The sequence below is a fragment of the Hyla sarda genome, chromosome 5 (genome assembly GCF_029499605.1).
Source record: "Hyla sarda isolate aHylSar1 chromosome 5, aHylSar1.hap1, whole genome shotgun sequence".
Taxonomy (NCBI): Eukaryota; Metazoa; Chordata; class Amphibia; order Anura; family Hylidae; genus Hyla; species Hyla sarda.
In genome coordinates this window covers 84,233,438-84,377,616 of record NC_079193.1, presented here as the reverse complement: position 1 = coordinate 84,377,616, position 144,179 = coordinate 84,233,438, and the positions used below count along the sequence as shown (strand labels likewise).

The following is a 144,179-nucleotide window of genomic DNA, read 5'->3' as shown; positions in this document are numbered from 1 at the left end:
GAGACTGACCTTTGTGAAGATGAATCAGGCATGGATCAGCCAGGATTTCCACCCACCAATGCCTGATGCATCAGAGTAGATTGACCATGGTGCCACACCACCACTTCACAAATTTGGTTAGTGCCAAACAGATTTAAGGCCCTGCTCCCCAGTTACAAACATTCCTCCCCATCAGACCTTTTTTCACCTACCTTCATCACCAGGTACTGGTATTGCCACCACCGCACCACTCTGTCCCCGGGTCACTTTCAGAACTCCTGATGCTGGTTCTGCCACCTCCAGGGTGTGCCCTTTAGCCACTATATGGTCTCCTCATGCTTCAGCCAACTCCATCTTTTGCCATTTAGCCACTGTATGGTCTCATCATGCTTCAGCCACCTCCAGGCTGTGCCATTCAGACACTATGGTCTCCTCATGCTGCCAAAAACTCCAGGCTGAGCCATTCAGACACTATGGTCTCCTCATGCTGCCACAAACTCCAGGCTGTGCCATTCAGCCACTATATGTTCTACTCATGCTGCCACAAACTCCAGGCTGTGCCATTCAGCCACTATATGTTCCACTCATGCTGCTGCCAACTCCAGGCTGTGCCATTCAGCCACTATATGGTCTCCTCATGCTTCAGCCAACTCCAGACTGTGCCATTCAGCCACTATATGGTCTCCTCACGCTTCAGCCAACTCCAGGCTGTGTCATTCAGCCACTATATGGTCTCCTCATGCTTCAGCCACCTCCAGGCTGTGCCATTCAGCCACTATATGGTCTCCTCATGCTGCCACAAACTCCAGGTGGTCACTCAGCCACTATATGGTCTCCAAATACTGATGCCACCTCCAGGCTCTATCATTGTGCCACCATGTGACATGTGACTCCCCGTTAGATTTGGTCCTTTGTAACCACACGCCGAGGCCCGCACATTAAAACTTGGGAGTATAATCTTAAATTTCAATTTCAAAATCTTAAATTTCAATTTCAAAATTTTTAATTTCAATTTCAAAAAATCGATGTAATCTTTTCAAGACTGAGGCCCTATGGTCGTCGACGTCATATAGTAGCTATAGAATTACCACAAGAATCCAATGAAACAGGTTGGAGCGATCACAATGAACCATTACTGATTAATGAAACATTTGGAGTTCCACAAAAGAGTAAGACAGTGGGAGGGGGGGCGGTGAGAGGCTCGGGCTGGAACAGGTGGTAGCTCGCCTCGCGGCGAACCGCCAGCTCAATGCTCACCAGAATGGGTATTCAAAAAATGAAAATAAATTCAAATTAAGTTAAATAAAAATTCCATTAAAAAAACGATTTACTCTCTTAAATTTTGACGCCATATGGTCTCCCTGCTGCCACATTACATAGAAACATAGAAACATAGAATGTGTCGGCAGATAAGAACCATTTGGCCCATCAAGTCTGCCCAATAATCTGAATACTATGAATAGTCCCAGGCCCTATCTTATATGAAGGATAGCCTTATGCTTATCCCATGCATGTTTAAACTCCTTCACTGTATTTGCAGCGACCACTTCTGCAGGAAGGCTATTCCATGCATCCACTACTCTCTCAGTAAAGTAATACTTCCTGGCCTCTTCTCGTATGAAGAGACATGCGGATAAAAAGAGAGCTCCTCCTGTCTTTGTCCCTGGTGACAAAGTGTGGCTCTCTGCCAAATACATACGGTTTCGTGTCCCTAGCTACAAGTTGGGTCCTTGTTACCTCGGGCCATTCAAAATCAAAAACCAAATAAATTCTGTCTCCTACAAGCTCCACCTTCCTTCTTCTCTTCGTATTCCTAACTCTTTCCATGTATCTCTTCTCAAACCTCTTATACTTAACCGTTATTCTCCCAAGGTCACTGTTCCTGCTCCTGTTTTTGTCTCCTCTGATGTCTTCTCTGTCAAAGAGATCTTCACCTCCAAGATCGTCCGAGGTTAAAGATTTTTTTTAATTGATTGGGAGAATTGTGGTCCAGAAGAGAGGTCCTGGGAACCTGAGGCCAACATTCTGGACGAAGAGCTTGTCCGCAGATTCCTGGGCTCCAAAAAGAGGGGGAGACAAAAGGGGGGGGGGGTACTGTTACGCCGAGCGCTCCGGGTCCCTGCTCCTCCCCGGAGCGCTCGCGGAGTTCTTCAGCATACAGCGACCCGGTCAGACCCGCTAACCGGGAGCCCTGCTCTGTTATCACCGACGCGCCCGCTTGCGGGTGGCATCCCAATCTTCTCACCTGCCCCGTCCTCCTGCTGTCCTGTCCCGGCACGCGCGGCCCCGCTCTCTAGGGCGTGCGCGCGCGCCAGCTCTATGAAATTTAAAGGGCCAGTGCACCATTAATTGGTGCCTGGCGCAATCAGTACCAATCACTTCCCACATTATAAAAACCCACTTCCCCTTCCTGTCCTTGCCGGACCTTGTTGCCTTGTGCCAGTGAAAGCGTTCCCGTGTGTCCATTGCCTGTGTATCCAGACCCTTGCCATTGCCCTTGACTACGAACCGTTGCCGCCTGCCCTGACCTTCTGCTACGTCTGACCTTGCCTTTTGCCTAGTCCTTGTGTACCGCGCCTGACTCAGCAGTCAGTGAGGTTGAGTCGCTATCGGGTGGAACGACCTGGGGGTTACCTGCCGCAGTAAGTCCATCCCGCCTTGCGGCGGGCTCTGGTGAAAACTAGTAACCCCTTAGATTCCGTTCCCCTGGTACGGCCCACGCCATCATCTCACTGACATAGATGATCCACTACCTGCGTCATCCCTGCATACCACTCCGGACCCTGACACCCACAAAACCCCACCCAACTCCAACAGCAGGGAAAAGGACACCGGGCGCCAGGAGTCCCGGACCACCACCCCCTTCCTAAAACCCTTAGCCGCCTACCAAACTAAAAAAGATTTGGTCGCATCCCCCAAGCCCCAGTCCTTAAACCAAAAGGCAAGTGGCGCCCAAGCCCAGATGAAGACACTCCGTCACTAAACAGCCTCCTCACATAAAATAAAACTAGCACCTCCCAATCATCTGCTCCGCGCACCCCACCAACCTCTAACAACAATGCTTCCCATTCCCCCCCCAACAACGTCCATAGTCAGTCCATGTGGCCGCACTCACAGACCTCTCCACCAGTGCTAGTGCAGCCCTCACACCACGTTCCACAGCCGATCCGGGCAGGGAATGCCCCAAACCTCCGCCTCCAGTGGCAGCTCCCGAAACCCCTCCCACTGGAAACGAGAAAGAGAGTCAGCGATGTCATTGAGAACCCCAGGCACATGCAAAGCAATGAACTGCGCATTCAAACTCAAACCCCGTAACACCAGCTGCCGCAAAAGCCGCACCACCGGCAGGGAGTTCGCCGTCTGCGCATTAACTGCCTGCACCATGCCCAAGTTGTCACACTGAAAACACACCTTCCGATTACGGAGGCGGTTGCCCCAAATCTCAATCGCCACCAAAATAGGGAACAATTCCAAGAGCGCAAGATTGCGCACCAAACCAGACACCTTCCACACCTCCGGCCTCACACCCGCACACCACTGACCCTGACAATAGGCCCCAAACCTGCCATTGTACAGCCTCGAAAACTCCTGCCACATCAACAAATCCGCCTGCAGCTCGGCTGTCAGGCGCACAAAATGCTGCGGCCTCCGAACCCCCTCCGTGGCTGCAGCCAACCGGCAGCAGAAAACCCACCCCATCGGCATGATTCAATATGCGGAATTCAAGCGGCCAACAAAGACTGCAGACCACGCAGTTGAATCTTGCACGCCCGAGCCGCAGACCCAACCGACGATCGCAGCTCCTCCAACTTCCGCACCGGAAGCTGACATTCCAAGGCAACCGCATCAATAAAGATACCAAGGAACGTCAGCTCTGTAGCAGGCCTCTCCGTTTTGTCACTGAAGCTCCCGCCGGGTGCGAGAGGTGGTGAATCAGGCAAAATTTATTCGCCTCCTTCTTCAGCACCAAACCAAGTGGAGAAAGACGCAAATCCGGCCCAAACTCACTTCCTTCAACAGCTTATCCCACACAACCTTGGGATGGTAAAACGCAGAAAACAAATTCCTAACTCCCCCTACTGGATGGTCAGATTCGCATGGAATCCGAAACCCATCCGTAAACCCAGCCAACAACAAACAAGCAACGCTCCTATCGGGATACCTGTCAAGGTAAAGAAGCATCCTTCCCACCCTTGCATCGCCCCTCTTCTGGTCAGCATCCCCACCCCCACGCCCCTTCCCCTTCTTAAAACATCGGGACAAACTGTGCCCCCCCACTGCTTCCGGAACACTCGTGCCGGAAGCGCCAGGACTCGCCAAACATACACTGGCCCTCATTAAATTGCCAGCAGCAACCCTTACTGGCCCCAGGTCCAAAGCCGCCGGCCCCGTCTCGAAAGGACTGCTGACTCTGCGAACTCCCAACCCCACCTGGCGCAGCCATTAACCGCATCCAAAGACTAATGTCCTTGTGATCCCACCTCAAGGACGCCCAAACCGCCTTCCGCTAATGGAACTGCTCGTCATAGCAGAGTCAGGCCGTACCGCCATAAACACGGTATGCCTACCCTATGGAATCAAGATAACAAAAATGCCCGGAGCAGTGTTCTGGCGCCTTCTCCCCAATTACACTAGCAAGAATAGCAAAAGCCTGCAACTAATTCGCAAACGTGCGAGGAATGAGGCGATACCGCCGCCTCTCCTCCTTTTTCTTGCACTTGTCCGGCTTAACCCGATCCAAGTTAAAATTCTCCAAGGGGAGCAGGGAAAAAATTTCCACATACTCCCCCTTCCAAATGTGCTCCCTAAGCTCCTGCTTCAAATGAGCCCCCAGCGGTCCCTCAAAGCACACGTACACTTCCCCCCGCCTGCACACCACGCCATTCCAACAACACTCGCACATCACGCGTTAATGCTTGCAAGCCCTCCAACAGCCCCCCTCAACCCCAGAACTGTAGAAGGAGGTCGACTAACCAAATCGCGCCAGCGCAGCAGACCTGGCAGCCGTATCTCCAGCAGGCACTAAACGCACTCCAGCAGCAGCAGGCATAGCACCAGGGCCCACATCCGCAGCCGGCGCCACCACCACACTGCAAACCGCAGGCTTCTTGCCAGACATAGCAGGTCTCTTGAAAGCAGCACCAGCATCCTCCAAGGTTCGAGGGGGCGTCCCCCCAACTTCGTCAGCTCCCGACATCTTCAAACCGGAATCCAGATCACCAGCAGCCAGGGGGGCGGGGCACGTTCCATGCCCCTCCCGAAGTCCAGAAGCGTCCTCACTGTCAGAAATAGAAGATTGCCGCCCCCCGCATAGGGGACTCAGCGTGGCAAACTGCAGAAGCTCCTCTTCTCAGTCCCAGAAGGACCCCGCTCTGCCGGGTGGTCCGCAGGTGATGCACTCCCTTTCCTTCCAGCACGCTGGGCTCCGCCAGCACGGAGGTTCCATGCTGGCCGCAGCCGCTCCGTCAGATCTCCCCCGGCTCCGTCCACTGCTCCTTGCCGCCTCGTGTCCGCCCAAAGCCTCCGCCGCCCGCTGCTGCCCTGAGGGATTCCTCCCAGCCTCCCCCACCGCTCGCCCGAGCCACAGAGTGGGAGGATGAAGCCTGAGGGTCCCTCACACGGACCCGGCGCAGCAGATGCTCCAGGGACCCAGAAGCAGCCGCCATGGCAGGTATGTGCTGCAACTCTTCTTCTCCAGCGTTGACTGACCTCCGCTTCCTGTCCTGCAGAGTTCACTCCCCTAAGCCCTTTAACCCCCGGTTAACCCTACCTATGCCATATCCTCCCCCTGTCATGGGCCCCTCCTCTCCCATCCTGTCCGCTCCAGGGCTTCTCTCCCTTGACATCAGTTTTTCACTCCAGTTACAGAGTTATTGGAACTGATTGGGATTTAATGCCAAGCCAGAAATCTTCCCAGAAGGGAAGAGGACGCATCTGCAGACAGCGCTGTTTTGGGTTGTTGCTCTACGTCAGTACAGATCAGCATGATCTGGCTTAGCTAGTGAGGTAAAAGGCCTTTTGCTCTCCCCGGAACGCCTTGCTAATGGTCTTTGAAGCTCCACACACCAGCAATGAGGCCTCTGTAAAAGAGAAAGATTATCCCCTGTTTAGATATAGAAATAGATAAAGTTAATATGGTCTGTAGATGGCCTGTTGAGAAATTGTGAAGCTTGGTGCCTCTGATTGATCGACTAATAGTGGTAAAGAAAGTTGTGCTTCAACAACTGCTACCTCTGCTTGATTCCCTGGTATTTGCATGTAGGGTAATACCCATGGGTTGAGTATTCTTGTGGTATGTGTCTTTGGCGATGAAAGGTACATGCCACACATAGACCTGTTTGGTTTCCTTTAATGGCAGGACAGTTTGCGAGCAAGAGGAGCGGAGTAACTTTGACTTTACAGTTATTTACTGATGCAGCCAGAAGTGATGGTTTTGGGGCTATTTTGAGTCTGTCCTGGTTGTGGGGGCACATGGCCAGTATCTAAGGTGGTGTATGCTTTGATGAAAACGAAGGGGGAGATTTATCAAAACCTGTTGCTGAGTTGCCCATAGCAACCAATCAGATCACTTCTTTTATTTTTTATATACATTTTGACCTCTAAAATAAATAAAGTGATCTGGTGGGTTGCTATGGGCAACTCAGCAACTTTTCCTCTGGACAGGTTTTGATGACTCTCCCTCATGGGGTTGTTTGACCTTCAAAGCCATTGGTAGAAGTGTGTGCCCAGATGAATTGGTTACTTACTATGTGGTGATGATATTGAGGCAATTCTTTCCTATTGCATGTGAAATATTGCACTACGTGCTAACAGCTTCTAAAGTTAATTAAAAAAAATTGGCCTTACAATCTTTGGGGCTGAATCCAAATGAGTTTGTTATGGATTCTTTTGGTATAGGTGCAGTCACTGAGGCGGATGTCTTGGGGAAGTGTGTACGAAGTATAAACAGTTGAGAAGGGGAAAATTGGGGTAGTTTTGTTCTTATGTGCATCCTGACATGTTGCTTTTGTAATTTCCTTTTAGATTTCCGGTGCCCTTTAGTGTGGATTGTGAGACAGTACATAATTCATAGGGAGACATGGAGGGCAATTCATCGACCAGCAGGTGCTAAATTGGGTTTCCATTAAGCTAAAGTCCACTGGTGGGGGATTGTAGGTTTGCATTTGATTCAGCTTCTACCAAAAAGTCTGCATATTAGCAGACAAGGATGTTGCCCAACAGTTTTAGTGGTGCATGTAGGTGGGAACAAGTTGGATCATGTAAGGGTAGCGGAACTTTTTATATGTTATCAAGTAGGATCTGCCAAGTTTTCAGGATTTGTAAGATCTGTGTGCTTTAGTTTGTTCTGAGATTGTCCTCAGGCAGATGTGGTGTGGGAAAATGAACTTAGCAGTGATTGAGCGAGCAAGACAGCTTCTTAAAGGGGTACTCCTGTGGAAAATAATTTTTTTAATCAACTTGTGCCGGAGAGTTAAACAGATTAGTAAATTATTTCTATTAAAAAAATCTTAATCCTCCTTTACTTATCAGCTACTGTAAACTCTAGAGGAAGTTGAATAGTTCTTTTCAGTCTGACCACAGTGCTCTCTGCTGACACCTCTGTCCATGTCAGGAACTGTCCAGAGCAGGATAGGTTTGCTCTGGGGATTTGCTTTTACTCCGGACCGTTATTATACAGACAGAAGTGTCAGCAGAGAGCACTATGGTCAGACTGAAAAGAACAACTCAACTTCCTATGGAGCATACAGCATCTGATAAGTACTGGAAGGATTTTTATAGAAGTAATTTCAAATCATTGTTTATCTTTCTGGAACCAGTTGATATGAAAAAAATAAATAAATGGTTTATCACCAGAGTACCCCTTTAACATGTGAACTTCTAGACATGTAAGGGCCTTGGGGGATGTAATGGTGAGATACCAGTCGGATGCTTGAAGGGGACAATTGGGATGTTTTTCTTCCAGAGGGTGTCAACTTGAATACCATAGGCAAAGATTTTTCTTGTCTGGCATCCAGGATGGTATAGAGCAGGGGTCTCAAACTGGCGGCCCTCCAGATGTTGCAAAACTTCAACTCCCAGCATTCCTGGACATGCCCAGACAGCCATTTGCTGCAGCTAATGGCTGTCGGGAATGCTGGGAGTTGAAGTTTTGCAACATCTGGGGGGCCACCAGTTTGAGACCCCTGGTATAAAGTGAGCTCTAGTTCATCTTCATTTGTGGAATAAAAGTCAGGGTTATCCAGAGATTAAAAAGCATAGCTGCTTTCTTCCTAAAACAGTGCCACATCTGTCATTAAGTTGTGTGTGGTATTACAATTCAGTACTATTCACTTCAATGGAACTAAGTTCAAATAGGACACACAAACTCTTTTTTTCAAGAGACAGAGAAAGACAATGAAAGGACAACTCTGTTGTTAAGAGATCTTACCCCAGGGCTTTATATGCAGTTTAGCCTACTCACTGCTAATTTATTATGTCTTTCATCCTGTAGCTGCTTTTTGTGTATAGATGTATAAGAATGCAGGCCCCCTCCTCTGTGTGTGCAGTGTGTAGCAGACACTTTAACCATAGGTCCCACCCACCAGCTTTGGGAGAACTGAAAATTATAGATGAAGCCTACTCATAAATGCCATATGTAAGTTATGGAAAGACACTGCAAAAGGACGTTGGTTGTGCATGCTGTGAGTTGTAGCTTTGCAACAGCTGAAGATCCACAGTTTAGATACCACTGATTTAGAGCATTCATAGGCCCATTTAAAGAGCTACTCAACCCCTAGACATGTTATCCCCTATCCAAAGATTAGGGGATAAGATGTCTGATTGCAAGGGGTCACTGCTGGGAGGCACCGTAGTCATCTGGTGTATGGAGCAAACTCCGCTCTGTGCTGGCGTCGCTCCCCCTCCATTCATGTCTATGGGAGGAGGCATAATGGCTATGTGCTAGCCGTCACACCCCCTCCCAGAGGCATGACGTCATGAACACAGAAGCTCCAAGCTTCCACCGGCCTGGAGATCGTGGGGGCTTCCAGTGACTTTACCCCCGCGATAGGGGATAAGATGTATTGGGAGGGAGTACCCCTTCACAAGGAATCTAAATTTCTCAATTACTGACTCTTTGTTTATAAATAAATATATAAAAAAATGCCAAAAGACCTTGTCATTATTTGAGGCTGCATGTTATTGTGAATGTTCTCCCATTGCGCCTCGATGTGTATTTATTTTTATTCACAGACCTCCTATGTAGAGCGAAACAAAATATTACATTTTTTACTTCTTAGCGTAACCTTCAGTTGAATAAATCTTCCCTTCTGTGTTCTCTGTGGGTTTTATTTTTTATCAGCATAGAGGCTGAAAATATTACATTTCTGCCAACAAAGTGCAGTATGAGACAAAACCGATCACCTTTTGTTATCCCAGCAGGTAGCTTACACTGCCTTGCATGGAATGTTTTGCTTCAGATCCGAGAAACCTTTCACAGGCCGTCCTTCAGCTATTTCATTTCCCAAACTTATCCCTGTGGCTGTTAGGCCATAAGAGTTTAATATCGCAGCGGGATGTCGGAGCAGACTCCCGCATTTTTATTTCAGGCCTCTAAATGCTACTGAAACTTTTTTTTTAACGCACAGTACATCAATTCTTCACACACACACTGTGTACTCTGTGTCATTTGTAGCCGCTCACTGTACTAGAGCCAGACTTGAATGGCTACATCTTTTGACTGAGATCTTGCCACAGACTTCCTTTCTTTAGTTTCTTTTTTTTTTTTCTCTCAACATTTGAGAAGAAACAATTCAGCATGCTGTGATCACCCACCGAAACAAAAATAATGAGAAAACCGCAATGCAGTGATTGCTTTCACCGAAAAATACACATTTACAGAACTTTCTTCCAAATTAGATTCCAACACAATACGCCTATTATTTACTGACAGGCTTTTACTTTCCATACAATAGTAAAGTTTATCCCTGTGCACAAAACCCGTTTAGCTGCGCATTTAGAGGGGAAATTAACATTTTGCATGTTAATTATCAATTTGTGCTGTAGTGTGCCTTGCACTGCTTTACACTTCATAATGGTAGATTGGAAAAATGATAAAAAAAAAAAAAAACTCCTATACACATGTTAATAGCTGTGGTTCAATTTTAATTTCAATTCCCCACAAAGACTACTCTAACTAAACCACAAACTTTATGCACATTTGGGGAGATTTATCAAAACCTGTGCAGAGGAAGAGTGGTGTAGTTGCCCATAGCAACCAATCAGATTGCTTCTTTCATTTTCCACAGGCCTCTTCAGAGGCCTGTGGAAAATGAAAGAAGCAATCTGATTGGTTGCTATGGGCAACTGCACCACTCTTCCTCTGGAAAGGTTTTCATAAATCTCCCCCATTGAAACTTTTATTTTGAATTTTATTATAGTATCTGTATTTTACCCCATTGTTTAAAAGGGTACTCTAGTACTTAAAAACGAACCCCCTATCCACAGGATAGAGGATAAGTGTCTGATCGTGGAGGGTCTGACTGATATGACCCCCCTGGGATCTCCTACTGGACACCCTGGCTCTCCTCATGCACTGAGCAGTGCATGAAGAGATTGCCAACATGTCCCTTCCATACGTCTCTATGGGAGAGCCGGAGATATACCCAGGGACAGCCAGGGTGCCGGGCAGGAAATCCGGCACTTATCCCCTATCTTGTATCGGAGTACCCCTTTATGCACACATCCTCTCAACTTTGCCATCTTTCATGACTGCTCCATGGATGCTCCCGCCCTGTCCTGTTCTCTCTTAGGCTCCTATATGAATTATTGTCTTAGACCAGGACAGGTATGTTAGGAAAGGAGATGTCATTTGATCATTTGAGAACATCATTTGGGGAAGAAGGGGGCATCATGTTGGGAGAGGACTGGAGTCATGTTGCATGGCATGTTGAATGTGAATTTAGTATATGGATATTTGTGTCTTGGGGTTGTAAAGGATTTTGTATTCCTTCAAGATGCGCAATTGAGCCTCTTTTATTGTTAACATGTTTGAGATCTGTAAGTTCTCTAAATTTTCATAGGCCTTTCGTAGGTATTCTATTAGCAAAAATAAACAATCTGCTGCACAGTGGATAGCTCTGGGGTTGAATGGCCTACCAGATGAAACGTATAAGTAAGACAGATTAGACTATCCCCGTAATAAATTCTGGATGCTGTAAGCAATTATGAAGAACCTTTGGCAACTAAAACTTCAAGTGCTTCTTCACAATTTCATGCAGAAACACCTTGGATGTAGGGTGGTGTAGGTGGACAATTTTTGTACACCTTTAATTTGTGTGCTGGTAATGTACATGCACCAAATGTATTAAATGGAGGCATGGCATGGGATCAATATGGTGCTAGTGCACATTTTCTTTTGTAAATTACACTTCAGTACATCACTTTTTATGATTCCTCCTCTGTGACTTTTATGAGACTTTTTAACCTGTTGCGCAAAAAATAAAAGTAAAATAAAAAAATGTGCTACTTTTTAAAAAAATGCTATTCACAGCCAGTTTTGTAACCCAGGTCTGGGCTGGTGTAAGTTGTGGCTTTGCGACAAATGTGCAACTTTTTATTAAGAAAAGTTGTATCTCATGAATCAATAATCACTGTAAAGTGAAAAACCAAAAGTGTGTACCAAAGTCAGTTTAGTAAAAGCTCACTTTGCAAAAAGTTGCACAACATTTGCACAAAAACACCACTTGCAACAATTTATGTAACAAACATAAGGGAAAAAGACAACTAAAAAGCTGTATAATTGATTTTTATATGTTCAGAAGTTTTCCCTTTAGGGGAATACTTTACATGCTATAAACACATTCTTTTCCTTTTTTCCTTTTTTTGTGTATGAGTGAGGGGAGTAATAAATTTAAAACTTATTGTAAACCCCTCAATGTGTCACAAATCTACACCCGTCCAGCCCTGGCTTACAAAACTGGATGAGGACAGCATTTGTAAAAAATATTTGCGCAACGGTTAAAAAAGTCACAGAAAAAGTTGCAGAGGATGAGCCATACCAAATGGTGTACTGAAGTGCAATTTCACAAAATTGTGTACTATATATTTATCATATGCCATACCAGGGCCTACCTCAACACAATTTTTTTATTTTTTTATTTTTAAGTTTGTGGCTCTGGCTGCTCTTCCCCTTTGCTGGAAGTCCAAACAGGTGGGCAGGGACACTGGCAGGCGCAGTGGCTGCTGGGTGCAGACGTGTCCTGCGCAGACATGCATGTCTTCTTCCAACCCCTTCTTCCAACCCTCTGTTGTGTCCCTGCCTGCAAATGCTGGCATGGAATGGATGGGAATTGGTGGGCGCCCATAATGTTAGCGCTGCCTTCATCTGATGACCTTGACCTTGCTACATCGCCTGCACCAAAGTGTAAGCATGAATAGAAGAGGCTGGAATCCACGATCTCTCCTCCGGACCATAACCTTTCCAATGAACCAAATACTGGACAGAATTATGTACCTTTCGACTGTCCAGTATTTTGGAGACCTCATACTCCAGTTCTCCGTCGACCTCAACTGGAGGAGGGGGAACCGGGACTGGAGACTGAGTAGGAACATAATGTTTTGACAAAGAGCAGTTGAGCACATTATGAACCTTAAGAGAAGAAGGTAATTTTAATCTGTAACAAACTGGATTAATAACTTAAATTACCTCATAAGGTCCAATAAACCTAGATGCCAATTTTTTTGATGGAACCTTGAGACGAAGATTTTTAGTAGACAACCACACTTTATCACCAACTTTAAATTTTATGCCACAAGAATGTCTCTTGTTAGCAGATCTTTTTTGTAGTTCTTGGGCATTTCTCAGGTTCTTCTGAACCTGGGCCCAAAGTGTGCAGTTTTACCACACTTGGGATGGAGCACCTCCTATCACTTTTGATCACGTTAATGTAATTGTTTAAATTTTAAAGTTAGTCATGACTAGGCATCCATATACACATTTATCTGGTGATAGGATGCCACTGTGGTACTTGTGATCTGTCTGCAGGTATCCTCCATTGTATGCAATTTTTGCTGGGGATCTCCCATAGCAACGGATCACATGTGCAGGACCTCCACCCCAGTGATGGTGCACAACTGCACTTGGAGTTGAGAGTTTCCTGCTATAACCATGTTCATGCATTTACAAGCCGATATGTCTTTGCTTAAGGCTTATACTAATGCACCCTTTTATCTTGCTGGGTAGCATTAGGGTTTCACCTGTGAGGCCGGTTATAAATGAACCAACCAGGGTGGGGCTTGTAACCTGTCTCCCCCTCCCATTGTATGTGTGCTTAGCCCACACTGGAGGTAACTGGGGAGCAGTCTGCAAGTCGGACCTAAGGCTGCTGTAATTTAGTTTCTGGCTTTGTTTATCTGGCCAGGTAGGTTAGTGATTAGGTCCCGTACCACTTGAGAAACCTTGGTGTGTTGTGCGGGCTCAGGTATGTCTTTCATATAAAGATATACTGGGTAATGTTTCAATTTTACATCCGTTTTGAGGGTTAGCTGATGTCATTGTTTATATTTACCACAGGAGTGAAACCATATTGTGGTCCACAAGTGCAGGTCCTCCACTCCAACATATGTGCACAACTGCACTTGTGGTGGAACACCTCCTATCACTTTTGATCACGTTAATGTAATTGTTTGCAGTTTACTCATGGTAGTCTCGACTTCAGGGTTATCACTATCAGTATTAGTACAGGAAGAAAACCGTGGATTAAACCCATAAACACAAAAGAATGGTGACATACCAGTAGAAGAATTTTCTTGGTTATTCAAGGCAAACTCAGCAAGAGACAGAAAAGATACCCATTCATCCTGTCTATCTGCTACATAACATCTTAGGTACTGTTCCACATTTTGATTCAACCTTTCAGTTTGACTGTTAGATTGGGGATGAAAAGCATATGAAAAAGATAACTGAACACCCAACAGTTTACAAAATGCCTGCCAAAATTTTGAAACAAATTGTACCCCTAGATCAGATACAATATTTTCTGGAACCCCATGATATCTAACAACATGTCTTAAAAATAAGTCTTCAAGAATTTTGGCTGACATAGAAATATGAGTCCAGGGCCTTTTAGGAATGAACAATGGCTACAATTCCCCTGCAGGATGTGTCCGAGGAGTTTTTATCAGGCACAAACTTCACAAGAAGCAACAAAAGCTTCCATGTCCCTGAGGGTTGACCACCAAAATTTCATTTGAAGCAATTTCTTTATACCCCGGATACCAGGATGACCTGCTAATCGGGAACAATGAAACTCCTCGATTATACGGAGGCGAAACTGACTAGGTACAAAGATCTTGCCTCAAGGAGTCTCTGGAGCAACCAAGACTTGATTACTCAAAATCTCAGAAGTTAAATCCGCAGACACTGCAGAAATAACCACACCTACTGAAAGAATAGTCTCTGGATTAGAGTCTATAGTCTGAGAAGCACTGAAACTTCGAGATAAGGCATCAGCCTTCACATTCTTAGTACCCGGTCGGTAAGTAATAACAAAGTCAATCCGAGTAAAGAATAAGGCCAACCGGGCTTGATGAGGATTGAGACGTTTGGCAGATTCTAGGAAAGTAAAATTTTTATGGTCAGTGATTACAGTGACCCGATGAACTGCCCCTTCAAGAAAATATCTCCATTCCTTAAAAGCCCACTTGATTGCCAAAAGTTCTCGGCTACCAACATCATAGTTTTGTATAGCTGCGGAAAATTTACAAGAAAACAAGGCAGAAAGACGTAACTTAGTCAAAGAAACAGTTCCCTGTGACAAAACTGCTCCAGCACCAACTTCAGAAGCATCTACTTCAACAATAAAGGGCTTGGTCTGATCTGGTTGAACTAAAATCGGAGCAGAAATGAAGCATCCCTTAAGATGTTCAAAAGCAGCTTCCGCCTCCTGAGACCAGTTAACCAGATTTGCCCCTTTACGAGTCAGATCAGTCAATGGTTTTGCAACAATAGAAAAATTCTTTATACATTTTCTATAGTAGTTTGCAAAGCCTAAAAACCTCTGTAGTGCCTAAAGAAGTGGGACACACCCAGTCAGATACAGCCTTAGTTTCTCAGGATCCATTTTAAAATGTCCTTGAGTTAAGATGTACCCCAAAAATTGTACCTCTTTGACACCAAAAACACACTTCTGTTTAACAAACAATTTGTTTTGGCACAGTACCTGAAGAACAGAACATACACGATCCACATGAGATGACCAATCTCGAGAGAAAATTAGAATATCATCTAGATAAAATACTAGGAATTTACCCAAACATTTGCGAAAAATATCGTTGACCAAATTCTGAAAGACTGCAGGTGCATTACTGAGACCAACATGCATTACCAGATACTCAAAATGGCCCTCAGGGGTATTGAAAGCAGTCTTCCATTAATCACCCTCTTTTATTCTGATTAAGTTATAAGCCCCTTGAAGTTCCAGTTTAGTCAGCCAACATGCCCCTTGTAATTGATTTAACAAGTCTGGAATTAAAGGCAATGGATATAGATTTTTGACTGTGATCTTGTTCAGATCCTAATAATCAATACAAGGCCTAAGCCCTCCGTCCTTTTTTGCTACAAAGAAGAACCCTGCTGCCATGGGAGAAACGGATGGATGAACACGACCCTTTTGTAAACTTGACTGAATATAATCCTTCATAATTTCCCTTTCAGGACCAGACAAATTATAAATTCGCCCCTTAGGATACTTGGCATCAGGTACAACTTCAATAGCACAGTCATAATCTCGATGTGGGGGCAAAGCAGAGGAGGCCTCCTCAGAAAAAACATCACAAAAATCAGAAATAAATTCGGGTAGATTACACCGAGTGTTGCAACAGATATAATAATGCATTTATTTATACACTCAGACCCCCACTTGATCAGTTCCCAAGAGGACCAATCAAAAACAGTATTATGTTTCCTTAACCAAGGTAATCCCAAAATCACATTTACCGACAAATTTTCCAGAACATAAAATGTGATTTTTTCAAAATACAGAGAACCCACCAGTAATGCCTCCTCTAGAATGGAAGAACTGACACAACCCCCTGACAAGGGTGTATAATAAACTCCAGCAATGGGAATCAGGCTCTCCAACAATTTCAAGGGTAAATTCAAAGATTTAATAAAATTCAGATCAACAAATTTAGCAGCAGAATCAGAATCAACAAAAGCTTTACCAAATATTTTTCTTTTTTTAAAACATATTTGAACGGGTAACAAGATTTTAAAAGATGGCATTTAGGCTGTGCGGTCAGATTCATCATAAAGAAGGCTCAAATTAGAAAAGAAAACATCCACAGAACTTAAAGGGGTACTCCGGTGAAAAACTTTTTTTTTTAATCAACTGGTGCCAGAAAGTTAAACAGATTTGTAAATTACTTCTATTAAAAAATCTTAATCCGTCCTGTACTTATTAGCTGCTGAATACTACAGCGGAAATTCTTTTCTTTTTGAAACACAGAGCTGTCTGCTGACATCATGAGCACAGTGCTCTCTGCTGACATCTCTGTCCATTTTAGGAACTGTCCAGAACAGCATATGTTTGCTATGGGGATTTCATTTTACTCTGGACAGTTCCTAAAATGGACAGATATGTCAGCAGAGAGCACTGTGCTCATGATGTCAGCAGACAGCTCTGTGTTTCAAATGGAAAATAATTTCCACTGTAGTATTCAGCAGCTAATAAGTACAGGAAGAATTAAGATTTTTTAATAGAAGTAATTTATAAATCTGTTTAACTTTCTGGCACCAGTTGATAAAAAAAAAAAAAAAAAAAAGGTTTTCATCAGAGTACCCCTTTAATTCAGGACCTGAGGAAGGTAAAAAGAATGCCCACTCCTGGGGATCTCCTTGCAACAAAGACCTTAAGTTCTACTCTCTGAACCTCTGTGCTAGTAGACTGTGTTCTCAGGCGAAAGTACAGCTTACAACTCTCCCTGAATACAACAAATTTCTTTCGGTCACCAGAAAAGCGGTCAGGAAGATACATTTTTGGTTCCCTCGAAACAGCTGGAGGACAGACCACTGTCTGAACATTAGCTGTTTCCTGAGCCTGAACCCTTTCAGCAAGGGATTGTACTAAATGTGTAAATCCCTGCATTTGCTCTATTAAAGCCATCATTGCCTCCATTTTAGCAAATGCAAGTATATTTTGGGCCTGTGAAAATGTCACGTATGGGCAGGGAAGGAGTGCACACTAATCTCGCCTGCTTCCCTATCCCTGCCTACTTACGTACCTGCCCTAACCAACAGGTCCGTAACCACGAAGACAGTCCCTTCCTGTATACGTGAGGGGCGTAATTGTCAAAATAATAAACTGCAATGATACTGACTAGGTCTGGGAACAGTGGAATAACAGACAGACTAACAAAATACGACTGCACACTCACACAATAGTCCAGAGTCAACTAATCGCGTCAAAGCCAGGAGATGTCACAGTACCAAGTCGCTAATACCAGAGAGAAGTCGAGATAAAAGCAAAAGGTCAAAGATGCCGGGTTATACAGGAGGAACAGGGAATACATGCTAGCTACTGGAGCAAAAAGACTCTTTCACAGGTGCTGACTGAGAGCCAACTGCCAGGTTAAATAGGCAACTCACAGGTGCTCTCATCACGCGGTCAGCTGACCAGCTAGACAGCTAGGTGTAACCCAGCTGTTAGGAATCACGGCAGGTGGAGAGCAGGTGGTGGATCCTCTGGGCCTGTGTTGAAGGAGACTTGAGCCGTGCCAGGGAGCGGGGTCTAAGGTGCCACTGGTTTGCACCAGAGCCTGCCGCAAAGCCGGATGGTCTTGCTGTGGCAGGTGGCACCCAGGTTGCTACCCCTGGCATGACTCGTCCACACAGGTAGCTGGGGGGTCGAGGTGGCACTGACAGCGACTGGCAGAACATGGCTGGCAGGACGTGGTGGGATGGCAGAAGAACAGGGCTGAGGAAAGGCCTTTTTTAAGGCCTCATCGTTCCAGGAAAGTTCAGAGGCAAGAGTTCGAAACTGAACCATGTAGTCGCCAGCTGAGGAGTTTCCTTGGCAGAGGTTCCACAGAGCAGAGGAGGCTCGCACGGGTTCTTCAAATGCATTGCGGAATGCTGCAAGGAAGGCAGACAGATTCAAGGAGACCAGATCTCTACGAACCCAGAGAGGAGTAGCCCAGGCCAGGGCTTTTCCGGACAAAAGACTGTAGACAAACGGACAGATCCACCATAAGTTCAAGATGAATAGAACACAGTGTCACAAAGCCTCTACACAGCTTGGGATCTCCGTCATATTTAGAAGGCAGGGACAAATGAGGCTTGGGACCAGGTGAAGTTGCAGATACAGGTGGAGGCTCAGGAACAGGTGGCTGCTGCTGTTGTTCCCGCAGCATGGCAAAAATCTGTTGCATCACGGCTGTAAGTAAATCCAGTTGTTGCGCTTGATGGGCTAACTGCTTCGACTGCTGAGCCACAATGGTGGGCAGATCCGAATCATCAGGCAAAGGCTCGCCAGCGGGATCCATGGCAGACTTGGAAAGATCCCAGAGATCAGACAAAAGTGCACCAGCGGAATCCATGGCTGGATCTTACTGTTAGGAATCACGGCAGGTGGAAAGCAGGTGATGGTTTCTCTGGGCCTGTGTGGAAGGAGACTTGAGCCATGCCAGGGAGCGGGGTCTAAGGTGCCACTGGTTTCCACCAGAGCCTGCCGGCGTCCGTGCGCCCTAGGGGGCGGAGGCACGCACGCCAGAGCTGCGGGGACACCAGGGAGCAGAGACACAAGAAGGTGAGTGACAGGCTGAGACTCGCATGCGGGCGCATCCTGCGATGCAAATCTCAGCCCCGCCGGCAGCGGGGACAGGGAGCTCTCGCGACCGGAGAGTCTGGCCAGAGCACCACTGTAATACCGGCAACAAAACAAACAAATAACCTGTCAGAACCTTTTAACCCTATAGGTTCTGACACTATGTTAGGGCTAAGGCAGACTGAACTATTGAAGTTTAAATAGCCAGGGCCCAGCAGGGAAGGGTGTGGCTGATTAGCAGGTAATTAAGAAAATAAGGAGCAGCTCATTATTATCAGCTGTCTGCTAAAAAGCAAGTAGTGGAGCAGAAGAGGGTGAGAACCCTGATACGGTCTTTCTTCTGGATATGAGCTACTTTGAATATGTCTTTACTAATGTAGCATTGGAAAACTACACTTAGGTGCTCTTCTCGAGGAGAAATGTCACCCACTTTTATTCAAGTATAGTTATTAAAAAGGCCAATGGCATTACAATAGGCATCTAAAAATCAGTGTGGCATTTTCTTATGTACAACCATCATACCTCTGATCAACACAAAGCACAGTGCATAAATCTAAATTGTATAGAAAATCTGCATAAAATGCGATGTTTTATAGCTACATATTTCAGGATTTTTACAATCGTGGCTTCAAATACCTTTTGAACAGTATTTTTACCTTTTTTTTTAAATTTTTTTTTTAACCTTACTTCGCATTGCTGTTCCAGTCTAATGTCATAGCCATGCTCTCTTATATTCATCTACATTATGTATAGTATGTTTCCTGAACCGCACCTGTTTGAAGAAGTCATTCTTCATAGGGTGCCATGATATCAGAAACCCAAAGAAAAGGATTCCTAAGGAGAGCACAACCATGGATATCTTTACCAGTTGTTCATTGACCACAGATTGTGAAGCTGCTAAAATATGTGAGACATTAGGATTCATACAGTTTTAGAATCCATCCAAAGGTTGTGCGGATTTCTATCCAAGTTAAACTGAGCAGCCAAGAACCCTTTTACCCATACAACACGTGCATTTAAAGTACCCTCTTAGGAAATATTGATATCAAGTTGTTGACTGCAAATGTTAGCACTAGAAGGGATGATACATGAGCTAAATGTAACAAGTTCTAAATAGTTTGCCTTCTTAGATCTCATGTAGGCATGTACTCTTTTTCCCAATTATAAGTTTTAGTCTCTTTCGTATATTAATGAACTTACAGAACAAAAAAATTCCCTGCCATCGCACGACTTTTAAACAGTTTTATGGTAGAAAAAAAAGGAAGGACAAAAAACAAAAAAAACAAACAAACAAACAAGCAGGACAAACAGCTATAGGGTGCACTGAGGGGAACATTGGAGGAAATACCGAAGTCCTCAGTCCAACTCCACTAATACGTCAGAACCCCAAGAGCACACCACTTATCAATACTATTGCACATGTGTAATCCAAGGAGCTTTAATATAGAAAAGTGGTTGCCAGGATTCCTCTGACAGTCTTTGTTGTGTCTAATTCCAGGGCTTTCCACATTCTGTCTGTCATGACAGCTGGTCAAAAATCAGGTACTGACAAACAAGGCTCAGACAGGACTGGCTGTTGCCATATTTATGCTTTCCATGGTAGGTGCTAACAGACTGTAGTCACATGAAGCAACAGAGAATTTAGGGAAGCCACTATAAAGAGGACAAGTTGCATGAATTATTGTCTCTTTAAATTTAAATATTGACGTCTCTTTAATTTCTTCCAGCAAGAAGAAAAAAACTGAAAAGAGATTTACCAATACAATTACACCAGTTTGCTGTCTTTCATTTGCCTTGGAAATAAAAAAGAAAAGAAAACATAAATATGTACTGCACATTATGGGCCATGTTCCCAGCCTATTATTCCACACCTTTTGTACTTTTTGTTTATGTCAGGTAAAGGAGCTTAGCTTTCAAGTCACATTTTATTGTATTTAGGCCAGGGCCAAAATCTGAAATATCTAAGCCCAATACAGACACATTACCTACAATGTCTTTCAACCCCTATTACTCTTTTGCAGGCTGTTATTCTTTTCAAGAATATCGACTCGGTGGTTTCATATGAAGAGGACCATATCATATTTTAAGTTGTTCCATGTAGCAGGAACAAAATACTAACTGGAGACATTAAGACATATTGGAAATGAGGGGTGACAGTATTGGCAACAGTTTGCACTCATTGTTATCTACTTAACAAAGTCCTTTTATTTTAAAAGTAAAACAATATAACACAAGAACTTTTGGGCGTAAATTTCTGTCATTTTAAAAAAAAATTGCCGTGAAATATCCGTAATCATATTGTGAGATTCATCAGCTGCTGAAGGAGCTTGCGTGCTTTGGCCTATAAATATATTAACCTTAAATAAATTATTTACAATATTTGTCTCTCTTGGTTTTATATATATATATATATATATTTTTTTTTTTTAATTTTTTTATTTTTTATTATTATTATAATAGGTAATTGCATTAAAGTATATTCCAGGCATAGCAAAGGGGAAGTTTATCAAACCTTGTGCAAAGGGACAGTGGAGCAGTGGCCAGAAGCAACTAATCCGATTCTAGCTTTCATTTTTAAGAGACCTTCATGAAAATTGAAAAAAAGCGATCTGATTGGTAGTCTAGTCAGAAAGGGCACAAAAGAGATAATAATGAACAGTGTCTCAATAGTCCAGTGCTATCAAAGGATCACATTGCTTAGGCAAATAGATTTAGTGTAAACAGTAAAACCCTTAAATAAGGCCTAATAGTGAAGGCCTATAGAATGGGTCAGATGGCAGGGTATTCTCTACTCAGTATGCAGTGGTAAGTATTACCACAAGTGATTCAAGGAAGGACAACCGGTGAACTGGCAAGAGGATGGTGGGCAACCACTGTTCTTTGTAACATCCTTGCTTATGATTTCAGCATATTCCTGACTCAACAGCTTTCTGTCTGCTATTGTCTCAAACATTCTCTGATCTTCTGCCTGTTTACAAACCATTTTTTAGCCTTGTTTTTTGTGCTTTGTAGTCCATCTGGTTTGACCCTTGCTTGCCATGAACTATCCCTCTACTTTGTGTTTTGGTACTGCAGTAATTTCTGGTTTTGACTTTGGCCTGTTTGACTCTACTTTATCTATCTGTCTGTTTTACTGTTTGCTGTATTATGCTCCCTAGTTTGTGTTTGGTTAATCCATTGTTTGCTTATGTGTTTGGGATTATTTTGATGCCCCTGCAATTAGCCCAGCATGTTGTACAGTTGAGAGTCTGCTACCAAGGGCGGATTGTCAAGTAGACCGGGATAGGGGTTGTAGGTGATAATAGGGCTACACTCTTCCCTGCTCGACGTGACATCTGCTATTGATTTTCAGCAGTTAATACCTCTTGATATTTCTTTTTGCCAAACCATATAATACGGACACCTGGGGTCCCAATAACAGAATATTTTATAGGCCAGATAGGCAGACAGGCAGAAGATCTGAAAAAATCTATTACACTGGTACTATTTGTGATAGTTTTGTCCAATTGTACCAGACATGTAAGACACTATTCATGATGACCAAAATTTTGTGTCATATTTTTAATGCAATTTTTCAGCAAATTAGCTCATTTTAAGCCTTGCCCCATTTTATATCAGCAGCATTTCCCTCTGAACACTATTAAAAATGGCTTAGTGACACATAATAAGTCTTGTCCATGTGAAATAAGGTTGTCTTTAGCTGGCTATACCCCATCAACCTCAATTTCAAAAGTTTCTTTTTACTTAAAGGAGATGTCCGGTGCTCACTTTTCTTATTTTATCCGCTCCGGGCTGCAAAAAAAAAAAAAAAAAGCTTTCTCTTGCCTGCCTATGCTCCCCCGGTGCTCCGGTACAGGCGTTGGGTCCCCGGGCTGTATTATTCTTACTTCTTGTTAGCCCAGCACGTCACACGGAGCTTCAACCTATAACCCGCCGCAGCGATGTTCCGCCTCGGCCAGTGATAGGCTGACGCTCCATGTGACGTGCCGGGCTAACAGGAAGTAAGAAGAATACAGCCCGGGGACCAAACGCCTGTACCGCAGCACCGAGGGAGCGTAGGCAGGCAAGAGAAAGCTTATTTTCTTTTTTTTTGCAGCCCAGAACGGATACAATAAGAAAAGTGAGCACCGGACATGTCCTTTAAGAAAGTGTTCAGACTGCGCATCCAGTCCCTGCTGCTCACAACAATTTCTGTTGTTTATTTCAACACAGGAAAGTGTCCGCTGTGCTAACAACTGTCTGAGGTAGGTTAATGCTCCATGGATCATGGCAGGTGAGTACACCTTTGTTTAATTTTTCTTAGTACATTTTGTAAAAATCTTTGTAAAGCAAAATGAGATAGCTGGACAACCCTTTTAATTCACCTGTAGAAAGGAAAGCCATTGACAGCTTGGTGCTCTATCTGTCAGGGAAAAATGAATTAATTTCCACAACTGTCACAAGAAGACAATTAATTTTCTTCCATTGGAGTAGACACCTGAGGGAGTCTTCTGGTCCACAAGCACCTTAGACCATTTCAGATATCACCACTTGTGATTGAATTTGCTACAGTCAATAGAGCATGCATGCCGAATTTTAGTATCTGGTACAACATAAACACTATAAATAAGCCTGGTTTATAGCTAGGAAACATTATTAAAAAAAAAAAAAAAAAAAAAAAAACAAGCAGAATATTATGAGAAATGTTCATTTTACAAAGTGCAGTTAACAAAAAGGAAAAAAAATGAGCCTATAGGTTGCAATAAACCAGAACCAGAAAGTAGTTTTGTAAGAATAGTATACGTCATTAATTTGAAGCCATTGGAGAGCAAATGTCTGCGTTACAGCACAAATTACCCTGAATATATCAATAGTTTATCATAAAACCAGAGGCAGCCAGGAAAATGGAGCGTGGGTCAGTGCAGATGGGCTGTCAGGCAGTGGTACAGATGGTCCCACTGAGCGGAAAAACTAGGATGTACAGTACCTGTTACAAAAATTAAAATGCTGCTAATGCGAGATCAGATTTCCTTTGAGATCTAAACAGCACGTATGGAAATACAAAGCTGCTAACAAGGAATTTTACAAAAATAGCCGTGAAATATCCATAATCAGGTTGTGAGATTCATCAGCTACTGAAGGAGCTCATGCTTCTGTCTATAGCAATAAAATATATGAACTTTAAATAAATGATTTACAACAGTTGTCTCCCTTAGTAATGTACATATATATATATATATATATATATATATATATATATATATATATATATAAACAGTCATGGCCGTAAATGTTGGCACCCCTGAAATTTTTCTAGAAAATGAAGTATTTCTCACAGAAAAGGATTGCCGTAACACATGTTTTGCTATACACATGTTTATTACCTTTGTGTGTATTGGAACTAAACAAAAAAAAAAACGAGGGAAAAAAAGTTAATTGGACATAATGTCACACCAAACTCCAAAAATGGGCTGGACAAAATTATTGGCACCCTTAACTTAAAATTTGGTTGCACACCCTTTGGAAAAAATAACTGAAATCAGCCGCTTCCTATAACCATCAATAAGCTTCTTACACCTCTCAGCCGGGATATTGGACCACTCTTCCTTTGCAAACTGCTCCAGGTCTCTCTTATTGGAAGGGCGCCTTTTCCCAACAGCAATTTTAAGATCTCTCCACAGGTGTTCAATGGGATTTAGATCTGGACTCATTGCTGGTCACTTCAGAACTCTCCAGCACTTTGTTGCCATCCATTTCTGGTGCTTTTTGATGTATGTTTGGGGTCATTGTCCTGCTGGAAGACCCAAGATCTCGGATTTCTGACACTGGGTTGTAAATTGCGACCCAAAATCTGTTGGTAATCCTCAGATTTCATGATGCCTTGCACACATTCAAGGCACCCGATGCCAGAGGAAGCAAAACAACCACAAAACATCATTGAACCTCCACCATATTTTACTGTACGTTACTCATTCCATTTTTGGTAAACAGTAGAAGGATGTGCTTTACCCAAAAACTTTATCTTGGTCTCATCTGTCCACAAGACGTTTTCTCAGAAAGATTTTACTCAAGTTCATTTTGGCAAAATGCAGTCTTGCTTTTTTACATCTCTGTGTCAGCAGTGGGGTCCTCCTGGGTCTCCTGCCATAGCATTTCATTTCATTTAAATGTCATTTCGCGCTGACACTGATGCTCCCTGAGCCTGCAGGACAGCTTGAATATCTTTGGAAATTGTTTAGGGCTGCTTATCCACCATCCGGACTATCCTGCGTTGACACCTTTCATCAATATTTCTCTTCCGTCCACGCCCAGGGAGATTAGCTACAGTGCCATGGGTTGCAAACTTCTTGATAATGTTGCGCACTGTGGACAAAAGCAAATCTAGATCTCTGGAGTTGGACTTGTAACCTTGAGATTGTTGATATTTTTCCACAATTTTGGTTCTCAAGTCCTCAGACAGTTCTCTTCTCCTCTTTTTGTTGACCATGCTTAGTGTGGCACACACAGACACACAATGCAAAGACTAAGTCAACTTCTCTCCTTTTTATCTGATTTTAGGTGTGATTACTATATTGTCCAAACCTATTACTTGCCTCAGGTGAGTTTAAAGGAGCATCACATGCTTGAAACAATCTTTTTTTCCCACAATTTTGAAAGGGTGCCAATAATTTTGTCCAGCCCATTTTTGGAGTTTGGGGTGACATTTTGTCCAATTTGCTTTTTTTCCTCCCTTTTTTGGTTTAGTTCCAATACACACAAAGGGAATAAACGTGTGTATGGCAAAACATGCATTACTTCAATCCTTTTCTGTGGGAAATACTTCATTTTCTAGAAAAATTTCAGGGGTGCCAACATTTACGGCCATGACTGTGTATATATATATATTAGTAACTGCATTAAAGTGTATTACAAGCATAAAAAGGGGGAGGTTTATCAATCCTTGTGCAAAGAGACAGTGGATCAGATTCCAGCTTCCATTTTTCAGAGGCCTTTAAAAATGAAAGAAGTGATCTGATTGGTTGCAATTTGAAACTACTGCACTGTTGCCTTGCAAAAATAATTTAAAAGAGAGCCAGGGTGCATTCAAAGCAATGCATACTCACCTGCCCTGATCCCCGCTGCTCACTGCTGGCCCCTGCTTTGTCTGACATGTCGATCCTGAAGATGCCTAATTAACTAAATTGATTGTGAGCTGTCAGAATGGCAGCTGTGGGGAATTGTGTCAGGTGAGTATATGTTGTTTTTTTTTTATTTTGAAAGCACCCAGACTAAATAAAACAATGGTGTACCTGGTATACCTCTTTAAACCACTGACAGGCGAATAACTTTAATTATCTGGTGACAGTGATACTTGTTATGGGGTGGGAAAGTAAACAGTCACTTCTTTAACCCCACCAGGACCAAGTGCGTTCCTGTACGTCCTCAGCGTTTCCGTTCACCACCGGTAATCCCGTGTCAAAGCCTGGGGGGATCAATCAGACCGGCGATATGTGGCGATTCCAGTCATACGGGTCACGTGTGACCAGATGACCCGGAATCAGAAGGTGATCAGTGGTGTACTACACACCACCAATCACCTTCTGTTGCTGGGGGGAGGTGGCGATCATATAACTGCCCCAGCAGTGCTTTTATTGGTCGGACAGAACGTCTGACCAATAACAGCGGCAGGGGAGGGGTTAATGTCCCCCTTTCTCTGCTCTGCTTGCTAACCAACCTCAGTCGGCGAGCAGAGCAGAGAAAGACTGCCAATAGTAATAGGGTCACATATGGGTGTTCCTTTCTTTTATTACCCTCTGAATGTATGTAACCATCAGCTACTGATAGTTCCTTAAAAGGGTACTCCGGTGGTCAACGTGTTTTTCCGTTTTTTACTTACCCTATTTGTTTAGTTTCATTTCTATTCTTGTTGTTTAGCCTACTCCTTGTTGTATTTTTATCCCCCACTTTGTTTTCCTATCTTTGCTTCTATTTCCTGTTTCTTGCTGTGCTGAATACTACAAATCCCAGCATGCCACATGCCTTGCTGATTTGGGACGGCTCCTTTTTTTTTTTTTTGTTTGTTCCGCCCTTTACCCATCCTACTATTTTCCAGGGTCAGCCCTCTTATACACAGCACACTAATATAATCAGCCTTGGTTGGCATACACTGTCATACACACACACAAAAAGGGACTACAACTCCCAGCATATGTCATTCAGGAGTCTTCAGTCTGTGGTATAACACCAGCATGCTGCCTCTGTAGTCTCCTGGGGGTTGTAATTCACCACACCTATGTAGGGCATACACCAGTGTTTCCCAACTAAGGTGCCTCCAGGTGTTGCAAAACTACAACTCCCAGCATGCCCTGACAGCCTTTGGGCATGCTAGGAGTTGTAGTTTTGCAACAGCTGGAGGCACACTGGTTGGGAAACACTGGTGTAACATGATGTGTATACAGAAAAGGCTAGAACAGTGTTTCTCAACCAGTGTACCTCCAGCTGTTGCAAATCTACAACTCCCAGCATGCCCAAAGTCTGTCAGGGCATGCTGGGAGTTGAAGTTTTGCAACAGCTGGAGGCACACTGTTTTGTAAACACTAGCATACACACACACACACACACACACACACACAACAGGGACTACAACTCACAGCATGTGTCATTCAGGAGTCCCCCCCCCCCTTCACATATAGGGGAGATTTATGAAAACCTGTGCAGAGGAAAACTTGCCCAGTTGCCCCTAGCAAAAAATCTGATTGTTTCTTTCATTTTTAGGAAGGCCTGTAAAAAATAAAAGAAGTGATCTGATTGGTTGCTATGGGCAACTGGGCAAGTTTTTCTCTGCACAGGTTTTGATAAATCTCCCCCATAGAGATCATTCCCAGTATGAGATTCATTCCCCTGCAGTCCATACATCCCCAGCCTGTGCACCTTCTCATCCTCCCCTTCAGATAAGACTTATCTTCTCTGTGAGGTCCTTCTCCTGTGCAGACCTGTGTCCTTAGAATACAGAGCAGGGGGGAGGGGAGGTGAGTAGCTGTGTACTCAGCTGGATGAGATGAGGGGGAGTGGCTTATTCCTCTCATGCAGACAGAGAAAAAAAAAAAAAGCTGTGACATCTTGTCCACAACAGACTCAGAACTGTGGACAAAAGTAAAAGAAAACCCTCTGAACTACAACTTCCTGCCAAACAAACAGGTAAGAAAAACACGTACATGCTGCCAAAACATATAACACATGTATATTGCAAAAAAACTAAACTTACATAGTAGATGCCATATAGTCAAAAAAATTAACCACCGGAGTACCCCTTTCAGAAACATAAGCCTCAAATGCTACCAAAGTTCCCTCTCATAAGCCCCATCATATTTCCAGGCAACAATTTGTTTTGCCGTTCTGGCACCATAGGGGCTCTTAAATGTGATTTACCCCCCAAAAAATGTTTCAGCAAAATTTGCTTTCCAAAAGTCAAACTCCTTCTCTTCTGAGCATTGTAGTGCGCCCGCAGAGCACTTTACATCCACACATGGGGTATTTCCATACTCAGAAGAGATGGGATTCCAAATTTTGGGGGTTATTTTCTCCTATTACCCCTTGTAAAAATGTAAAATTTGGGGAAAAACCAGCATTTTAGTGATAAAAAAATTAATTTATACATCTGACTTTAACGAAACGTTGTCAAACACCTGTGGGGTGTTAAGGCTCACTGTACCCCTTGTTACGTTCCTTGAGGGGTGTCGTTTCCAAAATAGTGTGCTATGTTTTCTTTTGCTGTTCTGGCACCATAGGGGTTTCCTAAATGCGATATGACCCCCAAAAACCATTTCAGCAAAATTCACTCTCCAAAATCCCATTGTCGCTCCTTCCTTTCAGAGTCCTCTAGTGCACCCACAGAGCACTTTACATCCACATGTGAGATATTTCCTTATTCAAGAAAAATTGGATTACAAATTTTGGAGGGATTTCTTTCTTTTAACCTCTTGTAAAAATTCAAAAAATAGCTCTACAAGAACATGCGACTGTAAAAAAGACAGATTTAGAATTTTCTCCTTCACTTTGCTGCTATCCCTGGGAAACACCTAAAGAGTTAGCAAACCTTCTCATTGTCATTTTGAATAATTTACGGGGTGCATTTATGGGGTATTTCTAACATGAAAGCCCCTAAAATCCTCTTCAAATTGAACTGGTCCCTGAAAAACTCTGATTTGGTAATTTTCGTGAAAAATTTGAAAATTGCTGCAATATTTTGAAGCCCTCTAATGTCTTTAAAAAGTAAAAACATGTCAACTTTATGATGCCAGCATAAAGTAGACATATTGTTTATGTGAATCAATATATAATTTATTTGGGATGTCCATTTTCCTTATAAGCAGAGAGTTTCAAAGTTAAAAAAATGCAAAACTTTAAAAAATTTTCATGAAATTTAGAAAGTATGCAAATATCGCCGAAACTTTACCACTAACATAAAGTAGACTATGTCACAAAAAAACAATCTCGGAATCAATATGCAAATAATGCTCTCGTCCTTAAGGTGAAAATGGGCTTGGTCCTTAACCCCTTAAGGACCAAGCCCCTTTTCACCTTAAGGCCTGAGCATTTTTTGCGAAACTGACTACTGTAACTTTAAGCATTAATTACTCTGGGATGCCTTTACTTTTCATTCAGATTCCTAGATTGTTCTTTGTGACATATTCTACTTTATGTTAGTGGTACATTTTTGTCGGTACATGCATCATTTCATGGTGAAAATTTCCAAATTTTTATGAAAATTGACATTCCAAATAATTTATATATTGATTCACATATACAATATGTCTACTTTATGTTTACATCATAAAGTTGACATGTTTTTACTTTTGGAAGACATCAGAGGGCTTCAAAGTCCAGCAGCAATTTTCCAATTTTTCACATTTCCAAAATCGGAATTTTTTAGGGACCAATTCAGTTTTGAAGTGGATTTGAAGGGCCATCATATTAGAAATACCCCATAAATGACCCCGTATAAAAACTGCACTCCTCAAAGTATACAAAATGAAATTCAGAAAGTTTGTTAACCCTTTAGGTGTTTCACAGGAATAGCAGCAAAGTGAAGGAGAAAATTCTAAATCTCCATTTTTTACACTAACATGTGTAACCCAATTTCTCTTGAGTAAGGAAATGCCTCATATGTGAACGTAAAGTGCTCTGTGGGTGCCCTAGAGGGCTCAGAAGTGAAGGAGCGACAATGGGATTTTGGAGGGTGATTTTGCTGAAGTGGTTTTTGGTTGGGCATGTTGCATTCAGGATGCCCCTATGGTACCAGAACAGCAAAAAAAAAAATAACCTAACTACACCCCTCATGGCATGTAACAATGGGTACAGTGAGCCTTAACACCCCACAGGTGTTTGATGACTTTTTGGTAAAGTCGGATGTTTAAATGAATATTTTTTTTCACTAAAATGCCGTTTTTCCCCCCAAAATTTAGCATTTTTACAAGAGGTAATAGGAGAAAATACCCCCAAAAGTTGTAACCCCATCTCTTCCCAGTATGGAAATACCCCATGTGTGGACGTCAAATGCATTGCGGGTGCACTACAATGCTCAGAAGAGAAGGAGTCATATTTGGCCTTTTGAAAGCAAATTTTGCTGAAATGGTTTTTGGGGGGCATGTTGCATTTAGGAATCCCCTATGGTGCCATAACAGCAACTGCCCACAGTTGACCCTATTTCGGAAACTATACCCCTCGCGGAATGTAATAAGCGGTGCAGTGAGCATTTATACCCCACTGGTGTTTTACAGACTTTTGGAACAGTGGGCTGTGCAAATGAAAAATTTTATTTTTCATTTTCATGGACCACTGTTCAAAAAATCTGTCAGACACCAGTGGGGGTGTAAATGCTCATTGTACCCCTTATTATATTCCTTGAGGGGTGTAGTTTTCAAAATGGGGTCACATTAGGGGGTGGTCCACTGTTCTGGCACCATGGGGGCTTTGTAAATGCACATGGCCTTCAAGTCCAGCCAAATTCTATCTCCTAAAGCTCAATGGTGCTCATTCTATTCTGAGCATTGTAGTGCACCAGCAGAGCACTTTACGTCCACATATGGGGTTTTTATATACTCAGAAGAAATGGTGTTACAAATTTTGGGTGTTTGAAATTCTTCAAACACCTGTGGGGTGTTAAGGCTCCCTATACCCCTTGTTACGTTCCATGAGGGGTGTAGTTTCTAAAATGTGGTCACATGTGGGTGGTTTTCTTTTCCGTTTATGTCAGAATGCGTTACAAATTTTGTGTGTCTTTTTTTCCTTTTACCTCTTGTGAAATTGAAAAGTATGGGGCAACACCAGCATGTTAGTGTAAAAAAATTAAAACTTTTACAATAACATGCTGGAGTAGACCCCAAGACCTTTTCATAAGGGGTAAAAGGAAAAAAAAGCCCACCAAAATTTGTTAGGCAATTTCTCCCGAGTATGGAAATACCTCATATGTGGCCCTAAACTGTTGCCTTGAAATACGACAGGGCTCCGAAGTGAGAGAGCGCCATGCGCATTTGAGGCCTACATTAGGGATTTGCATAGGGACGGATGCAAGCAAGATACTTGCCTTTGATACTAAAAATGACCCTACGGCTGTGTTTCCCAAACAGGGTGCCTCCAGCTGGTGTAAAACTCCCAGCATGCTTGGACATGCCGACGAATCAGGACGATCATGAGATGGCACCAGTGCCACCTCACTCCTGCTGCTAAAGGGTGATAGGTGCCATCTCGGATGGCACTATCACCCATTTTTTCTGGGTCACCGGGGACCCAATTGACCCAGAATCACCCAGGGGTTTGCACTGGGTGCCTGCTGAATGGCATTCCAGTCCGGTCCCCGCCCAATGCACGGCGGGGACCAAAATTCCCACGAGAGTACCGCCCTGGGTCCTTAAGTCCCAGGACATCAGGGCGTACCTGTACGCCCTGGGTCCTTAAGGGGTTAAGTTATTGTGTTTTGGATGCAGGAAAAATCACAAGGTTAAGGATCTAAGCAACTTTAATTATTTTTGTTAAAGTTTTTTTTACCACTGTAATAAGAATAGTCCCTGTCAGACAAAGTGCTAAAATGTAGTCTAGTCAGAAAGGGCACAATAGAGATAATATTGAACAGTGTCCCTAAAAAAAGCAAAAAACTAGATGCAGTCTAGTGCTATCAAAGGATCACATTGTTTAGGCAAATAGATTTTGTGTAAACAGCAAAACCAGAATTAAAGCAACTTTGAATAAAGCCGAATAGTGAAGGCCTATGGACTGGGTCAGATGGCAGGTCTTGGGGGTATTCTCATCTCAGTATGCAGTGGTAAGTGTTACAACAAGTGATTCAAGCAAGAACAACCGGTGAACTGGTAACAGGATGGCGGGCAACCACTGCTATTTAACGTGCATGGGAAGCAAAGACCATCTGGTCAGTCCCAAAGAAGAGCTACTGTAGGACACATTTCTGCAAAAAGTTAATACTAAATATAATGGAAAGGTGCATTGCAACTTGCTGACTATGGCCACATGTCTGCAGACTGGTCATAGTGCCCATTCCAAACACCATCCACCAAACACCTATAATGGGCACATGAGCATTTGAAATTGATATAAAATTGATGAAGACCAATGAATAATATTTAGTTTGTCATCATTGTCACGATGCCGGCTGGCAGGTAGTGGATCCTCTGTGCCAGAGAGGGATTGGCGTGGACCGTGCTAGTGGACCGGTTCTAAGCCACTACTGGTTTTCACCAGAGCCCGCCGCAAAGCGGGATGGTCTTGCTGCGGCGGTAGTGACCAGGTCGTATCCACTAGCAACGGCTCACCTCTCTGGCTGCTGAAGATAGGCGCGGTACAAGGGAGTAGGCAAAAGCAAGGTCGGACGTAGCAGAAGGTCGGGGCAGGCAGCAAGGATCGTAGTCAGGGGCAACGGCAGAAGGTCTGGAAACACAGGCAAGGAACACACAAGGAACGCTTTCACTGGCACTAAGGCAACAAGATCCGGCAAGGGAGTGCAGGGGAAGTGAGGTGATATAGGGAAGTGCACAGGTGAACACACTAATTGGAACCACTGCGCCAATCAGCGGCGCAGTGGCCCTTTAAATCGCAGAGACCCGGCGCGCGCGCGCCCTAGGGAGCGGGGCCGCGCGCGCCGGGACAGAACAGACGGAGAGCGAGTCAGGTAGGGGAGCCGGGGTGCGCATCGCGAGCGGGCGCTACCCGCATCGCGAATCGCATCCCGGCTGGCAGCGGAATCGCAGCGCCCCGGGTCAGAGGACGTGACCGGAGCGCTGCCGCGGGGAGAGTGAAGCGAGCGCTCCGGGGAGGAGCGGGGACCCGGAGCGCTTGGCGTAACAGTACCCCCCCCCTTGGGTCTCCCCCTCTTCTTGGAGCCTGAGAACCTGAGGAGCAGACTTTTGTCTAGGATGTTGTCCTCAGGTTCCCAGGATCTCTCTTCAGGACCACAACCCTCCCAGTCCACTAAAAAAAAATTTTTTCCTCTGACCTTTTTGGCAGCTAAAATTTCTTTGACCGAGAAGATGTCCGAGGAGCCGGAAACAGGAGTGGGAGGAACAGATTTGGGAGAAAAACGGTTGAGGATGAGTGGTTTGAGAAGAGAGACGTGAAAGGCATTAGGGATACGAAGAGAGGGAGGAAGAAGAAGTTTATAAGAGACAGGATTAATTTGACACAAAATTTTGAAAGGACCAAGATAGCGTGGTCCCAACTTGTAGCTAGGGACACGGAAGCGGACATATTTAGCGGAGAGCCATACCTTGTCTCCAGGGGAAAAAACGGGGGGAGCTCTTCTTTTCTTATCCGCGAACTTCTTCATGCGTGATGAAGCCTGTAAGAGAGAATTTTGGGTCTCTCTCCATATGATGGAAAGGTCACGAGAAATTTCATCCACAGCGGGCAGACCAGAGGGCAAGGGAGTAGGGAGGGGGGGAAGAGGGTGACGGCCGTACACCACGAAAAATGGGGATTTGGAGGAAGACTCAGAGACCCTGAAGTTATACGAGAATTCGGCCCATGGGAGGAGATCTGCCCAGTCATCCTGGCGGGAGGAAACAAAATGTCGCAAATAATCACCCAAGATCTGGTTAATCCTTTCTACTTGTCCATTGGACTGGGGATGATATGCAGAAGAAAAATTTAATTTAATCTTGAGTTGTTTACAGAGAGCCCTCCAGAATTTAGACACGAATTGGACGCCTCTATCCGAGACAATCTGCGTAGGCAACCCGTGAAGACGAAAAATGTGTACAAAAAATTGTTTAGCCAACTGAGGCGCAGAAGGAAGACCAGGAAGAGGGATGAAATGTGCCATTTTGGAGAATCGATCAACGACCACCCAAATAACAGTGTTGCCACGGGAAGGGGGTAAATCAGTAATAAAATCCATACCAATCAGAGACCAAGGCTGTTCGGGGACAGGCAGAGGATGAAGAAAACCAGCGGGCTTCTGGCGAGGAGTCTTATCCCGGGCACAGATAGTGCAGGCTCGCACAAAGTCCACAACATCCGTCTCCAGAGTCGGCCACCAATAGAAGCGGGAGATGAGTTGCACAGATTTCTTGATACCCGCATGACCTGCGAGATGGGAGGAGTGACCCCATTTGAGGATTCCGAGGCGTTGGCGAGGAGAAACAAAGGTCTTTCCTGGAGGAGTCTGCCTGATGGAGGCAGGAGAAGTGGAGATCAGGCAGTCAGGTGGAATGATGTGTTGTGGAGAGAGTTCAACTTCTGAGGCATCCGAGGAACGAGAGAGAGCATCGGCCCTAATGTTCTTATCGGCAGGACGAAAGTGAATCTCAAAATTAAATCGGGCAAAGAACAGAGACCACCGGGCCTGGCGAGGATTCAGCCGTTGGGCAGACTGGAGGTAGGAGAGGTTCTTGTGGTCGGTGTAGATAATAACAGGAGAACTTGATCCCTCCAGCAGATGCCTCCATTCCTCAAGTGCTAATTTAATGGCTAGAAGCTCTCGATCCCCGATGGAGTAGTTCCTCTCCGCTGGAGAGAAGGTCCTAGAGAAAAAACCACAAGTGACAGCATGCCCGGAAGAATTTTTTTGTAGAAGAACAGCTCCAGCTCCCACTGAGGAGGCATCAACCTCCAATAGGAAGGGTTTGGAAGGGTCAGGTCTGGAGAGGACGGGAGCCGAAGAAAAGGCAGACTTGAGTCGTTTAAAGGCGTCTTCTGCTTGAGGAGGCCAGGACTTGGGATCAGCATTTTTTTTGGTTAAAGCCACGATAGGAGCCACAATGGTAGAAAAATGTGGAATAAATTGCCTGTAATAATTGGCGAACCCCAAAAAGCGTTGGATAGCACGGAGTCCGGAGGGGCGTGGCCAATCTAAGACGGCAGAGAGTTTGTCTGGATCCATCTGTAGTCCCTGGCCAGAGACCAAATATCCTAGAAAAGGAAGAGATTGGCATTCAAACAGACATTTCTCAATTTTGGCATAGAGTTGGTTGTCACGAAGTCTCTGAAGAACCATACGGACATGCTGGCGGTGTTCTTCTAGATTGGCAGAAAAAATTAGGATATCGTCCAGATATACAACAACACAGGAGTATAACAGATCACGAAAAATTTCATTGACAAAGTCTTGGAAGACGGCAGGGGCGTTGCACAGTCCAAAGGGCATGACCAGATACTCAAAGTGTCCATCTCTGGTGTTAAATGCCGTTTTCCACTCGTCCCCCTCTCTGATGCGAATGAGGTTATAGGCGCCTCTTAAGTCCAATTTAGTGAAGATGTGGGCACCTTGGAGGCGATCAAAGAGTTCAGAGATGAGGGGTAAGGGGTAGCGGTTCTTAACCGTGATTTTATTAAGACCGCGGTAGTCAATGCAAGGACGTAAGGAGCCATCTTTTTTGGACACAAAGAAAAATCCGGCTCCGGCAGGAGAGGAGGATTTACGGATAAAGCCCTTTTTTAGATTTTCCTGGACGTATTCGGACATGGCAAGAGTCTCTGGGGCAGAGAGAGGATAAATTCTGCCCCGGGGTGGAGTAGTGCCCGGGAGGAGGTCGATAGGGCAATCATAAGGCCTGTGAGGAGGTAGAGTCTCAGCTTGTTTTTTGCAGAAAACATCCGCGAAGTCCATATAGGCCTTAGGGAGACCGGTTACTGGAGGAACCACAGAGTTACGGCAAGGGTTACTGGGAACCGGTTTTAGACAGTTCTTGGAACAAGAGGACCCCCAACTCTTGATCTCCCCAGTGGACCAATCCAGGGTAGGGGAATGAAGTTGAAGCCAGGGAAGTCCAAGGAGAATTTCCGAGGTGCAATTGGGGAGGACCAAAAGTTCAATCCTCTCATGATGAGATCCGATGCTCATAAGAAGAGGCTCCGTGCGGAAACGTATGGTACAGTCCAATCTTTCATTATTTACACAATTGATGTAGAGGGGTCTGGCGAGACTGGTCACCGGGATGTTGAACCTGTTGACGAGAGAGGCCAAAATAAAATTTCCTGCAGATCCAGAGTCCAAGAAGGCCACTGTAGAGAAGGAGAAGGCAGAGGCAGACATCCGCACAGGCACAGTAAGACGTGGAGAAGCAGAGTAGACATCAAGGACTGTCTCACTTTTGTGCGGAGTCAGCGTACGTCTTTCCAGGCGAGGAGGACGGATAGGACAATCTCTCAGGAAGTGTTCGGTACTAGCACAGTACAGGCAGAGGTTCTCCATACGGCGTCGTGTCCTCTCTTGAGGTGTCAGGCGAGACCGGTCGACCTGCATAGCCTCCACGGCGGGAGGCACAGGAACAGATTGCAGGGGACCAGAGGAGAGAGGAGCCGAGGAGGAGAAACGCCTCGTGCGAACAGAGTCCATATCTTGGCGGAGTTCCTGACGCCTTTCGGAAAAACGCATGTCAATGCGAGTGGCTATGTGAATAAGTTCATGTAGATTAGCAGGAATTTCTCGTGCGGCCAGAACATCTTTAATGTTGCTGGATAGGCCTTTTTTGAAGGTCGCGCAGAGGGCCTCATTATTCCAGGACAATTCTGAAGCAAGAGTACGGAATTGTACGGCATACTCGCCAACGGAAGAATTACCCTGGACCAGGTTCAACAGGGCAGTCTCAGCAGAAGAGGCTCGGGCAGGTTCCTCAAAGACACTTCGGATTTCCGAGAAGAAGGAGTGTACAGAGGCAGTGACGGGGTCATTGCGGTCCCAGAGCGGTGTGGCCCATGACAGGGCTTTTCCGGACAGAAGGCTGACTACGAAAGCCACCTTAGACCTTTCAGTGGGAAACAGGTCCGACATCATCTCCAGATGCAGGGAACATTGGGAAAGAAAGCCACGGCAAAACTTAGAGTCCCCATCAAATTTATCCGGCAAGGATAAGCGTATCCCAGGAGCGGCCACTCGCTGCGGAGGAGGTGCAGGAGCTGGCGGAGGAGATGACTGCTGAAGCTGTGGTAGTAACTGTTGTAACATAACGGTCAGTTGAGACAGCTGTTGGCCTTGTTGCGCTATCTGTTGTGACTGCTGGGCGACCACCGTGGTGAGGTCAGCGACAACTGGCAGAGGAACTTCAGCGGGATCCATGGCCGGATCTACTGTCACGATGCCGGCTGGCAGGTAGTGGATCCTCTGTGCCAGAGAGGGATTGGCGTGGACCGTGCTAGTGGACCGGTTCTAAGCCACTACTGGTTTTCACCAGAGCCCGCCGCAAAGCGGGATGGTCTTGCTGCGGCGGTAGTGACCAGGTCGTATCCACTAGCAACGGCTCACCTCTCTGGCTGCTGAAGATAGGCGCGGTACAAGGGAGTAGGCAAAAGCAAGGTCGGACGTAGCAGAAGGTCGGGGCAGGCAGCAAGGATCGTAGTCAGGGGCAACGGCAGAAGGTCTGGAAACACAGGCAAGGAACACACAAGGAACGCTTTCACTGGCACTAAGGCAACAAGATCCGGCAAGGGAGTGCAGGGGAAGTGAGGTGATATAGGGAAGTGCACAGGTGAACACACTAATTGGAACCACTGCGCCAATCAGCGGCGCAGTGGCCCTTTAAATCGCAGAGACCCGGCGCGCGCGCGCCCTAGGGAGCGGGGCCGCGCGCGCCGGGACAGAACAGACGGAGAGCGAGTCAGGTAGGGGAGCCGGGGTGCGCATCGCGAGCGGGCGCTACCCGCATCGCGAATCGCATCCCGGCTGGCAGCGGAATCGCAGCGCCCCGGGTCAGAGGACGTGACCGGAGCGCTGCCGCGGGGAGAGTGAAGCGAGCGCTCCGGGGAGGAGCGGGGACCCGGAGCGCTCGGCGTAACAATCATCTTGACAGTCGGACCTGTGAATCTCACTTACCTGGGTAGGGGATGCTGACATGATGTCCTGCTCTGAAAATTCTTGGAAACTTTGGATACTGACATCTATTTTAATGTAACTCTCATATGCACCACCTACTTAATCATTCCTGCAGATCAAGGACATCCTTTCTTTCTTTGCTCCATAGTCCAACATTGATGTTCACTCATGTGCCTACTTTCATCATAGGACAAGGATCAGCATGGGTACTTTGACCAGTGTGCAGCTTGACAGTCTCATATACTGCAGGGTACAATGCACAACAGCCCAGATTTAATAATGTGTTAGCGCCACACTTTTGGCTTTTTTCTGACTGTTTTTGTGGTGGACATTTTGAGCCCAAATTATTGAAGCCCATGCATCACAATAGCTAATATACAACTACTGAATAAAATACTCACTATTAGAATACAATAGTATATCTGGGCCACTGTGTTCTGACACATTTCAATCAGTATTAACTCTTTCATCAATTTGTGCATTAGGAGCTATTCTGTGGCATTGGACCAGATAAGCCAGCCTTCACAGCACATCTGCATCACTGAGCCTTAAAGGGGTACTCCGGCGCTTAGACATCTTATCCCCTATCCAAAGGATAGGGGATAAGATGCCTGATGGCAGGGGTCCCGCCGCTGGGGACCCCCGTGATCTTGCACGTCGCACCCCGTTTCAAATCAATCCCCAGAGCGTGTCCGCTCCGGGTCTGATTACTGTCGATCACGGGGCTGGAGCGTTGTGATGCCAAGGCTCCGCCCCATGTGGCGGAGCTGTTTCGCCCCCTCCCATAGGGTTGCATTGAGGGGGGCGGAGCGTGATGTCACACGGGGCGGAGCCTTGACGTCACAATGCTCCGGCCCCGTGATCGTCATCCGGGACCCCCGCGATCAGGCATCTTATCACCTATCCTTTGGATAGGAGATAAGATGTCTAAGCGCCGGAGTACCCCCTTAAGTCTCAGTGATGCACATGTGCTGTGAAGGCTGGCTTATCTGGTCCAATAACACAGAATAGCTCCTAATGCACAAATTGATGAAACAGTTAATACTGATTGTCTTAACTTGGACCACATTTATGGTCACTAGCCACAGCATACAAAGAACATTTCTCAAGACCTGCCATTTTCGAGATGTTCTGACCCAGAAGTCTGGTTACTCAGATCCCTACACTTGCCCATTTTTCCTTCTTACAACACATCATCTTCAGGAAATACTGTTCACTATATATATATATATATATATATATATATATGTATATTATTCACTCCACATGTCACTGGATTTAACGTTCTGGCTGTTCGGAGAAAAAATAAAAGAAAAAGCCCTCATGAGGTCACAAACCTTTGCTGTTTGTTATCGCCTGAAAAACAGTGCCAGCGTTTTGCTGATATTAATATCTATTCATCACTTATTAAAGTAGAAAGTGAGATGGGAGCTCGGTGGGTGCAGGAATTTGAGTTTCTTTTTAAATCCCAAACAAGGCATCATATTTAGTTTCACACGGAAGGCAGGTACTATCCGGTTGCATGTTGTCCTGACCTTTGCACACTTTGCACAATGCTCCTTTCTTGATCGAAATATAGACAGACAAAAGGCGTAATTTCCAAACATGTCGGAAATTGGCAGATGGTTTCTATGTACAGGCCAAATGTTTTCTAGAATGGAATCCATTTAGAATCCTAGGCTATGGTGTGAATGAAGGTGGTTGGGCGTATTCTCCTATTACTCTTGGAATGTGCTTTAGCCATCTGGTATATACAGACAAAGTTGGAACAAATATCATTCTAAAGATATGTTGCAGTAGCGCAACATGTTTTCAAGCACATTAATGGTCTATTCACACATACAGTATTCTGCCCAGATTTGATGCAGATTTCAATGTTAACTAAATGACTGAACACAGCTTCAAATCCTGCGCATCAAATCTGCGCAGAATACTGTGCGTGTGAATAGACCCTAAATGTGTCTTGCCTGTAGCACTTATTAAATTAATTAATTTGGGTTATAAAATTACTGTACATTAATATGCCTAAGAGAGCAATGTGAGTTTCAGCTCACCCTGCAATAGGCGCACGGACCTGATGTGGACTTAGTCGCAAAATACCAGGAAAGAACAAGAATGTGCAGTGCCCAACTCAGGAACAATTCTTTTATTAATAAGCCATGGTAGACATCACAGGAACACGGTAAAAAAAGGTATTAATAAGCACAAGCACTGAAAATACATTGCATTCACATCATGTTTTCAGAATGCATTTGTATATATCAGGGTACTGGCGAAAAGGTATTCTGATGTACAGTGAAACATCTATGAGAAGACGACCCATAATCACATAAAAAGTGGTCTTCTATAGGGTTGGTCTTCTCGATATGCATAATGTATGGTAGACTCAAAATCCATCAAACAAAATCTGACATGGAGAAGAAGGTAGACTTCTCAAAGAAGTAGTGCCTCGGAGAGTTTTATGTGGTGTACCCACAAGCTTTACTAAAACAATAGGTTATTTTTTGATATTGGATTTCCATTACATTATTTACTTTAAGCCTATTATAGTTGGGATTTTTAGTTGCCATTCCATAGCTTAAAAATCAGCCCTTAGTATTAAGAATACAAAGTACTAATAAACAGAATCTGCATTAATGTACACACACTAAGAACTGAAAGAGCAACTACAATGTTGGTCCGCTGGCAGCATATCCGTTAAAATGTCATGGCGAGTTCGCAGCCCGAGACTAACGGAGATTAATGGGGTACTCCGGCGCTAAACATCTTATCCCCTATCAAAAGAATAGGGGATAAGATGTTAGATCGCAGTGATCCTGCCGCTGCTGTCTTTCAGCTGCAAAGAGTGAGAATTGCTCTGGGGCTGATGACGGGCGTTGCAGGGGCGGCCATCACGCCCCCTCCCATAGACTTGTATTGAGGGGGTGGGGTGTGACATCACAAGGGGGTGGACGCGTGACATCCCGATACTCCGTCCCCTGCACCGCCCGTCATCAGCCCCTCGCTCTGTGCAGCTGAAGAACCGGGGGGCTGCAGGAGAGATTGCGGGGGTCCCCAGTGGCGGGATCCCTGCAATTTAACATCTTATCCCCTATCCTTTTGATAGGGGATAAGATGTTTAGCGCTGGAGCACCCCTATAAGCTTTGTTAAAAGTGTATTACAATCTGGATATTTATGGTTAGATGGGAATATTCCACAAATATCTGATGTCCCACCTATTGGGTCTGCTTGCAGCAGCCAAAGGTGGCTGAGTAAAAAACACAAGATATTCCTATAATAAACTACCAAAAAATTGCATTAAAAATTTTGTGTGGAGTAAATTTTACTGGATATCGGGCTATTTCTCCTGTACCACCCCGGAACATTTCAGTGAAACCAACTGAGCTACTACCAAAGAGGTTTATGAAAATTGTACAAACAGCTTCGTACTGCGACTTAGGACCCACAACTATCAAATTTTTGGCCTATCCTATGTATATGTAGCCAGAGAGTAGCTGTTTTGATGTCTACCATAATATAAAAACACACACAGTAAAGGGGATTGTGCTTCCCTATATCTCTAGCACAACTTCAGAAGCAGCAGCGTGGAGGACATTTTAGAGCAGTACTAAGCACTGCAGTGTAAGCTGTATATCTGCCACTAGGGTGGAATATAACAATATCTACAAGCTGATGAAGCCTTCCCCTGTGGATCTCTGCCTCTGTTTCTCCAGCACCCCCATCCCCCCATAGACTTCTGTAGGCATGTCATTCTTCAGAGGGCTGATCCATCTTGAGATGGATTTTAGCAGCTTTTCTGAGTGGATAATGAGTTAAAGGAGGAGGGAGGATGGCAGCAGAAAGGAGAAACTGGGGAGAAACATTGTTTTTCTGTGAGAAAATACATTACAAAGGTTTTTACATTTACTTATACCATTGATTTAAGCAAAGTTTATTGAACAAATCTATATATATACAACTCAATAGCCCTGATTTACTAACATGATCCCGACTCTTTTTATCGGGTTATGCGACACAATTTGTGTTGCACGTCCGCTTCGACACTTTGTGCGACACATTTTACTAGTAAAAACCTGACGGTTTTCCAATTACTCTGAGTATTTTTTTAACCTGACTAAAGGGGCGTGGTTTGTATAATTAGGTGCGTGTTCCCGACATTTTCCTGAAAACCCGACAGTTGTATTTAAAAACCCACCAGAAAAATAGTGAATTACTGAACTTGAAAACCCGACTGCCTTGAGGAATCTGTTACTTTTTCCCCTTAGAAGCTTTTTATATAAAATTTTTCCTTTTTTTTATTAGTTTTTTTTTGGAATTTCTCTCTTTTCTTCATTTCCTTTTTTTTTTTTTTTATTTTGATTAACTTTTTGTTTGTTAACCCATTTTACGGCCATGAATGTAAAGTTACATCCTAGTGCAGAGTTACTTTGCTTTATTTATTTGTTTTACGTTTTATTTTTCCTGTACAACACTTTTTTTCTCCGTGCGACAGAATTTAATATCATGCGACAGAATTTAATATTGTGCGAGAGAATTTTCCCGACATGTGCGAAACATTGATAAATACGTGTGAGAAAAAATTGTCTGGGAATAAAATAACACTTGGAAAATAACCCGACACTCTTTGTAAATCAGGGCCAATGTGTGTGTGTGTATGTGTGTGTGTGTATGTGTATGTGTGTATGTGTGTATGTATGTGTGTGTGTGTGTGTGTGTGTATGTCCCAGCATCACGTCTAAACGGCTAAAGATATTAACATGAAACTTGGCACACATGTTACTTATATGTCAACAACAAAGGTAGGACAGGTGATTTAACCCTTACTCACCCCCATTTGCCAGGGTCGGGGTTTTTGTTTAAAGTCCCCTACAAGTCTATGGGAAATATATGTTACTGCATAACTTCCAAACGGCTGGAGATATTTTCATAATACTTGGTCACATGTTACTTATATGTCCACTTAAAATATAGGATAGTTAATTTAACCCTTTACTACCCCCATTTGTGAGGGTCAGAGTTTTTGTTTAAAGTCCCATGCAAATCAATGGGAAATGTATGTTCCCACATAACTTCCGCTGGACATATTTCAATACCTGGTACACATATTACTTATATGTCAAATAAAAAGATATGATAGTTAAATTAACCCTTACCTACACCCTTACATGAAAGATGGGTTTTTGTTTCAAGTCCTCTGCAAGTATATGGGACTTCCAGTACCTTACTCCATATAAGCTCCGCTCTGCATCTCCTGGTGAATGTGTCAATCTGGTTTGCAAGCCACACCCCATCTCACAAAGACCCTCCCACATTTTATGCCCCACCCCTTTTATTATCTACCCTTTTTGTGCATCGATCTGGCTTGCAAATCCCAACCATGCCCACAATGCCACGTCCACTTCTATTTTCAGCTATTTCAACAGTACCTTCATCACAAATCAGTCCCACCTCAGGACAGGATATGAGGATGGGACATAAGGACAGGATATGAGGTCGGGATATGAGGACGGGATATGAGGACGGAATATGAGGATGGGATAGGAGGTCGGGATAGGAAGTCAGGATAAGAGGTCGAGATATGAGGTCGAGATATGAGGATGGGATGTGAGGATGGGATAGGAGGTCGGGATATGAGGATGGGATAGGAGGTCGGGATAGGAGGTCGGAATAGGAGGTCTAGATAGGAGGACAGGATATGAGGACGGAATAGGAGGTCGAGATAGGAGGTCGGGATATGATGACGGGATAGGAGGATGGGATATGAGGTCGAGATATGATGACGGGATATAAAGATGGTATATGAGGTTGGGATATGAAGACGGGATGTGAGGACGGGATATGAGGTCGGGATATGAGGACGGTATATGAGGACGGAATATGAGGATGGGATAGGAGGTCGGGATAGGAAGTCAGGATAGGAGGTCGAGATATGAGTTTGAGATATGAGGCTGGGATGTGAGGACGGAATAGGAGGTCGGGATATGAGGACGGGATAGGAGGTCGGGATAGGAGGTTGGAATAGGAGGTCTAGATAGGAGGAGAGGATAGGAGGTCGGGATATGAGGACGGAATAGGAGGTCGGGATATGAGGACGGGATAGGAGGATGGGATATGAGATCGAGATATGAGGACGGGATAGGAGGTCAGGATATGAGGTCAAGATATGATGACGGGATATGAGGACAGGATATGAGGTTGGGATATGAGGATGGGATATGAGGTTAAGATATGAGGACAGGATATGAGGTTGAGATATGAGGACAGTATATGGGGTTGGGATATGACAACAATATATGAGGATGTGATATGAAGTCAAAAACTTCCTCCTTTGTTGATTTTCCTCCCCAACAAGGATTAGGAAGGAAAAACCGGGCAATGCCGGGTACTCAGCTAGTAATGAATATTTAGAGGAATATCACAAATTCATGATAACCATATGCATATAGGCCCTTGTATATTATATTATGTAATATTAAAGGAACATTAATATAGAACATACATTACCATGTAAACTAGTAAAAATGGCACACATGAATGCAGAAACTATGGGCACATCTTTGCTGAACTGAAGATGAGTTAGTCCTTGTAGGAATTTTTTGTAGCAAAGACATGAATGTCTGCCAAGCACTGACTCATTGAGACCTCTTAGATTCCGCTTGTGGAGATGTTTTTAGCCAATGGCTCTAGAAAAACAATGTCTGCCCTCTGTGCATATACATAATCTAACAGTGCCATTGGCTTGTGTAGTCTGAACAGACAGTGGACACAGATGTCTGCCACTGATACTATCGAGATTTAGTAATGAGCTTTGTCACTGGCACCACTGAAGGGTGAAAATATAAGCTACTCCAAAGTGCTTTGTAAGCTTTTAGGCTCCAATATCAAGTGCTAGGACAACGAAAACATGTATTGTATATACTTTTAAAGTATATGTTACACTGTGCCTTTAATGTATCTCTGCACTAATCCTGGATGAGACTGGAAAAAACTGAACTGAGTTAGCTTGTGCTGAAACCTATAAATATAAAACTACTATAGCACTAAGAAATGTTGCACTTGTCAGAATCTGTTAAAGAAATACAACCAAGCTGTGACCATATCAAGTACCCAACACAGATGAGAAGAAAAAGAAACATATACTAAGTGCCATTCTTAATCATCCTACTATAAAGCAGCACCCTACTGGGGCGAGATGCTGAGATCATGTGCCAACCGAGGACATACATTCAAAGTTTTTCTTTCTGAACACAGGATTAGATATGGACCAAACTCAGAAAATCTATCTTGCCGGTGCTTCAATGCAAGGGAACCATGTTTGATCCTTCTAAAACAGCATCGTTTTATGATAGGAAAATTGTCCAACAGAAATAATCCGGCAAAGTTAATCTTCTAAGGTTTTGCACATCTCTATATAAAATGTATCTACATTTACAGATACACAGAAGCACACGGACATGCACATTCATAGATATAGTTCATAGGTATACTGTGATTTATATGTGCTGAACTTATTTTAAAGGGTTACTCTGGTGGATTTGTTTTTTTTAAATCAACTGGTGCCAGAAAGTTAAACAGATTTGTAAATTACTTTTATTTAAAAATCTTAATCTTTCCAGTACTTATCAGCTGCTGTATGCTCCACAGGAAGTTCTTTTCTTTTTGAGTTTCTATTCTGTTTGACCAGAGTGCTGTCTGCTGACACATTTGTCCATGTAAGGAACTGTCCAGAGCAGGAGCAGATACCTAAAGAAGAAATTTACAAATCTGTTTAACTTTCTGGCATCAGGTGATTTAAAATTTTTTTTTCCCACCAGAGTACTCCTTTAAGGTATATGCATTAGACATGCCAACATGCAAAGCTGCGCCGTCCTCTGTGATCCAGGTCAAGCACCTCACCTGATTAGGTACCTACATTAGGCAACTGGACCTAATGTAAAATCTAGATGTGAGGGGAGAAAGGTCAGGGTTTTCTAGGGTGTGAGGAGTGTCAGGTTCCTGTGTGGGGATCAATAAAAAAAAACTAGAATTTTTTAAATACGACCCCTCATTTGTACCTATATGATCAATAATTTAATTTGTAATGAAAGAAAAAGAACTGATACATTTTTACAATTCTGGATCAAAACTATGTGAATGGCGTGCCTCCCCCATCTTTACTACCACATTCTTGTACATAAAAACTCTTGTGGATTCTACAAGCCTTACATGACAATTATGTAAATGATGTGCCTATGCCGTCATTACCATGCCAAACTCCTGTACATAAAAAAATCTTGTGGACTCTTCCTAGACTGACATAAAAATGACGTACCATATTTTTCGCCTTTTAAGACGCACTTTTTCTTCCCCAAAACTGGGGGGGAAAAGTTGGTGCGTCTTATACGGCGAATACCTGTCTTATCGCGGCGGTCCCGGCGGCCAACAACGGCCGGGACCGGCGGCTAATACAGGCCATCACCGATCGCGGTGATGCCCTGTATTAACCCTTCAGATGCAGTGATCAAAGCTGACCGCCGCGTCTGAAGCGAAAATAACACTAACCCGGCTGTTCAGTCGGGCTGTTCGGGACCGCCGCTGTGAAATCACGGCGTCCCGAACAGCTTACAGGACACCGGGAGGGACCTTACCTGCCTCCTCAGTGTCTGCTCCATGCCGGGATCCCCTGCATGGCCGGCGCTCTCCTTCGTCGTTATCACGTCGTCGCGCACGTGCGTCGGCGTGCATAGCGGCGTGCGTAGCGACGTGATGGCGGCGACGGAGAGCGAGGATACCCGGCAGCAGAGACTTTCCGGAGCGACGGGGACACGGCGACAGCGATGGAGGGCGACATCCAGTGCAGCGGTGATGAGCGGTGACGGGTCTGGAGCAGCGGGGACACGTGAGTACTACCTCCTATACCAGTGGTCTTCAACCTGTAGACCTCCAGATGTTGCAAAACTACAACTCCCAGCATGCACGGACAGCCAACAGCTGTCCGGGCATGCTGGGAGTTGTAGTTTTGCAACATCTGAAGGTCCGCAGGTTGAATATCACTGTCCTATACTTTACATTGTATTTGGTTCAGATTCTTTATATTCTAGATTTTTATCCCATAAAATTAGGTGCGTCTTATATGACGAAAAATACGGTAAATGGCGTGCCTACAACCCTGCCAATCTATTGTACATAAACAAATCTTGTGGCAAGTCTGACACGCTAACTACATTCTAGAAAAAAACTGCATGCATTGGTAGAAAAATACTCGTAGGTGTATTTTGGAAATCCAATCCTGGCTTTAAGTCCACTATTGAGAGTCAAGAAACTTCATGGAAACAAAACTTGTGAATTGTGTACATTTTGCGTACATATGTTTATTCTAATTCTCATTACACAGACCCGCAGAGCCCTCCGTTCGCCTAGGTCTCTTTGTGACATTGTAAGGAATCTGTTTGTTTTCTCCTCGACATGATGGACACATGCACCTGGTATTGATTTGTGGAATAGAGGTGAAAGCATGGAGAAACTAGAAAGGGAGTTTGGAAAATGAAGACACTGGGAATGTAATTACATCCATCTGACAGGATGGCTAAGTGGGGGAGGCATGCCTGAAGGGAGAGGATAAGTGAAAGAGCTGAGAGTGCTTGGGCACTGTTTAATCTTTTCCTTCTGGTGCCGGGCCACACAGATAATTGTAGTCAGCTTGTGGATCTGAGGATGAATATCATTTATATGCATTTACATTACTTCCTTATATCACAACGACAACTGTGTCACTTTCCCAATTATAGCGGAGCAAATGCAAACATTACACATTGACTTTCTGTAAAAAAAAAGTAGATATAAATTTATTATGTACTAAAAAGGTAGAAGGAGGCGTAGAAAGCATTAATTGCTTCACTATTCCAAGGTGTCGCTACTAACATCTAAACCATCATTAAACAATTCTGGAAGTTACCACCTTCTTATAGCTAGTGAAAAGAATCTACGGAGAGACGGCTAAATGCAGTTGAGATGTTTAAAGGACATGTCCGGTGCTCACTTTTCTTATTTTATCCCTTCCGGGCTGCAAAAAAAGAAAAAAATAAGCTTTCTCTTGCCTGCCTACGCTCCCCCGGTCCTCCTGTATAGGTGTTCGGTCCCCAAGCTGTATTCTTCTTACTTCCTGTTAGCTCGGCACGTCACACGGAGCTTCAGCCTATCACAGGCCGAGGCGGGACATCGCTGCGGCCGGTGATAGGCTGAAGCTCCGTGTGACGTGCCGGGCTAACAGGAAGTAAGAAGAATACAGCTTGGGGACCGAACACCTGTACCGGAGCACTGGGGGAGCATAGGCAGGTAAGAGAAAGTTTATTTTCTTTTATTTTGCAGCCCGGAACGGATACAATAAGAAAAGTGAGCACCGGACATGTCCTTTAATAAAGATGTCTGAATTATGTCATGCTTTGATTTTAGGATGTATAGTATTTTTCAGTATTTAGTATTTTTTTCAGGTAACACAGGTACCATATAATTGTCATATTCCCATTGAAATATGTATGTTTTTTTTCCAAATTCATAAATTTTATCAAAAAAGACAGACCCTGCTTTTCAAAAAGCAACCCTTTATGATCCTTATGTCTTCCAGTGTTATTATTACATATAGTTAGTTACTGAATATAGCTAAGACTTTATTGTCATATTGGCAGGGGTGTAACTGTAGGGAGAGCAGAGGTGGCACCTGTACCAGGGCTCTGTTGTCTTAGTTTACCCAAAGGCCCTTCTGCCATCTGAGTAGACGCCAGTATGATAAATTACCTATGGTCGGTGGGGATCCCATCACAGATTGTGCATCATAAAATCCTGAAAGGCTCTCTTGTAGTTTAGAGCAACTGTTAGTTGGCTTACTTCAAACCAGAATTGTGCAACATGATTTTGGTACATTTTTTTGGCCACAATTTGTCTACACCCCTTTTCTCAAAGTCATGCCCACTTTTGTTAGACTGGATGAAAAAGTGTAAAAAATTCATTAAAATTGTGGTGCAAGTCATGTTAGACAGTCTTGAGGCACAAACTGCAACAATACACATGTCCTGGCATATTTCCAATAGTAGACCTGGGAGTATGTTTTACTCTGAAACACTGCAATGTTTTTGGGCATTGGAAATGTCTGAGTGGTGGTCCTACCAGCTGTTGCCACCTGGCTTAGCTTGATTGACAGGCCTCTCCCTATAACCAAATAGGAACCGACCTATGAATAAAGCTGAGATAGGCAGGGAGAATCCAGCGTTAAACTACTTCTTTCTAATAAACTGATAGCGACAAGGGAACCTGCCAGTATTTCATGCTGCCTGTGGTTCAGCCAACATAAATCTAATAAAAGACTCCCTTTGAAGTTACACAGCTCCATATTGGTGATCATTGCTTTGCAGCACTCTGAGCAAAAGTCTGAATGTACCAATCTCTTTTTCTAACTCTATTTTTACATTTAAAAAAAAGTACAAACAGAGTCCCTAAACAGAGGCTACTATCCAAATTGCAGCCATAGGAATCACAAAATATAGCTTGGAACAAAGCCACATCAAAGAAAATGAAGAAATACAGTACTTATTGATCCAGACTGAAAACAATGCCATTGTGGAGGAACCACAAAGAGAACAGAGGAAAAATATGGAGGGGAAAAAGGGAAATAGGGGAGAAGAAATAATAGGGAAAAGAGAGAAAAGGGCAGAGGGAGAAACAGAGGACAACAACGCCATTACCGCTTCCACATGTATCACCAAAATAAGGAAGAGGAATAACCCCTTAAGGATTTTGGCCTTAAAGGGGTACTTCGGCGCTAAGACATCTTATCCCCTATCCAAAGGATAGGGGATAAGATGCCTGATCGCGGGGGTCCCACCGCTGGGGACCCCTGTGATCTTGCACCCCATTACAATCAGTTCCCGGAGCATGTTCACTCCAGGTCTGATTACTGGTGATCACGGGGCCGGAGCATTGTGATGTCACGGCCCCGCCCTCGTGTGATGTCACGTTCTGCCCCCTCAATGCAAGCCTATGGGAGGGGGCGTGACATCACAATGCTCCGACCCCATGATAGCCAGTAATCAGACCCGGAGGGAACATGCGCCAGGGGCTGATGGTAAAAAAATCATAACACTTTCAATTGTGCACCTACAGACCCATATAAAGGCTTGTTTGCATCACCAATTGTTCTTTGTATTGACATCACTTAATTTATAACATGAACTGCGGTGAAACAAAAAAAAAAAATTATTTGTGGGGTGAAATAAAAAACAAACAAACACCATTTTGTAAATTTTGGGGACTTCCGTTTCTATGCAGTGCACTTTTCAGTAAAAATTACACCTTATCTTCATTCTGTAGGTCCATACGATTACAAGGATACCCAATTTATTTAGGTTTTATTTTATTTTACTACTTAAAAAAAATATATAACTACATGCACCAAAATTAGAATGTGTAAAATTGTCATCTTCTGACCCCTATAACTTTTTTTGCATACGGGCTATATGAGGGCTCATTTTTTGTGGCGTGGTCTGAAGTTTTCATCGGTACCATTTTGGACTTTGATATTTTTATGTGTACGCCATCGACTGTGCAGCTAACCTTATATTTTAATAGTTCGGATATTTACACACGTGGTGGTACCATTATTTATTATTTTTTAGTCCACATAGGGGGCTATACCATACAATCTTTTGATTGCATATACTATTCAATGCAATGCCATATCATAGCATTGATCAGTGTTATCGGTGCTCTGCTGCTCCAGTCTGCTCAGGCTTCCTGGGCCCTCCCACCGTCCTCTCAGCTAATCAAGACATCGCAGTTTCAGTTGTAGTCACTTAATGCTTCAGGGCATATATTTATGCCCTAGTGCATTAACCCCTTAAGGACCAAGGACGTACCGGTACGTCATTGGTCCTGCTCTTCTGATATAACGCGGGGTTACACAGTAACCCCGCGTCATATCATGGCGGGCCCGGCGTCATAGTGAAGCCGGGACCCGCCTCTAATAGCGCGCAGCGCCGATCGCGGCGCCGCGCGCTATTAACCCTTTAGCCGCGCGCTCAAAGCTGAGCCGCGCGGCTAAAAGTGAAAGTGAAAGTTCCCGGCTAGCTCAGTCGGGCTGTTCGGGATAGCCGCGGCTAATCGCAGCATCCCGAACAGCTGACAGGACAGCGGGAGGGCCCCTACCTGCCTCCTCGCTGTCCGATCGCCGTATGACTGCTCAGTGCCTGAGATCCAGGCATGAGCAGTCATGCGGCAGAATCGTTGATCACTGGTTTCTTATGAGAAATCAGTGATCAACATAGAAGATCAGTGTGTGCAGTGTTATAGGTCCCTATGGGACCTATAACACTGCAAAAAAAAAGTGAAAAAAAAAAGTGAATAAAGATCATTTAACTCCTCCCCTATTAAAAGTTTGAATCACCCCCCTTTTCCAATAAAAAAAAAAACACAGTGTAAATAAAAATAAAAATAAACATATGTGGTATCACCGCGTGCGGAAATGTCCGAATTATAAAAATATATCATTAATTAAACCACTCGGTCAATGGCGTGCGCGCAAAAAAATTCCAAAGTCCAAAATAGTGCATTTTTGGTCACTTTTTATATCATTTAAAAATGAATAAAAAGTGATCAATAAGTCCTATCAATGCAAAAATGGTACCGTTAAAAACTTCAGATCACGGCGCGAAAAATGAGCCCTCATACCGCCCCATACACGGAAAAATAAAAAAGTTATAGGGGTCAGAAGATGACAATTTTAAACGTATTAATTTTCCTGCATGTAGTTATGATTTTTTCCAAAAGTCCGACAAAATCAAACCTATATAAGTAGGGTATCATTTTAATCGTATGGACCTACAGAATACATATCAGGTGTCATTTTTACCGAAAAATGTACTACGTAGAAACGGAAGCCCCCAAAAGTTACAAAACAGCGTTTTTTTTTTTCAATTTTGTCGCACAATGATTTTTTTTCCCGCTTCACCATAGATTTTTGGGCAAAATGACTGATGTCATTACAAAGTAGAATTGGTGGCGCAAAAAATAAGCCATCATATGGATTTTTAGGTGTAAATTTGAAAGAGTTATGATTTTTTAAAGGCAAGGAGCAAAAAACGAAAATGCAAAAACGGAAAAACCTCCGGTCCTTAAGGGGTTAAAGGGGTACTCCAGTGGAAAACCTTTTATTTTAATTTTTTTTAAATCAACTGGTGCCAGAAAGTTATACAGATTTGTAAATTACTTCTATTAAAAAATCTTAATCCTTCCAGTACTTATTAGCTGTTGAATACTACAGAGGAAATTCTTTTCTATTTTGAACACAGTGCTCTCCGCTGACATCATGACCACAGTGCTCTCTGCCAACATCTCTGTCCATCTGAGGAACTGTCCAGAGCAGCATATGTTTTCTATGGGGATTTTCTCCTACTCATAATGTCAACACAGAGCTCTGTGTTCAAAAAAGAAAAGAATTTCCTCTGTAGTATTCAGCAGCTACTAATTAATGGAAGGATTAAGATTTTTTTTATAAAAGTAATTTACAAATCTGTTTAACTTTCTGGCACCAGTTGATAAAAAAAAAAAAAAAGTTTTCCACCGGAGAACCTCTTTAAGTCCCAGATGGCAAATGCATACATTTACGTCCAATATCAACTATGGGATAAAGAAGAGGGGGTACACAGTGGTTTAAGGCATGAACAAAGTCTCAGTCTTGCATAAGAGCACAAATTCAACTCCTAAAAGGCAGACCAATAAAACCAGGTTTTACATCTTAATGGATGGAGGGTCCTGGCGCTTCCACAAAACAAGGATACAGGTTGTTGCCGTATTAATCAGATGGCACAAAATCATCAGGAAAACATAAGGGCATAGTCCATAAAGGTGGATGTCAACCTCCATATCTCCTTCCAGAAATAGGAAGAAGCAGGCACTCCCAAAATACATGTAGGGGGGTCCCGGGTTTGCCACAAACTCTCCAGCAAAGAGGTGAGGTCGCAGGAAACATCGAAATGAGTAGGAACACAATCCCATTAAGCCAGAATTGTATAGCCTGCTTCCTGATAATGGCTGGAAAAGGGGGCATATTGGAATAGGGCACTGCATTGGAGTCAGAGAATGAGAACTGCATGTGCCAATCTCACAATGAAAGTCTCTGAACCTCAAATTTCTAATCTTGTCGTAGCTCATGTCAAAGACTGCATGTTCAGAATTTGGCAAATATTGCTATTTTTTGTTTTAATGTTTATGTAGCTTAATGCTACTACATATTGCCACACATATTATGGCGACCCTTGTTGTTGTACTTTTTCCTCTTCCTTCATGTCTCACTGAGTGCTGGGGGTCTTCTCATCTCTGGCCCTCCTTTACTATTGCAATCCCGACATGTTTTGTCGGGTTGTGCCCCAGATTCTGTGCTGGAATTTACACCAGAATTGAAAAAAACCAGACTAACTCTCCATTTTACTAAGAAAACCCAAAAAGGGCCGTGGCTGTCGGGAAAACGGGTTGTGGTAAAAAAAAAAAAAAACAACATATTTACTAAGGTTTCCACAGAAATTGTGGTGGATATCAGCTGAGGAAAACCCTACAGATCAGAACATGTGTAAAAAAAAAGTGGAAAATGTAGGGAAACCTTAGTAAATACCGTGGAAAAAAATTGTAGGGAATTAAAACCCACAAAGAAACCTACACAACACTCTTAAATCAGGGCCTCTGTGTCACTAACAAAATAATAACCTAAAATACAGCAAAACTACTGAAAATTCTTAAAAACTGTTTGAAACATGAACGGTGCTGTCGTAGATAACCTTTAATAACTGGTTTGTAAATTCCACGTGTATCGGAATGTTTATTTTTATTTTATGATTTCAAAGCCATTTCACGAGTTTGAATATATAGTTGTAAAATCTACGTTTATTCCACATTTTCTGTTTATTTTTTAACATTTCATACGGTCACCTCTATGTTGGGATTTTTCTTTTTGACTTCTTGTCAACTTAGCAGTGCATGGAAATTGAAGCATGAAAAGTAATATAAATTGAACTTCAATCTGTCTCAATACTTCACTTTGTCTTTACTGTTGTTCCTTTTGAGGGGGACTTTGCATATGCACATGGCAACAATTATTTGAAATAATAAACCTACTCTGAGAATCTGAGCATTTATGGGCCAACAGATGTGTCAACCTACTTAACAATATAGCAAAGTCATTTATTTCAATCAAGGTGATGCAGCACATAAATAAATAATTGAAGCTTTAAGTACAAACAGCGCTGTAACGTGTTCGAAACTATTGCAAGTATTGTAGCATCACACACCTGTTTGGTCAAAGATTAGAAGTAGCAGAATATAATATGTTGGTCTAGAGCAGTCGTCTCAAACTGTGGCCCTCCAGATGTTGCAAAACTTCAACTCCCAGCATGCCCGACCAGCCGTTGGCAGTAGCCAACGGCTGGCCGGGCATGCTGGGAGTTGAAGTTTCGCAACATTTGGGGGGGGGGGGGGGTATGGCACAATTTGAGACCACTGGTCTAGAGATTTAGCACAGCCTCAAGTGACCTTCTTCATGTTCCCTTTAACGTGGATAAGTGAGAAAATCAGATCAGATTGTGAACAGGAACTGGTAGACATTCATTTCCTTAAAGGGATACACCAGCGGATTTTTTTTTTCCAATAAACTAGTGCCACAAAGTTAAACAGATTTTTAAATTACTTCTAATTAAAAATCTTAACCCTTCCAGTACTTATCAGCTGCTGTATGCGGCACAGGAAGTTGTATTTCTTTCTGGAGTTCTTTTCAGTCTGACCACAGTGCTCTATGCTGACACTTATCAGGAACTGTCCAGAGCAGGAGAGGTTTGCTATGGGGATTTGCTTGTACTCTGGACAGTTCCTGACATGGACAGAGGTGTCAGCAGAGAGCAATGTGGTCAGACTGAAAATAATTCCAGAAAGAAATACAACTTCCTGTGGAGCATACAGCAGCTGATAAGTACTAGAAGGATTAAGATTTTTAAATAGAAGTAATTTACATATCTGTTTAGCTTTCTGGCACCAGTTGATTTAAAAAAAATAAAAAATAGTTTTCCACCGGATTACCCCTTTATGGTCTTCCACACATCGTATTTAGGATAGGATTTATAGTACATGAATATCAACTTTCATGCTCATAGTCCAGTGGGTGCCCATGGAAGCATATACAGATTTTTTAAATCACATATTTTGTGGGAATATGTGAAAAAATTGGTCACGTTCCATTCCATGTTATTAGCTACATGAATACAGTGTCACAAGTAGTGTCTATCAGACCATTACAGCTATGCACCATGCATTTTATAGTGTTGCAAGCTATGATGATGCTACATAAATAACAAGTAATTTATATTTATTTCTCATCTCTTATATAGTATCATCAAAATCTGTATCTAATTGGGGTTCCCAATTAAAATTGCTTGTCATAAACACTCATACATACTGTACACACTGGGGCCAGTGTCCTAGAAAGTAATTTAAAGGGGTACTCCAGTGGAAAACAATGGAGCAAATCCCCATAGCCAACCTCTCCTGCTCTGGACAGTTCCTGATATGGACAGAGGTGTCAGCAGAGAGCATTGTGGTCAGGCATAAAAGAAATTAAAAAAGAAAATAACTTCCTCTGGAGCATACAGCAGCTAATAAGTACTGGAAAGATTAAAGAGGTATTCCAGTAAAAAACTTTTTTTTTTTTTATATCAACTGGCTCCAGAAAGTTAAAAAGATTTGTAAATTACTTCTATTAAAAAATCTTAATCCTTTCAATAATTATCAGCTGCTGAAGTTGAGTTGTTGTTTTCTGTCTGGCAACAGTGCTCTCTGCTGTCATCTCTGCTTGTCTCGGGAACTGCACAGAGTAGAAGATGTTTGCTATGGGGATTTGCTTCTAAATTGGGCGGTTCCCGAGACACGTGTCATCAGAGAGCACTTAGACAGAAAAGAACAACTCAACTTCAGCAGCTCATAAGTAGTGAAAGGATTAAGATTTTTTAAAAGAAGTAATTTACAAATCTGTTTAACTTTCTGGAGCCAGAAAAGTATTTTTTCCTGATAACACCTTTAGGATTTTTAAATAGAAGTAATTCAAAATCTGTTTAACTTTCTGGCATGAGCTGATTAAAAAAAAATTGTTTGCCATTGGAGTACCCCTTTAAAGAAGTTCTGTAGTGAAACATAACTTATCTCCTATCCAAAGGATAGGAGATAAGTTACAGATCGCAGGTAGCTGACCACTGGTAACCCCCTCAATCTCCTGATCATGGCTCCAGCAGTCTGCTGGAATACACCCCCTTCATGTATTCCATTGAGGTATATGGAAGGGGTGGCTTGGCAGTGGATTCCTGCGGGGGTCGGAATTATGTTTCACTGCACTACTCCTTTAACCAGTAAATGTTTGTAGTGTGGAAGGCAGGCCTTGTGTGTCCTTAGGAAAAATCAAAAGTGGGACCACAAATGTTAAACTATTGTACCAACAACACATTCAGTCAATTTAGAAGGAGATGTGCAGAGAGCATACCTAACTGTTATATAGCAAAACGCTCTATACAATGACTAATACTGCCAACAATACCACTTTATTAAGCCAAATAACTTTTGCAAAACTGTTACAAAATAAAAACCACTGTACAGTACAGTTAAATCTTGTAACCCATAGGTAATGGTTTCTTGTTTTCTGTTTGCTTTTCTTATCTTTTCTATTGTAGCGGTATGAAGACTGCTCTACATCCCCCGATATCTCACATAGACTGCTTCCATGTCAAAATCTCTCACACAGACTGCTCCTCATGTCTTCTCTGTTACACAGACTTTTTGCCATTCTCTATTCTCTAATAAACATCTCCTCATGGTCCACCCTTATACAGACTGCTTTAAGTGCCTCATCTGTCACAGATTGCTTCTATGCCCCGATTTCTCATGCAGAATACTCACCAAACCTCATCTCACAGATTGCTCCCCTTGCTCCCCTTTCTTCCACAGAGTGCTTGCCATGCTCATCTCTGTTAGGCTGGGTTCACACTACGGTTTGTAATTACGGTTCCCGTATACGGCTGGGAGGAGGGGTGGGCGGGGCTTAATCACGGTGCCCGCACTCAGCCGTATAGGGAACCGTAGTTAATGTATGTCTATGAGCCGACCGGAGTGAACCGCAGCCTTCGGTCGGCTGCTTTTTTGGCCGTATGCGGGTTCCCGACTGCAAGCAAAAACGGGGTCGACCACGTTTTTGCTTGCGGTCGGGAAACCGCATACGGCCGAAAAAGCAGCCTACCGGAGGCTGCGGTTCACTCCGGTCGGCTCATAGACATACATTAACTACGGTTCCTGAATACGGCTGAGTGCGGGCGCCGCGATTAAGCCCCGCCCACCCCTCATCCCAGCCGTATATGGGAACCGTAATTACAAACCGTAGTGTGAACCCAGCCTTACACAGACTGATCTTCATGGTGACTCCTTTCACAGACTCCTCCACATGGTCCTTCCCTCTCACGCAGACTGCTTCTGTCCCCTTCTTACATGCTGTTTTCTCTCTACATAGACTGTTTCCAATGCCCCCTCCAGTCTATCTGTAGTTGGAGGCTGAAAACTGATTGTTCAGCTTCCTGTGTCCTCATAGAGATAAATGCATAAAGGACGACATTTATCATTGTCTTGAGACAGTTTTTTGTGTCTAGAAAAGGAGCAAAAAAGGGGCAAGCAGGGTTTATTTGCGTTGGCCAAAGAGTTTAGGAAGGACTGTGCTGGTGTATTTAAAGGCTACACAGATCTATGAATGATCCTGCATGATCATTATGAGGACAGCTCATGGAGTATGTTTTTTTAAAGTTGCCACACAGTCTCTAAAGGGCACGGTGCTAGGTGGGGGTCTCTTTCAGGAATTGCTCAGTTTGTTTACTCCTAGAAGCAACCGTGGTGGGAGGAATGTGAAGTACATTGAGAAAACCCACCTAATAGGAAGGAGAACATGTACAGTCCATGCAGATGTTTTCCTTGGGCCCATTTAAACCCAGGATCATGGACAAGAGTGATAACCACTGAATCAATGTTCTGTTAGGTAGTGGATATGTCTACTAATTATATGTGTAGTTATTATTTCTTCTTATTGCTCATATTTTATTCTGTGTTCCACCAAACTAAGCTTTGGTGTATCTATGTCCTCTGCCCAATGGCATTAGTATAAGGAAGGAAATAATAATTATATCTGCTTTATAAAAACAGTCTTTCAATTTTGCTCCAATCTGTTGAGCTCCGAGTTCCTCCGGCTTGGCTAATGAATTGTATGTCTGGGGAAATAATTCAGTGTTTAATGCTCAGAAAGTAATCGCAGGCAAATACCCAATCTTGTTTTTATCCCATTATCATTCCTACACCGCTCAGTGATTTTCCAAATAGAGTGAATAGGCTGCCAGAACAGAATCAGGCGACGCTTCTGCCCATTTTACCAACCATTAAATCTCAGTTTTATCTCTGATGTTATAGATTTCAATATTCAGATGGGATTGCAAAGAAATAGACAGAGAACAGTTATGATTAGAAGCAAAAATGTACTTCTGAGGTGCAATTATGTTTTCACAACCAACCCATCCATATTAATACAATAAGAAATCAGACTTTATATGATAAATATATCTACATATACATATATAGTTTCAAAATGTTAACTTTTAATGTTAAACTGAAAGGTTTGACCACAGTATTATGTTAGTATTATGTTAGTATTATGTTAGTATTAAGTATTATGATATAGGAATGAGGCTATGATTTAGTAATGGCTTAATGTGTAGTTAGATTTGAAAAAGGTTCAAAATTTTTCTGTAAAATATGCAGCATTACTAGTATATATGCGACTATGTTGCATCATTTTGCCTTACTCTACTGTAGATCAACCAAGGAATGTACCTAATATTTGTGTTAACATGTTTTAATATATTTTAATTAAAATTCAACATTTTAATGCATGCAGTTGATGTACCTAGTGATATTTACATGGGTAAGTAGTATATCTGTAATAAAAAAAAAATGTGGAAACTTCAATTCCTATAAAAGGAATGCATGTATGCAATGAATGTATGTATGACTGCAGTATGACTAAGGCTCCTTTCACACTATGAGTATTCATCCATTATTAACCTCTTAAAGACCCAGGGCGTACTTGTACGCCCAGCGCCCGGACCCAGCATAGATCGCAGGGTCGGTCCCAGTGGGTAATGCCAGCCGAGACTCTGGGCTAATAGCATATGGCACCGATCGTTGTGCCCGCGCTATTAACCCTTTAGACGCTGTGTTCAAAGTTGATCGCCACGTCTAAAATGAAAGTAAATGCTTTCCGGCAGCTCAGTTGGGCTGATCGGGACCATCGCGGTGAAATCGCAATGTCCTGATCAGCTAGTATGCAAGCGGAGGTCCCCTTACCTGCCTCCGTCACTTCCCTTCGGCAATTGATTGCTCCAAGCCTGAAATCCAGGCTTGAGCAATCGACCACGATAACACTGATCTTTGCCGTGTCAATGCACGGCAATGATCTGTGTATGAGATCGGTATGTTCAGTGTAATAGCCACTAGGGGGAGCAATAACACTGCAAAAAAAAGTGTGAAAAAAGTTAATAAGGATAATTTAACCCCTTCCCAAATAAAAATAAGAATCACCCCCTTTTCCCATTAAAAAAAAACTGTGTAAATAAAAATAAACATATGTGTAATCGCCATGTGCAGAAATGTCCAAACTGTAAAACTATATTGTTAATTAAACTGCACGGTCAATGGTGTATGCGCAAAAAAATTCCAAAATCCAAAATAGCGTATTTTTGGTCACTTTTTAGATCATGAAAAAATGAATAAAAAGCAATCAAAAAGTCCAATCAATATAAAAAATATACCAATAAAAACTACAGATCATGGTGCAAAAAATTAGTCCACATACCAGCCCATACATAGAAAAATAAAAAAGTTATAGGGGTCAGAAGATGACAATTTTAAACATATACATTTTCCTGCATGTAGTTATGATTTTTTTTTTAGAAGTAATACAAAATCAAACCTATATAAGTAGGGTATCATATTAACCGTATGGACCTACAGAATAAAGATAAGATATAATTTTTACCGAAAAATGCACTGCATAGAAACAGAAGCCCCCAAAAGATACAAACGGCATTTTTTTCCGCTTTGCCATGGATATTTTGGTAAGATGACTAATGTCACTGCAAAGTAGAATTGGTGGTGCAAAAAATAAGCCATAATATGGAATTTTAGATGCAAAATTTAAAGCCTTATGATTTTTAGAAGGTGATGAGGAAAAAATGAAAATGCAAAAATGGAAAAACTCTGAGTCCTTAAGGGGTTAAACATCTGTTTTCTGTATAAAAATGGATGTATAATAATGGATGAAATAACCGATGCTAACGGCTGAATAACGTCCGTCAAAATAACGGGCATATTCATCTGTTAAGACCGTTATAACATCCCTCATGTATGGCCGTTTTAACACCTTTTCCTACAGACTCCCACAGCCGGGACTACTACTCCCATCATGGACCATGCTTGTTTCCATGATGGGAGTAGTAGTTCCCCAGCTGCGGGAGTCTTCTGGTGGCTAGGGAGGGTACATTAGTGCTTGAACTACCAACCCCATCATGGAACAGACTCTGTTCCATGATGGGGGTTGTAGAACAGGGGCTGAGGGATTGATCACCTGGGATCCCACCGGGAGCACTGAATGGGCGGTACTGAGGAGCCATTCAGGGCTCCCAGTGGGGTTTTTGAACTTCAGTGCGTCCCCTTATTCCCCATATGTATATGTATGATTCCCCCCTGTATATAGATGTGCTCCGGGGGTTAGACATATATCCATATATCCAGCGCTTCTATAATCATATGCCTTCACAGCGCTATGAATGAAAAGTATTATTTCAGCAGCACATCGCGCCGGCCGGCTTCCTGGCCACATGCGCTGCTGTTAGAATACTTTTCATTCATAGCGCTGCGAAGGCATATGATTATAGAAGCGCTGTGGGGGCCAGACATATGGATATATGTCTGACCCCCGCAGCACATCTCCATACAGGTACCGCTGCAGCGCTATGAATGACAAGTATTCTTTCAGCAGCACATCGCGCCGGCCAGCTTCATGGCCAGATGCGCTGCTGTTAGAATACTTTTCATTCATTCATAGCGCTGCGGAGGCATATGATTATAGAAGCACTGTGGGTGCCAGACATATAGCGTTATCTTGCCCCCACAGTGCTTCTATGTACATATGCTGCCGCAACGCTATGAAGGACAAGTATTCTTTCTTCCCCGCTTCCCAGCCCGATGCGCTGCTAATAGAATACTTTTCATTCATAGTGCTGCCGGGCGCGTATGATAGCGCTGTGGGGGATAATATTTATATGTGCTCCGGGGGGGTGGGGGATATATATATATATGTATATAAATATATATATGCGCTGCGGGGGGCAATACCTATATAAATGCACTGCGGGGGCAATACCTATATAAATGCGCTGCGGGGGGAAAGACTTATATAGCGCAGCAGGGGGCAAGATATATTGAAGCGCTGCGGGGGTCAGACATATACCCCCCCCCCTCCCAGTGATTCTATATATCTTTCCCCACTGCAGTGCTTCTATTTGAAAACCCCGCTAGGAGCCCTGAATAGCTCCTCAGTAGGAAGTGAGACCTGGTGCAATCAATCCCTTAGCCCCTGTACTACAACCCCCATTATGGAATAGAGTCTGTTTCATCATGGGGGTTGTAGTACAAACACTAATGTAGCCTCCCCAGCCACCGGCAGACTCCCGCAGCCGGGGAATCACTACTCCCATCATGGAAACAAGTCTGTTCCATGATGGGAGTAGTAGTAGTCCCTCAGCACTGCAGGAGTCTGCTGATCTCACCTCTTCTGAGCATGCTCAGAAGTAATAATGGATATTATAAACCAGGTGCAAACGGATGACATAAAGGCTCATCTGTTTGCCATAGACTTCAATGTTAAAAAAAAAACGTCCATTAATTTACCTGTTTCTTGTGACGGAAGAAACATTTGTGTATGTGCCATTTTTATTTCCATCACAAACAATGTCCATTATTAATGATGGGCTATAATGGGTCATAACGGATTATCAAAAAATCCCATAGACTTAAATGGGATTTTCTAATGGCCGTTTAACATCCGTTTTTAATGCTTTTCTAACAGAAATTTATAACGGGTCTTTTAACGGAGCAATTATAGCATGACTGGCCAATCAGTCCAAATATAATAGTATTGGGAGTAATCACTCCCTGGATACCTTTAACGGTCCTGCAGTGACCGCATTAAACTTGGCCAGTCAGGCATCGCTTAAAATGCCACTCTATTGCCAGCCTCTACATGTTTCGCCGCTACCATGGAATTTTCAAGAGGCAATAGTGGCAATCTGTTACAATAGACCATATGTTGTTCCCCCCTTCCACCTCTTAAGGTGACAGAAAGTTAAACAGATTTGTAAATTACTTCTATTAAAAAATCTTTATCCTTCCAGCACCTATTAGCAGTTGTATGCTATGGAGGAAATCCTTTGCTTTTTGAATTTTTTTTTATCTTGTCCACAGTGCTCTCTGCTGACACCTCTGTCTGTGTCAGGAACTGTCCAGAGTAGCATAGGTTTGCTATGGGGATTTTCTCCTGCTCTGGACAGTTCCTGATACGGCATCAGGTGTCAGCAGAGAGCACTGTGGACAAGACAAAAAAATAAAAGAATTTCCTCTGTAGCATACAGCTGCTAAAAAGTACTGGAAGGATAAAGATTTTTTAATAGAAGTAATTTACATATCTATTTAACTTTCTGGCACTAGCTGATTTAAAAAAATAAATAAATTCCACCGGAGTACCCCTTTAAGCATCGTGGTGTGTATCTATAAGTATTTATTTTGACTGCTCTGGTTAAGGTGTCTCTTTGTATTTGAGACTCATATATACTTGGACTTTTACATAGTTTATTATATCCTATAGGGGTTTGAGCATTCAGTTGTCCGCTACTGCAGCAGTTGTAAATGTTATCTTCCCTTTGCTGACTACCTTTTACACTTACCTTGTTGTACTGTAAACATATCATATCCCAGGATTGCTGCCTTTCTGTGCTGATTTCCTCATTTTTAATCATGTGTTTTTAAATTAATGTCACTTGTTCATAATAAAGATTTAATATTTTGTTCACTATCAGTTGTTGAGTAGCTCAGTTTTTTGTAATTATTTTCAGTTATTTTGGAGTATGCAATATAGGCATTACTACATATACTGGGGTGTAATACACCCCAAAATTAGACACTACTCCCAAATATCATCAAGAAAGTTTATGGAATACATATATTTAAATTTAAAAATATTACATTAACAATTAAATAGTACACATGCAGTCACAACAGGAAGTACCTAACAGGTAAGGTATGGGAACTGCGTAAGTGTCCCAGTAGAAAGACAGACCCTTAATACAGTTAATCAGAAAATTCAACCATAGCAGCTAGTAATACAATCAGTATCAAATGTAAACAAGTTGTTCAAAGTGCATTGTACAAGAAAACTAGCAGCATGTAATATAAATAAAGCGGACCCAGAGTCTGTGCAAAGTAACCAGGTCTTACCAGTTAGAGTACCAACCCCAACATATGTTTCGCTCAAACACCGGAGCTTCCTCAGGGGGCCTGCCGAGAAAGCTCCGGTGTTTGAGCGAAACATATGTTGGGGTTGGTACTCTAACTGGTAAGACCTGTTTTTTTTGCACAGACTCTGGGTCCGCTTTATTTATATTACATGCTGCTAGATTTCTTTCTTGTATTCAATAAACTTTCTTGATATTTGGGAGTAGTGTCTAATTTTGGGGTTTATTATTTATGGTAACACTACACCCCAGAGGTGTTGGTTAGTGTGGTATAGTCCCACCGTTTCTATTTTTTGGTGTAATATACTGGGGTGTGTTTATCTTTATGGGATTCAGACCATAATTTGTGGGTCATTATTACTTTGATCATTTTTTTCCCCATGTATGTAGGCTTGACAAATGTTTGGCTTTTTTAATGTCCCAAATCTGTTGGTAAGTGTAATAAAAACTCCTGGGCCTTAAAGGGGTTGTCCACCATAAGGTGATTTTAGTACGTACGTTCCTGGCAGACAGTAATGGACAGTAAGGATCTGCGCTTGTCTTGGGGCTAAATGGGTATGTTGTGAGATTACCATAGCACTATGGCTAGCTTTTTGTGAACTGGTATTTCCTGTTTGAGTTTTCTTCTTCGCCTACAAATCCCATAATTTCATTTTCCTCATTCCCACACACACGCCACCCATTGAAACATAAATGAGCTTCCATTCAAAAGACCTGTGGTTTTCAATCAGGGTGCGTACAGCTGTTGCATTAGTTGCAGACTGATATTCCTCCCACCAAGCAATCCCTTCACCCATTGAAGCAGACAGGCTCCCTGTCATCAGCTGACTAGTGAGTCAGGTCTCGGCCGCATTGCAACCTCGGAAAAATCTGAGACAACAGTCATTTTGTATGCTGTTAAAAATAAATCTTGGGGTAAAAATCACATAAGAATTGTGAGAAAACCGTCACACACAGGTAAAGACACTATATTATGAACTACACTAACTTTACAGCTCCTGTGGCATAATCAAATAAAAAAAATCCTGGAATACCCCTTTAATGCTAAATCTATGACAGAACCCCATGACCTTGTTTGATTTATAATGTTGATGTTATCCTATGTTGCATTTGATCCTCATCGGTACTGTACCAAGGCCAGGGTGCTACTACTTTATATGCACCACCTATAGCTACACCTCTGTGAATTGGATCCATAGGAAAACAACCTATGTGATTCCAACTCATCTCAGAATGTCATTGGGGGGCATTTACTAAGATGTGTGTGATTTAGTTCATTTTTTAGTTCTTTTTCTTGCGTGTTTTTTAGCGTGACTCCACCAAATTTATTAAATGGTCGCAGGGCATTTGATACGTTTTGTGGAGGATACACATTTTCAGAAATTTCACTCTTCACATACACCAAAAAGCTATGCTAGGTCTGGGCTGGTGTAGAACTGCGCCTTAATGTTGGGTTTTGTGACTTTTTTGTGACAGTCGCAGTTGATAAATTCAATACCACAGAGTCGGCGGCGTGTGACGTCACACCCCCGCCCCCGTGTGATGTCACGCTCCGCCCCTCACTGCAAGCCTACGGGAGGGGGCGTGATAGGTATCACGCCCCCTCCCGTAGGCTTGCATTGAGGGGCGGAGCGTGACGTAACATGGGGGCGGGGGCGTGACGTCACATGCAGCCGGCTCTGCGGTTGAGCGTAAATAGACTGATTACAAACGGGGTGCCGCGTGCATGATCGCAGGTGTCCCCAGCTGCGGGACTCCCGCGATCAGGCATCTTATCCCCTATCCTTTGGATAGGGGATAAGATGTGTAATCACCGGAGTACCCCTTTAACATCTTGCTTGTACGCTCTTGTTTTTTTTTTTGGTTTTTTTAAGGTGTAAATCAAGAAGGCAATAAAAATAGCCTGAGGCTCGGGGCTGTGCCTAAATAGTGACAAATCAACGCCAAAAAAACGCTTGAAACACAATGATAAATGCCCCCAATAGTGTATATGTCATTGCCATACATAATAAGTAATTATTAATGTTAATACATATTGATCTTGACAGGTTGCATCATATGTACAATAAAATAAAATATACACATATAACATTAGCAAGACATAAAATAGGAGAAAATGGGACCTATTAAATAGAGGACTGGTTTCCTTCAGATGATTAACAGGAGGTAAAGGCATGTTAAACAAAAGCAGAAAGGGTGGTCAAAGAAGTTTGCAGAACCAAGAGAAAGTTACAATTTACATTTCATTTGCCAAAAGCAAATGAAAAGAATATGCTCCTCTGGATCAAAAGCAAACTAATTACCCAATGATGAAGAAAGAATATGACTGAGATTGTGTTGAAGATCATTTACTATCTAAGTAAGGGGATTTTAGGTAAATGGACTGTTTCAAACCACTCAGCAGATGGCCCATAACAATTAAGATCATTGATGATGTGATAAAACTGTGTGACAATGGTAAGGTAATGCCCAATGCTGTCAGTGAAAAAGTGCAGTTTCAGTAATACCAAGCTATAAGAGAAATGGCAAATAAAATGTCTCAAGCAATGTCCTGAAACTGCACAATGAAGAAATGCTGCAATCAAACAAGGCCAAAAATGTTACGTAAATTATATCAGCTATTAATAATGGAATATGAAGATAAAATTTTACCAACTGATTATGTGAGAAAAATAAGTTTTCCTTTTCTTTTCCAAATGTTCACACTGAGAACTCAAAATGTTATGTTTGTGGCTCCTGACATACGCAGTGTCCAGCTCATCTGCGGTCACCACCACTCGGCCAGGACTTTCTCCTCCTGTGTTCTTACTGCTTCCTTCTCCAGTGCTGTTCCTGCTCTGGCCCATCGGGTGCACTCATACTTTCTCAGCTGTGCACACCTCCAAAACCTGTCATAGAACAGCACTCTCTACTTAAAGGGGTACTCTGGTGATTTAACCCTATGTAAAATCTGCTCAGTGGGCAGGACAGTGGACACAAAAAAAACTCTCTCAAACCTTCTTCGGCCCTGCTGCACTGTTAGAATTATGGAACTCAGTTCCCAGAGTCAGGTGAAATGACATCACACAGCTCATTCAATCAGCGACAACAGGGATGTCCCTCCTCAGCTGTTGCTTGGATGCTCTCCCTGAGCGAATTTTACATAGGGTTAAAGCGGAGTACCCCTTTAAGTCTTCCATGCTCTCTCTTTGGTGCCTGAGAAATAGTTTTTTTTTTTCATACCTATGGTCTGGTTGTATCCTAACTGATTCCATGTGATTATACTGTGTTCTGACCCAATACTGATATCCTGACCCTTTTTTAAAAACGTATACCCTGCCCCCTATTATTTCCCCCTGCAATCTCCCGTACAGCGCCTCACTCTCCTCATGAATGGAGGCATGTCCACCCCTGTACAAAGTAGTGGCCCCATCTATGTATCTCTATGGGGGAGCAAGAGACAGAATTCTGGTATCTTCGGCATAAAGATGCATGGAGTGGAGTGGAGTGACCACTGCAGCCAATCAATGGCCACATTACTGGTATTGACAAGCAACCCTGTGTCCATGTTAAGAAAGAGAGCAGAAAATAAAGTCCAGTGTGGACCCAGGGACCTTTGGAATTTAAGTGGTGAATATGATTTTATTTATTTCTACCATTCTGAGCTGGTGTACTGAAAATAGTCATCATATAAGTGCAGACAACCAGATAGAAGAGTATGTCTGATTTAAGTAGGAAAGATGTTGCCCTTACATAAAGATGAGCGAGCCGAGCCCGGTTGTTGCTCAGAACTTTAGGGTAAAATCAGCTCGTAGAACTTTTGAACTTTGCCAGACTCAGCTGGCACAAGCCTGGCATCAGCACTATTATTAGCAGAAAAAAATAAGGAACATATGGCATTTTGCCACCTGAATGAATAAAGGAAATTCGAGAATCATTGAGATGATGTCAGCGTAGTCCAGCATACCTTGCAGCTAGCAGCAAGATCACATGACTCCAGGTTAGCCAATCAGTGCTTGCATTATGTGATATATAGCTCCCAGGACAATCAGGAGACAGCCTGGGAGTGGGTTTAAAGGGGTACTCCGGCGCTAAGACATCTTATCCCCTATCCAAAGGACCCCCGTGATCTTGTACGCAGTACCCCATTAGAATCAGTCCCCGGAGCACTGGCGATCACGGGGGCCGGAGCATTGTGACGTCATGGTCCCGCCCCCCGTGTGACGACACGCTCCGCCCCCTCAATGCTGTTAAGCCCCCTCCCATAGGCTTGCATTCAGGGGGTGGAGCGTGACGTCACACGGGGGCTGGGCCGTGACGTCACAATGCTCCGAAGTACCCCTTTAAGAAGCTGATGAAACCCTATGCAATGCATTGCAGAAGAAAAAACTTAGAGAGCATGATGGCATGATGGAACTTAGAGAGCACGATGGCACTACAGATCCCAGCAGTATCACTGCAGAACAAGCCCATAAAAGATATCACATTATAATGCAAAGCAAGATAAGCAAAGAAATAAGCAATGGGCTGATCTCGGATTGTGACCTTCTGTTACCTCTCTGCATCTACCGGCAGGCATATACCAACAAAAAGAGAAACTTTATGCACCTTTATTTCAGTAATAAATAGTATACAAAATTTGCTAGTGCAGTGTTTTTTTTAAGAAGCTGTTAGTTTCCATGGTTTACCAGTGTTGCTCGCGAATATTCACAATACGAATTTTATTCGCGAATATCGCATATTCGCTAATTCGCGAATATTCGCGAATATAGCACTATATATTCGCAATTACAAATATTCATATTTTTTTTTTTACAGTACACATCACAGTGATCATCCCTCTCTGCTTCCAGCTTGTGTGGTGTAAAGAAGGCTCTAATACTACTGTGTGAGACTGGCGTACAAATTTTCGCATATGGTAATTTTCGCATTTGCGAAAATAAAACACAAATATTACGAATTTAGCGAATATATGATGAATATTCGTCCATATATTCGTGAAATATTGCGAATTCGAATATGGCCTATGCCGCTCAACACTATTTACCACATGTCGCTGTAACTTTGACATTAAGTTAGCTTTAAAACCACTTCAAAATCTACTTGAACACATTCCTAGGTGACCCTAGCAGTGTTATACAGGGCATCAGAGCTTTTAGGCAGTGTTATACACGTGTTTTAAGACTTATTTCATTGCTGATTTTCCCCAATCTGAACTTGGCTGACCAGACATCCTGGTTTTGGAGACAGTCTCTATATTTAGAACACTGTCCCTGGACAAACTATATTCACAGCAGGTTCCAGGGATCTAGAGCTGGTCCACGATGCTCTTCTTCTGCTCTTTTACATAATTTATTTACTGAACTTCCTGTTTGTGGGCTGCCTGCTCTCACTGTGCTGTCTACAGTATAGACTGAATCCCCTCCCGACACAGACCACATATTGCACCAGCGCTGAGCTGTCATGCAGGGAAATAACAGCAGCTACTCCCCCTGTATGCCCCTGTGACAGGAAGTAGAGCTCGTAGAGGAAATCCTGTAACACTATAGCAGGTCAGCAGCCTCAGCAAAAAGGGTAACATAACCCCCCATTTGTGCCCTGCTTTGCCCTATGAATACCCTACTCTTACTGATATGTGCCTTTCTCTATTCCATTTGTGCCATACTCCCCCACATTTGAGTCCTGCTTTGCCCCATATGTGCCATGCCCTCCTCCATGCCTACCTTGCCCTCCCCCATATGTGCCCTTCACTGACCATTTGTACCCTGCTCTCCCCTCATGTCATTTCCCCCATATGTGCTCAGTTCTACTCCTCCATGTGTGCCCTGTTATATCCCCAATATGTGCCCTGCTCGTCCCTATTAGGTGCTGAGCTCTCACTTATTCCCCTTAATGATGTCTCCTTTACAGTTCCCCTGTTTAGGTTACTCTAACAATGGAAAACAAACATTCTCCCCCGAAGTATTATGCCCCTGAAAATAAAAATGTGTGGCAGTACTATTCAGGGCGCACGGTGCGTGGGAAACTGCAGGGATAAGGAGGAGCAAACTGCAGAGATGAGTTGTGGCCAGGAGAAGCTTCCATGGCAGTCTTGGACAGATGCAGGACAAAGAAAGAAATTGTCTAAAGTCAGTGCTGTATTCTCTGGTAGCTTAAAATATTTGTTTGGAAAATTTTGAGGAGACAAGTTCTGGATGGGAAAAGTCTTTATGAAGGTCTCAGCCAGAGAAAAAAGAAAAGTAAATGACTCCAATCAGAGAAGACGTCACCTGTGAGTCACTTTATGTTACTGTAATACGAGCTGCAGAACGCTTGCATTCAGCTTTTATCTACCACTCCTTCCCCTGGTAAGAACCACTCACTTGAATCCCCCCTCTTCTGCCACTGCCTTTGGGGCTTTTGGGGGGGTCGGAATCCCATCTCAGCTCAGAAGGGAGAGGGGTATAACCTAATACGTCCGTGCTCCGGATTTCATTTTAAAAATCTGGTCACCTTACCCATAGCAGAATATCGAGTTGAGAAATAATTGTGTGTTCATCTCTACTTTTTAAAAAATCCAATAATGCTAATTTAGGCCTGCCTTCCACAGTCCTGCCTGAATCATCTGAGTCATCTGAAATTACTGCACCCTGACGGTGTAATGAGAAGCCTGAAGCTCAATTTTGTAGTGTATGAATCATAAGTGGTTCTGCTCCTTTGTCCCCTCCCTTTTTGTTGCCCCGCCCTCACATTGACACGCCCAGTTGAAAATACTGCCCCCCCAGATTTGTGGGGGTTTCTACGCCCCTGGATTAAAGAGATTTTTAAATGTCTTTTTTATTTAATTTAATTTGAATTTATTTTAATTTTTTTAAATCCTATTTTGAGGACCCATTCTGGTGAGCATCGAGCTAGCGGTCCGCCGTGAGGCGAGCTACAACCTGTTCCTGTCTTATTCTGTGTGGAACTGTGAATGTTTCATTTAATCAGTTATGGTTCATTATTATCGCTCCAACCGGTTTCATTGGATTCTTGTGGTAATTCCACATGTAATATAGGAAGATGACAATAGGGCCTCGCAATTGAAAAGAGTGTTGAGATTTTTTATTTATTTAAATGGAATATTTTGATTAGATTCACAAGTTTAATGTCCTGGGTGCCCGGAGCGTTTACTTTGCACTAACACTGTATGACCACAAAAGCCAATATAACAAGGAGTCACATGACAGCACAATGACAGAGCCTAGAGGTGGCAGCAGCCCGACAAGACCATAGGGCCTCACAATTGAAAAGATTAAAGATATTTAGTAACATTTTAATTGAAGATTTTATATAGATAAACATTTTAAAAGGTTAATTTAATTTAATTTTACAGCATGAGGAGAAAATATGGTGGCACAATGACACAGCCTGGAGGTGGCAGCAGCATGAAGAGACCATAATGTGGCAGAATGACACAGCCAGGAATTGGCGGCGGCAAGAGGAGACCCTATTGTGGTAGAATGACCCAGCCTGGAGGTGGCAACAGCCTGACGACACCATAGTTGCCTCAAAATCGAAAAGATTAAAGATATTTTGTAAAATTTAAATTGAAGATTTAAAATAGATTAAGATAAAGTTTCATTTAATGTGCCAGCAGCATGGGAAGACCATAATTTTGCAGAATGACTGAGCCTGGAGGTGGCAACAGCCTGACGAGACCATAGGACCTCACAATTGAAAAGATTAAAGATATTTAGTAAAATTTAAATTGAAGATTTTATATAGATTAAAATGTTAAAAGTTTAATTTAATGTGCCAACAGCATGAGGAGACCATATAGTGGCACAATGACACAGCCTGGAGGTGGCAGTAGCATGAGGAGACCATAATGTGGCAGAATGACACAGCCAGGAATTGGCGGCGGCAAGAGGAGACCATTTAGTGGCTGAATGACCAAGCCTGGAGTTGGCAACAGCCTGACGAGACAATAGGGCTTCATAATTGAAAAGATTAAAGATATTTTGTTAAATTTTAATTGAAGATTTAAAATAGAATAAAATAAAGTTTCATTTAATGTGCCAGCAGAATGAGGAGACCACATGGCCACGGTGTGCCTGGGTCCTCTGTCTTGTCTTCCTCATCAGCCTGTTGCTCCACAGCCTTCTCCTGCTCCTCTTCTCATGTCAGATGACTACAAAAACCACCCATTTTTCAAAACCTTGCCTGTACTCCACTGTCCCCCTCCCCCTCTTCCTCCAGTTCAGCCCCCACAGGGCTCATGTGGCCATGAGAGGTAAGTGCCATGTCTCCAGTGCCCTGACCAGCCATAGTTTCCAACACATGTTGTAGGATATGAAGCTGTGGAAAGATGTCATTTATCCCATAATCCTGGCGATTACTAATGATGTGGCTTCCTCAAAGGGCCAGAACAAACTCCAGGTGTTATGTAGGAGCTGCCACTGGTTGACATTGAAGTTACACAGGGGAGTCCCCCTATCCCCTCGGATCATCAAGAAATCAGTGATGGCTTTTCTCTGTTTGTATAGTTGGTCCAACATGTGGAGGGTGGACTTCCTAAAAAGGGCGGCTCCACACAGGAACCTCTCCCTATTTCCAACTAAAAACCCTGGGAAATGGCAGTGTTTTTAGGTGGTAATAGGGAGGGGTTCCTGTGTGGGGCAGCCCTTTTTAGGGGGAGTAACACTTGCCAAAAAGGGAATTAATAGTGCGAGAGTAGGGCCTTACAGGGGTAGTTTTTACCCCCACCTGTTACAATGGACCTTATGTTGTTCCTTTCCACTTTTTAGAGGTCTTTGTATCGCATCAATACTTGGTGGTGCAGGTGGCACATGGTGTTTTTTGCACACCTTTCCTTTTATTTGATTTAAAAAAATGTATGGGTCCATATATTTTATTTTAAAAAAAAAGTTCAGTTTTAGCTAATGCACATCCTCAATGCTGTTTTTTGGTCTGATGCGGAAAAATTTCTGTAACTGGGGACCAGTACCTTAATTATGTTTTGCAGTATCCATGGCAGCACAATGAGAGCCTCATCATGATCAGCATCAGCATGAGGAGACCATATGGTGGCACAATGAGAGAGCCTGGAGGTGGCAGCATGAGCATGAGGAGACCATATAGCAGCACAATGAGAGAGCCTAGAGGAGGCAGCATCAGCATGAGGAGACCATATGGTGGCACAATGACACCACCTATGTACGCACAGGTTACACGTATGAGAGGACAATAAGCTCCGCTAAACAACCAGTATTATATATATAAGTATATGCCTTTTTGTTTTTGTTTGGGTGTAGCTTTGGCTGGCCTTTCACAGTAACTAGACCAAAATGTATTTTACAGGAAAATATATAAAGGACACCACATAGGTGTACGTACAGTTTAAACTTATGAGAGGAGGACTATGTGCTCCACTACAAACTGTATAAGGCTGCAGAAAAAAAGTGTGTGGCTTTGGCTGGCCTTTCACAGTAACTAGGCCAAAATTCGTTTTTCAGGAAAAAAAAGCGTACACCACAAAGGGTACATACAGTTTACACTTATTAGAGGTGGACAATACACTCCGCTTAAAACTATATTAGGCTACAAAAACAAGTGTGTAGCTTTGGCTGGCCTTTCACAGTAACAAGGCCCAAATTAGTTTTAGAGGGAAAAAAAATGTACACCACCTATGCACGCACAGGTTACACTTATGAGAGGACAATAAGCTCCGCTACACAACCTGTATTAGGCACTGTAATCAGGTGACTATGGCTTTTGGTTCTCACCCTAACTGGCCCCTGTTAGCTCTACAATTGTTGTACAACCAACTGCAGCAGTACAGAATCGCTGTGTAGTAGAGCCAGTACAGATTAATTAGGCACTAATAGCAGGTGACAATGGCTTTTAGTGCTCAGCCTAAGTGGCCCCTATAAGCTTTAGAGTTACTGTACACCACTGCAGCAGGACAGAATTGATGTGTAGTAGAGCCCAGTACAGTATTATTAGGCACTAATAGCAGGTGACAATGGCTTTTAGTGCTTCCCTGTCAGTGCTTTTCTGCAGTGATTTTGGCTTGTGCTTAATCGCTGCTGTCAAGCTGTTTTTTTGTGCAACGCACTCTCTCCTCTATCTCTCCCTGCAATGCAATGCTCTCTCTCTGAAATAATAGGCTGGAATGTACGGCCGCAAGATGGCTGCCGATTATATAGGGCTGTGACATCACAGGGGTGGCTGGCTACTGATAGGCTGCATGTTGCATGTGATTAAGGGTCATTCCACCTACCCACCTTCACTCCTTCCCAGTGTTCCTTGCCCCATGTCCTCACATGTGGATCCACCATTTTAGATGCCATGGAGCCTGGACTGCATTAAATGGAGTTTAATCAAGTAATTCGTGCAATCAAATTGCGGCAATATTCCGATTTGTTGCAAAGCTATTTTTTCCTGAAATTCTTAACGAATTCGCATTCATCAGATTCGATTCACTCATCCCTTATGGTAATCACACAACATAGCCATTTAGCCCCAAGACAAGCACAGATCCTTCGTTGGTCCGGCACAGGCCTCACAGTCCGACAGTGCTGACATCATTCCATTTCCTGGGGACGGGGACGCCACAGAGCTGTCGGCGTATCACCAGCCGTAGTGATATCCCGCCTGGCCTGTGATAGGCTGAGCCCACTGTCATGTAAGGAGCTCTGGCCGGCTTCTTACATGACAGTGGGCTCAGCCTATCACCAGCCGGGGCGGGACATCGCTAAGGCCGGTGATACGCCAACGGCTCTACAGCGTCCCCGTCCCCTAGAAATGGAATGATGTCAGCACTGCCGGACCGTGAAGCCTGTGCCGGACCAACGGGGGCTCGTAGGAAGGTATGTATAAGTTTATTTTGTTTATTTTTGAGGCACGGACACGGGCATATATTAAAGTGTACCACAACAGTTGTCCCTTAAACTATTTCATTCACTAATATAAGTTACATATGTGATATTTAGTAGTAATTAAAAATAGATCAGATGAGGTAAAAAGAAATACACCATTCACTGGGAGGACCAAGAACATAACAAATCCAGTAGGAAAAGTGGGCTGTTATTTTACATTGATAAATGGCTGTTTAGCTGTTTGTGCATTATACTTTAATATAATGTAACCCTAATGTATTGATTTGTGGTTATCTTTAGACTCATTCCCTGCTATCTGTGTCAAACAGAGACCTTTCATGTAGATGTCAGATACTGAGGTTTCTTCCTGGTATTTTACTTGATTAAACGGTAAATGAATCATGTTGCATTGGTAAGATTTATTACTTAACATCTGATACTTTTTCTTTGACAACGGTAATGTTAAATGGTATGCATTAGGGGCAGTGCATTTATTTACCTTTAAAATGTAACATTTTCCTGACTTAACCAATCAAAATCCATATTGTCTGAGAACATTCTCTAACAGATCATATGTTTTCAAGGTGGTCTGGACTATGGCACTGCTTTCAATTTTGGAAATTTTTGCAAGATTTCCATAGGTTATACATTTCCATATAATTACTACAGTTGTCAAATAATAAGTATGATACTAAGAGGTTTTAGACTTTTGTATGGGTGTAGTTTAAAAAAAAACCTATTCCTCCTCCTAAGGACAGTTTGGAAACAGTTAACCCAATTCATCTTTATACTTTTTAACATCTGGGCTTTGATTACGCTATTCTTTTCAAGTATCATAGGGATAAACTTATGGGCGGATGGGCCGACCACTGGGACAACCCCCCCCCCGCGATCTCCAGTATGTGGCTCTGGCTCCCCAGCAATGGCGAATCAGCGGCTGACATGCCCCCTCACTATTTCTCTATGAAGGAGCCAAAGATAGCTGAACGGCTCTCCTATAGAGATATATAGAGGGGGCATGTCGGCCGCTACTTCATGCGGGGGGTCGTGACGCGTCACTCCTGGGCCAGGGCCCTGTACAGGAGATTGCGGGGGTCCTAGTGGTCAGCCCCCCCCCCCACGCAATCTAAATTGTATCCCCTATCCTTTGGATAGGGGATAAGTTTATCCCCATGATACTTCTCCTTTAAATGTGAAGAAAAGCGTAATCAAATCCCAGATGTTAAGAACTTACATTTCTACACTATGTAGCTAAAAGTATGTGTTCATTTGAACTTCACATGACATGCATATGTACACACCTTTTACACAACCAAATGCGGTAATATAGAGATGATCTTGCCTTTCTTTAAAGGGGTATTCCGGTGAAAAACTATTTTTTCATATCAACTGGCTCCAGAAAGTTAATACTTTTTCAGGAACTGTTCAGAGCAGGAGAGGTTTGCTATGGGGATTTGCTCCTACTCTGGGCAGTTCCTGACATGGATAGAGGTGTCAGCAGAGAGCACTGTTGTCAAACAGAAAAGAACAACTCAACTTCAGCATCTGATAAGTACTGGAAGGATAAGATTTTTAAATAGAAATAATTTACAAATCTGTTTAACTTTCTAGAGCCAAAAATAGTACCTTTTTATGGCTTTGCACTAGGTTTAAAAACAAACTAACTAAGGTTCAGAGATTACATTCATACATCTACAAATACATTAGTGAGATTGGACAGTAGTGTTGGCTAATATTGTCTGGCTCTCAGTTTTTCAATTTAGTCTGAAGGTGTTAGGCCTGGAGTTATGGTCTCTTGAGGGCAAGCCATATTCCAGGCCCTCATGAGCATCGAGTGGCCCAATCCAAGCCTGAGACAGATATTTCTTTTCCACCAAAATTTATTGATAAGCAAGAACATTAATGGGTTTAGTTAGCCCGGGGACTAACTCAGTACAATAAACATTTAGTTCTTTAGACTACTATGTAACGTTATAGCTATGACACTTTTCCATGTTTTGACCACCTGTCTATTAGTGATAGTTTTTTCTACTGTACAATATGCTATATGAAGATTTCTGTAGCTGAAATACCTTCAAAATTGGTGGTTCCTATATGTCTGCGTGTGGCCCTGCAGAACAGTAGTTCCCCCTATAGAAATGCTAATCTTCTAGATCATGCATGGGTCTACCTGCATAATAACAACTTAAGACTTAAAGGGGTACTCCGGTGAAAACCTTTTTTCTTTTAAATCAACTGGTGGCAGAAAGTTTGTAAATTGCTTCTATTAAAAAATCTTAATCCTTCCAGTACTTATTAGCTGCTGAATGCTACAGAGGAAATTCCTTTCTTTTTGGAACACTGATGACATCACGAGCACAGTGCTCGCTGCTGACATCTCTTTCCATTTTAGCAACCGTGCATAGCAGATGTATGCTAAGGGCAGTATGGTGGCTCAGTGGTTAGCACTGCTGCCTTGCAGTGCTGGGTCCTTGGGTTCAAATCCCATTAAGGACAACAATAAATAAAGAATTATTATTATTATAATGACTTCAGCAAAGAGCACTGTGGTCGTGATGTCATAAGAGATAATTCCAAAAAGAAAAGAATTTCCTCTGTAATATTCAGCAGCTAATAAGTACAGGAAGGATTAAAAAATTTTAATAGATGTAATTTACAAACCTGTTTAACTTTCTGGTACCAGTTGATTTAAAAGAAAAAAGGTTTTCACCGGAGTACCCCTTTAAGAAGCTAAGATCTATACTGCTGTTTGCAAGATTCATGCCTGAATTGATGTTCTACCAGTACAGAATAAATGTAGAAAGGACGCTGAAATCCTGTAATCATTCTGAAAATTTTGTTTTAACAAAATCCTCTACAGGCTCCATTTTATTTTATGGTAATTTTTACCCTTAAGAGCTATTATTATGATAATTTACATTTGACAAAAAATTTACAATTGACTAAATTGTTCCTTCTGTGTCACAGGATTGACTAAAGAACAGTGTGTCCCTTGAAATGGGTAGGTGGGATGTAATACTGCACTGATATACTGTATACAAATTTGCCACTCAGAAACTATGTGACATCCGCTATGGGAGAAGAAAAACACACACACAAAAAAAAAAAACATTTGACAAATGGGGAGAGCTCATATATATTTATATAATGTTGAATTTTAGATGTGGCTGCTCTTTCAAGACATTTCCTCTTTGCGTTTATTTTTTTTAAGTCTTATAAATATTACAGAGAAAGACTACTATGCTCCACCTTTTCGTTGTCTCCTCAGTAGCCCTTCAGTCTTGAGATGTACCTCTTAGTCATGTGGTGCACCCGGCCTTTTTGGCAATGCTTCTTAAAAGGATGTGAATAGACCATCAGGCATGATTCAAAGCTGGTATGGCACTGTGATTATAGTAATGAAACCATGCCTAGTCCCATTTTTAGCCTGCATTAGTAATAAGATATTTCTAAATAAAAGAGGAAGCTGATTAACCCCTTAAGGACCAAGCACGTATGAGTACGTCCCTACACCCTGGGTCTTAAGGACCAGGCACGTACTCATGCGTCCGTGGGAATTTCGGTCCCTGCCGCGCGCCGGGCGGGGACCGGACCGGGGTGACTGCTGATATCGATCAGCAATCACCACGCGCAAATGCCCAGGGGGGTCCTCAGACCCGCCCACCCCCCCCACCATGTCGGTGATCGGAGCAAATCGCAAGTGAATTCACACTTGCGATTTGCGCAATTTCGAGTCATTACGGGTCTATGGTGACCCGGTGACCCGGAATATAAGGGGGATCGCAGGTGTCTAAGACACCCACAATCCCCCTGAAGAGATAGGAGTGAGGTGGCAGGGGTGCCACCCCTCCTATCCCTGATATTGGTGGTCTAGATGCGACCACCAATAGCAGATCGGGGGCGGGGGGGTTAACTTTTGTTTTCCCCGTCCTGCCCACCCACAATAGGCGGGGCAGAACGGGGAAATGACAGAGGACCGGCGCCGGAGTCCACTTACTGATCTGCGGAGGCTGCGGGCGACGATCGGCATCGGAGATCGGCGGGCGGCGATGTCGTGCAGCAGGCTCCCTGGATCCGACGGAAGCCGGTAAGTTGCTTAGCAACATCTGGAGGGCTTCAGTCCGAGACCACTATATAGTGGTCTCTATTCTGTAGCACTCCAGATGTTGCAATACTACAACTCCCAGCATGCCCAGACAGCTGTTTGGGCATGCTGGGAGTTGCAGTTTTGCAACAGCTGGAGGGCTACAGTTTGAGACCACTATATGGTAGTCTCTGAACTATAGCTCTCCAGATCTTGCAAAACTACAACTCCTAGCATGCCCACACAACTGTTTGCTGTCTGGGCAAGCTGGGATTTGTAGTTTTGCAGCATCTGGAGGGCCACAGTTTGCAGTGGTCTCTATACTGTAGCTCTCCAGATGTTGCAAAACTGCAAATTCCAGCATGCTGGGAGTTGTAGTTGCGATCCCTCCAGCTGTTGCATAACTACATCTCCCACCATGCCCTTCGGTGATCAGTACATGTTGGGAGTTGTATTTTTGCAACAGCTGGAGGCACACTGGTTGGAAAATATTGAGTTAGATAATAGAACCTAACTGAAGGTTTTCCAACCAGTGTGCCTCCAGCTGTTGCAAAAGTACAACTCCCAGCCTGCATGGTCTGTCAGTACATGCTGGGAGTTGTAGTTTTGAAACAGCTGGAGGTTTGCCCCTTCATGTGAACGTACAGGGTACATTCACACAGGCAGACTTACAGTAAGTTTTCTGCTTCAAGTATGAGCTGCGGCAAATTTTTCGTGTCGTATTTCAAGGAAACAGTTTAGGGCCACATATGGGGTATCTTGGTACTCGGGAGAAATTACACTACAAATGTTTTTTTTTCTCCTTTTACCCCTTATGAAAAGGAAAAGTTGGGGTCTACACCAGCCTGTTAGCGTAAAAAAAAAAAAAAAAAAAAAAATTACACTAACATGCTGGTGTTGCCCTTTACTTTTTATTTTCACAAGAGGTAAAAGGAAAAAAAAGACCCCCAAATTTGTAACACAATTTCTCCTGAGTACGGAAATACCCCAGATGTGGGCGCAAAATGATCTGCGGGCGCATAACAAGGCTCAAGAGTGAGAGCGCACTATGTACATTTGAAGCCTAAATTGGTGATTTGCACAGGTGTGGCTAATTTTACAGCGGTTCTGACATAAACACAAAAAAATAAATACCGACATGTGACCCCATTTTGGAAACTACACCCCTCACGGAATGTAACAAGGGGTACAGTGAGCCTTAACACCCCACAGGTGTTTGACAAATTTTCAATAAAGTTGAATGGGAAAATGAAAAAAAAAATATTTTTCACTAAAATGCTGGTGTTACCCTAAATTTTCATTTTCACAAGGGAAAATAGGAAAAAAGCCCCCCAAAATTTGTAACCCCATTTCTTCTGAGTAAGAAAATACCCCAAATGTGGATGTAAAGTGCTCAGAAGCACTGCTTAGAAGAGAAGGAGCTCCATTGGGATTTTGTAGAGAAAATGTGTCCGGAATTGAAGGCCATGTGTGTTTACAAAGCCCCCATAGTGCCAGAACAATGGACCCCCAACATGTGACCCCATTTTGGAAACTACCCCCCTCACGTAATGTAATAAGGGGTACAGTGAGCATTTACACCCCACAGGTGTCTGACAGATTTTTGGAACAGTGGTCCGTGAAAATGAAAAATTAAATTTTTCATTTGCTCAGCCCACTGTTCCAAAGATCTGTCAAATGCCAGTGGGGCGTAAATACTCACTGCACCCCTTATTAAATTCTGTGAGGGGTGTAGTTTCCAAAATGGGGTCACATGTGGGGGGTCCCCTGTTCTCGCACCACGGGGGGCTTTGTAAACGCACATGGCCCCTGACTACATTCCAAACAAATTCACTCTTCAAAAGCTCAATGGCGCTCCTCCTCTTCTGAGCATTGTAGTTCGACCGCAGGGCACTTGAGGTCCACACATGGGGTATTTCCATACTCAGAAGAAATGGGGTTACAAATTTTGGGGGTATTTTCTGCTATTAACCCTTGCAAAAATGTGAAATTTGGGGGGAAACACACATTTTAGTGATTTTTTTTTTTTTTTTACATATGCAAAAGTCGTGAAATCCCTGTGGGGTATTAAGGCTCACTTTAATCCTTGTTACGATCCTCAAGGGGTCTAGTTTCCAAAATGGTATGCCATGTGTTTTTTTTTTTTGCTGTTCTGGCACCATAGAGGCTTCCTAAATGCGACATGCCCCCCCACCAAAATTTGCTCTCAAAAAGCCAAATATGACTCCTCTTCTGAGCATTGTAATTCGCCCGTAGTGCACTTCAGGTCAACTTATGGGGCAACCCCATACTCAGAAGAGATGGGGTTACAAATTTTGGGGGGTATTTTCTGCTATTAATTCTTGCAAAAATGTGAAATTTGGGGGGAAACACACATTTTAGTGAAAATTACTTTTTTTTTTTGTTTACATATGCAAAAGTCGTGAAACACCTGTGGGGTATTAAGGCTCACTTAATTCTTTGTTACGTTCCTCAAGGGGTCTAGTTTCCAAAATGGTATGCCATGTGTTTTTTTTTTTTTGCTGTTTTGGCACCATAGGGGCTTCCTAAATGCAACATGCCCCCCAAAAACCATTACAGAAAAACGTACTCTCTAAAATCCCCTTGTCGCTCCTTCGCTTTTGAGCCCTCTACTACGCCCGCCGAACACTTTACATAGACATATGAGGTATGTGCTTACTCAAGAGAAATTGGGCTACAAATACAAGTATACATTTTGTCCTTTTACCCCTTGTAAAAATGAAAAAATTGGGTTTACAAGAACATGCAAGTGTAAAAAATGAAGATTGTGAATTTTCTCCTTCACTTTGCCACTATTCCTGTGAAACACCTAAAGAGTTCAAATACTTACTGAATGTCATTTTGAATACGTTGGGGGGTGCAGTTTTGTATAATGGGGTGTTTTATGGGGTATTTCTAATATGAAGACCCTTCAAATCCACTTCAAACCTGAACTGGTCCCTGAAAAATAGTGAGTTTGAAAATTTTGTGAAAAATTGGAAAAATGCTGCTGAACTTTGAAGCCCTCTGATGTCTTCCAAAAGTAAAAACTTGTCAATTTTATGATGCAAACATAAAGTAAACATATTGTATATGTGAATAAAAAAAATGTATTTGGAATATCCATTGTCCTTACAAGCAGAGAGCTTCAAAGTTAGAAAAATGCTAAATTTTCAATTTTTTCATAAAATTTTGGGATTTTTCACCAAGAATGGATGCAAGTTACCACAAAAATTTACCACCATGTTAAAGTAGAATATGTCACAAAAAAACAGTCTCGGAATCAGAATGATAACTAAAAGCATTCCAGAGTTATTAATGTTTAAAGAGACAGTGGTCAGATGTTCAAAAAACGCTCTGGTCCTAAGGTGTAAAATGGCCTGGTCCTTAAGGGGTTAATGAATTGTCTAGCATGAAAAATAAAAAGGGTTAATTAAAAAAAAAAAACAGCAGCACTCATCTTTTTTAAAATTTTTATTCCATCTCTGCTTTCGTTGCAACTCTGCCAATGTCCCTGCAGCGTTCGGAGTGATTAACTTCCGGATGCTGTGAGCGGAGCTCCGAACTGCAGGGCAGCGCACAACCCCTTTAAAGTGTTAAAATAAAAGTAAAAAAAAGGTATAAAAAGAAAGTAAAAAAGATGTGAAAAATCCCCTCCCCAAGAAAAATGTAAATTGGCCCTTTTTCCCATTTTACCCCCAAAAAGTATTAAAAAAAATTATAAACATATTTGGTATCGTCGCATGCGTAAATATCAGAACTATTAAAATATACTGTTAATGATCCCATTTGGTGACAGCTGATGGCTATCCGGGCATGCTGGGAGTTGTAGTTTTGGAACATCTGGAGGTCCGAAGGTTGAAGACCACAGAGAATGGATTGACAGGTGGTGATGAATAATGGGGGGGGGGATGATGACGGGGGTCTGGATGATGTAATTCCCACCCTAGGCTAATAGTCGAGTCAATAATTTTTCCTGTTTTTTTGGGGTGAAATTAGGGGCCTCATATTATATTCGGGTCGGCTTATACTCCAGTATATACGGTACTTATGTTCACCTCCAACACACTGCCTTGTTTATGACACTAAACATTTTTCCTACTCGAATTAGTGTTTTTTTTAATACTGTCAGCTATAATATAAGAATATTTCTCAAAAAATGTTAATCCATATTCTTTTCTTGACAAAGATTATTCTTGTGTCTTTGTTTCAGATAATGCCAGAATTACAAAGCATTAACCTTAAGTCTAGGACATCCACATAGGCAGTCACATTATCATTTCTCATGAGAGAGATCATTTGTACTCCAGCTGGTTCTCAAAACTTTAATCTAATTCAGCCTGATCTAACCGGGATAATGGCTGGAGTCAAATCAGTCGGGTAATTTCACAATTATTAACAAGGAATCAAATATTCTAAATCATCTTTTTTTTTTCTGGAAGGGAAACCTGATGGCATAACATGGGGCTTTTTTGCAGATGATTTGATTCCAGCACCGATATGGTTGAATTAGCTTATACTTTAAGTGGTTGAGGCTTGATTTCTCTTTTCATTCATCCACAACTATCCAAAAAGGTGACATCCATTTAATGTTAAAGAATGCAATCTAAAAAAAAAAAAAAAAACAGGAGATGAGAGGAATTTGAGCCGAGCCCAGTGTATATGCAGTATACTAACCCTTAAAGGGGTTAGCCGGTGAAAAACTATTTTCTTTAAATCAACTGAGGCCAGAAAGTTCAGCAGATTTGTAAATTACTAATAAAAAATCTTAATCCTTTCAGTACTTATCAGCTGCTGTATAATACAGAGGACGTTCTTTTCTTTTTAAATTTATTTCCAGTCTGACCACAGTGCTCTCTGCTGACACCTCTGTCCATATCAGGAACTGTCCAGAGAAGGCACAATTCCCCATAGCAAACATCTCCTGCTCTGAACAGTTCCTGACATGGACAGAGGTGTCAGCAGAGAGCACTGTGGTCAGACTGAAAAGAATAAAAAAAATAAAAAAAAAACTTCCTCTGTAGTATAAAGCAGCTAAGTACTGATAAGTACTTGAAGGATTAAGATTTTTAAATAGATGTAATTTACAAATCTGTTTAACTTTATGGCACCAGTTTAATTTAAAAAAAAAATGTTTTCCAGGGGAGTACCCCTTTAAAGGGGTAATGCAGCTGAGATTAAAGTTTCCCCTATCCACAAGATAGGGGATAAGTAGCTGATCGCAGGGGCTCCAACTGCTGGGACCCCCCACGATCTCCAGGATGGGACCCTGGCTCACTCATTGAGGAGCGTGTGTTGTCTACTGCTAGACTGCATGCTACATTCATTTCTATGGAAGCGCAGATGATTGCCGAGTACTGAACTTGGGTATTTTCTGAGCTTTCATAGAAATCAATGGAGTGCATACACAAGCGCTCCTCAGTCAGAGCCAGGCTTGTTTTAGGGATTGTGAGGGGCCCCAGCGGTCAGACCCTCCGCAATCAGTTACTTATACCCTATCCTGTGGATAGGGGATACGTTCATTTCAGTGGCAGTACTCCTTTAAATTGAACCTGCTATTTCAGATATATTTTCATCCATTTTCATCTAATTGCCAACCAGCAATCTGCTATCACTACCCCATAATGAGAATGTGAAAACAGAATTTTAGAAATTTTTGCAAATTTATTAAAAAGGAAAAACTAAACTTTTGCATAGATATAATTATTTTGACTTTTTTTCTATGACACTTGACATTTATCTCTGGCTCCTCCCATTTGTCTTGATCATCTATGAGATGTTTCTCCACCTTGATTGGAGTCACTTGTGGTAAGTTCAGGTGATTGGACAGGATTTGGAAAGACACAGCCCTGTCTATATAAGGTCGCACAGCTGACAATCTATGTCAGATCAAAAACCAAACCATGAGGAAGAAAGAAATGCCTATAGAGTTCAAATACAGACTTGTGTAGAGGCACAGAGCTGGAAAATGGTACCATTTTTTGAAAGTTTTCAAGGGCACAGTGGCTTCTGTAATTCTTAAATGAAAGAACTTTGTAACAATCAGGACTCTTTCTAGAGCTACCAAACTAAGAGAAGGGTCTTGGTTAGAGAGGCAACCAAGAATCCAATGGTTACTCTGGCTGAGCAACAAAGATCCTGTGTGCAGATAGGAGAACTTTGAGAAGGTCAGCCATCACTGCAGCCCTACACCAATCTGTACTTTATCGCAGAATGGACAGATAGAATACTCTCCTCTAAAAATCCATCTGGAGTTTGCAAAAAACACCTAAAGGACTTTAAGACTATGAGATATAAGATATATTTCTGGTCTTATGAAACCAAGATTAAGTCCTTAAAGATGCCATCTCTTTTTACCTTAATGACTGGGCCCAATTTTTCAAATCTGGCATTTGTCTCTTTAAGTTGCAATAACTTTGACATGCTTTTACGCAATTCTAAAATAGATTTTTTTGTGACATATTGAACTCTATATTAGTTTCAAATCTCTGTTGATACATGCAGCATGTTTTGTGAAAAACTCCAAAATATTGTAAATTTTTTTTTTTTTATAATTTCTGCTTTTATTTTAAATTTTTTTATACAATTTTTTATGGCATTCACTGGGTGGTAAAAATGATGTTACTTATAACCTGTGGGTCAGTACGATTATGGCTATACCCAATTTATAAAGATTTTTATGTTTTTTTTTCTTTTCACAACAAAATCCTAGTACTGAGTAAAGGGTCTGTAAATTATGTCACTGCAATATTTTAGTTTTTCCTTTTCAATAAATTAGCAAAGATTTTAAGATTCTGTTTTCACTTTGTCATTATGGGGTATGGCCAGAAAAAGTGAACGGGTTTGAAGACTTTCCAAATGTATTGTACATGAGGAGCAGCATTATTTATTGCCATTATATAACTTGTATACAGCATGTTTCACCTCTCTGCAGGTCCCATCTCTAATTTTCAAGCTGTCCCTTAGCATGTGGGTGAAAAATATTCCCTGTGATGTCTCCTATACACTGCACACTCACAGAAAAGGTTAACTGCTTTCCTATTTTTCTATACACACACTAATATGCATCAGTAGTATGGAGGACATTATAGAGCAACATTGAGCAGTGTAAGCTGTGAATCCAACACTAGTAATGCGATTTTATGCTCACTGTGCACTCCATTGGTCTCTTCGCAGTCTCTTAAACATAGCCTTAAACATAAAAGCGAGGAGGTTGTTAAGAAGTAAATGTATCAGGGGAAAGTGCATCACCCCATAGTAAATATTGTAAAGGGGAGTGAAAAAATGTATAGTAACCCTCTTCTTGCCTTGATATATAAGGTATAAGCAAGTACTATAGCAGATTGACCATCTACTAAAACATCATAGAAATGTCCACAATTTTTTAACAATGCAAATAAAGCATTATGCACAGCAGAAATAAGAATAACTGACATAATAATGCATGTCACAGATGCTAGAGATGCACTATTTGAGACATATTTACATTGACTGTTATCATATCTCATACATATTTAGTTGTACTAGTAGTGGCAGTGATGTGTTTTAGTAGTTATAATAAGAACATATACAAAGATGGAGTTTGATTCATACAGAGACAAAAAAACGTGGTCTCAAATGGCTGGAGGTGCTCAACCCCAAATGCGGTTGTGCATTTATACTGGGGGAGCAGATCCAGCCCTTGTGGTCTGTTGCTAGAGGCAATCCCCAGCATAAAATTGCTTACAATGGGGGATGCCTGCAGTGGACTACAAGTGCCACAATAGAATCCTACACCAGATAAACGATGTGGATGTGTAACAATTAGAATACAATACAGGAATATGGGTGCACTACTGTGGTAGATGTATACAATGACATTGGCTAACCCTCAACACTGATGTTAAAATTGAGACATTCGCCAGTGTATCCTTATATGAAGGACACACCAGAGCCCGCACACCAACGCCAAGGTTTCTCAAATGGCACGGGACCTAACACTAACCTACCTGTGCGTGAAAAGCAAAAACCAGGGGCCAGTGGGCAATTACAGAAGCACTAGGCCGACATGCAGTCTGCTCCCAGTTACCTCCAGCGTGACTGAGCACACATACAATGGGAGGAGGGAGAGAGGCTACATGCCCCACCCAAGTTGGCTGATATAGGTGCATGGCCTCACAGGTGCAACCTTAATGCTGCCTGGAAAATGTTCAAGGCGCATTAACATATGGAGTTTACACACCTCCAAGTATACATTTTTAAACAACAACAAAAAACGTGGTCTCAAATGGCTGGAGGTGCTCAACCCCAAATGCAGTTGTGCATTCATACTGGGGGAGCAGATCCTGCCCTTGTAGTCCGTTGCTAGGGGCGATCTGGTGTGTCCTTCATATAAGGATAAACTGGCGAATGTCTCAATTTTAACATCAGTGTTGAGGGATAGCCAATGTCATTGTATACATCTACCACAGTAGTGCACCCATATTCCTGTATTGTTTGATTCATACAGAGACCAATTACCAACACAAATGCTCTGCGGATTATGTATGGTCCATTCTTCCATGTCTCTTCTAAAACTTGAAATCAATAGACATTTACAAATTATTTCACAGATTGGGGATTTTTAGCCAAACTGCAAAATCGTCCAGATCGAGAAGCACATTGCTGAATGGAAAGGTTCTGAAACAGGTGCGATTTTTGGAAAAGCATAAGCATTGACTAATAAGATATACTCTTTGCAAGATTGCAAATGTTTTTCTCTGTTTACTGGTGGTCTCAGCTTGTGTAAATACCAGTGTCACTTTATATCCAAGTGCTACCCTTCAGCTTGTCAGCAACAGAAAAAGTAGCAGTGAAGTGCTTGGTGTAACCCTTTTTCTGCTGTGATCCTGCTGCTTTTTCCCTCCTTTCTGCTAACATAGAACTTTGCAAACCCAGTGCACCAGCAACCTCTTCTCTGTCCACATGGCATCTATAGTATTATACTCTATAACTCATCCTCCCAGCAAACTGCAACCTTTTCAGTCCAGTGGCCTTTTTGGGCATTATGTCATGGTATAGCAGAAAGAAGTGTGTTGTGCTGTGATTGGCCAGAGAAGTAAGGAAATGGAAGTCTGTGTATGTGTACTACTAGCAAACAGCCCAGTTCTGGTCCTGGCCCCTGAAAAGAAAAGAATGAGAAATAGCTGTGCTCCATGAAAGTGAAGCACTAAAATCCATTTTGTCAGCACTCTGATGGGTTAAAATAGTCTTTTGATAGTACAGGTATCCTTTAAAGCAGGGATGAGGAGCCTTTTTTCTGCTTGTTGGCATTTGTATATTTATTAAATCATTCATTGGCCATACATAATTATAAATGTATAAGTTAGCCTGCTGTATTTTGTCAAACATTTACTTAATTCTTCCCTAAAGTGATAACTAGAACTGCTTCCCTTTGGTAAGGTGGGTGATGGTACCTGGTATTGTCCTCTGAAGGTAGGACATCCACTGAAGGTAGCTTGCCCCCTGTATGTAGGACTTCCATGCAGGTAGTTTACCCCTATGTATAGGGGAAAACTGTAGGTAGTTTTCCCCTATATATGTAACATTTTCCCCTGTATATAAAACCCCCTTGTGTCACATATTGTGCACTTACTGGAGGAAGAGAAGCGTCCTTCCTCTAGTGACCACAGGTAGCATCACTAGAGGCTGGTGTTCATCCTAGGATGCGCAAGGGCACTTGTGGTGATACTATGCCACAGGCATCCTAAAGTGTTCTGTCAACTTCTTCACCAACGGAATGCCGTGGCACTCCTGGTCGCTTTTTTCAGCACTCTGGTTGGGAACCACTGGAGGGCCACAGAAAATGAAAAAGCCTGTGGAACAGATGTTTCCCACCCCTGCTTTAAAGGGAAACTGACAGTAGTAATACCCACACTACCCTGAATATACAGGCTTAAAGTGCGGATTACCCTGTTTCCAATGATCTCTTCTTGAGAAGAAAACATAATTTTTTTAGCAAAGTATACATATTCTAATTAGGGTAAATAGCAAAGGGTGGGGGGGGCATTATCATTACTGTTTGAGCTATTATATTATTGCACTCTCCCTCCAGCCCAGCCCGCCTTCATTGCTATTTTACCCTAATTAGCATATATGCCTTGCTAAGGATATCTCAAACAACTGGATTTAAAAATATATATTTTTTAAGTTCTCACAGGGAAGTATACGTAGTAATCTTTTGATATTTTTTTCTTTCCTTTTTTTCGGAAGAGCCGAGGTATGAGCTCTCAAATCACCCAAGTGCAAGTAAAAAGTGCAAGTGTTCACACAAAAAAACGTGCACGAGGATGCGGTCTATCGCAAGCCCTTCTCCAAAAGGAGAGATGCCCCCCAACAAACTTAACCCTTCGCCTCCCGGTCAAAAGGCACCTGCAAGGTTCCAGGTACAATGTCCCCTTTCGCTGAAGCTACTCGGGGACTGAAAGTGTTCCCGGCGGACAACTAGGTGTTGACTAGGTTGTCACCAAGGAACCAGTAAAACCAGTTTGGCATCCTGCCGAAGCAGGGTTGCCACGGGGTATAGCAGGGAGGTGAAGACCCTCATGGCCACACACACCTTCCCTAGACCGGCAGGAGGGACACCCAGAAGTGCTACCGCACCATACCAAATCTTTGTAAACAAAAAGAACGCACAATGTGGACACAGTGACAAAAAATAAATAAATAAGTGGATGTGTGCAGTGTAATAGTGCCCGGACATCTGACCAGATCTATAAAAATTCCTCGATCCTAGCTGGAAAGCCGGGATACTAAGGGTGCGTGCTACGTGCCTTCCTTCAAGTGGGGTTGCTAATCCCAAGTGAGTTCAAGCACCCTGGGGTCACCACTCCCAGGGCACTTGTGCACCTCGGCCTTCACTCTACATGGAGCTTAGGGCCAGATCCAGCAGGAACAGGTCTCATTAGAGATGACTGCCACTGTATACAGCCATCCCTGTTACACCTGTCCTACTGTGTGGTTCCCCATCCTTCCTTGGTGGTCTTCCACACCGCCAACTAACAGGAAAGGTACTACACTTGATCTTAGCCAAAAGGCCGAGAAGGAGCCTGATGATCTTTATTAGCTGCCACAATATTCCTGTACATGAATGGAGAGGTGTGTGCTGTTGTGCATGCCTTCCTCCGCGTTTTTCCGTTTTGCACTTTTGTTTTTTCCTACTTACCTTTTAAAAACCATAACCCTTTCAATTTTGCATCTTAAAATTCATATGATGGCTTATTTTTTGCGCCACCAATTCTACTTTGTAATGACATCAGTCATTTTACCCAAAAATCTACGGCGAAACAAAAAAAAAATCATTGTGCGACAAAATTGAATTTGTAAATTTTGGGGGCTTCCGTTTCTATGCAGTACATTTCTTGGTAAAAATGACACTTTTTCTTTATTCTGTAGGTCCATATGATTAAAATGATACTTTTATAGGTTTGATTTTGTCTTACTTCTGGAAAAACTACATGCACGAAAATTTATACGTCTACATTGTCATTTTCTGACCGCTATAACTTTTTTATTTTATGGTACGGGGCGGTATGAGGGCTCCTTTTTTGCACCGTGATCTGAAGTTTTTAGCTGTACCATTTTTGTATTTATCGGACTTTTTTATAGCTTTTTATTAATTTTTCATGATATAAAAAGTAACGTAAAATACACTATTTTGGACTTTGGAATTTTTTTGCACGTACGCCATTGACCGTGTGGTTTAATTAACTATATATTTTTATAGTTCAGACATTTACACACACGGCAATACCACATATGTTTATTTTTATTGTGGTTACATATTTTTTATATGGAATTTGGGAAACTTTTAATAAGGTAGAGGTTAAAGGGGTTCTCCGGTGCTTACACATCTTATCCCCTATCCAAAGGATAGGGGATAAGATGCCTGATCGCAGGAGTCCCACAGCTGGGGACGCCCGTGATCATGCACGCGGCACCCCGTTTGTAATCAGTCCCCGGAGCGTGTTCGCTCCGGGTCTGATTACGGGTGACTACAGGGCCTCCGCCCCGTGTGACATCACGCTCCGCCCCTCAATGCAAGCTGGGGGGCGTGATAGCTATCACGCCCCCTCCCGTAGGCTTGCATTGAGGGGCGGAGCGTGACGTCACACAGGGGCAGAGGCGCGACGTCACACGCCGCCGGCCCTGTAGTCGCTCGTAATCAGACCCGGAGTGAACACGCTCCAGGGACTGATTACAAATGGGGTGCCGCGTGCATGATCACGGGCGTCCACAGCTGCGGGACTCCCGCGATCAGGCATCTTTTCCTTTATCCTTTGGATAGGGGATAAGATGTGTAAGCACCGGAGAACCCCTTTAATGGGTGCTTTTTTTTACTTTTTTTTTTTTACACTTTTAGTCCCCTTAGGGAACTTTTAGGAGGAATCATTAGATTTCTCATACAGATCAATGTGGTTTCAAAGAACTAAATTCATCTTTGTGTTCTGCGCTCGATTGATAATGCCTGGTCCTGACAGGCTTTATCATTTTCAGAGCCACAGCAACCAAAGGACATAAGGTAAGCCCCCCGGTGATTGTGCTGCGGGGGGCAATCCACCCCACTGGACCACCAGGGATGGTTTAAATGTCCCTTTAGAAGCCGCTGTCAAAGTTGATCTAAAAGGTTAATAGCCGGACGTGGCTACAGGAATCAGCTGGGGGCTGGCCGGTATGACGCGGGTTCTAGTCGGGAGCCCACGCCTTACAACGGTTGCAATCTCAGGACGAGCCGGCTCGTCCTTAGACGGCAACCGGTTAAAGTCTATGGGAGTTATGGAAAGAACTGAATGAATAAAGTAGAACTTGTGATTTTTCTTTCCGGCTTACCAAGGAAACAAAAATATTATTAGACGGAATTAAACGTTTAATATTCTCAGTCTTTTTTCTCAAAACAAAACGTCATCTGTCAAAGTACTCCAGCACTTACTTTTATTTGCTAAGTTTGCCCATAAAACTCTGTTAACTGATAACTTAGCGGACTCGAATAAACCACTTAACAGTTTCACTTGTTAAGCTCTTAGAAATACACTTATAAATGATAAGTTATTAAGGCACCAATGGCCCGTTTCTTTCTTTTTTTTTTTACCCCCTTTTACTAGTTTTACATGTAGTATTTCATACTAATATACCATCACAATGATGTCATTATTTTTTTACTCTGCTTTCTTAAGCCTGTGCAATATAATTTTGACTTTTTCACAAAATTGAAGGCAAACATTAGTGTTTGATGAAAGCTCAATGGTTTATCTCCTCCCCTGGTAGCTGTTTGTTAAGAGTCTGCCACGCAGAAGCAGTCAAACTAGGAAAGTGATGTTATTTCAGTAAAGCCAGAGACAGTCTTTTCCTGTAAATATTAGTACATCCTGCTAGCACTGTTAAGAATTGCCAGCCATCCTGTCATGTGAACAGAGCCAGCTCGTACTGTAGCCAACATTCTGTCAGGTGCTCGGCGCATTACATCAGAAGCCTGGTCTGGCTTAGGCACTGGGTTTAACTTTTAAATTTTTTTTTTTTTTTTTTTTTACCGTCTCCCTTTGTGTCAACATATTTTATGGGCACTGGCTTCTGTCACACTCCAAAATAATTAGGGACTAAACAAACATATATTTAGTGTTTTAGAGAAATTTGTATTCGTAACTAGGTGCCATCTAAGAAGAAAACAATTTGCAAGCTGACATCATTGAAATTGTCGCAGAGCAACAACACATTACCATATGGGTGGGCAATAGAAAATATTCATCACAGCCTCGAAAATCTGGGCAAGCTTTAAAGTGGAAATATGTTTTAGACAGGAGTTCCCAAAGCTCCATTCAGAGAAACCAGGTAATGGTGAAATCACGCAGGGGGACTTGTCACTTTACCAATAACTCATATTAAATGACACACATTTGGACTTGTCTGGGAATAATCATAAAAAGGCCTTGTATTAACCGAAAACACAAGTGCAAGAATAAAATGTTTTTGACATTAAGAATTAGTAACATGTACAAAGTTAAAGGGGTATTCCAGGAAAAATATCAACTGGCTCCAGAAAGTTAAACAGATTTGTAAATTACTTCTATTAAAAAATATTAATCCTTCCAATAATTATCAGGTGCTGGAGTTGAGTTGTTCTTTTTGTCTGGCAACAGTGCTCTCTGCTGACATCTCTGCTTGTCTTGGGGACTGCACAGAGTAGAAGAGGTTTGCTATGGAGATTTGCTTCTACTCTGGACAGTTCCCGAGACAGGTGTCATCAGAGAGCACTTAGACAGAAAAGAACAACTCAACTTCAGCAGCTCGTAAGTACTTTTTTAAAAGATTTTTTATAAAAGTAATTTACAAATCTGTTTAACTTTCTGGAGCCAGTTGATATATATAAAAAAGTTTTTTCCTGGATAACCCCTTTAACCCCTTAAGGACCCGGTCATTTTATACCTTAGGACCAGAGCATTTTTTGCACATCTGACCACTGTCACTTTAAACATTAATAACTCTGGAATGCTTTTAGTTATCATTCTGATTCCGAGATTGTTTTTTCGTGACATATTCTACTTTAACATAGTGGTAAAATGTTGTGGTAACTTGCATCATTTCTTGGTGAAAAATCCCAAAATTTTATGAAAAATTAGAAAATTTAGAATTTTTCTAACTTTGAAGCTCTCTGCTTGTAAGGAAAATGGATATTCCAAATAAAACATTTTTATTCACATATACAATATGTCTGCTTTATGTTTGCATCATAAAATTGACGTGTTTTTAGTTTTGGAAGTCACCAGAGGGCTTCAAAGTTCAGCAGCAATTTTCCAATTTTTCAGGGACCAGTTCAGGTTTGAAATGGATTTGAAGGGTCTTCGTCTTAGAAATACCCCACAAATGACCCCATTATAAAAACTGCACCCCTCAAAGTATTCAAAATGACATTCAGTCAGCGTTTTAACCCTTTAGGTGTTTCACAGGAATAGCAGCAAAATGAAGGAGAAAATTCACAATCTTCATTTTTTACACTCGCATGTTCTTGTAGACCCAATTTTTGAATTTTTACAAGGGGTAAAAGGAGAAAATGTATACTTATATTTGTAGCCCAATTTCTCTCGAGTAAGCACATTCCTTATATGTCTATGTAAATTGTTCGGCGGGCGCAGTAGAGGGCTCAGAAGGGAAGGAGCGACAAGGGGATTTTGGAGAGTACGTTTTTCTGAAATGGTTTTTGGGGGGCATGTTGCATTTAGGAAGCCCCTATGGTGCCAGAAGAGCAAAAAAAAAAAACCACATGTCATACCATTTTGGAAACTAGACCCCTTAAGGAACGTAACAAGAAATTAAGTGAGCCTTAATACCCCACAGATGTTTCACGACTTTTGCATATGTAAAAAAAAAAATAATAATTTTCACTAAAATGTGTGTTTCCCCCAAAATGTCACATTTTTGCAAGGGTTAATAGCAGAAAATACCCCCCAAGATTTGTAACACCATCTCTTCTGAGTATGGAGGTACCCCATAAGTTGACCTGAAGTGCACTACGGGCGAACTACAATGCTCACAAGAGAAGGAGTCATATTTGGCTTTTGGAGAGCAAATTTTGCTCGGGGGGGGGGGGGGGGCGCATGTCGCATTTAGGAAGCCCCTATGGTGCCAGGACAGCAAAATAACCCCCACATGACCATTTTGGAAACTAGACCCCTTGAGGAACGTAACAAGGGGTACAGTGGGCATTTACCCCCCACTGGTGTCTGTCATATCTTTGGAACAGTGGGCTGTACAACATTTTTAATTTGCACAGCCCACCGTTCCAAAGATCTGTCAGACACCAGTGGGGTGTAAATGCTCACTGCACCCCTCATTACATTCCGTGAGGGGTGTAGTTTCCGAAATGGGGTCACATGTGGGTTTTTTTTTTTTTTTGCGTTTGTCAAAACAATTAGCCACCCCTGTGCAAATCACCTCAAATGTACATGGTGCACTCTCCCTTCTGGGCCTTGTTGTGCGCCCCCAGAGCACTTTGCGCCCACATATTTCCGTGGTCGGGAAAAATTACATTACAAATTTTGCGGGGCTTTTTTCCCTTTTACCTCTTGTCAAAATGAAAAGTATAGGGCAACACCAGCATGTTAGTGCAAAAAATGTATTTTTTTACACTAACATGCTGGTGTAGACCCCAACTTCACCTTTTCATAAGGGGTAAAAGGAGAAAAAGCCCCCCAAAATGTGTTAGGCAATTTCTCCCGAGTACGGCGATACCCCATATTTGGCCCTAAACGGTGCCTTGAAATACGACAGGGCTCCAAAGTGAGAGCGCCATGCACATTTGAGGACTAAATTAGGGATTGCATAGGGGTGGACATAGGGGTATTGTACGCCAGTGATTCCAAAACAGGGTGCCTCCAGCTGTTGCTAAACTCCCCAGCATGCCTGGACAGTCAGTGGCTGTCCAGAAATGCTGGGAGTTGTTGTTTTGCAACAGCTGGAGGCTCCGTTTTGGAAACACTGCCATACAATGCGTTAAATTTTTATTGGGGGGGGGGCAGTGTAAGGGGTGTATATGTTGTGTTTTACCCTTTATTATGTGTTAGTGTAGTGTAGTGTAGTGTTTTTACAGTACATTCACACTGGCGGAGGTTTACAGTGAGTTCCCTGCTAGTAGTTTGCGCTGCGGCGAAAAATTTGCCGCAGCTCATACTTGAAGCAGAAAACTTACTGTAAGCCTGTGAATGTACCCTGTACGTTCACATTCGGGGGTGGGGGGGGGGGTAAAACCTCCAGCTGTTTCAAAACTACAACTCCCAGCATGTACTGACAGACCATGCAGGCTGAGAGTTGTATTTTTGCAACAGCTGGAGTCACACTGGTTGGAAAACCTTCAGTTAGGTTCTGTTATCTAAATCAATATTTTCCAACCAGTGTGCCTCCAGCTGTTGCAAAACTACAACTCCCAGCATGTACTGATCACCGAACGGCATGCTGGGAGATGTAGTTATGCAACAGCTGGAGGGATCGCAACTACAACTCCCAGCATGCTGGGATTTGCAGGTTTGCAACATCTGGAGAGCTACAGTATAGAGACCACGGCAAACTGTGGTCCTCCAGATGCTGCAAAACTACAAATCTCAGCAGGCCCAGACAGCAAACAGGTGTGGGCATGCTAGGAGTTGTAGTTTTGCAAGATCTGGAGGGCTATAGTTCAGAGACTACCATATAGTGGTCTCAAACTGTAGCCCTCCAGCTGTTGCAAAACTACAACTCCCAGCATGCCCAAACAGCTGTCTGGGCATGCTGGGAGTTGTAGTTTTGCAACATCTGGAGGGCTTCTGTTAGAGACCACTGTATGATGGTCTCAAACTGTACCCTCCAGATGTTGCTGGGCAACTCACCGGCTTCCGTCGGATCCAGCCGCACGTCATCGCCGCCCGCCGAACTCCGTCGCCCGCAGCCTCCGTTGCCTGCCCGGATCGGTAAGTGGATCTTCGGCGCCGGTCCCCATCATTTCCCCGTCCTGCCCCGCCTATTGTGGGAGGGCAGGATGGGGAAAATGAAAGTTAACCCCCCCCGTCCCTGATCTGCTATTGATGGTCGCGTCTAGACCACCAATAGCAGGGATAGGAGGGGTGGCAACCCTGCCACCTCACTCCTATCTCTTCAGGGGGATCCTGGGTGTCTTAGACACCCGTGATCCCCCTTACATTCCGGGTCACCGGGTCACTATAGACCCGTAATGACCCGGAATCACGCAAATCGCAAGTGTGAATTCACTTGCGATTTGCTTCGATCGCCGACATGGGGGGTCTGATGACCCCCCTGGGCATTTGCGCGGGGTAACTGCTGATCGATATCAGCAGTCACCCCGGTCCGGTCCCCGCCCGGCACGCGGCAGGGGACGGAATTCCCACGGACGTGTGAGTACGTCCCTGGTCCTTAAGACCCAGGGCGCAGGGACGTACTCATACGTCCGTGGTCCTTAAGGGGTTAAGCTATCTAATAATAGTCTAGTCCTATTATACTAGACACATCATATCAGTGTTAGGCAAAGCCATCTGCTTCCTTCTTCTGTTGGATGGCAGCTTTGCAGGAGTGAGATGTGACTTTGTTGCACTTATATTACCTTTTTCATTTTGATGAATTTTTAACCCCTTAACAAAAATGGATGTAAATATGCCCTGGTGCTTCACGCACCAGGATGTACATTTACATTCCGTCTATGAAGCAAATGCAGGAGCTGTAGTTTTTTCATAGACAGCAGTTCCAAGGTGCTATCAGCAGCTAGGACCTCGCCACTAATAGTTGACATTTGTCACGATGCCGGCTGGCAGGAGGTGGATCCTCTGTGCCAGAGAGGGATTGGCGTGGACCGTGCTAGTGGACCGGTTCTAAGTCACTACTGGTATTCACCAGAGTCCGCCGCAAAGCGGGATGGTCTTGCTGCGGCGGTAGTGACCAGGTCGTATCCACTAGCAACGGCTCAACCTCTCTGACTGCTGAAGATAGGCGCGGTACAAGGGAGTAGACAGAAGCAAGGTCGGACGTAGCAGAAGGTCGGGGCAGGCAGCAAGGATCGTAGTCAGGGGCAACGGCAGGAGGTCTGGAACACAGGCTAGGAACACACAAGGGAACGCTTTCACTGGCACAATGGCAACAAGATCCGGCGAGGGAGTGCAGGGGAAGTGAGGTATACATAGGGAGTGCACAGGTGAACACACTGATTAGAACCACTGCGCCAATCAGCGGCGCAGTGGCCCTTTAAATCGCAGAGACCCGGCGCGCGCGCGCCCTAGGGAGCGGGGCCGCGCGCGCCGGGACAGGACCGACGGAGAGCGAGTCAGGTACGGGAGCCGGGGTGCGCATCGCGAGCGGGCGCCACCCGCATCGCGAATCGCATCCCGGCTGGAGGCGGTATCGCAGCGCACCCGGTCAGTGGATCTGACCGGGGCGCTGCGGGAGCGAGAGTGTAGCGAGCGCTCCGGGGAGGAGCGGGAACCCGGAGCGCTCGGCGTAACAGTACCCCCCCCTTGGGTCTCCCCCTCTTCTTGGAGCCTGAGAACCTGAGGACCAGATTTTTATCTAGGATATTGTCCTCAGGTTCCCAGGATCTCTCTTCAGGACCACAGCCCTCCCAGTCAACCAAAAAGAAGGTTTTTCCTCTGACCTTTTTGGAGGCCAGTATCTCCTTTACAGGAAAGATGTCTGAAGAACCGGAGACAGGAGTGGGAGAGATAAGTTTAGGAGAGAAACGGTTGATGATGAGTGGTTTAAGAAGAGAAATGTGAAAGGCATTAGGAATACGAAGAGAAGGAGGGAGAAGAAGTTTATAAGAGACAGGATTAATCTGGCACAAAATTTTGAAAGGACCAAGATAGCGTGGTCCCAATTTGTAGCTGGGAACACGGAAGCGGACATATTTAGCGGAGAGCCATACCTTGTCTCCGGGAGAAAAAATGGGGGGAGCTCTTCTTTTCTTATCAGCAAACTTCTTCATGCGTGATGAAGCCTGTAAGAGAGAATTTTGGGTCTCTTTCCATATGGTGGAAAGATCACGAGATATTTCATCCACAGCGGGTACACCAGAGGGCAAGGGAGTAGGGAGGGGGGGAAGAGGGTGACGGCCGTACACCACGAAAAATGGGGATTTGGAAGAAGATTCAGAAACTCTGAAGTTATACGAGAATTCGGCCCATGGTAGAAGATCTGCCCAGTCATCCTGGCGGGAGGAAACAAAATGCCGTAAATAATCACCCAGGACCTGGTTAATTCTTTCTACTTGCCCATTGGATTGAGGATGATAAGCAGAAGAAAAGTTTAATTTAATCTTGAGTTGTTTACAGAGAGCCCTCCAGAATTTAGACACGAATTGGACGCCTCTATCCGAGACGATCTGCGTGGGCAACCCGTGAAGACGAAAAATGTGTACAAAAAATTGTTTTGCCAACTGAGGCGCAGAAGGAAGACCAGGAAGAGGGATGAAATGTGCCATCTTGGAGAATCGATCAACGACCACCCAAACAACAGTGTTGCCACGGGATGAGGGTAAGTCTGTAATAAAGTCCATACCAATCAGAGACCAAGGCTGTTCGGGAACAGGCAGAGGATGAAGAAGACCAGCGGGCTTCTGGCGAGGAGTCTTATCCCGGGCACAGACAGTGCAGGCTCGCACAAAATCCACAACATCCGTCTCCAGAGTCGGCCACCAATAGAAACGAGAGATGAGTTGCACGGATTTCTTGATGCCCGCATGACCTGCGAGATGGGAGGAGTGACCCCATTTGAGGATTCCGAGGCGTTGGCGTGGGGAGACGAAGGTCTTCCCTGGAGGAGTTTGCCTGATGGAGGCTGGAGAAGTGGAGATCAGGCAGTCAGGAGGAATGATGTGTTGCGGAGAGAGCTCTACTTCCGAGGCATCCGAGGAACGAGAGAGAGCATCGGCCCTAATGTTCTTATCGGCAGGCCGAAAGTGAATTTCAAAATTAAATCGGGCAAAGAACAGAGACCACCTGGCCTGGCGAGCATTCAGCCGTTGGGCAGACTGGAGATAGGAGAGGTTCTTGTGATCGGTGTAAATAATAACTGGAAATCTTGATCCCTCCAGCAGATGCCTCCATTCCTCAAGTGCTAATTTAATGGCTAGTAGCTCTCGATCCCCGATGGAGTAGTTCCTCTCCGCCAGAGAGAAGGTCTTAGAAAAAAAACCACAAGTAACAGCATGCCCGGAAGAATTTTTTTGTAGAAGGACCGCTCCAGCTCCTACTGAGGAGGCATCAACCTCCAATAGGAAGGGTTTAGATGGGTCAGGTCTGGAGAGCACGGGAGCTGAAGAAAAGGCAGACTTGAGCTGTTTAAAGGCGTCTTCCGCTTGAGGAGGCCATGACTTAGGATTGGCATTCTTTTTGGTTAAAGCCACGATAGGAGCCACAATGGTGGAAAAATGTGGAATAAATTGTCTGTAATAATTGGCGAACCCCAAAAAACGTTGGATAGAACGGAGTCCGGAGGGGCGTGGCCAATCTAAGACGGCAGAGAGTTTGTCTGGGTCCATTTGTAGTCCCTGGCCAGAGACCAAGTATCCTAGGAAAGGAAGAGATTGACATTCAAACAGACATTTCTCCATTTTGGCATAAAGTTGATTGTCACGAAGTCTCTGAAGAACCATGCGGACATGCTGGCGGTGTTCTTCTAGGTTGGCAGAAAAAATCAGGATATCGTCCAGATACACAACAACACAGGAATATAAGAGATCACGAAAAATTTCATTAACAAAGTCTTGGAAGACGGCAGGGGCGTTGCACAGGCCAAAGGGCATGACCAGATACTCAAAGTGTCCATCTCTAGTGTTAAATGCCGTTTTCCATTCATCCCCCTCTCTGATGCGGATGAGATTATAAGCACCTCTTAAGTCCAGTTTGGTAAAGATGTGGGCACCTTGGAGGCGATCAAAGAGTTCAGAGATGAGAGGTAGAGGGTAGCGGTTCTTTACCGTGATTTTATTAAGACCGCGGTAGTCAATGCAAGGACGTAGGGAGCCATCTTTTTTGGACACAAAGAAAAATCCGGCTCCGGCAGGAGAGGAGGATTTGCGGATAAAGCCCTTTTTTAAATTTTCCTGGATGTACTCAGACATAGCAAGAGTCTCTGGGGCAGAGAGAGGATAAATTCTGCCCCTGGGTGGAGTAGTGCCCGGGAGGAGGTCAATAGGACAGTCATAAGGCCTGTGAGGAGGTAGAGTCTCAGCTTGTTTTTTGCAAAAAACATCCGCAAAGTCCATATAGGCCTTAGGGAGACCGGTTACAGGGGGAACCACAGGGTCACGGCAAGGAGTACTGGTAACCGGTTTAAGGCAGTCCTTGAAACAAGAGGGACCCCAACTCTTGATCTCCCCTGTGGACCAATCCAGGGTTGGGGAATGGTGTTGAAGCCAGGGTAGTCCAAGGAGAATTTCGGAAGTGCAATTGGAGAGGACCAAAAACTCAATTTTTTCGTGGTGAGGTCCGATGCACATTAGGAGGGGTTCCGTGCGGTAACGCACGGCACAGTCCAATCTTTCATTGTTAAAGCAATTGATGTAGAGAGGTCTGGTGAGACTGGTCACTGGGATGTTGAACCTGTTGATGAGAGAGGCCAAAATAAAGTTTCCTGCAGATCCGGAGTCCAAGAAGGCCTTAGTGGAGAAGGAAAAGGTAGAGGCAGATATCCGCACAGGCACAGTAAGACGTGGAGAAGCAGAGTTAACATCAAGGACTGTTTCACCTTTGTGCGGAGTCAGCGTACGTCTTTCCAGGCGGGGAGGACGGATAGGACAATCCTTCAGGAAGTGTTCGGTACCGGCACAGTACAGGCAGAGATTCTCCATGCGGCGTCGTGTCCTCTCTTGAGGTGTCAGGCGAGACCGGTCAACTTGCATAGCCTCCACGGCGGAAGGCACAGGAACGGATTGCAGAGGACCAGAGGAGAGAGGAGCCGGGGAGAAAAAACGCCTCGTGCGAACAAAGTCCATATCCTGGCGGAGCTCCTGACGCCTTTCGGAAAAACGCATGTCAATGCGAGTGGCTAGATGAATGAGTTCATGTAGGTTAGCAGGAATTTCTCGTGCGGCCAGAACATCTTTAATGTTGCTGGATAGGCCTTTTTTAAAGGTCGCGCAGAGGGCCTCATTATTCTAGGAAAGTTCTGAAGCAAGAGTACGGAATTGCACGGCGTACTCGCCAACGGAAGAATTACCCTGGACCAGGTTCAGCAGGGCAGTCTCAGCAGAAGAGGCTCGGGCAGGTTCCTCAAAGTCACTTCGAATTTCCGAGAAGAAGGAGTGTACAGAGGCAGTGACGGGGTCATTGCGGTTCCAGAGCGGTGTGGCCCATGACAGAGCTTTTCCAGACAGAAGGCTGACTACGAAAGCCACCTTAGACCTTTCAGTAGGAAACTGGTCCGACATCATCTCCAAGTGCAGGGAACATTGTGAAAGAAAGCCACGGCAAAACTTAGAGTCCCCATCAAATTTATCCGGCAAGGATAGTCGTAGGCCTGAGGCGGCCACTCGCTGCGGAGGAGGTGCAGGAGCTGGCGGAGGAGATGATTGCTGAAGCTGTGGTAGTAGCTGCTGTAGCATCACGGTCAGTTGAGACAGCTGGTGGCCTTGTTGCGCTATCTGTTGTGACTGCTGGGCGACCACCGTGGTGAGGTCGGCGACAACTGGCAGAGGAACTTCAGCGGGATCCATGGCCGGATCTACTGTCACGATGCCGGCTGGCAGGAGGTGGATCCTCTGTGCCAGAGAGGGATTGGCGTGGACCGTGCTAGTGGACCGGTTCTAAGTCACTACTGGTATTCACCAGAGCCCGCTGCAAAGCGGGATGGTCTTGCTGCGGCGGTAGTGACCAGGTCGTATCCACTAGCAACGGCTCAACCTCTCTGACTGCTGAAGATAGGCGCGGTACAAGGGAGTAGACAGAAGCAAGGTCGGACGTAGCAGAAGGTCGGGGCAGGCAGCAAGGATCGTAGTCAGGGGCAACGGCAGGAGGTCTGGAACACAGGCTAGGAACACACAAGGGAACGCTTTCACTGGCACAATGGCAACAAGATCCGGCGAGGGAGTGCAGGGGAAGTGAGGTATACATAGGGAGTGCACAGGTGAACACACTGATTAGAACCACTGCGCCAATCAGCGGCGCAGTGGCCCTTTAAATCGCAGAGACCCGGCGCGCGCGCGCCCTAGGGAGCGGGGCCGCGCGCGCCGGGACAGGACCGACGGAGAGCGAGTCAGGTACGGGAGCCGGGGTGCGCATCGCGAGCGGGCACCACCCGCATCGCGAATCGCATCCCGGCTGGAGGCGGTATCGCAGCGCACCCGGTCAGTGGATCTGACCGGGGCGCTGCGGGAGCGAGAGTGTAGCGAGCGCTCCGGGGAGGAGCGGGAACCCGGAGCGCTCGGCGTAACAACATTGTTGATCACGCTGATGCCCATTATCAACCTAGAGGTATCAAAAGTAGTTGTGGTGCTTGAATACACTCATCAGACCACCTACAGCTCAATCGCAGGGGTCTGATGAATGAACTTGGCAGCTGGAGGTCTGCTCATCTTGTATAGTGTGCCCACAGTAGCAGGCTGGAAAAGTAGATTGCCGATAATAATGATCAGTGCAAAAGATTGCAATAATGGGGACTATGTGAAACCAAAAGTAAAAAAAAGTTTAAAAGTGTGAGTTAGCCCCTCCCCCAATAAAATTTACATGACCCCCTTTTCCCATATAAAAAAGTAAAAAATATAATTAACATATCTGGTATCGCTGCATGTATAAATATCCACATTATTAAAAATGTAATCATGTTAACCCCTTAACTAACAAGGACGTACATATTTACGTCCTTGGCCGGCTCCCGTGATATAATGCGGGGTCACCGCGTCATATCAGGTCGGTCCCGGCATGTATCTGGGCTCGGGGCTAATAGTGCGCAGCAGCGATCGCGTTGCCGCGCGCTATTAACCCTTTAGACGTGGCGTTCAAAGTTGAACGCCGCGTCTATAACGAAAGTAAAAGCTTCCCGGCTGCTCAGTTGTGTTGATCGGGACCACCACAGTGAAAAAGTGGTGTCCCGATCAGCTAGGATGCAAATGGAGGTCCTCTTACCTTCCTCTGACGCGTCCCTTCGGCGATTGACTGCTCCAAACCTGAGATGCAGGCTTGAGCAATCGACCGCCGATAACACTGATCAATGCAAAGCTATGACTTTGCAGTGAACAGTGTAAAAGATCAGTGTGTGCAGTGTTATAGCCCCCTAAGGGAGCTATAACAATGCAAAAAAAAGTGTAAAAAAGTTAATAAATGTCATTTAACCCCTTCCCTAATAAAAGTCCAAATTACCCCCCTTTTCCCATTAAAAAAGAAACAAACATGTAAATAAAAATAAATGCAAACATATGGGGTATCGCCACGTGCGTAAATGTCCGAACTATAAAAATATATCGTTAATTAAACTGCACGGTCAATGGCGTATGCGCAAGAAAATTCCAAAGTCCAAAATAACATATTTTTGGTCACTTTTTTATAACATGAAAAAATGAATAAAAAGCGATCAAAAAGTCTGATCAATACAAAAATCATACCGCTAAAAACTTCAGATCACAGCGCAAGAAAAATGAGCCCTCATTCTGCCCCATACATTGTAAAATAACAAAGTTATAGGGGTCAGAATATGAGAATTTTAAATGTATAAATTTTCCTGCATCTAGTTTTGATTTTTTCCAGAAGTACGACAAAATCAAACCTATATAAGTAGGGTATCATTTTAATCATTTGGACCTACAGAATAAAGATAAGGTGTCATTTTTACTGAAAATGTACTGCGTAGAAACGGAAGCCCCCAAAAGTTACAAAATGGCGTTTTTTTGTCACACAATGATTTTTTTTCTGTTTCGCCGTAGATTTTTGGGTAAAATAAATGACTGATGTCACTGCAAAGTAGAATTGGTGGCGCAAAAAATAATAAGCCATCATATGGATTTTTAGGTGCAAAATTGAAAGGGTTATGATTTTTAAAGGAGGAAAAAACGAAAGTGCAAAACTGGAAAAACCTGTGGTCCATAAGGGCTTAATGATCCTGTTAGGTGAATATTGTAAACTTAAAAAAATTGCAGATTTTTGGTCACAATACACCCCAGAAAAAGATGTGTACCTATAACAGCCTCTGTTAAAGACAGTGCTGTTTCTAGTAAACATGTAAGACGCATTTTAGGCCAAGTTACTTGTATTTTCTGGGTTTAAACATATATTATTTCTACCTGGGTTTAACAGTTTTCTGGCTTTTATAGTGAACATAGAAAACAGATTTTAGGCCAAGTTGACTGCAGTTCCTGTTTATTCACACATATTTAGTTTCTACCTGTGTTTAACATAAATATGCATTGAAAGTGTTGAAAGTGAACTCGGAATAGGCATCTATGGCCAAGTTACAAGTATTTTCTTGGTTTAATCTTTTCTACCCGTGCCGAAATCTTTTAAAATAAAAATGTATTTTAAAGGATTGGTTGGCATCGGGAGGGGTAAAGTAAAGGCACCCCTGCTATGCTCTCTGCCAGTAAGCATGTTGGTGGCAGTTGCAGCTATGTGGGCAGCACCCATTTGCCCAGGCCCAGTACAGGTAGCAGCAGCTTGTGCCTCGGGGTAGAAGTATCAGCAGTATCAGCAAGGAAATCTGTCACTGTCTTCAGGGGGTTGAATAGTTTCAGGGGATAATACAGCCCGTGTGGACTAGTTAACTTGTTCTCGATCATCTTAGGAAGAGTCTGCCGATATGACATTGAGCTAAGTTTCAGTGGACTCCTCATGGACTACAGTTACTTGGTGTGGTGGAAATGTTTGTCCTAAACAATCTGTTCCACTATCTCTGTCTTTGCTTCCCCCCACTAGTGCTAAGAAGGATAGTACTAGCCACAAGGGGGAGTTGTGTAAGGACAATCAGTCATTGGAGTATGTTGCAGAGGTAGTGGAGGTAAAATCTGTGGCAGATGATAGCACTAGTGGGGCTGGTGATGGTTAGAATATTGTAAGGCATCATGATGGATATGCTGAGGGGGAGCAGGGAGCTTATGATGAGTCATGAGAAATTCATACTGAGAGGAGTGCAAGACATGATGAGGAAGAGATTGATGATGATGATGTCAGCGATTAACAGTGGAGCCCAGGTAAGGCCAGAACATCTGTCAATGCACCATACGTAGGCCTGCTGGTATGATCAGCTCAGTAGCCGGTGACGAAGAAGAAAAAGCCTTCCGAAGGAGGTATCTTTTTATGGTATCCGGCCGTGTGGAAATTATTTCCTATTTTATGAGATACAGAAAAGCAGACACAATATCGTCCATGCAAAAAAAAAAAAAAAAAAAGTAAGACAGTCACGTAAAGTAAGACAAAGCATAGTTTAGAGATTACATAAACCCATGGAACGGCATCCCAAGGCCTTGCTTAAAGTATCCCCAGTCCACCACTGCCTGCTGTCCGCTGGCTACAATTAACACTAGTCCACCACTGCCTGCTGTCCGCTAGATAATACAACTTCAAGACTAGATATAGAATAAGTATACAGCAGACAAAACCAGGAGATGCAGGGGAAGAATGGGTGAACTGAATGTCAGAAATCTAAACGGGTCAGGAAACTCTTTACACAGATACAAACAGATACAAGTACAGAGGACACAGATCAGTGTTAAAGTACAGAAAACACTATAGATCAATGGCAATGCACAGAGGACACTCTAGATCAGTAATCATGTATACTATGATCAGTGATCATGTACTAAAATCACTATGATCAGAAATCATGAACTAACTAGATAGAAACAAGAACATTTTCAAAAATCAAACTCTATAACATGGAAGAATACAGGAACTACAAAACCAAACTCCATAACATTGAGGAATACGGTTCAAGATACCAAACAGGAATACTGCAAATTCAAACTCAAAAATATGGAGGAATACTGGTCTAGATACTAAACAGGAATACTAAATATTGATAACTATGCAGGACTGATATAACACAAAATGTGAACAAAGACTAGGATATATACAGAAAATGCAGAACAAACATACACAATACTAAATCCCGACAAATCTAATAAAACCAAGCCGGATAAAATCTATATATATAATTTTAACCATGGATAAAACTTAGATAAATACTATAACAGACAAAAGCAAGATGCAAGATAAACCAGACATGGTCAGAGTAGAACTCAATTACCAGCAGCCAGTTCCAGCAGAGCTTGGGTTTAAATAACCCCACCCGAGCTGCCATAGGCTAAGAGCATTAACTTCTCCCAAGCCAGGGAGAATAGCACAGAAAACCATTCAGACACAAACCTAGTGTCTGAACAGACCCCAAAACAGAAAAATACAAAAACAAATAAACGGACATTACAGCGCAGCTTCCATTAAAGTCCCCAGCATTTGCGTAAATTAACTTCCTAACCACCTTCAGTGACCACAAACAGGCTGGATGGGGAAAGGAAACCATTAGAGGAGATGGGAATATCCCATTAAGTCAGGCTGCCAAATCAATTTTTAACGTGGACATTTTATATGAAGCCTATTTGTAAACTGTATAGCACAAATTACAAGGAAATGTATGACTATATCTATTTAGATACCTGAGACACATTTTTTTTTAAATCTGGACACTGTTTGACACTATTTATCTTAACACTTAATACATAATTTTTCTGCATGCTGCATGACACTGCTTGTTTTGACCCTATGTTATTAATATGGATGGTGCATGAAGCTGCATTCACACCATGTTTTGCCCCTATGGCTGCCGGGTACGGCACCCAATCTCATTCACTAATATGACTGGACTTAAAACCATGGTATACTACGGTTTTAATACCCTATCCTGTGGATAGGTGATAACTTTTTTTTATTTTTGAATAACCTCTTCATGTAAAGTTACATACAACTCTGTCAAATTATACATGTTGAACAATTACAATGAGAAAGGTACCCTTGTGTGCCTTGTATTACAGTGTACTGTGATTTACCTGCTCTCCCATTTTATCCAGCCTCAGGCTTCCCTCTGTGATTTCCACAGCTTTATGTATTCCTAGGTCACCATCAGGCAGTGAGGTCTACTTCACTTCACCTTCAGGGTTTCAAACACAATGTCCTACTTCCAGGAGGATGGTAAACAAGGTTCCAAGATGGCAGCCAGTATGGAGAGTGCAGCGATTGTGATTTCTATATAAAATTAAAATGTCTGTACAAGCTTATGACAGGTGAAATAAGTATTGAACATGTCACCCTTCTTCTCCAAAGATTCTATTGATGTGAAATTTTCACCAGATGTTGGTAACAACTGAAGTAATCTACAGTATACATACAAAAAAAAACAAAAAAAAAATACAACAACAACAGATAAGCTCAGAAATTACGTTGTGTGTAATATTAATGTGAAATGACACTAGGAAAAAGTAATGAACACATGGAGAAAGGAAGGTACAAAAAGACAGGGAAAGCCAAGACAACAGCTAAAATCTATCAGTAATTAAAATGAAATCTGGCCCCTTGTCAGTGCATTAATAATCAGTTGGGTCAGTCCAAACTGATGGGCTACAAAAAGTTTTCATTGTCAAGGTGGCAAATCTCATGATAAGTAAAAGCAAAGAGCTATCTCAAGACCTTTACAGCCTATTTGTTGCAAAACATAATGATGGTGTTGGTTACAGGCACATTTCTAATGTTCTGAATGTTGCATTGAGCACCTTTGAGGCCAAAATATGAAAGTGGAAAGACAATCATTTCACCATGAATTTGCCTTGTTGACCAGGTGCTCCTTGCAAGATTTTTGACAGAGGAGTAAAAAAAATAAATAAAAAAATATCCAGAAGTGTTGTCCAAGAGCCAAGACCACTTGTGGAGAGGTTAAAAAAAAACCCTGAAAGGTACTTTTGTCTCAAAGAAAACAGTAAGTAATGCATTTTGCTACCATGGCCTGTATGCACGCTCTCCTTGCAAGACTCCATTGCTGAATATAAAGCACGTTGAAGCTCACCCAACGTTTTCTGCACAACATTTGAAAAAGCCAGTGATGTACTAGGAAAATATAGTTTGGTCAGATGAGAGCAAAATTGCATTGTTTGGATACCATAATAAACACCTGCACAGATTTATTAAACTGTGTGAGAAAAAAAGTGGAGTGATTTTTCCCACAGCAACCAATTACCGCTCAGCTTTTTTCTTTACCAGAGCTTGTTAGTTGAGCTGTGATTGGTTGCTGTGGAAAAATCTGTACACTTTTTCTCTTACACGGTTTGATAAATCTGGTCTACCATGTTTGAAGGAGAATTGGCTGCACATCACCCTACAAACACATAGCAGCAGTTAAGTTTGTGTGGGGCTGCTTTTTAGCAAATGGTACTGACAAACGTCACATCATTGAAGGAAGGATGAATGGAGAAATTTACCAAAACATTCATGACAACATTTCTTGCCATCTACCAGGATGATGATGAAATGAGGGTGGACATTTCAGCAAGAAACCAAGAAAACTTGCAAATGGTTTCAAAGAAAGAAAATAAAGCTGCTAGAATTGCTTGGCCAATCACCTGACTTAAATCCCATTGAAAATCTATGGAAAGAACAGAAGATCATGATTCATTGAAGGCAAACAATCAAAGAGTAGTGTTGCTCTCGAATATTTGCGATGCGAATTTTATTCGCGAATATTGCATATTCGCAAATACGTGAATATTCGCGAATATAGCACTATATATTCGCAATTACGAATATTCATTTTTTTTGTTGTTTTTTTTTTCACAGTACACATCACAGTGATCGTCCCTCTCTGCTTCCAGCTTGTGTGGTGTAAAGAAGGCTCTAATACTACCGTGTGAGACTGGCGTACGAATTTTTGCATTTGCATTTCGTATATGCTAATTTTCACATATGTTAATTTTCGCATATGCAAATTTTCGTATATGCGTTTTTTCACATATACGAATTTCCGCATATGCGAAAATAAACGCGAATATTATGAATATGCGAATTTAGCGAATATGACGAATATTCATCCATATATTCGCGAAATATCGCAAATTCGAATATGGCCTATGCCGCTCAACACTATCAAAGAGACATTGGTACAACCAGATAACCCTTACTGGTGGATCAAACAGACATCCATTCCCTTGAAACCACTGCAGGTCCCCCGGAAGTCCAAATCAGAATATGCAGAAGTAGAGAAACAGCGGCAACACACCGATGTGATGCAAAAGACAGTCTTTATTTTCAAACTTGCGGATACAGTATCCAACTGGAGGGGAAGACGCAATGAACTTCTTACAACATCAAACGAACAGGTAACAACACCGTTTCGTATAACACCTGTGCTTCTACAGACCTGCCCACTTCCTGCACCTTGGCCCTGAAGTACTTGCCCCCAGTGACGCGACCAGGATAGGTGAGAAACAATAGAGATGTATAAAAACACATAGAAAAATATTGTATCAAAATGATAAAAATATACTAAAATACCCTTTATCGTTTAGACCAGATGCTTCTTGTGCTTTGGTTTTCAGAATAAGGTAGGATTCACGTTGTAAAAGTTTTCTGTGCTGATCTTCACCATTATAGCTGACAATACAGTTCTCCCACTTTAAAAGATGAAAGAGGTCTGTTATTTTCATCATAGGTACACCAACTATGAGAGACAGTAGGGGGGGGGGGGATACAGGAAATCACATTGTAGGATTTCTAATTAATCAATTGGTAAATTCCTCAGTAAAATAAGTATTCGGTCACCTACAAACAAGCAAGATTTCTGGCTCTCACAGACCTGTAACGTCTTCTTTAAAAGTCTACTCTGTCCTCCACTTGTTACCTGTATTAATGGCACCTGTTTGAACTTGTTATCAGTATAAAAAACACCTGTCCACAACCTCAAACAGTCACACCCCAAACTCCACTATGGTCAAGACCAAAGAGCTGTTGAAGGACACCAGGAACAAAATCGTAGACCTGCACCAGGCTGGGAAGTCTGAATCTGCAATAGACAAGCAGCTTGGTGTGAAGAAATCAACTGTGGGAGCAATAATTAGAAAATGGAAGACATACAAGACCATTGATAATCTCCCTCAATCTGGGGCTCCACGCAAGTTCTCACCCGTGTCCCCCTACTTAAGCCAGTACATGTGCGGGCCTGTCTGAAGTTTGCTAGAGAGCATTTGGATGATCCAGAAGAGGATTGGGAGAATGTCATATGGTCAGATGAAAAAGTAGAACTTTTTGGTAAAAACTCAACTCGTCATGTCTGGAGGAGAAAGAATGCTGAGTTACATCCAAAGAACACCATACCTACTGTGAAGCATGGGGGTTGAAACATCATGCTTTGGGGATGTTTTTCTGCAAAGGGACCAGGACAACTGATCCATGTAAAGGAAAGAATGAATGGGGCCATGTATTGTGAGATTTTGAGTGAAAACCTCCTTCCATCAGCAAGGACATTGATGACTGGGTCTTTCAGTATGACAATGATGCCAAACACACCGCCCGGGCAACAAGCATTTCACGATGCTGGAGTGGCCTAGCCAGTCTCCAGATCTCAGCCCCATAGAAAACCTTTGGAGGGAGTTGAAATTCCGTGTTGCCCAGCATCAGCTGCAAAAAAACACTGCACTAGAGGAGATCTGCGTGGAGGAATGGGCCAAAGTACCATCAACAGTGTGTGAAAACCTTGTGAAGACTTACAGAAAGCATTTGACCTCTGTCATTGCCAACAAAGGGTATACAACAAAGTAATGATGTCACATCTGGGCAGGGAAGGAGTACACACAATTCTCGCCCACTCCCCAATCCCTGCCAATTTACGTACCCGCCCAAGACGATGGGTCCATAACCACAGTGACAGACCCTCCCTAGACAAGTTATGGGCGTCAACTGTCAAAATAAAATACAATAATACAGACAGAATGACAGAAGAAAATCTAACAAAGACACACTCAAAAAGTCCACTATCCGCGTCAAAACCAGGAGTAGTCAAAGCACAAAATCGCTAATACCAGAAAAGAGTCTGAGAGCTGAGCCAAAGGGTGAAAATGCCAGATATAACAGAAACAGTATAAAGCTAGCTATGAGTACAAACTGAGCTCTTTAGCAGGCAAAGACTGGGAGTAGACTGCCAGCTTATATGGAGCCAGAAGAGGTGCTCCAGTCAAGGTCAGCTGACTATTCCAGACAGCCGGGAGTAACCCAGCAACAAAAAAACGCAAATAACCTGTCAGAACCTTTTAACCCTATAGGTTCTAAGTCTGACAATTGAGATGAAATTTTGTTATTGACCAAATACTTATTTTTCACCATAATTTGCAAATAAATTCATTAAAAATCAGACAATGTGATTTTCTGAATTTTCTTTTTAATTTTTTTTCATAGTTGAGGTATACCTATGATGAAAATTACAGGCCTCTCATCTTTTTAAGTGGGAGAACTTGCACACTGTACACTCAAGACCTAAAAACTGTAGGACTGAAGTATCACTATTATGTGTTCTTACATGGTGAATAAACCCTTACCCGATTTGACTGACCAAACATGTTCCCTAAATCTAGTATATAGGGGTCTGATTGTGCTACCAATATAAAACAGGTCACAATCACAAAAGATGACATAGACAATAAGCTTAGACCTACAACAAATGAAATCATTGATCTTAAAATCTACACTTCCTAAAGTGACCTGCTTGCTCGGACAAAAGTAGGAACACCAGTTGCATGAACCGTACTTGAAATTACCGCTAAGTGTGGACTTTGAAAACGAGTACTGGTAAGTTCGTCACATAAACACTTGCTCTTTCTAAAAGTTAGAATAGGTCTTTCTATCTCCTGTATGGACCCCTCGGCCATGGCTCTCCCCATGCAGGAGGCGTGTTGGCCACAGCATGACACCACGGACAACACGCCCCCTCCATGTATCTCTATGGGAAAGGCGGAGATGCAATGTTCCTGCATCCCTGCCTCTCTCATAGAGCTGATTGTAGGGGGCGTGTCTGTCAACCGTTTAGTGAGGTCGACGACACGTACATTAGCTGTGCAGAGCTGCAGCAGTGCTGGGTCGATGTATGGGAGATCCCTGGGGGGTCCCAGCGGTCGGGTACCCCACGATTAGACACATCCCCTATCCTGCGGAAAGGGAATAAGTTGTCCATGACTGCAGAACTCCTTTTAAGGTTGAAGAAACACCTGAGCAATGCATGTGACTAGTTTCTCCATATAGGAGGCATCTTGAAGCTTTCATTACCAACAAAGGCTTTTGAACAAGGTATTTAATAATTATCAATAGGCATGTTCAATACTTTTTCCCTCTGTCATTTTACAATATGACATATTAATTAAAGGGGTATTCCAGGAAAAACATTTATTTTTATATATGAACTGGCTCTAGAAAGTTAAACAGATTTGTAAATTACTTCTATTAAAAAATCTTAATCCTTCTAATAATTTTCAGCTTCTGAAGTTGAGTTCTTTTCTGTCTGACAACAGTGCTCTCTGCTGACATCTCTGTCTGTCTCGGGAACTACACAGAGCAGAATAGGTTTGCTATGGGGATTTGCCTCTAACCTGGACAGTTCCCGAGACAGGTGTCATCAGAAAGCTCTTTGACAGAAAAGAACAACTCAACTTCAGCAGCTCATAAATACTGAAAGGATTACCATTTTTTAATAGAGGTAATTTACAAATCTGTTTAACTTTCTGGAGCCAGTTGATTGAACATTTTTTTCCTGGATAACCCCTTTGATTTCTGAGCTTCTTTGTATGCATGGATTACTCAAGTTGTTACCAACTTCTGGTGAAAATTTCTCACCAATAGCACCTTTGAAAATGTGCTAGGGTAACGTGTTCAATATTTATTTTACCTGATGTATATTATTTTTAACAACTTTGCATCCTTGATTTATTTGGAATGTAACAAACCTATAATGGAGCAAATGCTTCAAAGAATATTTGGGGAAGCGCCAAACTCCTTCTTCATTGCTTGATACATGTTATTGTTCCACAAAGTCTTTGTTAACTTTGTGCACTTCTTTCTTCATATATATGTACTTTTAGTTAATTTAATAATTTTTGTTAATTCACAATCTTAACATATATCTAACCAACCAGGTCATTTACATTAAAAGTCCTTAACATATACTTTTAAAATAAAAAATCCTGCAAAGAAAGAATTCATTAAGCCCAGTCCTATGACCTATGCCCATATACTGTTGACAGGAATGTGTTTTGTAATGCATATTATGGCACTCAGTGACCAGTTGCCATATGGCAAGACTGTCCTGTGGGTACGTTTGTTATTAACAGCCCACAGCTGGAGTTATAACAGCAGTGCTCTGACATGTTGGTAATTGGCCAGGATACCCATCATAGCAGTACAGGATGTGGTAAGTGGCCTTTGCAAATTGCTTGAGGAACAAATGCAAAACTGGTTAAAAACCATAAGTAACAGTGTTGTCTAAATATATTTGAAATACAAAGAAGCTGACCTCACACAATAAGCATGTGAACACTTTTTAAATTTCAAAGGGAGCAGATAAGAATGATGTTAACCGTGACTGCCTACGTTTTTAATATACGATAATTCACACTGTTAGCACATAACCTAAATATTTCTAATATTAATAGAGATTGGGATAATATATATTGGTTTGATATAGCTCTTTATGTGATTAATTAACTTTTTTTGTTTAGTCAATAGTTCTATAAATATGATACAGAGACATAAGAGACATAAAAGGGTGGCAATAGAATTCTACAGGTCTCTTCCATGCCTCATTGTAATGGGTCATGGCAGGTGGTAGATCCTCTGGGCCTGTGTGGATGATGACGTGAGCCGTGCCAGGGAGAGGAGTCTAAGGTGCCACTGGCTTTCACCAAAGCCCACTACAAAGCGGGATGGTCTTGCTACGGCTGGCGGCACCTAGTACTTGAATCGGGCTGGTCAAGCGAGGAGAGGTAATATTAACATCTAGGGAATCCACTCCTACTTGTAGCAGTCTTTAAGAAAGTGCTCTGGACTGGCACAATGTAGGCACAAATTCTCATTGCGTCAACAGGATTTTTCCTGCTGCGTTAAGTGAAAACAGTCCACTTCCATAGCCTCTTCGGCAAGAGGCAAAGTAGAGAGTAGGGGTGGATGTTGGAACACGAGGGCCAGACGGGGTAAACGCCGTGTTCGGGCAGGTTCTTTATCCAAAGGAAGTTCCTCCTGCCTCTCGGCAAAACGCACATAAATTTGAGTGGCTAAATGGATAAGTTTGCTTAGGTTAGCCGGAGAAACTCGTGCAACGAGAGCATCCTTGATTTGAGAGGAAAGTCCTTTTTTAAAGGTAGAGCACAAGGCCTCATCGTTCCATGGCTCGCACAGGTTCTTCAAATGCATTCAAATGCACTTCTGCAAGGAAGGCTGACAAGTTCAAGGAGACCGGATGTCTACGATCCCAGAGAGGAGTAGCCCAGGCCAAAGCTTTTCCAGACAGTAGACTGAACACAAACACCACTTTAGCACGCTCGATCGGAAATAGATCCACCATGAGTTCTAGGTGGATAGAACACTGTGTCACAAAGCCTCTACACAGCTTGGGATCTCCATCATACTTAGAAGGCAAGGAAAAACAAAGCTTGGTTCTAGGAGAAGCTGCAGACACAGGAGGAGGCTCAGGAACAGGTGACTGCTGCTATTGCTGTTGCTGAGAGGCAAGAAGCTGTTGCACCATGGCTGAGAGTTGTTTCAGTTGTTGCACCTGATGGGCTAACTGCTGTGACTTTTGAGCCACGACGGTGGGAAGATCCAAGTCATCTGGCAAGGCGGGATCCATGGCCAGATCTTACTGTAATGGGTCACGGCAGGTGGTGGATCCTCTGGGCCTGTGTGGATGATGATGTGAGCCATGCCAGGGAGCGGAGTCTAAGGTGCCGCTGGCTTTCACCAGAGCCCACTGCAAAGCGGGAATGGCTTGCTGCGGCAGGCAGGTAGCTGAAGGGTAGCTGCGGCAGGCAGGTGGCTGACAGGTAGCTGGGAGGTGGTGTGGCACAGAAGAGACTGGCAGGACGTGGCAAGATGGCAGAAAGTCAGGGCAGGTAACAGGTGCAGGCTAGGTGAAGTAGCAAGGAACAGGTACACAATAACAGGAACACAGGACTTTCACTATGGTTGTAAAAGCGCATATGGGGCAAAAATGAGCCAACAGGACAGAACGTTTCACTGTGGTCGGCTCAGTGAAATGAATTACATACGGGAGCGCATACAAAGGCATACAGGAGCGCAAGTTTTTAGCTCTCCCCTGCCATATGTGCTCCCGTATGGGGGAAAATTTAATAAGAACCCAGCCTAAGAAGTCCCGCCCATAGGTAGTTCCCCCTGTGTATAAGTGCCATATAGGTAGCCCCCTCCATGTAGATAGTTTCCACCATTCATATAGGTCCCCATATCAGTAGTGTCCTCCTTCGTAGGTAGTTTACCCCTGTATATATGTCTCCATATAGGAAGTCCCTCCCCTGTAGGTCATTTTCCCCTGTATATAGGTCCCCATATCAGTAGTTTCTCTTTAAACCCCCCACCACACACACACACACACACACTTTGATTCATTTAAAAATCAGATTGATTAATAAAAAATTAAAAAAGAACATACTCACCAAGGCACTCATCACACACCGAAGTGCAAAGGAAGACAGGCTCCAGACCTCTAGTGATAAAGGGAGGAGCCAGGGGCTTCTCTCTCTCTCTCTATTGAACAGTGAGCTAAGTGCAGCTGTACTAAGCTTTAATTGGGTCAGATGGAAGCACTAAATATATTGTGGCTGGGGGCTTTTGGTGTTGCGATCGTGGTGATTAGGCTGTACCCAGGCACAATTGCCAAACCCCATACACACATATACATACAAAACAGTTTCCTCCTTTTTGCTCTATATGATGGTGCCATGCATTTCTGGCATACACTTATTCTAAGTATAGTATATCATCAGTACATTCATCATATATTTATCTTACATGTGTATATTTGTTATAATAAGACTTTACATTATGTAAAGAATTCTCTTCGCAGTTACCAGACATTCTGTATAAACATATGATGGTAATTTTTACCTATAGAGTTTAACATACTGTATGAAAAGGTTGAACATTAGACTGCTCCTTTATGCAATAGCCTCAAACCTAGAGTCATGAGAGAGTGATGAATGATGGATGCAGAGTTCACGTCATCAACCAGCATGAGATTCTGGCGTGATAAAGACTGATTGACTTTATGCAATGCAGAGAGAAAAGAAGAATGGAGTAGACAAAGTTAATTTGTGCCAGTTTCTTTTGGTAATTGCCAATAAAATATTGACAGAAAATTGTGTAATTGGAAAATAACTTATTCTTTAGATCAAATGTTTATTTTATGGTGAGTTTTCTTAACATTTCAATGTCACTACCGTTTTTTTTCATGTCACTACCTATTCTTTTTTATTTAATCCTGAAATCTGACCATTTTCAGACTGGCCACTGAGCATCATAATAGGCTTACACTTCCTGTTCTGTAAAAATTACTTGATAAAAATTACCTCATTATCAACACAGGTAAAATTACAATGGAAACACTTATAGAGGAAATACAGAATCCAACATTTACAATAAGTTGTGGTTACAGCTTCGCTTGTCCCCTTCCCTGCACAATGACCACTGCACAGCTCACAGAGCATGCCTAGAAAACTCTCCAATAGAGCTCTATAGCCCAGATTTATCAACGGATCACAGCTGTCATGACCGACTGGGGAACAGGGGGAATGAGCCCTAAGCTGACCCTAAAAACACTATCCCTGCCTACTTGCCCATCCATCCTAAGCAATGGATTGACAACTTGGTGCCATTCCCTGCCTGCGCTAAAGTGCAGTGGCATAAAAAACAAATAATATACAGAGTCGGTCACAGGCAAGAAACAGAAAAGGAAAACTACTAGACAACGATATATACCAGACAGGATACAAATGCTAACAGGGCAGAATATAAAAAGGTAAACTGATCAGCAACATAGGACACTATTAACAAACAGATACAAGTACAAAGGACAAAGATCAGATCAACCAAATAGGATATAAATATAGAACAGCAGCGATGTCCCGCCTCGGCCAGTGATAGGCTGAAGCTCCGTGTGACGTGCCGGGCTAACCGGAAGTAAGAAGAATACAGCCCGGGGACCGAACACCTGTACCGGAGCTGCGGGGGCTCGTTGGCAGGTAAGATAAAGTGTGTTTTCTTTTATTTTGCAGCCCGGACGGGATAACATGAAAAAAGTGTGCACCGGAGTACTCCTTTAACCTGGTTAAGATCATTAAATAAATTTATTTTCAAAAAAGCTGATGAACGCGGCAATATTGCTCTGTTAACAGAGGAGTACTACACACAGGAAGCTAAGAGGCAATTAGACAATTCCGCCAACTATGAAAAATTAAAAGTTAACCCTACAAATCTAAATTACAAACCCTCCTTAGAAGTGCAATAGAAAAGTTATATTATCTAAAGAGACGGCTTCTAATTTAATCGCTGCATTCTCAAAGTACCCTTTGTGGTACTTTTTATCTAAGATACACAAATCTTTGGAAGCCCAGTTCTAGCAGATTTAGTGCAACATCAACCTATGACAACTTTTAGACGAGTGAAGAATTTAGGTGATACACTAACCTGTAGTAAATTTTCCTCGACTAATGAAAAAGAAAAAAAGAAATAAGTGCAGTACCTGCAAATGGTGCCTTCATTTGATTTGCGGCAAGTCAATTATGGTAGGCGGAATATGTATCCAATGTAAAGACTTTTTCTGTTGTAAAACATATTATGTTGTTTATGGTCTGTTATGCGGGTGTGGACAATTTTATATCGGAAGCACTATACACTCTATGCACATCAAATTCCGCGAGCACATTTATTCTTTACAGAGTAAAAAGGGCTCATCGAGAGTCATAGAACAACTGTGGGAAATGCACAATGGGGATCCATCAGCCTTGTGCTTTTTCGGCATTGAATGGTGTTCAGCCGAGATGGAATTGATAGACGTAACGCCCTTCTACAAACAGAGGCTCACTGGATCATGCGCACTGAAGCAAAAGGAAAGCTGGGTTTGAATGATAAATTGGATCTAAGTATTTTCATTTGATTAGTATGCATTGCCAGTATTTATCCTCAGCGTTGTGTATTGTTTTTAAATTGTTTTTAATGCACACTGTTTTTGATAATTCACCTTTTGTAGTCCCTGCCCCTTGATGATGTCACGCAGTTATTTTACCGGTGGCTATGCCTGGGGCATGTATGGTCTGAAGAAGTACAGAAGTTTGACACAGCTGTTACCTCCACGCTGAGGTCCTCAGCGTTCCTTCCTAGATACCTGCCTGACACCGCACCTATGTCTGCACATTAAAGATTTCATGAAACTACGATGCTGTGAGTGCCATCTATAATTCTTTCTACATGGCATATTGGTATCGTCTATATTGTCTCTAAGACTGAGCACCTATACAGCTACGTTGGCTTATTTCAACACACCTGTTGCCATGCCGGATTCTGTGCCTTGTTTCACATAACTTTTTTATGTTTACATTGATGGATCTGTGGGAGGATTGTTTTTAGCAGACTTACCTGTAATTTATAATAGTTCCAATTTGGAAACAAATAACTTTTTGTTCACTGTTTATTCCATATTTTAGATGGCCATGTGATCACAAAACAAGAATTTTTGCATTGTATTTTTTATGGCATTTGCCATAATAAATAATGGCCTACTTCAATACTTTGGAATTAATTGGATTTTTATGGGTATGGTAACACCAAATATGTTTTCTTAATTATTTTTTATATGATAAATAGAAGGTTAAATCATTTTTTTTAATTATTTTAAATATTTTTTTTCTTGTTTTTATATTTTTAGAAACATATTTTTTTAGTCAGCCTAGAAGAGATTGTACAGTACACTGCAGTATTTCAGCAGGGTGTACTAGGAGCACAAAATGGAGGTCTAAGGGCCTTTACGAAGAGCCCTGCTGCCATATTAATCACTTGCCATCTTGCTATCTTTTTGTGTATGGGCTTATTGGATGGCCACCATTGCTGCTGCATGTATAAGGCCAGGAATGGAGTTTCCTTCAATCCCGGCTTCTGCTGGCGGGTGTCAATTGTAATACACAGCTGTTTCCTGCTGTGTATATTCGATGCCCAACATTTTGAATCATATGTATGTCAAAAGTCAGGAAAGGGTTAAAAAAATGGATGCCCAAAATGTTCCTATAATCAGACCTAGTTCACTGACTGTAATAGCTGAACTGAGTTGACACAATAATGTATTCATGTCACAGGTCACAGCAAGACTGTTCTTATAAATAGGTGCAAATCAGTTTTAGTAGTTGTGAAACCAATAAAGTAAGACCTATCCAGTTCTGTTTTCTCAATGAAACCTAATAGTCACAAATAAACCCTTCAAACTTATTTCAATGCTCCTAAACAATGACAAGCATTATCCTAAGCAGTAACACAAAATGACTTGGGGAGTTCCTGTACATAGAAAAATTTGCAGGAGCTTACAATCAAAATTGACCTCTTTACCACTTGCGGCTCAGTCAAAGAATGAGGATCGTGTTCATGGTCGTGACATGAGGCTAAATACAGATATTCCTGTGGAAAAGCAGTTTTAGTAATAGAAAACCAAAGGGTTTAATATTCTGATCCCTCACCTGATGGAAAAATATCCTGCCATATCCTGCCAGCCTCCTACTGAACATATATGACCACCTTAGGGGAAAGTTAACAACAGAAAATTTTAAGATCTTTGTTTTTAATAATTTTGTCCGCCAGTAGTTTTACCCCTGTTCTAAACATATTTAATCCTGCTTTATGAAGGGTCCTCAGAAGTTTGTTCCATTAATTCCTGAGATCAGACAGTTTTGAGCAGCTAAAACTATTGGGGAGATTTATGAAAACTTGTCCAGAGGAAAAGTTGCTGAGTTGCCCATAGCATATATACTTTTGGCTACTGAAGAATGAGACTATGGTCTTGAAACACGTATAGCCCATTATTTTTAATATCACCACCTTTGACCACCATTATGAACTTTTAAGAACTTTTAAAACCAACCTTTTAGCCTTCGGCAGCGCTGTAGCACCTTATATTGCGGACCACCACAGGATCGCGCGTGCGACCTAACACTAGGACGCCAGGGATTATACCAAGTCCTGATACTTGCCGGGATTACATCTATCCTAACTGTAAAGAACGACTACGGCAGGACGCCCATCCATGCCAACCTGCAATTGCACCCACAGCACAACAACCAGGTCACCTATCTGCACAGAAGCAGGACGCCACTCCTGTGCCAGTGCTGAACGCTGCCCTCTCTGCCGAGACTGTCAGCCACAAGAAAGCCGGCCACACAGACTGTGAGTAACTAACAGAACTATTGCAGCTTGCAGGTATCATTACTATCATTTCTATTGCTACATTTTGCTATTGTGTACAACATCTGGCTACACTGCTCCTTGAACTAATGTACGGAGCCACCAGCTATTGAGAACTGTTGGACTTATCATTTTTTCTACATTACAATATTTCTCTGCATATTTTCTGCGATCTTCTGTTTTATTTTTCAGGCTAAACTGGACTGTGCATATATCCAGGTGGTTGATACACTATTGCATTTTTATAAATTTTTTATTATTTCTTTTGGACATTAATAGTTACGTATTTTAGTTCACATCTGGTGCAAGGGCCCTGCCCAGATGTGTGACTTCACATTATTTTACCTTATTTCATATTAATAAATGTCTATCTATTTTACATATCCCTGATTCAGGTATATTATATCGATCTCATTTTATATATTATTACATATCTTATAATTGATAAAAATATATAAATATTTATATCATTATCCTCTCTAAATTCTTCTTTACCAATTCCCTACCTTTCTTATATTCTCCACTGCCCTTTGAGGACTGGCTTTGTATATAGTAATTTATTTTATAATTTATTATATACAAAATAAATTTTTTGCACTGAGTTGCCCATAGCAACCAATCAGATGGCTTCTTTCATTTAGGAAAAGGCTTCTGAAAAAATGAAAGAAGCAATCTGATTGGTTGCTATGGGCAACTCAGCAACTTTTCCTCTGGACAGGTTTTGGTAAATCTCCCACAATGTTCTTTCTTGGTACAAGGCGGCTTAGGGGGCCATTTGTTTAGTTTGCGTAAATTATTATTATAACAAACAAATAGATGAAAGATAAGGCCGTCAGACTCACCAATTTCTCTTCTTCTTTATTGCATTAGCATAACATGAGCATACTCACGAACTGTACTCACAAACAGGCAACAGATTCCGTTTCACACGGTTCACCGTGCTTCCACTGTGCTCATGGCCGGAGGAAGCACGGTGAACCATGTGAAACGGAATCTGTTGCCTGTTTGTCCCCCCACCGCACATCCCTACCCCCACAGTTCGTGAGTATGCTCATGTTATGCTAATGCAATAAAGAAGAAGAGAAATTGGTGAGTCTGCCGGCCTTATCTTTCATCTATTTGTTTGCTATAAGAAGTTGTCTATCAGCATTTGACCAGAGCACCACCACTCTCACATATGTATATCCAAGTATACCGCATCGAGTCTATCTAGGATAGTAGTGCCGTGTCACTTATACTCTATTCTAAATTATTATTATAATTGTTTACCATATATACAAACTTCTTTTTAAGGGGGTACTCCGCTCCTTAACATCTTATCCCCGAAAAAAAGGATAGGGGATAAAATGTCTGATCGTGGGATCTGGCCGCTGGGACCCCCCCCTCCCCCTCATGATCTCTGGGCTGGTTCAGAGCATGGAAGCTTGGAGTTTCATGCTCATGACATGACGTCACTCCACTCCATTCATGTCTATGGGAAGAGGCGTGACATGAATGGAGGGGGCGTGACGGCTGTGGCCGCCCGTCATCTGGCATGGAGTGGTGTTTGCTCCATGCATCGAGTGACCGGGGTGCCGCACATGAGATCGTGGGGGATCCCAGCGGCCGGGGTCAGACACCTTATGACCTATCCTTTGATAGGGGAAAAGGTGTTTAGGAGTGGGGTACCCCTTTAAGCTTTTAGATTTTGAATGACATGTTCTTAATATCTAAGGGAAGTAATGTAAGTAGTACAATACAGTTAACAGGTTTTATTTCCTGGCAATGCACAAAAAATAACCTTAGGACTACTATAAAAGCTATTATAAATTTTATAACGTGTAAATGTTAATAAAACAATGTTTATTTAAATCTTAAAAACTTAAATGTGTTTGTTTGTTACAGAATGATAGTTATGATGACCAACCAGCTACACCTGATGTAGCAGTGTGCAATTCATAAGAAGGAGGAATGCCGATATGAACAGGTAAAGAAGACTTCACTTGTAAAATGTTACTGAATGTGAGAGCGAACATGTTTAAACTAAAGTGAATCTAAAGTATGAGGAGGAGTCAGGGCACGCTTCTATGAAACCATTCTGTTCGCTGTGACTGCACTCCGAAGAGAAGAAGCTGCTCTATGAATGTCCTAGATATGACAAGAGAAGTGACGAGCATCAGCACCTGGGATGATTCTGTATGTATATATAGAGATCTATATATAGGTATATACAGATTCAACATGGGGAGGAAGATATATATATATATATATATATATATATATATATATATTTATATATACATTTTTTTGACCTTTATTCATGTATATATATATATATATATATATATATTATTTTTTAATTTTTTTATTTATACAATAAATATATCAGTGGTCTCCAAACTGTGAGCCTCCAGATGTTGCAAAATTACAACTCCCAGCATGCCCAGATAGCCAACGGCCATTGGCTCTCCGGGTACGCTGGGAACTGTAGTATTTCAACATCTGGAGGTCCATATATATATAAATATATATATATATATATATATATATATATAGATAGATAGATATATATATATATATAGATAGATGTATATATATATATATATATATATATATATATATATACATATCTGTATGCATATAGATATAGATATACAGTAGATATATATATATATATATATATATATATATATATATATATATAAAATATATGTATACATTTGTATTTTTTTTTATTTTCATTGGAAATCCTGCTATTGTTTTTATTATTAATAATTAAGATTGGACAATATCTCTAAATATGTATTACTAGAGAGTAAAGAATGACTAAAATAACTACAGAACAATTGATTTGTAAAATAAATAAAACATTTAGATTTATGGACCAGATAATCCAGAGCATATCTTTATCAACAGGATAACGCATTTTAAGCAAGGCTTAAGGCCCTAGAGGACCAAGTTTGCCGTTCTAGCCAATATACAGTATGTATGTATATGTGTATATGTAAATGTGCATGTAAATATCTGTGTATGTGTATTCACACATTTCGTTCTACATGTTTCATAACGTTTATATGTGTATGGTTTTAAATTGTATTTATGTTATATGCATTCTTTCTATAAAAATTATAAAGTTACCATCAAAAATGTCTCAGCTCTCAACCTGAGCAACACAAGGCACGAAAAAAAATGTAGACGGAAGAGCCAAAAACAACAAAATGGCAAATAAGATTAAAAAAAAATATCCCTATGAGCTGCTTTACTTTCATGTGGGGGATAGAAGTTTCCATTGTGCTTTCAGTTCACGCTTCAGCCAAAAAAATGATGACATCTGAGGAGAACAAAAAAAAAAAAAAAAAGGAACCATTGTCCACAGCACAGAAAGTTCTGTACTCCATCCACACACATTGTTTTCCCCAAACACAAACAGAACTTCAGTTTTTGATATACTGGGAACATGTCCAAAGATCCTCAGCGAACCCTTAACTAATTGTGCATTTTCATTTCATTTTATTTCATTTTTTATAGGCCTTTTTTTTTCTGTTTTTACATGTGCGAAATCTTCATAGTGTTAACACATCTACTTCTCATTTCCTCACCATGATGATAAGATCCCCTTTCCCTGGCATTTATAGATTTAGAAATATTCTTTAAAAAAAAAGTGTTTTTATGTCTTTTGGTGTGTTAATTTTTCGAAGTCTTGACTTTGAGCTGGGCAGTGTTCTGGATGGCTTAATGTTTATGCTGGCTGATAATAAGATTTACAGAAAAAACACAGTCTAGGTAAGTATACTGTTAACTAGAAGGGCTCTGTTCTGTCTCAGATTCTTTCGGAATGGTCCTGGGTTTTGTAACTACAAATTACATAATGACATGCTACATTTCAAAGTGTATTTTGACTTTGGAAAAGTCAAACTAATAAACACTGAAAACCAAGCAACCCAGAAAAGATTTTTGAGGAGGCATACTAAGTAGATTGTAATTGTAAACAGCTTTTTGTTTTATTGTTCCTGCTCTAAAATATGCGTAAAGCCAGAACTTATACGTGGCCTTTCAAACAGTTTTGAGTCAATAGGGAATAACATGGCAGGAGGACGAAGTACTGGGGAGGAGGCCCCTGAATTTAGCATTAAATTAGTGACCAATATGATAATGGATTTTTTTATGGTTCAAATTATTAAATGCCATAAAATGAAAACTTTACAATTTTTTCTGTATTTATTTTTTTAGCCAGACCAGTATTCTGTTCCAGTATAAATCTTCCTGTTATTACTGTGACAATGCTTTTTACATAGCCCAATATTGAGGTAACATTTGTAACAATTACAAAACACAGTGTGGGACCGACAAATAAAACAGTGCTTCCATGGTACACTAAGGCTATGTTCACATAGTATAAAATGAATAGCAAAATACGTCTCAATTTATAATTTAATAATATGCCTACCCTGTACAAAAAAGCTCCCGTAATTGTAATGTTGGAATTCCGATTGGTTTTATAAACAGTGCGTGTACTGACAGACACTTTTTCAGAGATATTGGAGAAGATTTATCACTTGATTTATGTGTGATAAATAATGTGCAAGTCCAATAAAACAAACAAAATAACTTTGTAAAGCAGGTTTCTAGAGCAGCACTGAAGCTGGTCTATGTTTGTGTGTTTTTTATTTCCAACCATTGTGTTGTAAAAAAAAAATAGCAAATGATAAACTAATGACCACCATCATGTAAAGTGGCCTACATAGACAAGTCTTCCGAAATCACTTATATTGTGAGTACAAAAAAAGTGCAAAAAAAGTGCAAATCATCAAAAAAAAGAAAAAGGAAAATGCACAAATTAGAAAAGTAACAAGTAAAGAAGATTCGAAAAACTCCTCCATTACATTAAAAATACTGACATATTTTATTCCTATTTTACGGACATATTCTGCTATTCATTTCACACTGTGTGAACATAGCCTTAGCCAGAGCTCTACCCAATAATGCTTCAATCTATATGGAATATATGCATATAACCTTCAGTTATCTTTATTTATCACTCATTATCCAGGAGGACCCAGAAAGCAGAGTAAAGTCGACATGTAAAGAGACCTTGGCATAAAATAATAGAAATGCTACGACTCTCAACATTTCACATGCTAATACTCGCAGTCAAATAGGAACGGATCACTTCACTCTATGTTTCCTGAATTCTGCTATTCACATCAGGCTGATGAATGGTCAGGTCGTTCAAAAGCAAGGGGTTTGCTTTGAACTAACAACCAAATTGTGACTGACAAATCCATGCCACAGGCGTTTAGTAACAGCTTGTATTTTGTCTGTCTTCCCATGTTTTGTCTAGCTAATAGTGTACTTAGGATACTCGGTTAAAATGGCCTTGTTTATTATTACTAATCATGTTCCTCGCTGCCTGCCACTTCAACAGTCCCTGTTGAAAACAATGTTTGCATCTTAATTTAACCGGCTCTGGTCCGAATGCCTCAATAAATAAATACATGTCTTACCTTTCAAACATTTATGATGTTTGAAATTGTAGACAAAATTATGACTTAAAACTTCCATTCTCCCTTGACAATTTGACAATTTGCTATGTGTACTAAAATTTATGTACCTATATAATTCCGATATGTTCCACTTTTTATTACAAGGCAATATGATAAAATGGACCAAATAGATATGTATGCACACAGACCTGATTTTATTATTTTTATTACATCCTATAAAAATATTATGTATTATTTTATGTACACAAGATTCTAGTTAGATAGGTAGTAAGCATTGTACAATGTGTGTGTGTGTGTGTGTATATATATATATATATATATATATATATATATATATATACACACTTATTAACAAAATATATGCATTACTAAGTATAATAAACCCAAATTCATAAATGAATCACATGAAATAAAAATATACAATCATTGTTCAAATAAATATTTTTTATAAAATATTATTTTCTTTTGAGTTTTGTGTAACTATAGTTTATATATTTTTTTTACAAACACATGTCTAAGTTACTCTGCATACAATGAAACCTAGTTTTGTAGCCTAGAACAAAAACTTGGATGAAGATTTGCTAAGAAAAATACATCAGAATTTTGATTCAAATTGCGCATAATTTGAGCTAGTAAACTTATTTCATTTTTAAGATAACATCATAATATAATTTTATTGAGTTTTTTGTGCAACTATATAGTTTATTTTTTATGTTTTTGTACAAACACATGCCTAAGTGAATCTGCATACACTAAAGCCTAGTTATGCAGCCTAGACCAAAAACTTGGATGAAGATGTGCTAAGAAAATTACATCAGAATTTTTATGCAAATTGCGCAAAATTTGAGCTAGTAAACTTTTTTCATTTTTAAGGTCTATTCAGGGCCATCCTCAAGAGTTTTAAAAAGTATCTAGAAAAGGTGTTGCATCTAAAAAATGGCAATTGGTGTAAGGGCATGACGGCCACAAGGTGGCATAAGAAGCAGAAGTGTTATCTTGTCTAATGAGCTGCCTATATTATCATACCATGTATACAATGCAGTGATGGATTCAGGGGGGGGGGGGGGGCAACAGGGCAATTGACCGCCCCAACCCCCCCGAGATTGCTGCCCCTCCGGTACTATGCATGGTGTCAGCTCCCGCTCCACCATTCCCTCACCCTTCTCACATGCTGCTCCATTCTTGCAGCGTGTGAGCCGCGGGGACGCCATCCACTGCAGGCCGACACAAAGAGATCATGTTCCCGTGGCTCACACTCTGCAAGAATGGAGCAGCGTGTGAGAAGGGGGACAGCTAGAGAGAGCTGCTCGGGCGCTGTATGGTACAGGGTAATTATTAAAACTAAAACTCGGGAGGGGGGGGGCATCGTAGAGGCGATGCGCAGAAAAGAGCACATTATAAGTCAGGGGCACATGCCAGGGGGGCATTATATGTGTCATGTGCCCCCCCCGTCAAGTGCCCCCACATATAATGCCCCACTGACATTTGCCCCTCATTTATAATGCCCCCCTGTCATGTGCCCCTCACATATAATTCCCCCTATGCTGTGCCCTTCACATATAATGCCCTCTGTGCTGAGCCTCTCATGACTGGGGCATTGTATGCTAGAGGCACAGGACAGAGGGCATTATTATTATGTGCGGGGAACAGGACGGGTCATATTTATTATATGTGGGGGCACAGGATGGGGCATTATTATTATATATGAGGGGTACAGAGTGTTTTGCATTCCAGAGGTATAGTGTATATTATAAGGGTATATTCAGAGGGTGCAGTGTATGATAGTATTATATTCAGAGGGTACGGTGTGTGGCGGTTTTATATTCAGAGGGTACAGTGGTGTTGTAGTATTTTCAGAGTGTGTACATTGTGTCAGAATTATATTCAGAGGGTGTGTCCCAGTATTATATTTACAGAATTCAGTGTCTGCCAGTAATATATTCAAAGGATACAGTGTTTGATAGTATTATAATGATTATTGTTTTCATATAGAGGATCAGAATCCGCTGACATAGTGAGTAGCAATCTCGACGTCAAGTTCTGCAGAGGGAACATTAAGCTGGACCCGGCAGTATGTACATCTAAATTAGATAAGGAAAGACTATAGAGAAGACGTCATTTGTAGTCACTGATATCATTGTGTATTGTCCTGACTGTCCCATCAGAGTTGGAGTCACTTGTAAGTTTTGCAGTAATGATGGGTGAAACAACAATTCCCAGCATCCCTTGACCACATACTTAAGGTCATACTGGGAGCTGTAGTTTTAAAAGGTAAAAACATCTTTAGCACCTTCCCATAACGTGGCGATTGGTCTATTTGATTATTATTCTGGAAATAATTTTCTGCAACATGCTACAGCGCGGGCATCACAACATGCTAAAAAAATCAGGGCTTATGTCCCCTAATGTTATGTTTTTGCAAGTATTCATCCAGTTGCTGTTTAAATGTCTGTACAGACTCTAATAAAATCGCATCTGCAGGCAGAGGATTCCACATCCTTATTGTTCTTAGTGTGAAAAACCCTTTCCTTTGCCTTAGACAAAATCTCCTTTCCTCCAGTCTAAATGTGTGACCACGTGTCCTATGTGTAGTCCTGTTCATGTAAACATTCTAATATATTATATGTAAACTGCTTAAAATGTCTTATCTTTGTAATATTGATATATCTGTTTAAACAAATCCTATCTGTTTGTAATGTAAAGCCATGTTCACACTACGGAATCTCCGCACGGTGTCTGCAGAAAGAATGAATGTGCTGGAAACACGGAATTTCCGTGCTGGAAACATCTGACATGGATATTCTACAGATCAGCAGAATCCTGTTGAATTCAACAGGACTCTGCTGCAGCGGAATTTCCATGCCGAATTCTGCATTTGAAATTCTGTTGTGTGAACATGGCCTATGAGTCTTAAACAAGGTTAGGACTGTATGATACATTTAACCCCTTAAGGACCAGGCTATTTTACACCTTAGGACCAGAGCGTTTTTTGCACATTTGACCACTGTCACTTTAAACATTAATAACTCTGGAATGCTTTTAGTTATCAATCTGATTCCGAGATTGTTTTTTCGTGACATATTCTACTTTAACTTAGTGGTAAAATTTTGTGGTAACTTGCATCCTTTCTTGGTGAAAAATCCCAAAATTTGATGAAAAATTAGAAAATTTTGCATTTTTCTAACTTTGAAGCTCTCTGCTTGTAAGGAAAATGGATATTCAAAATATTTTTTTATTTTATTCACATTTCCAATATGTCTTCTTTATGTTTGCATCATAAAATTGATGTGTTTTTACTTTTGGAAGACACCAGAGGGCCTCAAAGTTCAGCAGCAATTTTTCAATTTTTCACAAAATTTTGAACCTCGCTTTTTTTCAGAGACCAGTTCAGGTTTTGAATTTTTGAAGTGGATTTGAAGGGTCTTCCCATTAGAAATACCCAACAAATGACCCCATTATAAAAACTAAACCCCCCAAAGTATTCAAAATGACAATCAGTAAGTGTTTTAACCCTTTAGGTGTTTCACAGGAATAGCAGCAAAGTGAAGGAGAAAATTCACAATCTTTATTTTTTACACTCGCATGTTCTTGTAAACCCAATTTTTGAATTTTTACAAGGGGTAAAAGGAGAAAATATATACTTATATTTGTAGCCCAATTTCTCTCGAGTAAGCACATACCTCATATGTCTATTTAAAGTGTTCGGCGGGCGCAGTAGAGGGCTCAGAAGCGAAGGAGCGACAAGGGGATTTTGGAGAGTACGTTTTTCAGAAATGGTTTTTGGGGGGCGTGTTGCATTTAGGAAGCCCCTATGGTGCCAGAACAGCAAAAATAACCCATATGGCATACCATTTTAAAAACTAGACCCCTTGGGGAACGTAACAAGGAATAAAGTGAGCCTTAATACTCCACAGGTGTTTCACGACTTTTGCATATGTAAAAAAAATATATATTTTTTTCACTAAAATGTGTGTTTCCCCCCCAAATTTCACATTTTTTCAAGGGTTAATAGCAGAAAATACCCCACAAAATTTGTAACCCCATCTCTTCTGAGTATGGAGGTACCCCATAAGTTGGCATGAAGTGCATTACGGGCGAACTACAATGCTCCGAAGAGAAGGAGTGATATTTGACTTTTTGAGAGCAAATTTTGCTCGGGGGGCATGTCGCATTTAGGAAGCCCCTATGGTGCCAGAACAGCAAAAAAAAAACACATGGCATACCATTTTGGAAACTAGACCCCTTGAGGAACGTAACAAGGAATAAAGTGAGCCTTAATACCCCACACGGGTTTCACGACTTTTGCATATGTAAAAAAAAATATTTTTTTCACTAAAATGTGTGTTTCCCCCCAAATTTCACATTTTTGCAAGGGTTAATAGCAGAAAATACCCCCCAAAATTTGTAACCCCATCTCTTCTGAGTATGGAGGTACCCCATAAGTTGGCATGAAGTGCATTACGGGCGAACTACAATGCTCCGAAGAGAAGGAGTGATATTTGACTTTTTGAGAGCAAATTTTGCTCGGGGGGCATGTCGCATTTAGGAAGCCCCTATGGTGCCAGAACAGCAAAAAAAAAACACATGGCATACCATTTTGGAAACTAGACCCCTTGAGGAACGTAACAAGGAATAAAGTGAGCCTTAATACCCCACACGGGTTTCACGACTTTTGCATATGTAAAAAAAATTATTTTTTTTCACTAAAATGTGTGTTTCCCCCCAAATTTCACATTTTTGCAATGGTTAATAGCAGAAAATACCCACCAAAATTTGTAACCCCATCTCTTCTGAGTATGGAGGTACCCCATAAGTGGACCTGAAGTGCACTACGTGCGAACTACAATGCTCAGAAGAGGAGGAGCACCATTGAGCTTTTGGAAAGAGAATTCGTTTGGAATGGTAGTCAGGGGCCATGTGCATTTACAAAGCCCCCCGTGGTGCCAGAACAGTGGACCCCCCCCCACATGTGACCCCATTTTGGAAACTACACCCCTCACAGAATTTAATAAGTGGTGCAGTGAGCATTTACACCCCACTGGCGTTTGACAGATCTTTGGGACAGTGGGCTGTGCAAATGGAAAATTACATTTTTCATTTTCACGAATCACTGTTCCAAAAATCTGTCAGACACCTGTGGGGCGTAAATGCTCACTGCGCCCCTTATTACATTACATGAGGGGTGTAGTTTCCAAAATGGGGTCACATATGGGGGGGTCCATTGTTCTGGTACCATGGGGGCTTTGTAAACACAAGTAGCCTTCAATTCCGGACAAATTTTTTCTTCAAAATCCCAATGGCGCTCCTTCTCTTCTGAGCATTGTAGTGCACCCATAGAGCACTTTACATCCACATATGGGGTATGCGCTTACTCAGAAGAAATTGGGTTACAAATTTTGGGGGGGCTTTCTTTTATTTTCCCTTGTGAAAATGAAAAATTTAGGGTGACACCTGCATTTTAGTGAAATTATTATTATTTTTTTTCATTTTCCCATCCAACTTTAATGAAAATTTGTCAAACACATGTGGGGTGTTCAGGCTCACTATACCCCTTGTTACGTTCCGTGAGGGGTGTCGTTTCCAAAATGGGGTCACATGTCTGTATTTATTGTTTTGTGTTTATGTCAGAACCACTGTAAAATCAGCCACCCCTGTGCAAATCACCAATTTAGGCCTCAAATGTACATGGTGTGCTCTCACTCCTGAGCCTTGTTGTGCGTCCGCAGAGCATTTTACGCCCACATATGGGGTATCTCCGTACTCAGGAGAAATTGCGTTACAAATTTTGGGGGTCTTTTTTTCCTTTTACCTCCCGTGAAAATAAAAAGTAAAGGACAACACCAGCATGTTAGTGTAAAAAAAAATTTTTTTTTACACTAACAGGCTGGTGTAGACCCCAACTTTTCTTTTTCATAAGGGGTAAAAGGAAAAAAAAGCCCCCAAAATTAGTAACGCAATTTCTCCCGAGTACGGAGATACCCCATATGTGGCACTAAACTGTTTCCTTGAAATACGACAGGGCTCCGAAGTGAGACAGCACCATGCGCATTTGAGGACTAAATTAGGGATTGCACAGGGGTGGACATAGGGGTATTCTACGCCAGTGATTCCCAAACAGGGTGCCTCCAGCTGTTGCTAAACTCCCAGCATGCCTGGACAGTCAGTGGCTGTCCGGAAATGCTGGGAGTTGTTGTTTTGCAACAGCTGGAGGCTCTGTTTTGGAAACACTGCCGTACAATACGTTTTTTATTTTTTATTAGGGGGACAGTGTAAGGGAGTGTATATGTTGTGTTTTACTCTTTATTATGTGTAAGTGTAGTGTAGTGTTTTTAGGGTACATTCACACTGGCGGGTTTACAGTGAATTTACCGCTAGGAGTTTGCGCTGCAGTGAAAAATTTGCCACAGCCCAAACTTGAAGCAGAAAACTTACTGTAAACCCGCCAGTGTGAATGTACCCTGTACGTTCACATGGGGGGGGGGGGGGCAAACCTCCAGCTGTTTCAAAACTACAACTCCTAGCATGTACTGACAGACCGTGCATGCTGGGAGTTGTACTTTTGCAACAGCTGGAGGCACACTGGTTGGAAAACCTTCAGTTAGGTTCTGTTACCTAACTCAGTATTTTCCAACCAGTGTGCCTCCAGCTGTTGCAAAACTTCAACTCCCAGCATGTACTGATCGCCGAAAGGCATGCTGGGAGATGTAGTTATGCAACAGCTGGAGGGATCGCAACTACAACTCCCAGCATGCAGAGACAGCTGTTTGCTGCTTAGGCTTGCTGGGAGTTTTGCAACATCTGTAGAGCTATAGTTTAGAGACCACTGCATAGTGGTCTCCAAACTGTGGACCTCCAGATGTTGCAAAACTACAACTCCCAGCATGCCCAGACAGCAAACTGCTGTCTGGGCATGCTGGGAGTTGTAGTTTTGCAAGATCTGGAGGTGCACAGTATAGAGATCACTTTGCAGTGGTCTCAAACTGTAGACCTCCAGCTGTTGCAAAACTGCAACTCCCAACAAGCCTAAACAGCTCTCTGGGCATGCTGGGAGTTGTAGTTTTGCAACATCTGGAGGGTTACAGTTTAGAGACCACTATAGTGGTCTCAGACTGTAGCCCTCCAGATGTTGCTAAGTAACTCACCGGCTTCCGTTGGATCCAGGGAGCTGCGTCGCGGTCCTCTTCTTCCGCCGATCGTCACCCGCTGCCGCCGCTGATCGTCGCCACTGCCGTCGCCGATGGGTAAGTGGATCTTCGGCGCCGGTCCCTGTCGGTTTCCCCGTTCTGCCCCGCCTATTGTGGGTGGGCAGGACGGGGAAACCGAAAGTAAACCCCTCCGCCCCCGATCTGCTATTGGTGGTCGCGTCTAGACCACCAATAGCAGAGATAGGAGGGGTGGCAACCCTGCCACCTCACTCCTATCGCTACAGGGGGATCGTGGGTGTCTAGGACACCCGCGATCCCCCTTCTATTCCGGGTCACCGGGTCACCATAGACCCGTATGACCCGGAATCGGCGCAAATCGCAAGTGTGAATTCACTTGCGATTTGCGCCGATCGCCGACATGGGGGGGTCTAATGACCCCCCTGGGCATTTGCGCGGGGTGCCTGCTGATAGATATCAGCAGTCACCCCGGCGCGATCTCCGCCTGGCGCGCGGCGGGGACCGAAATTCCCACGGGCGTACAGGTACGCCCTTGGTCCTTAAGTACCAGGGAGCAAAGGCGTACCTGTACGCCCTTGGTCCTTAAGGGGTTAATAATATTGTAAGTTCCTTTAGCAACACCTTATTTTCTGCCCGCCAACACAAAATACTCTAATAGTGCCCCTCCCGAGACTAGACTCTGGATCCACCCAGTGGCGGATCCAGGGGGGGGGGCAACGGGGCAATTGCACCCCCCCCCCCCCCCGAGATTGCAGCACGCAGCACCCGCCCCACCACCTTACATGGTGGAGCCGAAGCTGTAAACTCCAGCTCCACCATTCACTAACCTTTCACACGCTGCGATTACACAGTGTGTGAGCTGCAGGGACGCGATCCACTAGAGGCCGGCGCGATGACGTCAAATCATCGCGCCGGCGCCCGGAGATCCTGTCCCTGCAGCTCGCATACTGTAAGTACTGAAGAGTATGCTCAGGGCCCAGGGGATTTGGGGAACTATATCGTACAGGAGGAGGGGGAGGGGGGATTTAAAAACCTGGGAAAAGGGAATATTTAATGTGAGGGGCTACAGGGCAAAGCACAGGAGGCATTATATGGGAAGAGCACATGGCAGGGGGCCCCCCTGTGCTGTGCCCCTCACAAATAATGCTCCTGTCATGTGCCCCAAACATAAAATTCCCCCTGTGCTGTGCCCCTCACATATAATGCCCAATGAGGGGACAGGATGGGGGCATTATATGTGAGGGACACAGCACAAGGGGCATTATATGTGAGGGGCACAGCACAGGGGGCATTATATGTGAGGGGTGCATGATGGGGGCATTATATGTGAGGGGCAAAAAACGGGGGCATTATATGTGAAGGGCATAGCACGGGGCATTATATGTGAGGGGCGCATGATGGGGGCATTATATGTGAGGGGCAAAGAATGGGGGCATTATATGTGAAGGGCACAGCACAGGGGGCAATATATGTTAGGGGCACAGGACAGAGGGCATTATTATTATGTGGGGGGAACAGGATGGGTCATAATTATTATATTCAGGGGCACAAGATGGGGCATTATTACTATATGTGAAGGCACAGAGTGTTTTGTATTTCAGAAGTATAGTGTATATGATGAGGAATTTCTGGGGTGGTACGTTTTTTATGGGCCACAAAACATTTGGGTATTTTATTCAGATGGTGCACTGCACAGCAAGTTATATTCACAGAGTGCAGTGTGTGGTAGTATTAAATTTAGAGGGCACAGTGTGTGGTAGTATTATATTCAGAGGATGCAGTGTGTGATAGTATTATATTCAGAGGGTACAGTGTGTTGTATATTCAGGAGGTACAGTGTGTGGTAGTATTATATTTAGAGGGTACAGTGTGTGATAGTATTATATTCAGAGGGTACAGTGTGTGGCGGTATTATATTCAGGAGGTACAGTGTGTCAGAATTATATTCAGAGGGTGTGTGGCGGTATTGTATTAGAAGAATACAGTGTTTGTCAGTATTATAATAATTATTGTTTTCATATAGAGGATCAGAATCCGCTGACATAGAAACCATCTGGGCGTCAAGTTCTGCAGAGAGAAAATATAGTTGGAAAAATTCCTGGCGGTATGTACATCTGAATTAGATAAGGAAAGACTATAGAGAAGACGTCACCTGTAGTCACTGATATCATTCTATATTCTCCTTACTGTGTCCTATCAGAGCTGGAGTCACTTGTAAGTTCTGCAGTAATGATGGGTGAAACAACAACTCCCAGCATCCTCTCACCACTACTTAGGTCATACTGGGAGCTGTAGTTTTAAATGGTAAAAACCTCTTTACCACTTTCCCATTCTGTGGCAATTGGTATATTTGATAATTATTCTGACATGTGAACATGTTAGGACTGTATGATACATTTAATAATATTGTAAGTTCCGTGAGCAACATCTTGTTTTCTGTCCGCCAACACAAAATACTCTAATAGTGCCCCTCCCGAGACTCGACTCTGGATCCGCCTCTGGATCCACCCCTGATACAATGTTGATAAATTTCCCAAATTTTTTCGCTTAGACCTAGGTTATAATTGATAAACCTGTTCCTGTATGAATATGTAACACAGACACATTCTTTTGGTATTTGATCTCAGTCCTAGGACATACTGTAATTACAATGGAGCATAGCTCAAAAAAGCGACAAATAGGTATAACCATATTGAGGTGCTGATGGGCCCCTATGTCACATAAGGAAATATTATAGATGGGGGACCTCCATACAGAATGTGCACTAGGGCTTACAGCTGCAAATAATATGGGTGACTACAGCTTTTCCCTTGTTGAAACTTACAAGAGAAAACTCAGTGTCATGGAGAAATTCCTTATAGGGAAACTGTTGGTTGTATTCACTGCTAGGGTATGTTCACACTGAGGAATTGGGGCGGAATTCAAGCAGAAATTTTCTGCCTCAAAATCTTGTTACTTTTCCACAAGAACTCACAGAGATTTTGCACGGAATATCGCACGGAATTGGCACGGAAATCGCAGGTTTCATGCGGAGGAGGAGTATCAAGTATTTCTATTCATAATTTTTTTTTTCAAGCGGAAATTCCGTGTGAATTCCGCGCCAATTCCCCGCCAATTCCGCGCCAATTCAGCGTGAAAATGCTTCTGACTGAAAAAAATATATAACATTGATCTCTATGGGAGAACAACGCTGATTCCGCCTGAAAGAAAGAACATGTTCTTTCTTCAAGCGGAACAGACTTCTTCGTCAGAATTCTGCTTGAGGAAATTCCTCAGTGTGAACTGAGGGGCAGAAATTCTGCATTGCTCTATGTGGATTTCACTGCTGAATGATTTGAAAAAGCGAGCAGATTACTCGTGGAAATTCCTCTCCAATTCCTCAGTGTGAACATACCCCTGAGAGCTGCAAACACTGTTGGATATCTGATGGGGTTTGCCAAACTAGAAAAATTGCCTTTTTATTTCTCATTTAAGTGTCAAGGAAGAGGGGAAAAGCTGTGGCACAACCGGACATACCTCCTTGCTCACCCTCACCTCCCTGGCCTTCCTTAGATCACTGTATGTTAGTCAAAGAGACTGCGAGGTGGGGGGGGGGTTAGGGGGGGGGGGGAATGAGGAGGCATGCCACGCTGTGACATTTGAGCAGGCCAACTTCACCTTCTTGACACTTGGCTGAAAAATAAAAAGGAGATTTTTTATGAAATAGATATAACTAAAATAAAACACAAACCTATTTAAAGGTCAATAATCATAAAGTACACAAATACAACTAAGAAGGCCATAAGATAACTGGGAAAATAGGTTGTCATTTATAATATGTTAGGCATACTGGGTAATAAAACATGTTTAAAAAAAAGAGATAAAATAAAACAATATTCCAATACAGCACAGATGTACTTTGCCTAAAATAAAGTTAAAAGTAGGTAAATGGAGGGAAATAAAAAACCAAACTGAAAAGGTCAAACAAAAAAGAAGAGATGACAGAAAAGAAAGAGATAAAGGAAGAAGGGGGAGGTTGGGCAGGATGGGAAGTGGTGAGGGAGGAAGGCAGGAACCATGCAGGAACTTAAAGGGGTTATCCACCATAAGGTGATTTTAGTATGTACCTGGCAGACAGTAATGTACACACTTAGGAAGGATCTGCGCTTGTCTTGGGCTGAATGGCTATGTCGTGAGATTACCATAACACTGTGGCTAGCTTTTTGTGAACTGGTATTTCCTGTTTGACTTTTTATTTATTTATTTTTTTTACTACAAATCCTACAATTCCATTTTCCTCCCTCCCACACATTAGCCACCCCACCCATTGAAACATAAATGAGCTGCATCCAGTCAAAACCTGTGGTTTTCAATCAGGGTGCCTACAGCTGTTGCATTAGTTGCAGATTGATCTCTCTCCCACCAAGCGATCGCTCCACCCATTGAAGCAGACAGGCTCCCTGTCATCAGCTGACTAGTGATGTCAGGTCTCGGCCGCATTGCAAGCTGGGAAAAATCTGAGACAATAGTCATTTTGTATGCTGATAAAAATAAATATTGGGGTGAAAATCACAGAAGAATTGTGAGAAAACCGTCACACACAGGTACAGACACTATATTATGAACTACACTAACTTTACAGCCCCTGTAGCATAGTCATATAAAAAAAATGGCTTTGAATACCCCTTTAAAGTACTACCTGAAGAACTTCATGAAATCCATCCAGATGAAAAGTATAGAAATTTATTGTTGTTTTTTACGACAGTCATATAATTCTCTCCAGTTTACTAGGCTACTTGAAAGTATAAAGTATCATTCCAGAGGCATGTATACACCCTAAAACATTGGACATATATGGGAGCTTAATAAAATATATAGAATGTGTCTGACATTGCAAGTTTATCCCCATTCATATTTTTGTATGTGTAGAAGTTGAGGCAGGTTGTTGTACTCAGTAATGCCTCCTCTGCAATAAATAACAACCTTCAAACATAACTAGTGGGCAACTGGCCTTTCAACCTTTGCTATTTTAATTTACTTATTTTAACATTCTCTCTGATTCAAAATGCTCTTTTAAGAAAACTGTGCAAAACCTAACGTAAAAATAGGGATTAAAACCGGGTAAAGCTCTTCACCAATAACGTGATATTTTATCAGTGTCCTATCTGAGAGCGCCATGACCATGTGACAGATGCAGCTGAGAATTGACACCTCACTTATTACAAACAATGAGAACTTATGTAAATCCTAACACTCAGACCTACTCCTAGTGAGTTCAAGAGCTGTCTCCCACACCCACACACATTGATTGACGGAATCCACTACATGACCATAAATACAAGAATAGCTGTCAATCACTGTGTGTGGGCGAGGGGCACCACCTTCTGAGTTTGTGAGCACAACCTTCTTAGCAGTGCCATATCTACCACATGCTGTCTCAGATAGTGCAGCAAGTGAGTGTTGACAGGTCTGCTTGTAAAGAGGAACTGTGAGCTCTCCTAGTTTGTCTGTTTTGGTAAATACTTACATTTCCCATGAAAACCCACTGAATCTTACCTTTTGTTTGATGTTTTTTTCAGCTTCCCTGTATCATTTCTATATTTGCCCTCTTTGAGATGAAAACTTTTTTTTCTATCATTTGGGTGGTCTGGTGCATTTACCAGATCATATCATTTTAAAAGACCAAACTAAAACTTTAATCGACAAGAAATCTCCTTACACCCAGGGAGAAGAAAACGCCAAAACCTCACCACTCCATTACCCAAAGACAGTTCAATAGGTGCTGCAGGGAGTATGCGGGTACCTGCAATTTTCCGCTATAATGGATACACCAAAAATTATGAATAATTGTCATTAGAGATGACCGATTCGAATCTGAGGAATCCGAATTTGTTACGAATGTGGTACCCGGGTGGTGTAGTGCAGGTAGTAGTAGGGGCAGGTGGTAATAGCCCAGGGACAGATGGTAGTATAATCCCTTGTAGTGTTCGTGACACCAGGATGTGGTTGTATGGTGTAGGGCACCGCCAACAACCAACCCAGTGTCCAAAGCAGGTTTTAATGCAAGTGGAATTTTACTGAAGAAGGCAGTATAACGTTTCTTACAGATAGCCAATTTCCACAGAGAGGACTGTCCCTGTGTCCCACAGAGAACCTCTCAGGCTTGCTTAGACTTGTAGGGGTAATAATGATGATGCAGGCCACTGTACTACTGTTATGACTTGGTAGGGACAGTAGAGACTTGACTTGTAGACATAAATGAGACTTACAGATTAGATGTGTTGCTCGCGAATATTCGCAATGCGAATTTTATTTGCTAATATCGCATATTCGCAAATTCGCAAATATAGCACTATATATTCGTAATTACGAATATTTTAATTTTTATTTTTTCACAGTACACATCACAGTGATCATCCCTCTCTGCTTCCAGCTTGTGTGGTGTAAAGAAGGCTCTAATACCACTGTGTGAGACTGGCGTGCAAATTTTCAAATATGCAAATTTTCACTTATGATAATTTTTGTATGTTAATTTTTCGCATATGTAAATTTTCGCATATGCCAATTTTTTCGCATATGCGAAAATAAAATGAGATTATTACGAATATGCGAATATTCGTGAATATATGACGGATATTCGTCCATATATTTGCGAATATTCGCGAATTCGAATATGGCCTATGCCGCTCAACACTACAGATTAGATGTGGCTGCAGACTTGTAGGTGTTAGCCTAACTGTACTGGACTGAACTTGTACAGGACTGGTGCTTGCTTTACTGTCCAGGAACTAAAGAGACCTAGAGTGGAGACTACAGCCCCTTATATATCAGGGGGCTGGACTAAAGCCCATTAGTAGCTGGTTGCCTGTGGTTACCTGTGCCTCTGGAACTCTGGGTATAAGGTGATCACATATCACATGACCTTAGGAAGGTCCCATACAGTTTAAACATCCTAATAACCTTTGCACATAGCTTATATTCACTGTACAATACCTGAAATAAACATATACCGTGTTTCTCCGAAAATAAGACCGGGTTTTATATTAATTTTAGTCACCAAAAACACACTAGGGCTTATTTTCAGGGTAGGGCTTATTTATTTACATGTGATGGGCGCAGCTATGCCCCCCAATATACCCCCCCCCCCCCGCCGGTTTGTCAGCCCAGCGCTGCATCCCACATCAGGGGGCTAATCGTACCGTATGTCACCCACGAGTGCAGCTTCTCTACACCCCCCTTCCAAATAATTATTAGCCACTGCGCTGTACTTGTAAAGTAGCTTGAGCATGAAGGGCCCACATATACACCTGAATGTTTTTTATGTAGCACACACCTCTATACTTCTAAACCCTGGCCAATACCTTTGCGCCAAAAGAGCAGTTAAGTATTCCTGTGCCCGGGCTGCAAATATTAAAAAACAAACTTTAACTTACCTTCGTCCTCCGTTCCCGCATTGCTAAGGAACCGGCCTCATGGTCCCTCCGCTGTTCTTGCTGTGGTCCTGGGGATGGAACGTCACAGAGCCTCCAGCCTATCACCGGCCACAGCGATGTCCCGCCTCGGCCGATGATAGGCTGAGCCAACTGTCATTTAAGAAGCTGGTCGACTCCTTACATGACAATGCGCTCAGCCTATTATCGGCAGAGGCGGGACATTGCTGCGGCCGGTGATAGGCTGAAGGCTCTGAGACGTCACAACACCAGGAAGCAGCAAGAGCAGCGGAGAACAGTGAGACCGGTTCCTTAGCAACGGGGGAATGGAGGACTAAGGTACGTTAAAGTTTGTTTTTTAATATTTGCAGCCTGTGCATTGCCTAGATCAGTAGTCTTCAACCTGCGGACCTCCAGATGTTGCAAAACTCACCTGGGAGCATGCTGGGAGTTGTAGTTTTGCAACATCTGTAGGTCCGCAGATTGAAGACCACTGGCCTAGGTGTTATTTTTGGGGTAGGGCTTATACTGCAGCCCACCCCGATAATCCAGCTTGAGCTTATTTTCGGGGTGGGGTGTATTTTCAAGAAAACACTATAATTAATGTACAATAGAAATCATAATAATGACCTAGGGAGATCCTGCAGGAGAGCCCTGTGGACTTGTGGGACTCTACCTGAGGGGACTTTCTGAACTGTACAGAACCACATGTACCAGGACACGACACGAATTTCAGGAAAATTCGATTTGCAACAAATGCGAATATCGCCACAATTCTATTGCGCGAATTGCGTCTATCGCGCAAATTGCTTCTATTACGCAAATCGTTTCATTAAGCTCCATTTAGTGCAGTCCAGGCTCCAGGGCATCTAAAATGGCAGATCCACATGTGAAGACATGAGGCAAGGAATCCTGGAATGGTGGAAACAAGGGTAGGTGAGATGACCCTGAATCACATGCAGCATGCAGCCTATCAGCTGCCAGTCACCCCTGTGATGTCACAGCCCTATATATAATCAGCAGCCATATTGCGGCTAGTCACTTCACTGCAGAGAGATATGAACAGACAGCACTGTGTGTTGCACAGAAAAGCTTTTTTTTTTTTTTTAGCAGCGATTCACCTCGTAGTTAAGTCAATGTCCTGTTGCACAGAGAGAGGGACAGAGAGCAGTGTGTGTTTCCCAGAAAAGCCTTCTTACTGCAGCAATTCCCCTTCCAGTCACTGTCTACATCGTTCTATTACAGAGAGGTACAGGGAGCAGTGTGTTGCACAGTGTGTTGCACAGAACAGCAGCGATTCACCTCAAGCACAAATCCTGCCTAGAAGCACTGATAGGGAAGGGAGTAAGATTGAGAGAGAAAGTGCAATTTTGGGTGTAGTACACAGTGATGGTGTTCTGCAGCGCTGGTGTGTACTGCTGGTGTTGTGCACAAATACTTTTTTAAGCATACTGTAGCACATTATTCTCCCCTCATAAGTGCATACCACATATGTACATCTAAGTGGGGTACTATTTTGTTCCTGTTAAAGTCTCAAGGGCCTAGAAACTGTAAAATCCCAGGCTAAAGTACTCACCGGATGGTGTTGTACACAAATACTTTTTAAAGCGTACTATAGCGCATTTTCTCTCCTTATAAGGGCATACCACACACTCACATCTAAGTGGTGTACTATTTTGTTCCTGTTAAAGTCTCAAGGGCCTAGATACTGTGAAAGGCCAGGCAAAAGTACACACTGGCTGGTGTTGTACATAAATACTGTTTTAATTGTAGTGGAGTGTATTGTACTCCCCTCATATACGCACTAAGTATGTCAGGCAGAGTAGAGCCAGGACGTGAACAGAGGAGTGGCAGAGGCCTAAATTCATCAGGCAGAGGTCGCAGCAGACTAGGGGCAAGTGGCAGCAGGAGTTGCAGCGAGAGGCCTGAGCTCCCGGTATCAGCTAGCGGTCATGTCTCAACCAGCACCCTATCTGCCGTCATCCCAAGTGACATCTGACACCCCCAGTCAACAGTCAGTGGGTTGTATAGAAATTATTTGTTTAAATTATATTAAATATTATTTAAAAATTTACAAGTCACATGCAGATTACAGGCGTCGCTATTAGAATCACTGCCGCAGAGCGTCTGGATGTGGCAGCAGGGTCGGGAGACCATTTGGTATCACAATTGAAGAGATTAAAGAGATTTTTAAATTTAATTTTTATTTAATTTAATTTTGATTTATTTACATTTTTTTTAAATCCTTTTTTGAAGACCCATTGGAGGGCAAGTCTGGTGCCAGCAGCTGCAGTTATTCCAGCTCCAAGTAGTGGAAGTGTTAAGATTTTTAAGTAGAAGAAAATTACAAATCTGGATAGATTTGTTTTGAAACCAACTGGTGGCTAAACATTAATCACAGAGTTCCCCTCACTCAGGTTTATGGAACGGACTGTTGCAGAAATTTCTACAACTTAAACTGCCCCCTTTTAAATCCACCCTTGACGACCTTGTCACATATAATACTACCTCTTTTTTTTTTATAGCACTTTTATCATAGATATAAGTGTTTTTGAAGTTAGTTTTTTTTGCATGTTCTGTAATCAGGGCTGTAGCTCCGATGAGGATAGTGAGTAGTGTTGAGCGGCATAGGCCATATTCGAATTCGCGAATATTCGCGAATATATGGACGAATATTCGTCATATATTCGCGAATATTCGCATATTCGTTATATCCTCGTTTTATTTTCGCATATGCGAAAATTCGCGTATGCGAAAATTAACATATGTGAAAATTAGCATATGCAAAATTAGCATACGCGCAAATTAGCATATGCGAATTTTCGTATATGCGAATTTTCGCACGCCAGTCTCGCACAGTAGTATTACAGCCTTCTTTACACCACACAAGCTGGAAGCAGAGAGGGATGATCACTGTGATGTGTACTGTGAAGAAAAAAAAAAAAAAAAAAAAAAAAAACGAATATTCGTAATTACGAATATATAGCGCTATATTCGCGAAATTCGCGAATTCGCGAATATGCGATATTCGCGAATAATATTCGAATTGCGAATATTCGCGAGCAACACTAATAGTGAGGCGATCGCCTCAGGTGCGCTGTTGCAAAGGGGCGCAAGGGGGGTCCAGCACACATTACACTGAAGCATTGATTCCCAACCAGGAAGCCAGGACACTCTGGTGGGAAATATGGTGCTAACATTTTTCGATTTTTCTGCCCAGGCCTTTGCACCTGTGACTCACAGGCATGCAGGTCAGGCGGGAGGGAAGTCTGTGTGTAGTGCCGGGACGGGTGATGCTGCAGCTCCAGTCCTCATGTATCCTCCCTCTCCTGTGGAGCAGCTCTGGACTCTGGATTCTCCCTGGTCCCTCAGCAGAATGATGTGGATGGAGGGAAGGGGCAGAGGCAGCGCTGACAGAGGCCTACTCAGCCTTAGGTAGTGCAGCACCACCCTTCTTACACTCCTCTACACCTCTCTGTCACCTTTTGTAAAATCTATGCAACCCCTGGACACCCCTCTGTTATCCTGTACACCCTCCTGTCACCCCTCCACACCCTTCTGTCACCC

The 144,179-nt window shown here is 42.6% G+C and overlaps 1 long non-coding RNA gene across 1 annotated transcript; it reads right to left on the bottom strand.

Annotated features, from left to right (window-relative positions):
• Positions 1-82,910: 82,910 nt before the first annotated feature.
• Positions 82,911-140,744, bottom strand: LOC130272555 (uncharacterized). The gene is made up of 3 exons (XR_008843608.1): positions 140,616-140,744; positions 85,769-85,809; positions 82,911-83,224 (listed from the first exon to the last, which is right to left on the bottom strand). It is a non-coding gene; the product is annotated as an uncharacterized LOC130272555 (long non-coding RNA).
• Between the last annotated feature and the right edge of the window lie 3,435 nt (positions 140,745-144,179).